The sequence below is a fragment of the Chlorocebus sabaeus genome, chromosome 7, assembly GCF_047675955.1.
Source record: "Chlorocebus sabaeus isolate Y175 chromosome 7, mChlSab1.0.hap1, whole genome shotgun sequence".
NCBI classification, from domain to species: domain Eukaryota; kingdom Metazoa; phylum Chordata; class Mammalia; order Primates; family Cercopithecidae; genus Chlorocebus; species Chlorocebus sabaeus.
Genome location: NC_132910.1, coordinates 120,828,535 through 120,972,713, shown reverse-complemented (window position 1 = coordinate 120,972,713; position 144,179 = coordinate 120,828,535). Strand labels below are relative to the sequence as shown.

Below are 144,179 nucleotides of genomic sequence, written 5' to 3'. Positions count from 1 at the left end.
CTCAACATCACTCATCATCAGAGAAACACAAATTAAAACCACAGTGACACACCAATTTAAACCACTCAGAATGGCTACTATTAAAAAGTCAAAAAACAACAGATATTGGTGAGGTTGAGGAGAAAAGGGAATGCTTATACACTGTCAGAGAGAATGTAAATTAGTTCAACCCCTATGGAAAACAGTGGAGATTTCTCAAAGAACTAAAAATAGAATTACCATGTGATCCGACAATCCCGCTATGGGTATCTACCCAAAAGAAACTAAATCATTGTATTAAAAAGACCCCTGGCCGGGCATGGTGACTCACAGCTGCAATCCCAGCACTTTGGGAAGCTAAGGCAGGTGGATCACAAGGTCAAGAAATCAACACCATCCTGGCCAACATGGTAAAACCCCATCTCTACTAAAAATACAAAAATTAGCTGGGCATTGTGGCATGTGCCTGTAGTCCCAGCTACTTGGGAGGCTGAGGCAGGAGAACCGCTTGAATGTGGGAGGCGGAGGTTGCAGTGAACTGAGATTGCACCACTGCACTCCAGCCTGGCAACAGAGCAAGACTCCATCTCAAAAAAAAAAAAAAAAAGACCCCTGCACATATGTGTTTATTGCAGCAGTATTTACAATAGCAAAGTCACGGAATTAATCTAAATGTCTATCAATGGATGCTGGATAAAGAAAATGTGGTACATATAAACAATAGAATACTACTCAGCCATAAAAAGAAATTGCATCTTTTGCAGTAACATAGATGGAATTGGAGGCCATTACCTTAAGTGAAATAACTCACAAACAGAAAGTCAAATACTACATTTTCTCCCTTATAAGTGGGAACTAAACAATGTATACACACATGAACATACAAGTGGAATAATACGCATTGGAAACTACAAAAGGTGGGAGTGTGGGGGTGTGAGGGATGAGAAATTACCTATTGGGTATAGTGTAAACTATTCAGGTGATGGGTACACCAAAAGCCAAGACTTCACCACTACACAATATATCCATGTAGCAAAAATGCATTTGTTCCCCTAAATCTATTTTTTAAATTGTAATAATAATTTTTTTAATGTATTTGACCTTAAGTCAAATACAACCTGTATAATTCTCTTTCTTTACCTTTAATAGGGTTGATAAATGGGTTAAGTGAGGTTATCTATTTAGGTTCTAGAGCCTGGCACACTGTAAACTCTCAATAAATAACAGATTTTGTTTTTAGGTGGAATCTAAAATTCCATATTAACTACAGTATTATTAATTCACTTTTTGATGATCCTAAGCAGTAGTATATAGTAGCACCTAATATGAGAGCAACATTGACATACATCCCCCTAAATAAATTAATGTTCTCATCTCAATTGATCTTTTTGGTGGAAATAGTTTTAGATGCTAAGGAAGTAGGCAAGAGGTTCCTGAAGAGAGGCATATTACAATATATACTTTATGTATACAGAATTTCACTATTTAACAAAAATTAAGCAAAAGAAAAAAAACTAAAAAGACCTAAAAAGAATTCAGTGCTAATGCTTGCCTCCAAAAAAAGAGTATTTATCACACCAGACAGCATGTTTTCAATTGTCTTTCTTAATGAGACTTTATCATCCATCTAGTTATAATGGATACAATTGCATATCTTAGAATATGCACTTTCAGGTAGTTTTGACAAAATCATTAATAAATAAGATGAAAAGAACTTTTAGACATCAATCGGCATATCAGAAGGCAAAGTAAAACTTTACATAGATACAAGAGGCAGCAGATTCCCTTGTGCAGTAACGACAATTCAGACTATTCTTTCTTTTAGCTGGAGAAAATAGTGTTAGAAACAAATTTTCAGTGCCACAAAAGAAATAGCACTTGAACATAAATTTAATTTTCTCAGCAAGGCAATTTTTACTTCTATAGAAGGGTGCCATTCGTGAATGGAATAATGGCCAGAGCACACCTGAACAAGGGAGGAGAAGGGGTTCTTATCCCTGATGCAGGTAACCCCTACTGCTGTGTTGTTCCCCTGTTGGCTAGGGTTGGACCACACAATCTAAGCTAATTCCAACTGGCTATTTTAAAGAGAGTAGAGGTACGACCTGGAGTGGCGGGGTGAGTAGTTTGGTGGAAAGGACGGTTACAGAACAGGTGACTCAGAAGACTCAGGTCAGAGCAGGTGACCAGGGGTGACTCAGAATGGAGCAGGTGATATAGGTTAGGAGGGGGTTGCTTGCTGAAACTAGGGACAAGGAGACAAAGAGAATGAGGAAGTTAAACTTTAAAATGAAGAACAAAGAACAGGGGAGATGAACATACAGATACATTGGTTCTTTGGAGAGGATCTCAGAACTCATTGTACTTAACACTTTACAGGCTAAAATCTTTGAAGAGGAATTTATTATAACCTACAATAATACCGTGCCTCACTGTGTTGGAAAAAAAAAGTGGGCTATCAATGAATTAATGTTCAGCTCCCTTAAGAGGAATCTGCAGTTTGTCTCATATATGTTGACAGGACACAACAAAGAAACATCCTCTCTGAAATCCGTGTGTGGTCAAAAGTTGTCAAAAGTCTACTGCACCCCAGTCCCAGCAGATAAAACACATCATTGTACATAGGACTTTCTGTCTTGCATGTTAATCTCCATTGCATTGTCTCAATCCCAAAACAAGACTGTCATATAAGAAGAGGTGTTACCCATTGTATCCAGCTGACAGTGGTGACACTGAGTGAGTCAAGCTAATAATGCTTAAACCTGGCAGTCTTGTGACTCTCGTTTAGCACTTTTGCCCCTTGCCGAGAGAAACACAAAAACATCTGTCATTGAGGAGTTAATAATCTAGGAACAATCCCAGATTTACGTTCAGAACAAATCACCCACCACCAACATAACTCCGTTTTAAACTTAAAAGGACCTACCTTCCTGTGAATCACACAGCTGTTTTCCTGTGAGCTGTTGAAGGAGTCCCTCTGTATTCCACATGATATCACTATTATGAAAAGACTCTGAAAACGATCAACCAAAGCCTTTCAGTAACTCCTCGAGCCTATCTTTAATTGATGAGCAATATTTTATATATTTTATGAGGTACAATGTGCTATTTTGATATAGGTTCACATAAGAATAATTAAATCAAGTTAATTAACATATCTATCACCTCACATGCTGTTCTTTTGCAATAAGAACATTTAAAATCTACTTTTTAAAACAATTTTGAAACACACAATGCATTATTAATTAAGTCACCATGCTGTACAATAAATCTCTAAAACATATTCCTCCTGTCTAACTGAAACTTCATACCCTTTGAACATCTCCCCATTCCTCCTACCTCCCTCCAGCCTCTGGTAAGCACCATTGTACTCTCTACTTCTAGGAATTCAACTTTTCTGGATTCCACATATGAGTGAGATCATCTAATATTTGTCTTTCTTTGTGTTGTTTTGTTTTGTTTTGTTTGTTTGTTTTTGACAGAGTTTTGCTCTTGTTGCCTAGGCTGGAGTGCAGTGGCGCAATCTCGGCTCACTGCAACTGCTGCCTCCCGGTTTCAAGTGATTCTCCTGCCTCAGCATCTCGAGTGGCTGGGATTACAGGCACTCACCACCATGCCCGTTTTTAGTACAGACGGGGTTTCACTTTGTTGGCCAGGCTGGTCTCGAACTCCTGACCTCATGATCTGCCCGCCTCGGCCTCCTAACGTACTGGGATTACAGGCATGAGCCACCATGCCAAGCCAGTATTTGTCTTTCTATGCCTGGCTTATTTCACTTAACCTAATGTCCTTCAGGTTCATCCATGTTGTCACAAATGCCAGAATTTTCTTCTTTTTTAAGACTGAATAGTGTTACATTGTGTATATATACCATATTTTCTTTATCCATTCATCCATTGATGGATGCTTCTAAGTTTGACTCCAATTCAAGGGAATAAATTCTATTTTGAGGAGTTTTGTGTTGTTTTTTTTTTTTTTTTCATGCTATTTCATGGCTCTGGAAATGTCTGAACCAAAACACGTATCATCAATGTATTCTTCTTACTTGTCATTGTAAAAGTCCTCTTAGTATACATGGGCAAAGCTAATAGTAAGTTAATTTTAAAAGTTTGTTAAAAGGAAAAATCAAAAACATATACATTTTATTTTTTTATTTTATCTAAAAATGTATACATTTGCCAGTGTACTTACATCTAACAAAGGCTTTTTTTATTAAAGAATGAATCTGCTGGTTGAAGTCCTAAAACATCTTGTTTGCAGTAGTCCATAGGCTTCAGTATTTTCTTTAAATACAACGGAAATCTAAAGATTCTTATAATAATCAGAGTATATAACCTTTTGAAAATTTAAGGTTTTCTCTAATCTTTGGTAGTCATCTTGCCCACACATAATTTAATATGATTATTTTTATTACCTTTATTATAACCTTTCAAAAGACTTCAATTTAGTCTTCATAGAAATAAGACACTCTTTTATTCACAATGTCATTAGTTTTTATAATATTTGTTTATAATATATTATTACAGAAATATATACAACTGGCATAAATAGGTTTGGGAACCAACAACTAATTCTTAGCAAGCAGGTGCCTCACTGCAACTTAGTAAAAAGTAATTTACTAGCTGTGAGCATCCAGCATCCTGGCCATAAATTGGAATATGTTCCCTAGGGAATGACAAGGGTTGATTTCAGTGAGTCAGTCCTAACAGAGGTGAATTTAAAGAATGTCATTTATATTTGATAAATATTTTAATGGCAGTGAAATGATCACCTGACTCTTACTTGATTATAAACTCCATGAGGACTGAGCGCCCTTAAGGATCTGACACTCAGTTATACACCTTACAAACCAAACAAAAACATACGGACTAATTTTAGTAAAAGGTACTTAAAAAGTGAAATTATCAGTAAGTCATTCAGGTAGTGTATCTACACGATTACAAAGCTTCAGTTTCCTCTTTTCAAAGTTATTTTACATCTCTGTTTTTAAACTACAAATGATGCTATGTTTAAATATGCTTTAAAATGTATGTAATAATAAGTTTGGACTGTAACTAAAATCAGATTGAATTAGATGTAGGTTTGTAAATGATCTGGAAACCTTTTAGGACCATTGCTAGGGGAACCAGCAGAGCAGTGTTTAATGAGTAAGTCATATCTTTATTTTTAAATTAACAATAACACACTAATAAGGTAAAAGAAAAGTGAAATGAAACTGCAGGGAAGCTGGTGATTGTGGTGATAAAAATTATAAGAGGATTCGCACAGAACAATCTACGTAACTGTTTCTTCCTCTTTCTATGTCGCAAAGGAAAAAGGGGATAAAATGAATTTTCAGGAACATAGCAGAGACCTTCCAACAACAAATTCTAAAATACCTGAGAAAGCTCTGCCCCTGCCAGCTAACACCTAGAAGAGTGAGCGAGCCACTTGTGTCTATAAGTGGAAAGCAGCTCCTGGCTATGGGTCCTGGAAAGACAGAACCTAAAAGCAAGACAGTTTCAGAATGAGTTTGCTCTGATCTAGATAGAAGTAGCATGACATAAATGAGAAACAGAGATGACTGGCAGAATTAGATGTTTTCTCACTAATTTTCAACCAGTGTTCACATTTCTTTAAATCTTGCATTTTAATTGCATCTCAAATTTTTTAAAGTTTATATCAGCATGAATTAATTTTTAACAGCTTTATTGAGGTATAATTAATATACAGAAAAACCATACTGCAAGTTTGATCAGTTTGGACCAAGTCATGCATCACAGATACCATCACCGAAATCAAGTTATTAAACACATCCATCACCTCCCAGAATTTCCTTGTATTCTTTTATGTTTTGCTTTTGTCATTATCTTTTATGTTGTTTTGTTTTGTGATAAGAACAGTCAACTTGAGATTTATCCTCTTAACAAATTACTAAGTATCTAATACCATATTATTACCTATAGTCCCTGTGTTGTACAGAAGATTTCTAGAACTTATTCATCTTGCATAATTGAAATTTTATACCTGTTGAGCAACAATTCCCCATTCTTCCCCTGCTGCCGACTCCTAGCAACCACCATCCTATTTTCAGCTTCTATGCATTTAAGTATCTTAGATACATCATATAGGTGAAATAGATGGACCTAGAGGGAGTTATGCCAAGTGAAATAAGCCAGTCACAGAAGGACAGATTGCATGATTCAACTTACGTGAGGTATCAATTAATTCTTTATTATTTTAGATACGAATTCTATCTTTGTAACAAAAATCTGAGTAGAAATGTGGGCTCTTCTCTGTATCACAATTGAGATTGTGGGCCTGACTCTTCAAAGCCAAATTGAGTGTTGACCATTATCCAGGCAAAAGATCATCCAGATTCCAGACAAAATCATGAAGGTGAGCAGCTTCTAGAGTTGTAAGTCAAGACAAAAACACAAAAGAACCATCAAAAAGATCTTTTAGTGACTCAGTAAAACTTTTACTTTCTATCCACATATTTGGAATTATCTTACAAGTCATATGATAGCAATAACAACTGTAGTGACAGAGGTTGAATGAGGCTATTAAAGAAAAGACAAATGGAACTTGTAATTAAATACTACCAATAAAAATCATGTGATCATTTAAGCAACTTTAACATAAGATATGTAGTAAGCACTTCCAGTAATAGAAGGAATTTTTTTTTTTTTTTTTTTTTTTTTTGTTGAGACAGAGTGTGGCACTGTCGCCCAGGCTGGGTGTGGAGTGCAGTAGCACGATCTTGGCTCACTGCAAGCTCCACCTCCCGGGTTCACGCCATTCTTCTGCCTCAGCCTCCTGAGTAGCTGGGACTACAGGGGCCCGCCACCACGCCCAGCTAATTTTTTTGTATTTTTAGTAGAGAGGGAGTTTCACCGTGTGATCCAGGATGGTTGATCTCCTGACCTCATGATCCGCCCACCTCGGCTTCCAAAGTGCTGGGATGACAGGTGTGAGCCACTGCGCCTGGGCCCGACACATTCTTAAACAAGCTATTGCCATGAACTTTCTTACAGAAGTGCAAAGAAACATCTAAGAAAAGAGGTTATGAAAGTTTACTAAAAGAACTTACTTAAAAAGAAAGTTTACTAAAAAAGAGATTTTGAAAGTTTACTAAAAAAGCATCAACTCTAGCTGGAAATGTAAACAGGAATCACTTGGAGATGTGTGCTCACATATCCAGCATAAGGAACTGTGTTCTACCCTAAATCAGCTAGGAAATTTATGGAAGTTTTTTGGGGTTTTGTTTGTTCGTTTGTTTTTTGTTTTGTTTTGTTTTGTTTTGTTTTTTTGAGATGGAGTCTCATTCTGTCACCCACGCTGGAGTGCAGTGGCGCCATCTTGGCTCACAGCAACCTCAACTTCCCAGATTCAGGCAATTCTCCTGGGACTACAGGCGCGGCTAATTGTCATATTTTTACTAGAGATGGGGTTTCACCATATTGATCAGGCCGGTCTGAAACCGCTGACCTCAGGTGATCCACCCACCTCGGCCTCCCAAAGTGCTGAGATTACAGGAGTGAGCCACCACGCCCGGCCTTAAGATTTTATTAGACAAAAGAATGTCCCCATTTAGAGTACTTTCTTTGATTCTGTTTTGTTTTGTTTTGTTTTGTTTTGTTTTTGTTTTTGTTTTTGTTTTTGTCGTTGTTGTTTTTGAGACAGGGTCTCACTCTGTTGCCCGGGCTGGAGTGAAGTGGCCTGATCACAGCTCACTACAGCCTCAGCGTCCTGAGCACAAACAATCCTCCCACTTCAGCCTCCTGAGTCACTGGGGCTACAGGCATGTACCACCATGTTTGCCTCATTTTTTTTTTCTTTAGAAATGGGGGCCTCACTATGTTACCCAGGCTGGTCTCACCTTCAGTGATCCTCCTGCTTTCCTGTCCTAAAGTGCTGGGATTATAGGTATGAGCCACTGCACCCAGCCCTATGCACTCTTTAATTCTAATTCTTCTAATTCTATTTGTTGGATCTAAATAGAATGCAGGTAACCATCCTTTGATATGTAGCTCTTCCAATATACCCATTTCATGCTTCTAACCACATAGATACACACAGGCACATTCATTTCATCAAATTAAATAGCTCCAATGCTTCCTAAAGTTCTACAGCATGGCGTCTTCTTCCCCAGCTCCTTCCATTAACTACCCTCAATTTGTGCACTTTTCCCTTAAACTGTGGCACTTAGGACTAAAAGCAGTCAGCAAAGTGTTGCCTGACACACAGAAAAGACAAGGATAATGCCTCCATCATTCTCTAAAGTACATTTCTATTAATTTAACCAAAATTGCACTAGTCTCTATAGCGATCATATCTGACTGATGATTCATATTAAATGTATTTTCAGTTAAAATCTCAGTTCCATTTGCATGCTTTGTGCTATGTCTGTCCCTACTCTTATGGGATTTGAGTTCACTAGTGTAGGATTTTACTTTCATCCTTAATAAAAGTAATATTATTAGGCATAACACAATTTCCCAGTCTGACAACTTTTTCAGTGGCTCCTGATGCCACTGTGCCCAATAGGCTCACTTTCCTTCTAGGTTGCACATCATACCAAAAAAAAAAAAAAAGTGTATTTCTCGTATGTTAATTTCTTTTTCTTTTTTCTTTTTCTTTTTTCTTTTTTTTTTTTTTTTTTTTTTTGAAACATGGTCTCACTCTGTCGCCCCGACTGGAGTGCAGGGACTTGATCTCTGCTCATTGCAGCTTTTATCTCACAGTCTCAGGTGATTCTCTGACCACAGCCTCCCAAGTAGCTGGGACTACAGGCACACGCCACCATGCTCAGCTAATTTTCTGTATTTTTTTGTGGAGACGGGGTTTTGCCATGATGCCCAGGCTGGTCTCAAATTCCTGAGCTTGAGTGATCTGCTCACCTCAGCGTCCCAAAGTGCTGGGATTACAGGCATGAGCCACCACACGCTGCCCATATGTGTTCATTTAAGAACATAGTAAAGAGAGAAGCGACACAGCTACAAACTTTTTTCTTACACCGATCAAACATTTTTCTTCTTGTTGACAGCAGTTCATTAGTAGTCATTCTACAAATGCAGACATTTGATTATTAATCTATCTACAAGTGCCAGCATCTAGCTTCTATTTCTATAGCTAACCCAAATATATTGGAGATAACTTGCAAAGTGACTTGATGAACTCAAGATGCTACATGAACACATTTTGTTCTGATCTATTAGTGTAGCTGTCATATCAAAGAAAATAATGAGGTAAATGCATCAATTGGTATTCATGAACCTGAAAGTAATTACCATTTTCTCTCCAGGGGAGATCGGATTACAATTAGCAGGATACTGAATACCTGAAATGAAAGAGTGAGATGGTGCTTAGGAGTTAATGAAAAAAATAAAATAAACGGGAGCAATGGAAAGTAACCTTACCTCCTTTGCCATTCCACCACAGTTTGCCCCATTTATCTGCCCACTTCCATGTAGACAGAATTCTATCCATGAAGAATGTTCTGTCCTGAGATGCTAATCGCATCCAAATTTTACTTTAAAAAATTAAAATTTCTCATCAATCACCAATTTGTATGAATTGTGAAGATAAACTTCAGCAAGAATAATGTCAACATAAAAGTTTCAACTTGGCTGTTACACAAATACACACTCAAGTATTTTTTTTTATCTCTAAATAGAAATAATAAAAAGTTGAGATTACTCTTTTGAGAACTTTAATCAAATAACAAGATATCTTTTTGGTAATAGAGTAACATTTATATAATAAAAGTATTAAAGCCTTCAGTTGGGGAGTTTATCTTTCCCTTTTTAAAACCAAAGCCAATAAAAATGAAATAATAAAGAAACAAACTTTTAATGGCCTATAGATAATGACACCCCTGCGAAGATACCAGTTTAGTACCCTGCAGTTTAAACAGCTGCCATTTGTCAGATAATTGCTTATGTTATTTCCCATCTTTGCATTAAAGCAGAATGCTATATTTGCATTTTTGACCCACTTTGTTTTTGCAAGCAAAGTTGTCATATAAGAATCATTGAATAACCTATCCAATTATCTTCACTAGTTGGAAGGCATAAAAGCAGTTCAAAGAAACTTTACCATCATAAAAAGAGATTTGTTCCATATATGACTTAGTTTTCCATCTTATCTCTGGGGGGGGCGGAACACAACAACTTAACTCCTTGAATGTGCAGCGGAATAATTATCTCCATCCTTCAGTCCCATCCCAGTATTCTATATTTACTTTCAGTTCACACAGCTAATCATTCTGCCCCAACAGTTCTCATTTTTACACCTTTTAAAAGATCTTTTGGCCTAGACTTTGGCCCAGTGGAACATCCCTCAAAGATTCACCTTGTGCACACAGAACTCGGAGAGAGACACTATGTTCATTACCTAGGTTTCTAAAATCTCCAGTCACCTAGCATGAACACTTGCTGCTAGGGCCAATTTCACCTTATACTGAACCCTCTTTTGGCCATAGATTTATGTGACCAGCTTTTAGTGTGATTCTAGGCATACCGTATGTCAAAGAAAAGTTGCAGTGGACAAGTTAAACAGGTAAGGGAGATTTATTCCACACCTATTGCATTAGGGGCCAAGATTATGGCAATAAGGGAAACAGACTGAACTCAATTCTGCAGAAACCAAAGTTAGAAGAGCTTTTAAATGCTGAGGTGACCGAGTGGAAAAGTACAGGAGTCATCTGTGGGGAATTGGTCAATGCAATTAGACCCTCTGTGTTCGCCTATTTTTGCTTATCAAAGTTAGGCTCCTATCCCCACACAGAGCCAGAAAGATGGGAGCTCTATTTTTCTTGATAATTGCATTTCAAAAGGAGGACTCTCAGCTCCTTGAGAAAAACAATTCAGGATTACAAAATGGGCAAGAGGCTTTTTTAAAGATTTACATTTCAAAGGAGCACAGAAAGAGTTGCAAGTTTTCTACAACTAATGAGTGCTGTAAGAAAAGAGAGACCAGGGACTGCCATCAGAAAGAAGGCTAAAGGTTAGTCAGGCTAAGGTGAACTTAAAAGCCATTCAGGTCACCTGCTTCAATTAGATGTGCACAGGGGATCTGCTCTGGAGTAAATCTGAAAAGGATATCCCAATTGCCTTGACTTGATCAATACACATTGTGTACATGTATAAATTATTACACTTACCCCAAAAATATGTACAACCATAATATATCAATTATAAATTAAATAAATAAACAGAAATAAAAGCAAAGGGAATAGTGAGCAACCAGGAAAGAAAACAACCAAGAGCAGAAGGCTACCATCCATCTCCACAATCCTCCCAAAAAACACCCTGCCACCTTTATGGAATCACAGCTAAGATCCCTCTTCATGGAAATAAAGCATTGATTCCTTATTACTTTTTAATTTATTATTGCATATAATCAATAATATATCATGAAAAATAACGTATGATCAAGTATATCATATCTTTCATCTCTTCTAAAATCACATTCTCCCCATGGGCAGAAAAATATGAGTAATCAAAGTTCCATTTCCCCAGAATTTTCTGCAATTTTATAAAATTCATGCAAAAAAAGCAACAAGCCAACATCTGGCTTTTCCAGCAGGACACAGGCAGTGCTATTTGAGGCTGCCACCTGGGTGTCTGATGCTGGTCGAAAGACATTCCATGACCCATAAAGCCATGAAGCCACACACTAGAGAAAGCTTTATATAATAAAAGTAAAAAAAGTAATATTCTGAAGATTAGTTCTCAGTCTGCCCTTCAACCCACTCTTATATCAGGCTTGCCTTTAATGGTCCTATTTCAACCCTACGTTTATGCCCTCCCCTTCCAGCCAACAACTCATTTTATTGAGCTCCCAGCTGTCCATTCACCTGCTTCACTCTCCATTTCATGACTGGTCCAGCACTTTCTTGCAGCATCAGTTACCTGACAGTATCAGACTGATACCTCTGAATCATTCTACTGCTGGAATCCTTTCATTCCTCTTCATGTAGCCCACATGAATTCACTCTTCCAAATTTGGAGCTCAAATCTCACATTTTCCATGAAGCCTTCCTGACTTTCCTTTCGGAATACATGCCCCTCCTCTCTGATCTGCAGCAATTTGATGTACTTCTATTATTGTGTCTGTCTTAACATACTGTAATTCTAGGTTCACCTGTCTGTTTCTCCCACTGACTGTGACTCTTAGTGAAAAAATAACATAGTGTGTTTCCCTTTCTACCCTCGATCCCTTAAAGGCACACAAACACCTGTTAAATTAATTGAAAATGTATTTCAAACACCCCCATAAGCACGATTTAGTGAACCACCCTAACAAGGTACAAGTCAGCACCATGGGACCTATCTCCTTCTGCCTCTGGACAGTTAGGCCTGTTTTTAGATCTTATAATTTCTTCTTTTCAGTATGATATACAATTAGTTCCTGAATAAGTACAAAAGAGAAAATAGTGCAATGGTTAATATGTTCTACAGAACTAATAAGTCCCGCATCACTTAAACTCATCTTTTCTTTTAGAACATATATATATATATATATATATAGACATATTAAAACTTACAACGGTAATAACCATTATAGCTAATAAAATGGTAGAAAATCAGCAATATATCAAATATAATATTTTAAATTTTATAAAAGATAGACCTGGATATCTTCCTTTCTCCATCTGATTTAGGGATTTGAGCCTAGCATTTATTCTGTTTGGAGCATTATAGATTTTAGCTACTTAGGAAATGTGTCATAATACTCTCTGTTATTCATTCTAAGATAGATTTTACCAATTCTATTTGGTTTGATGTGAGAAAATGAAAGAATAAGGAAATAGAGAGGTGTTTTCCCATGTCCTCTGTGGGATAGTACATTCTATAGAATCTAAAAATTAGAAGAAATTTCATCGAATGACTTCTCAAAGTCTTGGCCTTCCAACACCAAGAGAGGTGGTCACCCAGGCCCTGTTTGAACATTTCCAGTAATGAGTGTGCCTTCCTTCATGAGGTCCTTCTGCCTGGTGCTGCACAGCTCTGATGCTTTGAAAGTTATCAATATTGAAATGAAGCCAGCCTGTGTTGACTTCCAATTTGTGCCTACTTTGTGAAGTTATCAATCATATTCCATTTCAGTCCTCTTTTTCCAGCCCAAGTTTCTATGCAACATGAATTCTAGATGCCTTCCCATTTTTGTCAATCTCTTTCTCTCTGTCTTTCTGTACATTCTCTTTTTGTTTTTTGTTGTTTGGATTGGTTGGTTTAAATTTGTTCTTAATATGATTTGAAGAACTACAATTTTCTTACACAATTATAAATTAAACCAAAAGCTTGTAAAACTGGCTTATGAAATTAAAGGGGGATTTTAGAATAAAATTAATAGACGGTGAATTCTAATTCAATTCAGGGATTAAACTTTAAAAATTCATAAACTCAAGACACATGTGATTCATACTTTAGGATATAATTCTTTACCTTTTCTCTGCTATAACTTCTTGCAGCCTATTCTTAATTTTAAAAAAATTAAAATAGTTCTCATTTTTATACCTTTTAAAAGATCTTTTAGCCTAGACTTTGGCCCGGTGGAATGTCCCTCAAAGATTCATTTCATGGATGTAGAACTCAAAGACAGAAAATGTGCTCATGGTCTACGTTTCATTGCCTATGTCTTAATTTAAGAATGAAATTACCATTGGTCAATAGTAAGCTACTTATTTTTCTGTGTCAGGCACACAAGAATTTGCACCATGACCTGCTTTTAGAGACTTGTCAACCCTGCTCAACTAAATTTTCTTTCTTTTCCTCTCCTTTCCTTTCCTTTCCCTTTCGCTTTCTTTTTTCTTTCTTTTATCTCTTCTTTCTTGGTACTCTTAAATAATTAAAATAATTATTAGGCATTGAGAATGTCTACTACCGCTAGACAGTTTCTGACTATTAGCAAGCCGGTATAACAGTTCCCCCTCTGAAGGTCAATAGCCCCAACTGACAACTTTTTCACTCACCAAACACCTATTGACTATATGTTGAGGACAAGCAAACCAATCTTTGTGATATTTTTGTTTATAAACTGTAGTGCTAGGGGTTTTAACTATAGAAATGTAGAGCTGAGTTAGCCAGGAAATCCAAAAAACTTTCTGGAGAAGGTGAATACCAATAGATATTCAAGAAAGAATTGAGACAGATAAGGACTTAGGAAAGGGGTGTTCCAGGCTGGGCAAAGCTCTTTTATAGTCCCTTGATCTTTCTGAAAAAGGAGTTTGATTTTTAGTATAATTCAAGTCCCTTTCTGTGTGACTCCTAGGTTTCCAAAGAAATCTTTACCTACAATCTTTCAAAAAGTTAAAGAATATCAGCCCTTCTTCCCTACAGCAGACGATTTTTGACATTAATCAGAGAAATTAACTTCAATATCCACAACATTGGAAAATAAATAACTTCTAAGATAACTGACGTTTTAAAAATAGACAATAATGAATGTGTTTACTATTTATTGTCTTGGATATCACAGTTTTATGCCTTATAATGTTAAATCAACAGAAAGAAATATACCCACATAATACCTTATCTTCCTGCAGCATGATGTCAAATGAGTTAAGATTTAATGGTATGTTCCTACTTTTATAGAGGATCAAGTAAGAACAATGTAAATTTGAGCAATGTGTCTTTAAAATACGATCATTGAAGACTCGCCTACTATACAATTTATTGGCTCACACAGAACATGTAGTCCAAAAAGGTAAACTCCCACACACAAATTTAGTTATTTTACATCTCCAGGTAAAAGGAAGTATTATGTTTTTCCCCCATAGCTATAACAAGCTAACTGCAGTAACCAACTGCAGTACAGCCCAGGATGAAATTTAATTATTTGCTCTTTTTAATACATTTGGAGCTCTCTTTAATTCTTTATTTGCACATGAACTTTTAATTAAAATATACTAGATATAAAGAAAAGCATACAAATTATTCATGTAGAGCTTGATGAATTATACGTAATGATTACAAAGTAAGCAAAATAAGGACCTCATAAATCAAGAGATGAAATTTGACCAGCAACTCAGCAGCCCTCCGTAAGTTTCATCCCATTTACAACCACTAACATCTACCACAGTAATGTTAACCACAATGAAAAGAATTAAACATAGTATCTTCTTCCTCCTTTCTCTTCCCCCACTTCACAATGATTATTCACTGTAATAAAAATGTTGGATATTTTAATGCATAGAATGACTTCAAATAAAAATTTAAATCCTTTGAGGAAGTGAGTTAAGATCTCTCTTGAATTCTTCAATTCCTTTGTACAATTTACTCTTTAACCTTAAATGTTGTGTCTGGGTTTCTTTTCTTCATTTATTTTTTTGTGGTTATTTCGTTTTTTCTGGGAGGATACAGAGAATTTGAAAAACCAATGAAACATAAAAGGAAGCATGAGGTTAAAGATAGGAAGACCACTACACTTTTAAGAGTGAAATATACTTCACATCCTTCAACGACGGGAACTTTTCTTCAAACAGGTTAATTGGATATCCTGTGGTGTTGGGTGTTACTGTTCACAAGAAAAGCTTTGTCCTTAAAAGGATATGACTTGTTTCCTTGATATTTTCTTTCTGCCTTCATCATGCATTTCTGTATAGCTTGCCAACAACAAATGCTGTCTTTGTTGTAACAAAAAGACATATATGTCTTTTGTATGTCTACACATATATGTCAGTGGAGGAACCAACATAGTTATATTTAGCTCTTTCTTTGCATAGCAAATATGATAGATTTAAATCTTAAAGAATAAAGTGATACATATATTATCAAAATATATTTTAGTACAAGAATGAAATAGTTGACATATTTTTCAATAAAGTGCTATGTTTGATTAAATAACTTGTTTGTATGCTCTATTTTGTTTTGCATTCTTTTCTTTCCTTTTGTTCAATAAATACTGAACACTTAAACTAGGTACCGTGTGCTGATCTGAGTACTTTATAAACATTATTTTATTTCTTACAACAACCTGAGGAGATATAAACTATTATCATCAAGTCTAAAACATGATCACTACCATATAATCCAGCAATCTCACTACTGGGTACATACCCAAAGGAAATGAAATCAGTATGTTGAAGAATTGTTGGCACTCCCATGATTTCCGCATCACTGTTCACAGCAGCCAAGATATGGAATCAAGCTAAGTGCCTAAAACAGATGAACAAATAAAGAAAATGTGGTATAAATACACAATGGGATACTAGTCCACCTTTAAAAAGAAGGAAATCCTGTCATTTGCTATAACAATGATAAGCCTGGAAGACATCATGCTACATGAAATAAGTCAGACACAGAAAAACACAGAAAGTGCATGATCTCACTTATTTGTGTAGCCTAAAAAGTCAAAGTCACAGCAGCAGAGAGTAGAATATCATAGTTACCAGGGACTGGGGTGGGCTGATTGTATCCTTTGATGCTGATCAAACTATTCAAAATTTCAGTTAGACAGGAGGAATAAGTTCAAGAGATATATCATACAACATTTCAACCATAGTTAATAGCAATGTATTATATACTTGGAAATTGCTAATAGAATCGATTTTAAGTGTTCTTGCCACAAAAAATAAGTATGTGGAGTAATGCGTATATTATTTAGCCTGACTTAGCCGTTCCACAGTGTGTGTATACATATCTTAAAGCATCGTGTTGTATACCATAAATATATAAAATGTTTACTTGTGAATTTAAATAAGTATGATAACTGAAGACTCACCTAATGTACAATTCAGTGTCTGACATAAGAACTTTTAATATCCCCAAAATAAAAACCTCCACACACAATCTGAATATATTATTTTACAGATAATAAGTATATAACTCATTATGTTTCTCCCCTGTAGCTATCATAAACTTACTGCGGTACGCAACTGTAGGAAAGTCCAGTTTTTACAGAGGCAGAGAGAGTTCCAATAACTCATCTAAGTTTATACTAGGAAGTAGTATAACTAAGATTTAACTGAAATACAGAGCCTATGATCTTAACCACAAAGCTGTAATGTCTTTTGGGAGCTGTTACTAATAATCACATCCCCCAATAATTTATTAAAACAGTTTCTCATGTTTGTATATATATTTTATAACATAATATATACATTAAACTTACTAATAGTTTTGCCGATATATATTTTTGACTCAAATTTTAATTCTGAAGTTTCAAAAATGCAAATTGTTTAACAGGAGGAGTAGTGAAAAAGCCTCAGGATATCTCCCAGAAATCTGCCACACCACATGAAAGTTTGTTATTGAAGACTGATTCCTATAGATAAGTAAGAAACTTTTTAAACAAACAAATACCTCAAGAAGGCTTAATATGCTGATAAGGTTTGGCTAGGCATCTCCACTCAAATCTCACCTTGAATCATAATAATCCCCACATGTCAAGGGTGGGACCAGGTGGAAATAACTGAATCATGGAGGCGGGTTCCCCCATTATGTTCTCATGATAGTGAGTGAGTTTTCACAAGATCTGGTGGTTTTATAGGGGGCTTTCGCCCTTTGCTCAGCACTGCTCCTTCCTGCTGGCATGTGAAGAAGGATGTTTGCTTCCCCTTCCACTATGATTGTAAGTTTACTGAGGCCTTCCCAGCCATGTGGAATGTGAGTCAATTAAATCTCTTTCCTTTATCAATTAGCTAGTCTCAGGCAGCTCTTTATAGCAGCATGAGAACAGAATAATACATATGTCGTCCATGCATTTCACAAATATTCATTGTCTATTTACTAGATACCAAACAAAGTATTTGGGATACATTAACAAAAATTCCATCATCATATAACTATAACTTTCTGATAGAAAGAGGAAATAAGAAAAATATGGTAAATAATAAAGAAGTAAGTTATATAAAATTTGAAAAGATGATATGTGCATTCAGAAAAGGGTACAGCAGGATAAGGAAGATTTAGAGTAGTGGGATGGGGACAGACCACAGTCTTAAATGTCAGGTTCAACGTAGTACGGCTGAGAGGACAAAGATTTGAGGAGAGAGGTAAGAAAGCTAGCCAAGGGGATTTAAGGGGAAGGAGGAGTGTGTAAAGGGTTCCAGACAGAAGTAGCAGACAGAGTGAAGAACCTGAGGACAGAGGATGCTTCACAACCTAATGTGTTACAGAAGCAGCAAGAAAGCAGGTACCCAGCTGGAAAATGTGAGGGAGATCAGACCAGGTAGGAACAGAGGTCAAGATTTTGATCATATAGATCCTTTCAGAGCATGGTCAGAATATTGGTTTTTACCCTCAGTGAAGCAGGGAGTCCCTACAGGGTTTTGAGTTATGTGAACCAATATTTTGAAAAGATCTCCCTGACATCTATCTTGAAAGTAGTAACAGATGGAAGAAAGTTAAATCAGGAAATGTGACTGGGGTGTTTATTACCTAATCCAGCCAAAAAATGAAAAAATTGACAAGATGAGAGTTGTTAGAAGTAGTAATAAAGAATGAGATTTGAAATATATTTTAAAGTTTCACAAGAAGATTTCCTGATAATTGGAAGTAGGGCGGGAGAGAAGTAAGTGTCAACAAGATACTCCAATGCTTTTACATAGTGACCAGAAGGGTAGAGTTGCTGTCCAAGAGATATTAATTGGGTATTTGTGATATTGATATGGGTTTGGATGGGGAGGGAGGATCAGAAGTTCAGTCTGGACATGTTAAGTTTAAGGAAATTACCATATATCCAAATGAAGATCTCCAGCCTGGAGATACACATTTGTTCTTAAGTACTGATCATTCCTACACATGTAAAGGCAAAAAAATTAGGATAGATAATTTTTTTCCAACAGCTGTTGAGTAGGGTTGGCAATTTCTTTTTTATTATTATTATTATACTTTAAGTTCTAGGGTACTTGTGCACAACGTGCAGGTTTGTTACATAGGTATACATGTGCCATGTTGGTTTGCTGCACCCATTAACTCATCATTTACATTTGGTATTTCTCCTAATGCTATCCCACCCTCGCTCCCCTCACACCAAGACAGGCCCCAGTGTGTGATGTTCCCTACCCTGTGTCCAAGTGTTCTCATTGTTCAATTCCCACCTATGAGTGAGAACATGTGGTGATTGGTTTTCAGTCCTTGTGATAGTTTGCTCAGAATGATGGTTTCCAGCTTCATTCGTGTCCCTGCAAAGGACATGAACTCATCCTTTTTATGGCTGCATAGTATTCCATGATGTATATGTGCCACATTTTCTTAATCCAATCTATCACTGATGAACAATTGGGTTGGTTCCAAGTCTTTGCTGTTGTGAATAGTGCTGCAATAAACACATGTGTGCATGTTTCTTTATAGTAGCATGATTTATAATCATTTGGGTACCCAGTATTGGGATGGCTGGGTCAAATGGTATTTCTAGTTCTAGATCCTCGAGGAATTGCCACACTGTCTTCCACAATGGTTGAACTAGTTTATAGTCCCACCAACAGTGTAAAAGTGTTCCTATTTCTCCACATCCTCTCCAGCACCTGTTGTTTCCTGACTTTTTAATGATTGCCATTCTAACTGGTGTGAGATGGTATCTCATTGTGGTTTTGATTTGCATTTCTCTGATGACCAGTGACGATGAGCATTTTTTCATGTGTCTGTTGGCTGAATAAATGTCTTCTTTTGAGAAGTGTCTGTTCATATCCTTTGCCCACTGTCTGATGGGGTTGTTTATCTCGGAAATTTGTTTGAGTTCTTTGTAGGTTCTGGATATTAGCCCTTTGTCAGATGAGTAGATTGCAAAAACGTTCTCCCATTCTGCAGGTTGCCTGTTCACTCTGATGGTAGTTTCTTTTGCTGTGCAGAAGCTCTTTAGTTTAATCAGATCCCATTTGTCAATTTTGGCTTTTGTTGCCATTGCTTTTTGGTGTTTTAGTCATGGAGTCCTTGCCCATGCTTATGACCTGAATGGTATTGCCTAGGTTTTCTTCTAGGGTTTTTATGATTTTAGGTCTGACATTTAAGTCTTTAATCCATCTCGAATTAATTTTTGTATAAGGTGTAAGGAAAGGATCCAGTTTCAGCTTTCTACATATCGCTAGCCAGTTTTCCCAGCACCATTTATTAAATAGGGAATCCTTTCCCCACTTCTTATTTTTGTCAGGTTTGTCAGAGATCAGATGGTTGTAGATGTGTGGTGTTATTTCTGAGGCCTCTGTTCTGTTCCATTGGTCCATATCTCTGTTTTGGTACCAGTACCATGCTGTTTTGGTTACTGTAGCCTTGTAGTATAGTTTGAAGTCAGGTAGTGTGATATCTCCAGCTTTGTTCTTCTTGCTCAGGATTGACTGGCAATGCAGACTCTTTTTTCGTTCCATATGAACTTTAAAGTAGTTTTTTCCAATTCTGTGAAGAAAGTCATTAGTAACTTGATGGGGATGGCATTGAATCTATAAATTACTGTGGGAAGTATGGCCACTTTCACGATATTGATTCTTCCTATCCATGAGCATGGAATGTTCTTCCATTTGTTTGTGTCCTCTTATTTGGTTGAGCAGTGATTCATAGTTATTTTTGAAGAGGTTCTTCACATCCTTTGTAAGTTGGATTCCTAGGTATTTTATTATCTTTGTAGCAATTGTGAATGGGAGTTTACTCATGATTTGGCTCTCTCTCTGTTATTGGTGTATAGGAATGCTTGTGATTTTTGCACATTGATTTTGTATCCTTTGCTGAAGTTGCTTATCAGCTTAAGGAGATTTGGGGCTGAGACGATGGGGTTTTCTAAATACACAATCCTGTCATCTGCAAACAGGGACAATTTGACTTCCTCTTTTCCTAATTGAATATTCTTTCTCTTGCCTGATTGCCCTGGCCAGAACTTCCAACACTATGTTGAATAGGAGTGGTGAGAGAGGGCATCCCTGTCTTTTGCCAGTTTTCGAAAGGAATGCTTCCAGTATTTGCCCATTCAGTATGATATTGGCTGCGGGTTTGTCATAAATAGCTCTTATTATTTTGAGATACGTTCCATCCATACCTAGTTTATTGAGAGTTTTTAGCATGAAGGGCTGTTGAAATTTATAGAAGGTCTTTTCAGCATCTATTGAGGTAATCATGTGATTTTTGTCATTGGTCTTGTTTATGTCATGGATTACGTTTATTGATTTGTGTATGTTGAACCAGCCTTTCATCCCAGGGATGAAGCCAACTTGATCTTAGTGGATAAGCTTTTTGATGTGCTTCTGGATTCGGTTTGTCAGTATTTTATTGAGGATTTTCACATTGATGTTCATCAGGAATATTGGTCTAAAATTCTCTTTTTTGTTGTGTCTCTGCCAGGCTTTGGTATCAGGATGATGCTGGTCTCATAAAATGATTTAGAGAGGATTCCCTCTTTTTCTGTTGATTGGAATAGTTTCAGAAGAAATGGTACCAGTTCCTCTTTGTACCTCTGGTAGAATTTGACTGTGAATCCGTCTGGACCTGGACTTTTTTTGGTTGGCAGGCTACTAATTATTGCCTCAATTTCAGAGCCTGTTATTGGTCTACTCAGAAATTCAACTTCCTGATTTACTCTTGGGAGGGTGTATGTGTCCAGGAATTTATCCATTTCTTCTAGATTTTCTAGTTTCTTTGTGTAGAGGTGTTTATAGTATTCTCTGATGGTAGTTTGCATTTCTGTGGGATTGGTGGTGATATCCCCTTTATCATTTTTATTGTATCTATTTGATTCTTCTCTCTTTTCTTTTTTATTAGTCTTGCTAGTGGTCTATCAATTTTGTTGATCTTTTTGAAAAACCAGCTCCTGCATTCATTGATTTTTTTGAAGGATCTTCTTGTGTCTCTATCTCCTTCAGTTCTGCTCTGATCTTAGTTATTTCTTGTCTTCTGCTAGCTTTTGGTTGCTCTTGCTTCTCTACTTGTTTTAATTGTGATATTAGGGTGTCGATTTTAGATCTTTCCTGCTTTCTCTTGTGGGCATTTAGTGCTTAAATTTCCCTCTACACACTGCTTTAAATGTGTCCCAGAGATTCTGGTACATTATGTCTTTGTTCTCATTGGTTTCAAAGAACATCTTTATTTCTGCCTTCATTTCGTTATTTACCCAGTAGTCATTCAGGAGCACATTGTTCAGTTTCCATGTAGTTGTCTGGTTTTAAGTGAGTTTCTTAATCCTGAGTTCTAATGTGATTACATTGTGTTCTGAGAGACAGTTTGTTCTTAATCTGTTCTTTTACATTTGCTGAGCAGTGCTTTACTTCCAACTATGTGGTCAATTTTGGAATAAGTGTGATGTGGTGCTGAGAAGAATGTATATTCTGTTGATTTGGGGTGGAGAATTCTTTAGATGTCAATTAGGTCTGCTGGACGCAGAGCTGAGTTCAAGTCCTGGATATCCTTGTTAACCTTCTGTCTTGTTATCTGTCTAATATTGACAGTGGGGTTTTAAAGTCTCCCATTATTATTGTGTGGGGGTCTAAGTCTCTTTGCAGGTCTCTAAGGACTTGTTTTATGAATCTGGGTGTTCCTGCATTGTGTGCATATATATATATATATATATTTAGGAGCGTTAGCTCTTCTTGATGAATTGATTCCTTCACCATTATGTAATGACCGTCTTCGTCTCTTTTGATATTTGTTGGTTTAAAGTCTGTTTTATCAGAGACTAGGATTGCAATCCCTGCTTTTTGTTTTGTTTTGTTTTTTTGCTTTCCATTTGCTTGGTCGATCTTCCACTATCCCTTTATTTTGAGCCTATGTGTGTCTCTGCACATGAGATGAGTCTCCTGAATACAACAAACTGATGGGTCTTGACTCTTTATCCAATTTGCCAGTCAGTGTCTTTTAATTGGGGCATTTAGCCCATTTACATTTAAGGTTAATATTGTTATGTGTGAATTTGATCCTGTCATTATGATGTTAGCTGGTTATTTTGCCCATTAGTTGATGCAGTTTCCTCCTAACATCGATGGTCTTTGCAATTTGGTATGTTTTTGCACTGGCTAGTACTGGTTGTTCCTTTCCATGTTTAGTGCTTCCTCCAGGAGCTCTTGTAAAGCAGGCCTGGTGGTGACAAAATATCTCAGCATTTGCTTTATTTCTCCTTCACTTATGAAGCTTAGTTTGGCTGGATATGAAATTCTGGGTTGAAAATTCTTTGCTTTAAGAATGTTGAATATTGGCCCCCACTCTCTTCTGACTTGTAGAGTTTCTGCTGAGAGATAAGCTGTTGGTCTGATGGGCTTCCCTTTGTGGGTAACTCGACCTTTCTCTCTGACTGCCCTTAACATTTTTTCCTTCATTTCAACCTTGGTGAATCTGACAATTATATGTCTTGGGGTTGCTCTTCTCCAGGGGTATCTTTGTGGTGTTCTCTATATTTCCTGAATTTGAATGTTGGCCTGCCTTGCTAGGTTGGGGAAGTTCTCCTGGATGATATCCTGAATGATATCCTGGATGATATCCATTCTCCCTGTCACTTTCAGGTATACCAATCAGACATAGATTTGGTCTTTTCTCACAGTCCCAAGTTTCTTGGAGGCTTTGTTCATTTCTTTTTACTCTTTTTTTCTCTAACCCTGTTTTCTCACTTTATTTCATTAATTTGTTCTTCTTTCTTCCACTTGATCAAATTGACTACTAAAGCTTGTGTATGCATCACCTAGTTCTCATGCCATGGTTTTCAGCTCCATCAGGTCATTTAAGGTCTGCTCTACACTGTTTATTCTAGTTAACCATTTGTCTAATCTTTTTTCAAGGTTTTTAGCTTCCTTGCAATGGGTTCAAACATCCTCCTTTAGCTCAGAGAAGTCTGTTATTATCGACCTTCTGAAGACTACTTCTGTCAACTCGTCAAAGTCATTCTCCGTCCAGCTTTGTTCCGCTGTTGGTGAGGAGCTGCAATTCTCTGGAGAAGAGTTGCTCTGGTTTTTAGAATTTTCAGCTTTTCTGCTCTGGTTTCTCCCCATCTTTGTGGTTTTAGCTACCTTTGGTCTTTGGTGATGGTGACCTACAGATGGGGTTTTGGTGTAGATGTCTTTTTTGTTGATGTTGATGCTATTCCTTTCTCTTTGTTAGTTTTCTTTTAACAGTGAAGTCCCTCAGCTGCAGGTCTGTTGGAGTTTGCTGGAGGTCCGCTCCAGACCCTGTTTGCTGAGTATCACCAGTGGAGGCTGCAGAAGAGCAAATATTGCTGCCTGATCCTTCCTCTGGAAGTTTCATCCCAGAGAGGCACCTGCCTGTATGAGTCATCAGTTGGCCCCTACTGGGAGGTTTCTCCCAGTTAGGCTACTCAGGGATCAGCGACTAACTTGAGGACACAGTTTGTCCGTTCTCAGAGCTCAAACACCATGCTATGAGAACCACTGCTCTCTTCAGAGCTGTCAGACAGTTACATTTAAGTCTGCAGAAGTTTTCTGCTGCCTTTTGTTCAGCTATACCCTGCCTCCAGAGGTGCAGTCTACAGAGGCAGCAGGCCCTGTTGAGCTGCGGTGGGCTCCATCCAGTTCAAGCTTCCTGGCTGCTTTGTTTACCTACTCAAGCCTCAGCAATGGCGGATGCCCCTCCGCCTACCAGGCTGCCACCTGACAGTTTGATCTTGGACTGCTGCACTAGCAGTGAGCAAGGCTCCATGGGCATGGGACCCACCCAGCCAGGTGCAGGATATAATCTCCTGGTGTGCCATTTGCTAAGGCCATTGGAAAAGTGCAGTATTTGGGTGAGAGTGTCCCAATTTTCCAGCTACCATCTGTCATGGCTTCCCTTGGCTAGGAAAGGGAAATCCCTTGACCCCTTGTGCTTCCCGGGTGAGGTAATGCCCTGCCCTGCTTCAGCTCGCCCTCCGTGGGCTGCACCCACTGTCCAACCAGTCCCAATGAGATGAATCTGTACAGCTACAGACCATCTGTAGCTCCTGTTTGGCCATCTTGGAATGGACTGGGTTGGCAATTTCAATACGTTTTGGGTGTGGGCAGAAAGGAAGTTAAGAAAGGAGGTATAATTTTAACCCACCCCAAAGCCCATCTGAGGGAAAACTGACCTTGTGTGCAATTATCTCAATCCTAAAAGGTACGTATTATTACCACCATTATATGGTGAAGATCAAGGAGGCTCAAAGAGTAAAGATGATATGGCAAAGTTTGTATAGTAAGAGATTTAGACAACACTTGCAACCCTTGGCTCTATCTCCCCAGTATGACTCCTTTCCTCCATTCAAGCACCACCAAGAAACTGAAAGGCAAGGTGCAAGGGTTCTAAAAGAGACACACAAATGGGGAGATGAAAGAATGTGTTGGGAAAATGTGCATGTTTCATTAACTTGCCTAGCATCAACCTCTGAACACTGGGATAGGTGATAGACTGTAAGGTTACCTTTCTCAATGGAGCTATATGAAAGTTATCTGTCTAAATCAGTTTACAACATTCCTAAGTAGAGGTGGGAAAAATATCTCAATAATTTATGAAAGCTGTTTCTCAACCTATGAGTCAATGCAAACTTATTGTGTAGCTTCCCTAATTTATATTTCTATTCAGAAAACTGCCAAATCTTAAAATTCTTTTATGTAGCATTTTTTAACAAAGAAAGTAATGCCTATGGGAAAAACATTCTGCTTGGCTATGACCATTTTGCTTGGCATTCATATGACCTTTGAACTTCAGTGGTCACATTTTTATATATTTTCAAACTAAGTTAGTTCAGAGTTTATACTAAGATTGATATATATTTTTAAATAGTGTCATAAATTATATTTCCACATATTGTTTTCTGGGAATATGTTTTTACTGGACATAGCTCTTTTGGTCTATTATACCCTTAGTTGTCTATTATATTTTCCAAAATAGCAAGAAGAAAGATAGAGGTTTTTTTTTAAAATTATTGTTTTAAGAAAATAATAGGTAAGACTTACTAGATAGAACCCTCATTATGTGTATATAATAACTGAAGAAATCAATATTCATAATAAGAAAAAAGATTGTTAAATTATGAAATTCAGTCTTGCTTATATTTCTACTGCCAAGTAAAATTATTTGTTTGTAAATATTCAGACACAGTAAACATATTTTGGTATCTGGGAACTTAATATGCTTCACTTCATTATTTTGATTTAAATATGTTTTTTATGTTGATAGCAGGGGACTCATTAATATTTTCAAATACAAACCAAGTATAAAGGAACAAAGCACTTTTCTTCACACAGAAGTATAAACTGTTATTACTTTCTTTTTTTATTTTAAAAGCTATCAACTGGTATTCAAACAATAACATATGTAAGAAGAGACTTACTATTGAAAATGACTGTGAAACAGAAAAAAGAAACCATTTTAAAAATTGTGGCTAAGATACAGGAAGAAAAATAATCACTGTGAAATGGTATATAGAAAAAATCAGGTCCACCTGACCACCAGAGAGATGTCATCATACACTTGAAACTGGCTTCAGGGCTTCCTCAAACTCACATTTAGTCTGTTTCCATGTGGTTCTCCAAATAAATGGAAAATACAGTGAAAGAGGAAAAACACTTTTAAAAAATAGAAAAAGCATCAGATAAAATAGAGAAATCATTCATCCAGATTCCAAATTATTCAGCAAGTTCGGAAAACTCAGCTTCCCAAAGATATGACATTATCAAAAGGAATGTAGTGCAATCTAACATTGAAATTGTGAATTACCTTGAGCTAATAGTTTACACAGTGTCTAACAAACATTATTGTGTTTCCCTCAGTCTTTTGAAATTCTCTGAAATGATCCTACAAAATTCACTGTGATACCATAGTTTAGGAACCACAGGTCTAGGTTAATAAGTAGTGCATAGTGTTCTGGGACAAGATAAAAAATAATAATAATAATTACAGTTCAATAAGGAAAGTCCTGTGTTGCAAGAAGACAGTAATAACAGTAATGGGAAAGTTGGATCAGATTTTATATAATATTAGATTACATAGCATATTAAGGCCTTCTGCTTTTTCTGTAGTTCATCATCACAAGAGGTTTATAGGCAAAGGGAATAGATGAAAAATCAATTAGAGGTAAGAAAGGAATCAATTCCTAAAATGAGGGCAACTGTATAGACAATCATTTGGTAATCCAACAATATCTAAGCACCCTCTGCCTGGCCAGCAGACATATAACACCACACAAAGCAAGAAAAAAGACAAGCGTCCAACTGAAAATGCCCTCCACCTCTTACCATCTCCTACATCATCTCTTGGACACAATGATTCTGTTGTGCCATTGACACTCAAACGGTGCCCAGCATTTAGTAGATGTCTAATAAATGATTATATATTCATTAGAAAAGATAGAACACATGGGAATATTTAAGAAGCCACATATGTAGATTTCAACAACTATTTATTTATTACATAGAAAGGAAGCATATAGTAAATTGCTTCACATATCCAATTGAGAAGATCAAAAGCTTTGCAGTCAAAGGAATTAAAATAAGTTTATTCAATGTAAATTTCGCACAAATATCTTGAAGGGAAGTTGAGAATGTGAATTCTATGAGATTTTTTTTCTGTTCTGTAAGCACAATAAAATTCTTAATAGATACGAATCTAATATATGATGACAAAGGAGGGACCAACTTTCTGGGCCAAGTCACAGCATAGTCAATGGTAGAATAAATGTACATCTGAATGAAAAGAACGCTGTTTTCCTCTTCAGTCCTGGAACAAATTACAACTATGTGCAGAAGTAGGCAGACCTGACAGCAGTTTGTCCGGTTGTGCTTCCCCACCCACTCATTCTTACCACATAATTTAGTGATGGTTCAACTGGGGAATTATAAAACACAACTTTCCATTAGAATAATAATAATCAATTTTCATGATCTTGCCCTCAAAGTAAAACTGAGTACATAGATTTTAATGTTGCAGATACGAAACCCCGTGGGTATGGCTAGAACCAACTTGTTTCAGGCCAATACTGTTGTGTATCTTCTTTTAAGTGAGTTTTTGCTTTTTCTTTTTCCCCCCACTTGACTACCTTTAGAAACACTGCTTTTAATCAACCAGGAAATCATCCCAAATACAGCCTTGTTAGGTACATCAGGTACGTACAACTGCGTAATGGTAACATTATTGTAACTAAGATACGAAGTTTTTCATCCATTAAGTTACTTCCGAGGGACTGCTTTTCTCCAAGTTTTGCTGTCCTTCTTAGCTAAAATTTCCTCTGTAATTACCATTCTGTTCATTTTATATAATGCAGATTAATTCAATATCACCAGCCCCTACTTCCAAACTCATCTCCAAGCTCATGCTTGGCAATAACAAAATCCATCAGGGAACTCAACTGAACCAACTGTGACATTTATATAATCAGCCACACAAAAGGTTGGCAAAGTCCCTTCTAAAAACAATTTGTATTTTAATATTAATTTCCTTTTCCAGCATTTCACAATGTCAGTACAGTAAAATTTTCTAAAGTCTTGTTTGGATCAAATGTTAATGTTCTTTGTTAAAGAATCAATTATTCAATGACACTTGCTAAAGAACTGCAAGGCTGACTTTGTTTGAGGAGACTATTGCAATACAAGTAGGGACCTCTGCAGTGAGAGAAAGAGAATGAGCTCATCTTCTCAGACAATAAGGAGAAGTGGGAATGTAAAGACAAGGACCAGGGTGGGCATCACTGGATGAAAAGTCACTAAGAGGAAACAATAGGGTAAGGGGTATTCAGGGTAAACCAACTTAACAGGCTTCTTACTGAAGACAGGCCAGGGTGATCAGACATCACCTGGGGGATGGTGGAGGAAAACTCTATCAGGTATCTAGGGTGATCAAGTATCATGGACAGGTAATACCAGCTAAACCAAGTTAGCAGGGTTCTTGCTAAAATTGGACAAAGGATGTAAAGATGAACACAGAAACCCAAAATTCAAGGCTTGAGAAGAGAGTTTCAAAGAGTCTACTTAAGAGTTTCATCAAGGAGAGGATCTTTGTCAGTCCCTGCACTTGTTCAAGGAAAAACAAAGAATGTAAGTCTGTTTTCTCACCTTTGACCAAATTGTTCATTAACAGCCAGCTGAGTCACCTGTTGGGACCTAATAGCAGAGGATATTTGCTGTATGGTGCAAGCATTCAGGCATTTAATGAGGAAAATTTCTGTGGAAACAAAATAAAAACAAAGATTATTAGTCATGCCAGCTTTTGAGTCCTAAAAGCAGCCAGTCAAAAAGATTTTAAAATGTTGGGCTCCAGGTCTCTTCAGGTGGTAGAAGGAGGACAGCAGTGGTCATCTGACAAATATCCTGGCTTGCAACTGGGATGTCTTTGGTGATGGCATTGGGTGTTTGGGTGAACTGCCTGAGTGGCCCACACAGCAGCAGGCATGGAGTTTGTCAGTACATGATCTGCTGTGATTTTTTTGGTAGTTTATGATAACTCATCTAGCCTCAGCTTGTAATGCTTCAGGAAAAGGGCAGTTTTAATTATCAGCGATGCCAAGTCAGGAGAGTGGGAAAAAAATGGAAACATTAGTTTAGAGAATTGTAACCAGATATGGAAGAAACTAGAATAATTCAGGATATAGTCCAGTTTATACATGGATAACAAGGGAGGAAAATGAAGTTTACAAAGAGGCAAAAAATCACTCAAATGAACAGGATTATAATCTAATGCCCACAAGGGTGCATGATAATTTTCCACGGAAACAAAATTTCTACAATCACCCTCCTTTGGACCTCGTTTACAAAATGAATCTAATCTCATTAGATTAAGCCTGATTATTTACATAAGTGCAGCAAGAGTCATTGACCAAGTAGACCTTTGATAAGGAATTTTAGATTAGATTTTTTCAAAGCCCCTTGAGCCCAGGAAGCCAAGCCAAGAACTCACCACCAGATTTTTCTTGTGGTAACCACAGATTTCAGAGAATTCCTCTTTTCTTGAGATTCCCACAATATCCTGAGGTTCCTGAGCCTGCCAAAAAGTGATCTCCTTACGTAGATCATTGGGAATGCTATGAGCCAGGTACCAGGCCAGGTTTCCCAAGAGGGCTTTGTAAGCATCGACCCCATAAAATCTATTGTTGTTTCTTAAAGCCAGTTTCTATGCACATCATTTTCTGATATGACATTCCAGTCAAAGGCTTAGTAAAACAACTAATTTTTCCAATTCTATTCTGTTACAAGGAGAACAGATTCTTATTGAACTTATGCAAATAATTATATTGCCAGGATGATAAGAATACTTAAGAATAGTTTACAAATTTTGGAAAGACCAGGTAGGGAAAAACAATAAATGTTTCATCTCTGTTCACAAAGATATGCTTTACCAAATTGCTGTAAGTTACGGATAGCTTAAGAGAAAAGAGGAACAGGATTCCTTAAATCTGGAAAATAAAACATTAAATTACCAGCAATATTCCAAACAAAACCACAGTCACTCTTTGTCAGTTCATTCAGTTCCATGTAATTAATTTTTATCTGCTTGATTTGTGGTTCACAGTTTCATAAACATTTCTGTTTCTAAATATCTGATGAGCTTTCACATGACAAGAAAATTTGGTTATTTCTGTGACACACAACAAAAATAAAAACCACACAACAAGATACTGGCAAATTTCTATGACCTTCATACAATCTTATTACAATGAATATAATGCCTACATATGTAATATTCACCCATACAAATATAATCTAGGAAAAGAAAAAGCATCTCTTCTTTTATTTATTTGCAGAAAAGCAACATCTCTTATTTCACATGCCTTTCCACAAAATTTTTAAAACAACTTCATTGAGGTATAATTGACGTACAATTAAAACTGCACATTTTTTCAACTTTTATTTTAGAGTCAGTGGGTCTATGTGCGGCTTTGTTACCTGGGTACATTATGTGATGCTGAGGTTTGGAGTACGAATGAATGATCCTGTCACCCAGGTACTGAGTGTCATACCCAATAGTTAGTTTTTCAACCCTTGCCCCTCCCATTTCCTGCTACAATAGTCCCCAGTGTCTATTATTGACATCTGTATGTCCATAAGTACTCAATGTTTAGCTCCCAGTTTTAAGTGAAAATATGCGGTATTTGTTTTTCTGTTCTTGTGTTAATTTACTTAGGATAATAGCTTCCAGCTGCATCCATGTTCCTAGAAAGGACATTATTCTATTTTTCTTTTTGCCTACATAGTATTCCATGGTGTATGTGTACCGTATTTTCTTTACCAATACAACACTGATGGGCACCTGAGGTGATACCTTGTCTTTGCTATTGTGAATAGTGCTGAGATGAATATGTAGGTAAAACACTTTGTTTTCTTTAGAATATTGTAATAGGCCATTCTTGCATTGCAGTAAAGAAATATCTGAGACTGAGTAATTTATTGGAAAAGTGGTTTAATTGGTTGAGAGTTTTGCAGGCTCTACAGGAAGCATGGCACCAGCATCTGCTTCTGGGAAGTCCTCAGGAAGCTTTTACTGATGGCAGAAGGTGAAGCGGGAGCAGATACTTCACGTGGTGAAAGTAGGAGCAAGAGAGAAAGGGGCTGAGGGAGGCGTCACACACTTTTAAATGGTGTGAACTCAGAGGCAGAGGTCACTTATCAACCAGAGGATGGTCCAAGCCATTCATGAAGGACCTGCCCCTGTGATGAAAACACCTCTCACCAGGCCTCACCTCCAACATTGTGGATGATATTTCAACATGACATCTGGGTGGGGACACACAACTAAATGCTCTCCGATATTACTCAGTAATGGGAGTGTTGCGTTGAATGGTAGTTTTAAGTTCTTTGAGAAATCTTCCAACTGCTTTCCATAGTGGCTGAATTAATTTACATTCCCACCAATAGTGCATAAGCATTCCCTTTTTTCTGCAGCCTTGCCAGCAACTGTTGTTTTATGACTTTTTAATAGTAGCCATTCAGACTGGTGTGAGGTGTTGTCTCCTTGTGGATATGGTTTGCATTTCTCTGATGATTAATGAGGTATAGCATTTTTAAAAATATGTTTGATGGCTGCTTGTATGATTTTGGAGAAGTTCATGTCTTTTGCCCATTTTTTAATGGGGTTGTTTTTCACTTGTTTTCTCTACATCCCTGCAACACTTGTCATCATTTGTTTTGTTTTGCTTTGCTTTTATAGTTACCATCCTAACATGTGTGAGGTAATATTGCATTGTAATTTTCATTGGCATTTCCCTTATGATTATTGATACTGAGCATTTTTTCACATTCTTTTTTGGCCATTTACGTCTTCTTTAGAGAAATGTCTATTTAATTCCTTTGTCCAGTTATTTGTCAACATAGTTTGGATATTTGTCTGCACCCAAATCTCATGTTGAATTACAATCCCCAACGCTGGAGGTAGGGCAGGGTGGGAGGTGTTTGGGTCATAGGAGCAGATAGCTTCATGCTGCCTTCACGATAGTGAGTTCTTGTGAGATCTGGCCATTTACAAGTGTGTGGCACCTACCCCCTGACTCCCTATGTTGCTCCTGCTCCCACCATGTGTGATGCCTGTTCCCCCTTCACCTTCTGCCATGATCGGAAGTTTCCTGAGGTCTCCCCAGAAACAGAAACTGCTATGCTTCCTGTACATCCTACAGAACCATAAGCCAATTACACCTCTTTTCTTTATAAATTATCCCGTCTCAGGTATTTCCTTCTAGGAATGCAAGAACAGCCTAATACATTTGTCTTTTTGCTATTAAGTTGTAGGAGTTTCTTATACATTTTGGATATTAACCCCTCAAATAAATAGTCTGCAAATAACTTTCTCCCATTCTGCTTACATATTTAACATGTCAAATTAACCTAATTCGTTTAACATCTCTCTTTTTACAAGATGAAAGAACAAATCCTTAAAAATTTTCAGGGGCCCTCTAGGAAATCTCAAAGTCATCTCAAGAACAAGAACATTTCATTGAGAATTTAATGTTTGGAGATTGTCAAAAACTTCTGACCGTTTGAACACTTGATTAAACAGGATTACAGATCACTGTAAAACAATACTTACCTTATTTTCAGTAATCAAGGACATAATAAATGTCAACATAAAGCACAAAAAAAAATGCTCTGATAAGACACAAGATCTTAGTTTCACAGGCAGATTACTCAAAGGGGGGAAAAATCTGTTCGAATTTCTTGTTAACAACCATGAATCAGAAGACTTTTAGGATTTTCTTTTCCCCTGATGTGTATCTTATGGAGGCTGTAGACCACCTTCTACACTGAGAAGATATCTGGCAGTTTTCTGAGTGTCTCCAAAGCCCACCTGAGTAATTAAAATATTTCATCTATTTCCAATTAGCCTTGTCATTTCAGCCTCAGGACATTGGATTTAGGGGATCCTGAGTCCCTTGGAAGCCCCTGATAATGACAAGAGACCTTAAGTGTAAGTGATGCATGCCCCAGAGTGAGAAGGAAAAGGTCTGGCAGGGGTAGACAGAGAGATGGAGGAGGTAGGGAGCTGAAGGGAGACACATCAAAGAGTGCAAGTGAACTGGAGGGAAGATAGCAGGAGCTGGTGGGAAAACCAAAAGAAGGAGGAGCGAAGGTAATGAAAAGAGAGAGGTCTTAGAGGAGCTAGTCTGCGGAGACCTTATGTTTCCTAAAGAGGGAAGTTCCAAATCATCTTCAACAAAATCATGCCAACAACAAGCAGGTAACAGAGCTGGTACAGCATCGTAACAGCAGGAGGTCAAGAAGAGGGGTTTTGGTCAGCTGAGAAGTTCTCATAGAAGAACCAGGGTTAAATACAGAGAGCAAGAAGGCCTCACAAAGAGCCAGGAAAAAGTTTCCAGCCCAGTAGTCAGGGAGTAATCGCCACTCCAAACAGAGAACCAGAAAGAAAAACTTCCAGCCCAGGGAGTCAAGGAATAATTCCCACTCAAAACAGAGAAAGAAAGAAGACCTTTCAATTCAAGAGATACCTTTCAAAAGAAGCCAGCCCAGGCGTGGTGGCTCATGCCTGTAATATCAGCACTTTGGGATCTGGGCAGGTGGATCACCTGAGGTCAGGAATTCAACACCAGCCTGTCCAACATGGTGTCTCTACTAAAAATACAAAATTAGCTGGGTATGGTGACGCATGCCTGTAATCACAGCTACTTGGGAATCTTAGGCAGGAGAATTGCTTGAACCTGTGAGGCGGAGATTGCAGTGAGCCGAGATGGTGCCATTGCACTCCTGTCTGGGCAACAAGAGCAAAAGTCCATTTCAAAAAAAAAAAAAAGAAAAGAAAAAGAAAAAAAAAGAAGCAGCCTGGGACTCTAACCCAGCTTTAGAGAGTATATCAGAATCTCAAGAATCAAAATCTGTCCTTACCAGCTTCAACATATATTTGTTCAGAGCAATGGTTCCGGAGTCTGTCTCACCAATGGATCCCCAACAATCAGTCGGGAGTGAAGACAAAGTCTTCAAAGCCTTCTCACTTAGGTGAGAGATTCAAGAGCCTAATAATGAATCTAATCCTATCTGAGTCACAGAATAATAACTGTTATAGAACAAGATTATTCATTTATTTGTTAAAGAAAGGAAGACTTTATCCACTGGGGACTATATATATAGGTATAGAGACCACTGCAATGAGGCATTGCAGTTGGAGAGAGAGATTGAGCTCAACTCAAATACAACAAGAAGAGTGGAAATTCATAGACAAGGAGAAGGGTGAGGGTCATTGGATAAAAAACCACTAAGAAAAAAACATCAAGAATTAGGGGAGATTTAGGCTAAGCCAACTGACTAGGTTTCTTGCTAAAGGCATGCTACAGCAATCAGACATCACCAGGGCATTTTGGAGAATAAGGAACCCAAGTAAGTATCGTGAGTGGAGGAATCTGGTTAAACTGACTTGGAAAGCTTCTTGCTAAAATTGAGCAATGCAGAGACAAAGACAGAAGCCCAAAAGTCAGGGTATAGTTGAGAAGAAAATTTAGAGTCTGACTAGTGTTTCCTCAAGGAGAGAATCTATTACCTCTCGTTCTTGTCTTTGAACCATTTTCCACATTGCCTTTTTTCTCAGTCCCCCCCGAACCTCCTTAAGGAACCTCAAGAAACCAAACTCTTAGTGCTCAAGGATTCTCAGTCCCATCACTTTTCAAATTCTATCTCTGCTTTCACAAAGGAAAAAAAAAAGGTGAAGAGAGATGAGCAAAGGAAAAAATCATTGGTTATTAAAAGCACCAACTTGTAATCTGCATCCTTTTTCAAGAGTGAAGAAAGTGTTGGGTTGCCTGAGCTAAAAAACCAAAGCTACAATCTGATAGACTTCATATCAGTGTATGAAATTATCCTAAAATCAATTTTAATGAGAAGCTGTCAGTCTCTAAAACATCCTATATGCAATTTAATTGCCTGCTTAGTTTATTTTTTAATCAAGATGCACAAACAATTCCCTCTACTCCCGTATTTCTGAATTAATAAAGATGCTTTTTCATCTGCTGGAAAGGTCTCACAAGACAAGGTAAATATTAAATGTATGTGAGCTGATACTTATGAACTTGACAGAAGAAAGCTGAATCTTTTAAAAAGTGAAAAAGAAATGAAATTGCCATAAGACACAAGTCCCAGAAATCTTAGTTTGCAGATAGGCGAGTTAATGGTCACTTTTGATCTCGGCTGAAGTCATCTAGTTCTTGCAATTCATTGTGCAGGCAATTACCAGTAATAAGTTTCTCCAGAAACACAGCAACTACTTTTTCAAGACTATTTCCAATTATAACAGCAATAGTTACCTGTCAGGAAATTACTAATAGATGAGTGGCAACAGGAATATATTAACAAGCAGAGTTTAAAGATGAGAGAATTTTATAAAGTTCTTTCCTTGTTACATTCTTGAGGGGAAAAGTCAATATACTGTGTAAAAAGAGACAAATGAATCCCCGGCAGTGATTATGGTACATGGCTGTTCTAACTCACATGTTATTGACCCATAGATTTATTAGTGTGGTTTGAAATACCATCCACTCCCCTTGCAGGAAATGGTTTAATTATAAGACACGAAAAACTACCTTCAAGTTCTTACGTTTTCTTTCCAATATTATACTGCCCTCCTAAGGAAACAGAGATAGGTCCCCTACCTTTGGATGCTGAATTTTTAAAAATGTGTTTCAAGCTTATCACCAGGTATTTCAGGAAAGTAGAAGAATTTTAGAAAGTTATAAACAAATACCATCTATACAATACCATTCCTGAATCCACTTGAGCTTCTAACTTAGTAGAGAATGCCGTTTACATTTCTAAAAAATGTGTGGCCACTAGAGCTCTGAAACACACCAAGACGATTACTGTTATTGAGCAAGTCTGTATAACTAGACTATCGTCAACATAAAAAGCCTTTTAGTAAGCTTCTAATGCTTATATTGCAATGAGGTGGTTTGAAATATTATGCTCTTCCTACCAGATCAATTTCAAGGAGTGTGAAGTAGAAAGCCCATCCTAGCAGACTTTCAAAACAGCAATATTTGAAGTTTGGAATGTACAAGAATACAGGCAAGTACTCAAGCATGTACATCTTGTGCAGTGTTTGTGGATAAAAAAAACATAATGAAAACAGAATGAGATGAGCACATTATACAACATATCTGTTTTAGTTCTTGTTGTGTGATATATGTACTTATTATCATAAGCCATAAGATGCAATGAACACATCAATCACATAAGCAGCTTTCATATCACACACAAAGTGCTGCTCATGCTATAAAATAAAATAAAGCTATTAATTTCTTTGCCTCAGCCAATGAGCCAAAACTAGGAAAATGAATTGTCATCGTAAACACTTGCTAATATCACCTCTCTAATATTTATCAAGATATGTGAGGATGGCAAGTCTAAACATACAAACTCTTGATTTTCCCCACACAGCAGTTGGCCTCAGTTGATTCCCCTTCACTGAGTTTTTTCTATCTCATAAATTCTTACATGAGAATTTTAACTCCAAGAGAAAAAAAAAGCCGTCAAAGTCCAGTACTGCTATTTATGATGTATATAAATCTGAGTCATTTCAGCATCACTTGTTCACGTAAGATGAAAAACAAGTTCTATTGATTCCCACAAGTCTAACCTAGCTCTATTTCCCTTAGGATCTAATGAAACTCAGGCATTTACTTGCATTATAATGATTCTATTTCCTCAATAGCAGTGTATTCATTGTTATATCTTAGAAGTCTGCTAAAGTTTATGGCTCTTTCACTAATATTGTGATAAATATTTGGTACCGCATAATAAAATAGCCTACAAATTATAATTTTACCTTCTGCTCTGTATAATTATAATTACTTCCCTTAAGAATACAGAGTAGCCTTTTGTCAATTTTCTGTGCTTATTATTTTCAAAGGCAGAGTTTTTAAATTATTAATATGAAGAGGCTAAAAATTGCAACAACAGCACTTGAATATTGAGAAATACAAATAGGTACTCAGATATCTGTGCTTAAGTCACATTTTAAGAAAGTAAGTATAGAATGCATTCACGTATAGATATGTATCAAAGATTTTAGTTACATTTTATCTCAGGGCTTAACATTTAGCAACAATAAGGGCAGCTAACAGCTACTGAGTTGTAATACATAACAGGCTGTTTCTTAGAAACTTGATATACATTACCATATTTAACCCTCAAACAACCCCTTGGGCAAATATTGTTATGGACCAATGTTACAGATAAGGAAATAAAACTTAGCAAGTTTGTTCCAAGAACAATGAGTTGTCATTATAAAGGAGGGGCAATTGTCATTATCATTCAGACTATATTCCTGTTCAATTTCCCTGGATTCACTTCTACTCCCTAGTAGGAGGGAACCATAATAAAGTAGCAGAACCTAATATTCAAAGTATCTGTGAGACACTAAAAGCATATGGCTAAATTTCTCTTTAGCCTCTTTTACAAGATTATGATCCAGTACGGGTGGGGGACACTGTTGGCGCGTGGAAAGTAGTGGGTGGACTATAATCCAGATATCTTCCCTCTAGGATGGAGGGAAGAGATAAGATAACATAGACAAGCATGAGCACCTCTCTGAGGGGTCTATCAGTTACCTTGACTCCAACCATCCCTAGAGTTAGAATAAGAACAAAAATTTCAGGCACCAGAGGACAAATGATAGGCTTGCTTGGGAGTACAATGCTATATAATTTACAAAGGGACTTCAAGAACTCAAGGGAGGAAACTGAGGGAGTGGGGTTTCTTATGGAACAGATGAGAATAACAACATCAATAATATACATATTGTTTTGTGTCTTTTACTGTGATCTATGCCAGTACGTACTGTTGGAAACAAAGCACCCCAACTTTTCAGCTGGAACCGCCATCTCTTTTGTAATTTGCCAAAATGACAAACAAAAAGGGAAAAAGAGGAAGCACCCATTATATGTTCTCTAAGCTTTTTAGAAAACTTGGAGTTGTTCCTTTGGTCACCTATATGGGAATCTACAAGAAAGGTAATATCGTAAACACCAAGAGAACGGGCACTGTTCAAAAGAGAATGGTCCTCACATGTTACCATGGCAAACCTGGAAGTCTCTAATGTCACCTAGCATGCTGTTGGCTATGTTATAAGCAAACAAGTTAAGGAAAAGATTCTTGCCCACAGAATCGGTGTGGGTATGCATATTAAGAATATTAAGCACTCTAAAACTTGAGATAGCTTTCTGAAAAGTATAAAGGAAAATGACTAGAAAAAGAAGGATACCAAAGAGAAGGCATCCTGGATTCAAGTGAGTGCCAGCCTGCTCCACCCAGGGAAGCATGCTTTGTGAGAACAAATGAAAAAGAGCCTGAGCTGCTGAAACCTACGCCCTGTGAATTGACAGCACAATAGACAGTAAGAAGTAAAATCATGAAATAAAATATATTCTAAATTGTTTAAAAAACACTCAAAACTTAGTGACTTAAAACAACAGTTGTTTTATTATATTTTATGGTTTCCATGGGACAGAAATTTGGAAATAACAGACTGAATGGTTCTGACATCGATTGAGGTGAAATAGAGTAGAGGTAAGGCTGGAGTAGCTAGGGACCAGCTGGGCACCTCTCTCTCTTCATATCGTCTTAAGCCTCCCCATGTGGCCCCACCATGTGAACTAACTTGGATTTCCTCATAGTATGGAAGCCTCAGAAATGACAGTTACATGGTAGGTAAAGAGTTCTAGAGTAAATATTCCTTGAAAAACGTAAAAGCTGCATCACCTTTTATGACCTGGCCTTAGAAGTTATGCAGGGACAACTTTGTCCCATTCTATTGGTACAAGACAGTCACCAAATCCAGATTCAAGAATGCAGGATTTCGATTCCCTCTGGATGGGATAGTGGCAAGGATCTAGAAGAGCCTATGGGATGGACTGCATGCATCTCTGGAATATATCATCTGCCACAGAACTAGAGACAAGTTTTTGCTTTTCTGGAGCTGATACTCTAGTTTGGGATGGACAGGAGAAGGAAACAGACCACAGTCAAATAAACTAACAAACAACATGATTTCCAATACCGAGCAGTATAATAAAAAGAACAAGGTAACGTGAGGGTGACCAAGGCTGATTGAAAGATTACTTTGAATGGGGAGGTCAGGGAAGGCCTCTCAGTGGAGAGAACATTTGTCCTTGGGTGACATTTTTTTAAGGGACTAAAAGGAGCCAGCCAATCAAATATTACGATGCAAATGATTCTAGACATAGAGAATAACAAATGCCATGTACCTTTGCTCACATTTACTATGTTTATTATGCTTATGTTTACTGGGCTGAATGAAGAGGATGAAAAACAATAAAATTTGGCAGCAAGGGTTAAGGAGAAGAGGATTATAAGGAGAAGTGAGAGGTACAGGCCTGTGTATTACTTTGCTAGTGCTGTCATAGCAAAGTATCACACACTGAGTGATTTAAACAACAGAAATTTATTTTCTCACAATTCTGGAGGCTAGAAGTCCAAGATCAAGGCAAGCAGGGTTGGTGTCTTCTGAGGTCTCTCTCCTTGACTTGTAGATGGCTATCTTTCCACTATCTTTATAGGATCTTCCCTCCGTGTGTGTCTGTCTGTGTCTGTGTGTGTGTGTGTGTGTGTGTGTCCTAATTTCTTCTTTTTTTAAAGACACCAGTGGTATTGGATGAAGATCCACCCTAATGACCTTATTTGAACTTAATTACCTTTTTAAAGACTACATCTTCAATTACATGCATATACTGAGGTACTATGGATTAGGACTTTAATACATTATTTTGGGGGAGACACAATTCAGCCTGTGACAACATGGTATGTTGACTTGTAGGCCACAGTAAGGAATGTGGATTGTATTCTAAATGCAAGGAAGCCAAATTATGTGGTTTGCATGTTTTAAGGAAGATGCTGGCTACTTTGTATAAAATAGATTATAGGGAGGCAAGAATGAAAGCATGAAGTCTGGTCAATAGTTTACTGCAGGAATCCACATGAGAGCCTCCCCCATAACTTTTGCTGACACAAACCAAGAGCATTTCAAACCAGAGATACAAGCCAAGTAGCATTTCTTTATAAAGATTTTTCCTTAACAGTTTTCAAAGAATTACTATGCTATCAAATGTGTAAAAACAAGTCTCAAGGTTGTAAAAACAAGTCTCAAGTTTATATAAACAATCTGTACTTTAGTAACCACGTAACTTTACACTCTCTCAGAATACCATGTTTCTACATCTTTAAGAGAAGTAGTTTAAATGAAATGATCCAAACTACTTCTTTCAGTTCTAAAATTGTAGAATTGAGCCAGTTAACAAAAAAAAGATAAATCTTGGAATGTCAAGTATAAAATTATGTGATACATAGTCTATGAATATTTTAATCAGTTTCATATCAAGTCCAGAAGTATTGGGCCAGGAGTTCAGGGATAACCTTGAATTAAAGTGAATACTTTTCAAGAATCTGTAGAGATCATTACAAGCCATTGTTTCAGTCTCCAGCAAAGAGACTTTTTGCAGCTTTTTAGTTTATCATTGTTCAGCTACTGAATCTGAAATAGACCCATCAGACTCATCTCTCAACTTATCAAAGCCTGTGACCGTTTTTAGACTTATTTCGTGTCCAGACCATTAAAATCATATTCACAATCACAGGCATAACAATCATGACTAGTCACTCATCTTTTAAAACCCTCTCATAAAGACAAATTGCATCCTTCCTCCCATCAGTACTTCTGCCCGCTAATAGTGCTGTATTCTGAGAAAGCCTGACCGTTTTCAAATGACTACACTCACCCTTACCTTTACAACTTTTCCATTTCTGATTTCACCAGCCAACAAAATTGAAACTTCAGTAAGAGAAGCTGATCAAATGCAATTAATGGCAGTAAAAGCTGAAGATTCCTTGTCATTAATTTCACTGGCTTAAAGAAATCCCCAGGTCCAGTTAATAGCTGTAAGCTGAGGAAAAGCAAAAAAATGATCAACTAACTCCCTTCTCCCCATATTTACCAGTAGTCCCAAAGCCAGAGTACAGGAACATAAATCATATTATCACACAGATGTGGCCTGGGATAGGAACCTATCTCACATACTTATTCCATTTCTGTGGAAAGAAGACTTGGCTAACTAGACAACCCCCTCCACAAGAAAAAAAAAATGCTACCTGTCATTTATCCTTCATGTCACAACCCATTTATTGTGCCATTAGGTAAAGTGAGAAATAAGGCTTTTCGTTTGTCTGTTGCTGACTCAGTTGTTTGCACTGGATTTCCTCACTACTGTCCTGTACCATCAGCCAATGTCGTGCTTCCTGGAGGGCTATAGCCCAGGAACTGTTCTCGCTCTATGAATAACCTTGATTCCTAGTCAGAAGTTCTGCCCTGCCTCCTCTTCCAATCTGTGCAACTGTACTAATCTCCCAAAATGAACCTCTTGGGTCCTAGAGCAAGTTCCAAGGATCCGGCACCCTGCCTCCTGTTCTCTGAGCCCTAATCTTTGCTTGTGGCTCTGTGGCATTAGAGATTATCTCCCAAGATGTAAAAGAGTGCTTGAAATAAATGGCAGAGTAAAGAAGAGGAAATTTTTTAGCCAAAATTATCCACAACACCCCACTATGTTCTTGTCCCACGTCTCTCAAAACGTCTAATCTTTTTAACCAGAGATTCACCCTCACTCCAATGATACTGACGTTTGAAAAGGGAAATGTAGAAGAAAGAAGACTCCAGCCCTTTCCACATCACATATACACATAAACATAGGATACTATTACCCTTCCCCTATATTTTCCAATTTCTAGTATGATAGACATTTTCACAATTATTCATACTTTAAGTAGTAGCTTTATGTGGCTTGCCACCACTTTCCTCATTCCTTTTTCTACTACATATCTTCCATGCCACCAACTCTTCTTCCAGGGCAAGTTGAAATGTCAACATAGGACCAAGAGTTCTCAAGCCCTTTAAAGATCTGTGTCCAGAAAACTCAAGAGCCATACTTTCTATATATTATTAAGCAACTGGTAATTCATTTTAACTAATTGCTTAGCACAGCGAATGAGAATGTGATGAAGACAAGGAGACTGTCATTTACTGAGTGCTTCTAACATGCAAAAGAAAACTGGGATCGGTATTTTATCACATTATCTCATTTAATCCTCAAATAATTCTATGAAGTAGGGATTCCTTCATCCTCATTTTACGAATAAGAAGAATAAGATTTAGAGGAACTAAGGAACTTGCTCAAGTTTGCATAACTAATAAGGAGCAGAAATGAATAATTAAACTTGGGTACCTTGGTTGCAGATTTTGTACCCTAAAACAGCACTTATGAAATAATGGAGAGCATACACTAATATTTTAGAAGTACCTAGGGAAAATTTTTTGACTGCATTTTCTTGTCGCAGTCTTCTATCTGCCTGTCAGTATTGGTGTATGATCCTTATTAAGCCTCAGCCTGAAGGAGCTAAGATTAACCAAATCCAGCCTCCTCCAGACAAGAAAAAGGCTTCCTAAATATAGGACATGGCTGAGATAAGAAAAGTCATTAGTAAGTTCTTTTCTCAATATAAGTTTGCTGAATACATGAATGAGTGAACTGAATGAAATTGATTGGGGTTCTCTGAAACAGTTAATGCGCATAATGCAAAATATGCTTAGAATCAAAGAAAAATATTATCTTTCTCAAATCTATGCTTCCCTGCATAGCTTATTTTCCTCTTCCCAAAATAGCTAGGGAAACCTTTTCTTACCCAAGGCAGGGAGAGAGTGAGTAGTGGACTGTGACCTGTCGGCACTCCTTTTACCTTCCTTGACATTTGAGAGTCTCGCCTGTTCATGCTTTAGAATTGATTCTTCAAATATTGCACAGAGCATCATGTATGCCATGAAGAGGTGTTTTACCATTGGAGTTCAATAAAAAGTTGCAAATAAGATCTTTTTTTTGGAGAAAGACCTGCCTGGCCAAAGTAAGGGAGTGATTTGGAGATTTAAAAAGGTGAAAACAGAAAGGCCATATCTGATCTGTGTTCCTCCAGAAATTGAGCCAGAGATTTGGAATTGTATGCAGAGTTTATTTGGGAAAATGATCCCAGGGGACAGAAATGAACCCACTGGGAAAAGTGAAACAGGAAAAGAGGAAAAGCCCATCTAAGAAATCATCACTGGGTAGGTTACCTCTTTGTGCTACTGGGACTTCAATCCTCCTGGATGCTCTCTAAGGGAATGGGTAACTTTTCCTAAAAGGGAGTTAATTCCTTTGCACGTCTAAGGTTGTTCATGAACAGCACGGGTTGACATGACTCCTGTAGGAATTCCAAACAGCAGCAGCAAGGAAGTCCCAGGGTAGAAAACAAGAGATACGTGGTACAGTTCAGTTGAAGAACTATCAGGCTGCACCTGCAGGCACCTAGTTGCCTCATCAATGATAGGAAAAAAACATTTGGGATGAGAGGATATAAAACGAGTGTTTAAAAATGGCCAATCTTTAGCTAGAGTCAAGGTGAGAAAAAAGAAAAACAATGGTTAACAATGATTAACCTGCCCATTGCACTGCTTGGATTTGCTTAAGCCCTACATTAAGTCCAGTTCATCACAGAGTCATTAAGTTGACATGTTCACAATCTCTACAAAAGATAAGAAGATACAAAAAACAGCATTAAAAGGAATAAGAAGGCTTAGTGATTCAGTTCCTGGTGCTTCAAGATGGAATCATACCTGCCGCCCATTCTACATTTTCTACCCCTCAGCCAACACATTATATTTTTCGTTTTAATTTTTAATTTGTGTGCGTACATAGTAGGCATATATATTTATGGGTTATGTGAGATATTTTGATACAGGTATGCAATGCATATTATTCACATCAGGGTAAATGAGGTATCCACCAATTCAAGCATTTATCCTTTGTGTTACTAACAATCCAGTTACACTCTTTTAGTTATTTTTAAACGTATAATTAAATTACTTTTGGCTGTAGTCACGCTGTTGTGCTAGCAAATACTAGGTCTTATTCATTCTTTCTCATTGTTGTTGTACCCATTAACCATCTCCATGTCCCCCACCCACTACTCTTCCCAGCCTCTGGTCACCATCCTTTTACTCTCTAGATCCATGAGTTCAGTTGTTTTCATTGTTAGCTCCCCAAAATAAATGAGAACATACACAAATTGTCTTTCTGTGCCTGGCTTATTTTGCTTAACATAATGACCTCCAGTTCCATTCAAGTTGTTGCAAATGATAGGATCTCATTCTTTTGGTAGCTGAATAGTACTCTGTTATGTATATGTACCACATTTTCTTTATCCATTCATCTGTTGATGGACACAGATTGCTTCTAAATCTTGGTAATTGTGAATAGTGTTGCAATAAACATGAGAGTGTATATATCTCTTGGGTACACTGATTTCTTTTTGGGGGTTATATACCTAGCAGTGGGACTGATGGATCATATAATAGCTTTATTTTGGGCTTTTTGAGGTACCTCCAAAATGTTCTCCATAGTGGTTGATCACAGGGAACAGAAATGAACCCACTGGGGTTCATTTAAATAAAATATTATCTTTCTCAAATCTGTACTTCCCTACCTAGCTTATTTCCTCTTCCCAAGCTAGGGAAACCTTTTCTTACCCAAGGCAGGGAGAGACAGAGCAGTGGACTGTGACCTCTCGGTCACATTCCTACCAAGAAGTAAAGTTTCCCTTTTTCCATATCCTCACCAGTATTTGTTATTGCCTTTTTGATAAAAGCTATTTTATCTTTTCGATAAAAGCTATTTTAACTGGGGTGAGATGATATCTCATTGTAGTTTTGATGTACATTTCTCTGATGTCCAATGATGTTGAGCACCTTTTCCTATATCTGTTTACCATTTGTAGGTCTTTTTTGAGAAATGTCTATTCAGATCTTTTGCCTATTTTAAAATTAGATTATTAAATTTTTTCCTCTAGAGTTGTTTGAGCTCCTTATATATTCTGATTATTAATCCCTTGTCAGATGGGTAGTTTGGAAATATTCTTTCCCATTCTGTGGGTTGTATCTTCACTTTGTTGACTGTTTCCTTTGCTGTGCAGAAGCTTTTTAACTTGATGTGATCCCATTTGTCCATTTTTCTTTGGTTGCCTGTGCTTGTCAGGAAATCTTTGCCCACACCAGTGTCCTGGGGAGTTTTCCCAATATTTTCTTTTAGTAATTGCATAGTTTAAGTTCTTATATTTTCTTTTAGTAATTTCATAGCTTGAGGTCTTATATTTAAGTCTTTCATCCATTTGATTTGATTTTTTATATGATGAGATAGGGGTCTAGTTCTATTCTTTTGCATATAAATATCCAGTTTTCCCAGTATCATTTATTGAAGAAATTGTCCTTTCCTCAATGTATGTCCTTAGCACTTTTGTCAAAAAGAGTTCGCTGTAGACATATAGATTTATATCTGGGTTCTCTATTTGGTTGCTTGGGTCTATGTGTCTGTTTTTATGCCAGCACCATGTCATTTTGGTTACTATAGCTCTGTAGTATAATTTGAAGTCAGGCAATATAATTCCTCCAGTTTTCTTCTTTCTGCTTAAGATATCTTTGGCTATTCTGGGTCTTTTATGGTTCCATATAAAATTTAGGATTGTTTTCCTATTTCTGTGAAGAATGTCATTGATATTTTGATAGGGATTGCAATGAATCTGTAGATTGCTTTGGGTAGTATGGACATTTTAAAAATATTGATGTTTCTAATCCATAAACATGGAGCATATTTCCATGTTTTGGTGTCCTCTTCAATTTCTTTCATGAATGTTTTATTGTTTTTATTGTAGACATCTTTCACTTCTTGGATTATTTCCTAGGTATTTTATTTTATTTGTATCTATTGTAAATGGGATTACTTTTTTATTTCTTTTTCAGATCCTTTGCTGTTGGCATATAGAAATGCTACTGATTCTTTTATGTTAGTTTTGCATTCTGCAACTTCATTGAACTTATCAGTTCTAATAGTTTTTTGGTGGAGTCTGTAGGCTTTTCCAAATATAAGACCATATCATCTGCAAACAAGGATAATTTCACTTATTCCTTTCCAACTTATGTGCCTTTATTTCTTTCTCTTGTCTGATGCTCTAGCTAGAACTTCCAATACTATTGAATAACAGTGGTGAAACTGGGCATCCTTGTCACATCCCAGATCTTAAAGGAAAAGTTTTCCATTTTTCCTCATTTAGAATGATACTAGCTGTGGGTCTGTCATATACAGCTTTTATTATGTTGAGTTATATTCCTTCTATACCCAGTTTCTTGAAGGTTTTATCATGAAGGGATGTTGAATCTTATCAAATGCTTTATCAGCATCAATATGGTTTGTGTCCTTTGTTTTGTTGATATGATGTATCACATTGACTAATTTGCATATGTTGAACTATCCTTGCATCCCTGGGATAAATCCTACTTGATCATGATGAATCTTTTCAATGCATTGTTGAATTTTATTTGCTCATATTTTGTTGGGATTTTTGTATGAATATTCATCAGTGATATTGGCCTACAGTTTTCCTTTTTTTCAATGTGTCTTTGTCTGGTTTTGGTACCAGGGTAAAACTGACCTCACAGAATGCATTTGGAAATATTCCCTCCTCCTCTATTTTCTTTTAATAGTTTGAGTAGGATTGTTATTAGTTTTTCCTTAAATGTTTGGTGGAATTCAGGAGTGAAGTCATTAGGTCCCAGGCTTGTATTTGCCAGGAGACATTTTATTATGACTTAATCTCAGTACTTTGCTTTTGGTCTGCTCAGAATTCGAATTTCTTCTTGCTTCATTCATGGTAGGTTGTATGTATCTAGAAATTTGGCTGTTTCATCTAGATTTTCCAATTTATTTGCATATGGTTGCTAATAGTAGCCACTAGTGATTCTTTGAATTTCTGTGGTATTAGTGTACTGTCTCTCTTTTTTCATCTCTAATTTTATTTATTTGGGTCTTCCCTCTTTTTTCTTAGTCTGGTTAAAGGTTTGTCAATTTTATCTTTTTAAAAAAACAATTTTTATTGATCTTTTTTATTGTTTTCTTTGTTTCATTTTCATTTATCTCTGCTCTGATCTTTATTATTTTTTCTATTAACTTTGGGTTTGGTTTGCTCTTGCTTTTCTACTTCTGTAAGAGGCATAATTATGTTATTTATTTGATGTTTTTCTTGGTTTTTTTATATAGGTGCTTATAGCTATAAATTTCCCTCTTAGTACTGCTTTCGTTGCATCCCATAGGTTTTGTTATGTCATGTTTACATTACCATTTGTTTTAATACATTTTTCTGTTTTATCTTAATCTCCTTATTAACCCACTGGTCATTCAGGGCATATTTTAAAGTTCCATGTGTTTTTATAGTTTCCAAAATTCCTCTTGTTATTGATTTATAGTTTTATGCCATTATGGTCAGAGAAGGTGCTTGATATAATTTCAATTTTTTGAATGTTTTAAGACTTGTTTTGTGACCTAATATATTATCTATCCTTGAAAATGATCTATATTTTGAGGAGAAGAATGTGTATTCTGCAGCCATTGGATAGAATGTTCTATAAATATCTATTAGGTCCACTTGGTCTATAGTGCAGATTAAGTCTAATATTTCTTTGTTGATTTACTGTCTGGAATATCTGGCTAATCCTGAAAGTAGGGTGTTGAGATTTCCAGCTACTATTGTATTGGGTCTCTTTCTTTATCTCTAATAACATTTGCTTTATGTGCCTGACTACTCCCATGTTGGGTGTATATATATTTAAAATAACTATATTCTCTCTTTTTTAGATCTTGTAGGCGTGTTTTGTTGTTTTTCATTCTTTCTTCTTTTGTGTCCTCTGATTTTGTATTTTCAAACAATCTGTCTTTAGGCTCACTAATTCTTTCTTCTGCTTGATCCATTCTGCTATTAGGAGACTCTGATGCATTCTTCAGTATGTCCATTGCATCTGTCAACTCCAGAATTTCCACTTGATTCTTTTTAATTATTTCAATCATTTATTAAATTTATCTGATAGAATTTTTAATTCCTTCTCTGTGTTATCTTGAATTACTTTGAGTTTCACCAAAATAGCTATTTTGAATTTTTTGTCTGAAAAGTCACTTATCTCTGTTTCTCAAGGACTGGTCCCTGGTGCCTTATTTAGTTTATCTGGTGAAATTAGGTTTTCCTGGGTGGTCTTGAGGTTTGTAAATATTTTTTACTGTTTTGGCATTGAAGCGTTAGGTATTTATTGTAGTCTTAGTAGTTTGGGCTTGTTTGAACCTGTCCTTCTTGAGAAGACTTTCCAAAGGACTTGGGTCTTGTAATGTACGTTGTATCTGCATTTGGACTTGGGTGTTGTGATCTAAGTTGTATTTGCATTCGATGCAACCCAACCCCAGTAATGCTGTGGTTCTTGCAGACTCATAGAGGCTCCACCTTGGTGGTATTGGATAAAATCTAAAAGAATTCTCTGGATTAACATGGAGAAATTCTTGTTCTCCTCTCTTACTTTCTCCCAAACAAATGGAGTCTCTCTGTCTCTGCCAGCACTTTATCTTCAAGGAGCTGAAGCCTGTAATGGCTTTATTCTTGAGTAGAGCAGCTGCAATTACCCATCTACAGTTATCACTGTGCATGAAGCCACAAAAAAAAGAAAACAAAAAAACAAAAAACCACTACTGAATCCTCTAGTAGCTAAAGAAAATTCTTTTTGCTCTCATTGTGTGGCAGTCAACTCCAGATCATCATGATAATCAGGATCAATTTCTTCTGTCTTTATCTCAATTGACAGTTATAAATGCAGGTTTAGTGAAACCCTTATTGCCATCACAAAATACTATTTGCAGCTTCAGGTTCTGTGAAAATACTACATTCATCAGTAATCAGAATTTCCAATTCATCAGATTTTAGAATTGTAGGAGCACAGATGATAAATTCTGAAATTGTGTCACTGGAAGTGATGATTGGAAAGCCAAAAGTCACATTACCCCTTAGGTTCTGCACACAGAACCACAAATCAGCAACATAACAAAATGGAAGATTCCTTTTCCAACACTACATGGCATTGTCTTTGATCTGGCATCTTAATTAAGCCTTTAACAGATTATTCCATCATTTTAGTAATTAAGATTTAGGTGTTTTGTATCCATTCACATAGTCCATCCACCAGCCTCTGCTCTAAACTTTCTTAAATATTATCTTCCAGTTTAGTTATTTCAAGACCTTTGACAAAGCAATCAAACCATTTGCTAATGTTCTGGCATCCGTGATGTCCCTATCTCCAGTCATTTCTCCCTGCACACAACCAAGTGAACTTCTTGCAGCTCAGTTCCCTGAGAGTGTTTCACTTTACTACTGTCTTTCAAAGTCAGTTGTATGTGTTGTCAGATTAGCTCTTGTAGATTTTTAGCTACCACCAGCATATTGATCCAAGCAATCTGTAAACTAGACTTTCCTACCACCATTAGCCGATCATAGGGAACCCTGCCTGAGTCCACAGGTGACAGTTGCAGAAAAGGAATTGACATAACAGAAATAGGTGTCCAGACATGGTGTCCAGGCCACTTGTCATGCAACTTCCTATGCCTTCAGAACCTGTTTGTATTCAGTCTTTAATGTAACATTTGCATTGAACAATGTGTCCCTTGGATGCCCAATCTCATGATGCAGTGGGTTTGAACTACCAACATGATTAGCAACTCTAGTTTCATACTCATTTGAAGCTCCATGGTCAAGTAGTCAATCTACAAAGGCCCAGCAGGATGTCAAGGGCAGCTTTTTAAAGATCAAGTAGTCATTCTTTGCTGCAGAAGGTATGGCCTTGCTCCAGAACCTTAAGGGACTCTGTTGTGATTCATCGCATAACATCCTTATCCATTATGATCAATTCTAACACTATTTGTTCTGTTAGATTACACATCTGGGATAGCTGGGCAACTTTTAACCTAACCCGGATGAGCTGCGGAGCCTCTCTTGCTCTGAGCCATACTCAAAGCTAGTGTCACTCTGAATTATCCAATAAAAGAGTAATAACATTTTTCCTGACCACAGTATGTGCCACCTTCAGAATTCAAACAAACCCATCAAACATTATGCTTCTTCTTAGTAACAGTAAATGCAAGATGCAACAAATTTTCCTTTACTTTAGAGAGAATGTCCAAGCCCACCAAAGATATCTACATACCTAAAAAAAGTCACCCCTTGGACTGAATCCTAAATTCTTATAGCGTTTATCTCCCAGACTCTAGAATGCATGGGTGTTACTTATGTACCACAGTACTGTTTATTTGTTGCTCAGCAAATCCAGTTTGTATATTATTAATATAGCAAAGTACCATGATCTTTCACAGAATTTTTTAATGATCAAGATCCCTGAGGATTATATTGCAGTGGAATTTGGGGGCAAGACAGTGAATATGTACTGCTGTATTTCCTATGTAAACACAAGATAGTTTTTTTTGGGTTTTTTTTTTTTTTTGAGATGAAGTCTTGCTCTGTCACCCAAGCTGGAGTACAGTGGCACAACCTCGACTCACTGCAGCCTCCTCCTCCTCCTGGATTCAAGCAATTCTCCTGCCTCAGTGTCTTGAGTAGCTGGGATTACCGGCGCCTGCCACCACACCTGGCTAATTTTTGTATTTTTAGCAGAGACAGGGTTTTGGCTGATCTCGAACTCCTGACCTCAGGTGGTCCACCCACCTCGGTCTCCCCAAGTGCTGGGATTACAGGTGTGAGCCATTACACCCAGCCACAAGATGCTTTTGACTCTCTTAATTATAAGGACTGAGAAAAATGTCTTCATCAGATGCACTGCCAAGTACTATAGTCGATAATGATTTGTTACAGTAAAGATTCTACAATGAGCACACCACTTGGGATTAGGGCTACTAATAGGTTACAGTTACAGTCAGTCATTGTCGTATGTCACATCTGTTTGGTTTTTGCAAAGACCAACAAATAAATTGAGCAAGGACACAATAGGAGCCTTCTGAGGAACTACGTAAATTGTGCTTTAGAACAATCCACGCAAGTCAAGACGAGTTTAATATTTACGTTAACATTGATGTGGATTGGTCAATGGTTACAGAGAGAGTGTTAATGGTCTCTTACTTCAAGATTTGTACATTCATCAGAATAGGTGAATGTGCTCTCACAGAATCCCAAAGAGCAGTGGCAGAGAGGATCTAGGGTAGGTATGTGATACAACTGAGGTGCGACAGATGCTTACAACTAGAGGCCACAATAGTTGGAGCACAAAGGTGGCTCAAGAAAATGTGAGATCAGGCCTAAAAAATGCATTAGTCATTTGGCAGACAGTTGCAATATTTTAGGCATAACTCCATAAAGGTCTGAACTAAGGTACGGACGGCAGTATGACGAAAAGGAGACAGTTTCAGCAGATGCTTATGAGGAAGCTGTCAAGGAGGTGAAATAAAAAGTGACCAACATATTGTTTCTTACATTTTTGACCTCAGACTGTAAGATGCCCTGTAACAAAATGATTCCTTAGAAAACAGCGAGTTGAGAAATGTTGGTTTACACACAAGCAGTCCTCTTTTCTGCAAGAGTTTTTTTCTAAAATGCAAATTCCTGTATCTAGATATCATCTATGCTAATGACCACCAGACATCAGAGAGAAAAGCCCATGCGGCAGCGTTTAAATCTAAGCCAATTTAATAGAGACAATTCTGATATTTTGATTTTACTACATTATTTTAAAATGTTAATTGGTTGAAACAGCATTCAAATCAATGATTAAGTAGCCCTTTGAATATAAAAGAAAATCAAATTAACTTCTGGCTGACTGTAAAGTAGATGAAAGCTAGCACCAGGGTACTCCTAATTCATGAAGATATGTCATAGCCAGGAAGGGTTCAGGTCTGGAATTCTTCAAATTGGGGGTATTTTTTAAAACTTTCCCCTTCTTTACATTGCTGGTGAGAATGTAAAATGGTACAGCCAAGGTGGAAAATAATTTTGTGATTCCTCATTAAATTAAACATGGAATTAGCATAAGATCCAGCAATTTCACTCCCAGGTATATATACACAAAAGAATTAAAACAAATGTTCCAGCAAAAATTTCAACATGAATTTTCATAGCATGCTTAGTCACAATAGCCAAAAGATGGAAACTACCCAAATGTTTCTCATGGATGAATGGATAAACTGTGATATAGCCATAGAATGAGAATGAAGTACAGATAGATACTACAACTAGGTGAGCTTTGAAAATATTATGCTATGGAAAGAAGTTAGTCACAAAAAAATATAAAATATATATATTACAGAATATATATATGTATTATACATACGTAATATATTTAATTACATAATATATATATCTACTTATATGAAATGTTCAGAATAGGTAAAAATATAGAGAATGAAGTTCAACTGGTGGTTACTTGAGGCTGGGAGGGTAAGAGTACAGAAGGATCACTCTAAAAATTACAAGGCTACTGTTTGTAGTAATAAAAAATGATCTAAACTGACTGTGGTGATAGTACATACCCGTGAAAATACTTAAAATGCATTGAATTGTATGTTTTCTTTTTTAAAAAAAAGAATTGTATAAATTTAGGGGGCACAAGTGCAGTTTTGTTACATGGATATATTGCACAGTGGCAAAGTCTAGGCTTTTAGTGTTACTATCACCCGAATGGTGTACGCCATACTCATTAAGTAATTTCTCATCCCTCACCCACCTCTACTCCCCCAACCCTTCTGGGTCTCTTATGATTATTGTTCCACAAGTTATGTCTATATAATTATTTGGCTCTTACTTATGTGAGAATACATATTTGGCTTTCTGATTCTGAGTTGTTTCACTTAAGATGATGGCCTCCAGTTCCATTCATGTTGCTGCAAAAGACATGATTTCATTCTTTTTATGGCTGAATTGTATTCTGTTGTGTGTGTATATACAGTGTGAAATATGTATTGTGAGATATATATACATATATATCATAATTTCTTTACTCATTCATCTGTTGATGGACAAGATTGGTTTCATGTTTTTAGTATTGTGAAGAGTGCTGCTGTAAACATACAAGTACAATTATCTTTTTTATATAATGATTTCTTTTCCTTTGGGTATATGTCAGTCATGGGATTACTGAATCAAATAGTAGTTGTACTTTTAGTTCTTTAATAAATATCCAAACTGTTTTCCATAGAGGTAGCTCTAACTTATATTACTACCAGTTGGAGGATGCAAAGGAAAGCATTCCATTTTCTCTGCAACCTCACCAACATCTGTTCTTTATTTATCTTTTGTCTTTTTAATAATATTCATTCTGACTGGTGTAAGATATCTCGTTGTGGTTTTAATTTGCATTTATCTGATGATTAGTATTTTTTCATATGCTTATTGACCGTATGTATGTTTTCTTTTGCAAAATGTCTATGTATGTTCTTTACCTACTATTTAGAGATTATTTGGGTTTTTTGTGTGTACTGAGTTGTGTGAGTTCAAATGAGTGAATTTTATGACATGTGATTATATCTCAACGAAGCTGTTTAAATATTTTTTTAAAAAGTCTTCCCCTTCTTTTTAAAAATGTATATCTATCTACATTTATTTTTCAAGAATGATTTTGCTGAACATAAAATCCATGCCTCAAATTTACTTTGGAGGCCCCAAAAGGATTCCCAAGTACATTTTGGCTGCATAATAGCAGCACAAATTAATGATGGATGGATACCATCTTTCACACTAGAAAAGGAGTGAAAGAACACTTCAAAATGTTAAAACTAGGTCATAAACAACATTGGAAAAAGAAACTTTGGTTGTGCAGTTGTGAAAATTAGAAGCTGTTTCTTGTGTGTAGTAGGGAAGAATTGAGCCAAGGGATGCAGTAGCTTATTTTAACAATATTCTAAGAAAGTTTACTTTACTCCCTAGTCAACTGTGAACCTATTTCTTACAAGAGGGTTGGAGGCAAACTTTCTGAATAACCTTCAAGTGTTCTTACCAATTTCCATCAAATCCAGCAAACCTAAGTCACTGGAGATACTAACAGAAAGAGACTCAAAAGTCCTAAGCACTTCTCTGAGAAACTGTAGAAATCATAAGTAATCAGAATCCAGTCTTCTTTCCCAAACCACTAGTGATTTATAACAGTTTTATCAGGCTTTCTATATTAAAGCCAGCTATCATCTCAGCTCTTGAAGAAATACTGCTACAACACAATAATAATAGCTTTTTAGTAAATTGTAGGATACAAGTTGACCTTCTACAAAAGAGTTGAGAGGAAGAAGGGAGGTCTGTGTGCTTCAGGACATGGTTTCTGTATTCTATTTCATGTCAAGTGCCAATTATTTTTAATTCCAAAAAGGCACAGAGAAAGCATATACTTCTATTTTATTTTTTTCCACTAGCTTTCCTAATAACTACAAAGGAAAAGACACAATAGTAACAACGTGAATATTGCTTACAATTATAATTATGATATTCCCAAACACATTTAATAACCTCTTCGTTTTCTCTTCAAATATTCATTGTGGAGATACAATATTCTAAGTACAATTTCCATGATCAAGACAAAGGACATAACATTAAAAATTGCAACAGGAAAAACACATGCCTTCAAATTTAATACATAAAGATACTGTGATGTAGATGTTACCCCATAGGTGATAAGCCAATTCATGCATAAGCTAATTATTCCAATTTACCATGCCTATAGTTAGGCTACCAAATAAGACCACTTGATATTTTGCACTCTAGCCAATTGGCCATATTTTTCTCAGATAACTAAATCTAAGGACATTAGCACATGATTCATTCAAGAATGTCTTTTTTAAATGGAAAACAAGGCTTTTGTTTAACTAAACACTAATTTCTAATATGAAGCTAAATGAATTTAAGATAATATACTCTCATAGGAAAGAAAAGATAAATATGAAAGTCTTTCTGTTCACTCAGAGTTTTAGCTGAGGACTCAAAACCCATGAAAATAAATATCTCTACATTCTAAAGAGAACTACCAAACCTATAGTCATAAGACTTACCAAAATATAACAGAACAGTTCCCTTGTTTGGGTTCCCCCAGAAAAGAGAGTCTGAGGAAAGTATTTGTATTCAGCTAGTTCATGTATCAATCTGTCCTAAAACAAGAGTGAAGAAACGGGAAAATTAAGACAGGGAAGGTGCAAAGCCCACTCATGGGGCATTAGTGAGGCTGCTGCCATGGGCAACAGGGCCTCCCTTGTGCAAGAACCTCTGAGGAACACAGAATGTCCCTCAGGATGGCATACCCAGAAGAGAGGAGTTTGGGGCATTTGTCTACAGGTTTGTCCAGTGGTTATGGTTTGCTTGGAATATTAACGGCACCGCACTTTGGGACTCAACCTATGAGGGGCCAAGGGGACTTTGCTATTTACAGAAGGTCCTAAGACAGAGAAATGGAGAGATCTATAGTAGATGCTTGAGATGGAATGATATCCGCATACTTAATTCTGTCCACCACAGCCATGGCTGGAATTTGGGGGAAAAAAATGAACAAAAGGAATGGGATACAGAGTACCAAAATGCAACAGACTGAATGTTGCTGTCCCCCCAAAACTCATATGTTCAAATCCTAACTCTCAATGTGATGGTATTAAAAAGTGGGGCCTTTGGGAGGTAACTGGGTCACGAGGATGAAGACCTCATAAATGGGATTGGTGCCCTAAGGGACCCCAGAGAACTTTCTAGCCCTCTTTGCACCATGTGAGGATACAAGAAAGAAAACAGATCATTTGCAAACTGGAAGACGACTCTCACCAGAATCTGTCCATGCTGATACCCTTATCTAGGACTTTGCAGCCTCCAGAATTGGGGAGAATACATTTCTGTTATTTATTAGCCACTCAGTCTTCTGCTATAGCAGCCTGAACTAACACCAAAAAAAAAAGTGTTTGTTACATAGATCCACCCCACTCCTACCCTTATTTATAAGAAACATTTGAAACGCTAAGGAAACTGATCAGAAAGAACAATTCCTTGAAGCAAAAAAAAAATTTAACACATTGTGGCATTTCTCTTACTACTCCTGTAGGAGAGAGTATAGGGTTGTTTTTCAGCTGCCAAGGCAAGTGAGGAAGCTTTAAAAGAAAGAACTCTTCTAAGTGCCTGGGGATGTTTGCAAGAGAAGAGCCTTGCATCTCACCAGGCATCTTTCTCCCTACCTGAAAGAAATGCTAAGGCCTGCCTCTGATGCTAACAGAATAGAAAACCAGAGTTTCTACAACATCTTAACATGTCTCCTTACACTTGCCATCTTCTCATTTGTAAATTCTGAAGATAGCAGGCTAGCTGGAGCTATTCATATGCACAGAGCAAAGAGAAGAGAATGCAGTTATGAGATCAAAGTGCCCCTCTGCCATATAATGCAGTGAGGTTATATGAGCTTCCTTTGGCCATATAGACACTTTGCATGATCAGCTAGAATGGTCTTCGAAGGATATTGCCCAAGAAAACTGCCTACAGGATGAGGGACCACAGCAGGAAGGGGCAGTGTGGGATATATCACTGAAAAGCAACAGTGAAAGGGAGTCAGAAGAGGTCAAAGAGTACTTTTTTCTTGGTCAGTGTGGCAGACGACTAGTTGTCCCCACAAAATTATTTTCCCTTCTTGCTGGACATGTGACTGTCAAGCTTCAGATTATATTTCCCAGCCTCCTCCCATGAAAACAAACCACATGACTAAGTTATCATCATTGCAATGGTAACATAAGTAATGGGTGCGATTTCTGCCTCACTTGCTAAAATGAAGTTGCTTGCCCTGGATTCACCTCTTTCCTCTTCTCTCTCTGAAAAACAGACATGTCCATTTAGGGAGTTGGTGCATGAATAATATGGAAGGAACTCAGGTCCCTAAATGACCTTTTGAGGGAAAGCTGGACTATCAAGTGAGAGAGTAATAAATCCATATTTAAGCAAATGTTCATTTTTTTTTTATTATTGCTCCATGAAAAAGAAAAAAATAAACTTAAGGTTAATCCTATTGATTTTTTTATTTTAATTTGATTATGTTTCTAACAAGAGAGATTAAATACAAAGAAATTGACCTTATTGGATGCTAGAAGGCCACAAACCATTGTAATAGCTAAGATGCTTTTCATTTCCCCTTCCCCAAGAACCAATTTTCACTACCATTAAGTATGCATGATTTCAGTTATTGTGTGTTTTTTCCTCTTTGTTAGAGCAGCCTAATCTTTGCCCTCCCTTATACAGTGAGGAAGTTAGAAGGGTGGAAATTTCTTTTGCATCCCCCCAGGAGCCCACTATTACAGCCATGCAAGAAGGCTGGCCATAAGAAAAGTCACTTGAAAATTAAGAGAGAGCTAGAAACACCAGACAAAGCACTAGATAAGTAAAATGGGCTTTACCACATTTTCTCTCATCTTTTCTCTCCTCAATCCCTGTTCTTCAACCCTACTTAGAGGAGCCAGAGACAAACGGCAGGGGTGAAGGGATGTAAAAACAGGAGCTTATGGAGGTGGACTAAATCTTACTTTGCTTAGGTGAGAGAGACAGGTAGAGGAGCTTAAGAAAACAAAGTTCTAGTTTAGACTAGACTGGACATCTTAAAATTTATAAAGGTATTTAAAGCTACGGGTTTCATACAAGATGTCACCCAGAAATGACAGTGAGACATCCACAAAAGTAGTAGAGGCAGAAAAATAAACCTGTTCCCAAATTGTACTCTACCAAATTCAGTACACCTGATTAATCGAGTTATTCGATATCCAATAAGTAAAGCATATACACTGCTTTACACTACATTGTTCAAGAACAAATGATATTTCTCCCACTCATACTCAGCTGTTATCAAACTTGACTAATCTAATTGTGACAGCTTTTGTCCTATTTGAGATTCAATCTTTTACTTCTCTTCATAGATACCTGCTAGAACTCTGAAGTCTGTTCATGGACCCCAATTATTTAATACGCCAATTATGATGTTACAACTACTAAAAGAATTTAGAATCCTTTGCAACAGGGGTTGTTCTATTTTTCTAGCCAGAGATTGTCACTCCATAATTTACTAATGAGCTTTTCTAGAAATAACAGAAAATGCTTAGCATCTCTACTTTTTTTATCTACTGAAGTCCAAACATCTCAGGGTGATAGCAGGATTATAGGCAGCATCATTTAATAATACCAGTTTTTCAAAGTAATTTCTTTATTTTTAAAAAGTTTTTTTATTTTTATAAAGCTTTGGCACAAAAATTGTTGTGACATGTTTCCTAATTGCAGAGGGAGAGGGTGTTGCTTTTTAAAGCACATTTTTAAAGGAAGAACTTTTGAAAAATCTACAAAGTGATTTCTTACAAATGCCATTAGTCACAGAATTAAAAGTGTTTTCCTCCACTTATTTATTTTACACTAAAATTTAATAATATTATTCTTCCTCTGGAGAGTACCAATGTTAAGGGGTAGTAGCATGAAACATTTAAAGTAAGCTCTCTTGGAAGACTGAGGCAGGAGGATTGCTTGAGACCAGGAGTTCAAGACTAGCTTGAGTAAATAGCAAGACCCTGTGTCTACAAAAATATTTAAAACTTAGCCAGGCATGGTGGCACGCAACTGTCGTCCTGGCTACTTGGGAGGCTGTGGCAAGAGGATTACTTGAGCCCAGAAGTTGGAGGCTGCAATGAGCTATGATCACACCACTGCACTTCAGCCTGGGTGACAGAGTGGGGCCCTGTATCAAAATGCTGCTTTGTTTATTTGTCCCACCCCAGCTCTTATGATTCTAAAAGTCTGTCTAAGCATAAAGTGTGTCCAGCTTCAAATAAGAGAGATGGACAGCAAGGAGAATCTTTATACATATATCTATATAACTATATAGATAGATACAAACACAGATCTTAAAGAAGTCAAAACATCCAGCTCAAAAATGTCATCTGTGAAAATACTAAGGTCTCAGAAACTTATAAACCCAAAAAGATAAACAAACAAACAAAAGACTTATCTACTTCCAATTCACCAAGCACTGACATCTTCTTTAATCCTCATCTCAAAATCTCCCACACCTTGAATGTTGCCTCTCTCTGTCCTGAGATGAGATACACATCCTCGTATCTCCTCTATCTTTCCTATCCTATATTATGAAGTCCCATCTCTGCAGTGGCTCATTGTTCTGCTCCACACAGCCTTCCCTGGTTTCCCTAGTTTGGTTGCGTTTGATGCTTTCTCCAAGGATTCCTCTGAGAGAGCCATATGTGCCAGGTCAAAAACTAAGCAAGGCAGTAGCCTATGCACTCATCAAGAGAGGGAATAAAGTCTTATTCAATCCTCTATTCCATTTCCCCAGTGTAGCAAGTACTAGTTGAAACTGTTTTCATTTTGTTTTGCTTTTTCTTGCATTAATTGAGTCACTGGATGAAGAGAAAGGAAAGGAAACATATCTCCTCCCAATGACATTATCACGGCATGGGTCCTAGATGTTTATTGTCAGGAAGTCAGGCACCTGGTGGGAAGTTAAACTGTTTTCCTCCCCTCGGCATCCTCAGCCTGCCTATTACCTGGTTAGTAGTCATTTGATTTACCTCAGCACCTGATGAGGACAGAGGCTGAGCAGTCCTCAAACACCTACTCCTTGCTTGTTAGATGCCACCTGCATCTATCTCTGCTTGACTAGATGCCACCAAGAAGCTATCTTGAGTCACTAAACAGACCACCATTTCCAAACTAACAGCTATCCAAAAGCTCTCATTTAGATGAATAGAGTAATTTACAAGCAAAATAGGAAAGACAGAAGGAAAGATGGCATAAAGAGTGCTGCTTCAGCCCTTTCGATAAGGTCCAGCTTGTACACCAATAGCCAGTCTTGCCAATTGCTCACTCTGCTTATGCAGAGAAGCTGTTACCCTGCCGTGGAAAGTGCTGGAGGTTTTTTTGGCCCATCACCATTCATTACCAGGAGGAAAAATCAGCTTCTTATTTGAAGCTCTTTTTTTCATCATAGCCCATTGGCCATGACTGATGTTACTTTAAGTAATGCAGCTAAAACTGCTTAACCCCAGAAAGCCTCATACATAGGAAGTGCTTGCTCTAGTTAAGATAAAACCCAGAGGAGGCAGAAACTGTACAGGACAACAGGTGTCTTCAAACTTCCCCTTACCACCTTTCTTATATGTAAAGACATAAGAGCCAACTCACAAGTCACAGTTTCTTACAAGTCATTACACAAATGTCCAAGAATTCAGAATTGTATCCTTATATAGCCTAAATATTTCATAATACTGTTGACATTGATTCACCTCTTAAGATCATACCAAAGGACAAGGATATGTGACCTATTTTCACTGTAAATAATAAATACATCATTTTATATTTTATTTGTCATACCTCCCATTAAATCATTTCTTAAAAAGAAATCCAACAGCATCATTTCTTTTTTTAATGTTGTTCCAATTATTCTTAAAATAATTAGAATATGGCTTACTGTATTCTTTTAGGAATCAATATTTCTTTTTGGCAAAACATTATGTGGCTTTTTTAAATAAGATAATAGCTTCCATTACAACAAAGTGACTATTTCTCTCAACATACTTGAACTTCATATGAAGATGGAACCAACAAAAGGAGGAATGCTCTCAGCGACTTACTAACATTTAGTCAGTTGATTTCACTTATAAGAAGGGCAACTGGCATCTTCCATTAGTTCTATTACCACAACTGCAAGAGCTAGGATGATAACGGCACATAGGAGGGAAAAAACTAAAAGAAGGGTTTACTTTAAAATTAGCTCAAGATGCTTGAAGTAAACAATTTTTAAAACACATAGACAGCTAGCCAATAGTTATTACATTCAATAATTTAGCATGATATGCATGACGGTTTTGACCTCCAAAATAATTTAGCACCTTGAGCTGAGATTAAATGCAGAACATTAATTTTTCCCTCTGGTTGTCAAGTCAACCAAGAGACCCGTCAAATCCATTTAAATAAAGCCTGCATCATGTAATAATATTAAAGGGTATGAAATATTAATATGGGTCTGTGGTAGAACATTGGCCAACAGAGCTGCAGTGAGGTGCCTTTAATTTATTACCCTGACAATCTGTCTTGCACTAAAACTAGGCGGTAAAGCACCATCTAAGAATTATTTTTTTGAGCTAGAAGATGGGCCCATTTAAGAAAGGTCACAGTTCCTTCAACTGCGCAGAATTTTTAGTACCTCCAAGGAAAAGAAGTCATGAGTTCCATTTTAATTGTATGAATTTGAAGAGATAACAAAGTACAAATGCCCGAAACCCATTGTAATGAAAATGGAATTTTCAAAGAAAAAGGGAGACACTAACTCATTACACGAGGCCTGTGAGCTTCCCCCATCGTGAAAGTCCATCTAAATCAATGTATTATTTACATGCCACATACACCAACCTTCATCAGTGCTCTTCTCCTAAACACATTCAGATTTTTATCTCTGAATACCATTTTTCTGGATCATTTTCCAATGGGTTTGCTAAGTTTTAAGTACATATTCTTAAATATTTTATCCTTATTCTAAAGATTGTTTCCCTGCAAGAACCACACTTGTTCCATATAAAAAATCTCAAACCGATGAGTAGGGAGGTTACAGATGGAGATAAACAGTGGGAGAAACGTGCAATGCATGCTTTGTTGTATTCAAGTGGTTGCTTTATTGACATAAATACTCAATAGTCATTCATTTTACTAAATTAGAAATTTGTATAAATTCTTTAAAATACATTTGGTTTACAATTTATTTTAAACACGCCAAACATATTCTTCAATGCTAATCGTGTTATTTTTCCAGGTACATCACACACACACACATACACACAAAACAAAAGCCAGAGGCTGCCTTCTTGCTCCCCCATGGTCATCTACCACACAAAGCAGTAGATCTTCCTTTAAACTGAGCTTCCACTAACTTCAAAGAATCTTCTCTGTAGGAGAACAAGGTGCATAAGACACAAGAGGAAACAGAAATCCGACCACAGGAAAAAAACCTTTAAAAATTCTAACCAAAGCACAGAATTCTCCAAACAAGGGAATTGCTCAGCAACAATCAGGTCAGGCATGAAATCACAGACATTAGGGTGAAGTCAGAGAGCTCACCTTCATGTGGAGAGGGAAGACAGCACAGTGATGACACAAAATCTCACAGCAACCACAGTGACAGCAGTGGAGGAAACTGCAGATTTCCCAGGTATACCTATAGTTACTTGAAAAAATGCAATGGACACCATTCCAGTGTCTCAAAGGGTGGCTGTAATCTTTCAGAGCATGCAAAGCCACTTGTTTCAAAGAGTCAAAGTGTCAGCCGAGTTCTTTATTTCTAAATTTTCTGTTTATCAATGTTTTAATTTCTACAAAATAAGCTTCCTGAATTAACTAATATGAGTTGTATCTATAATAAAGCTTATTAATTAAATTTGAGAAAAACTCAATGTTTACCTCATATCCACTGCTAATATGGACCTGGAACTCAGGAGACGTCATTATCACATCATTTCTACAGCCTCTTATCTCATTGGCTAAGTGATCACATGCCAGTCATTGCTGCGAGGTGTTTTTCTTCTTTATTAGATTCCCATCATAGAGGTCACAATAACCTGGGAGAAAAGACAAAGAAAGTTGTATTAAGTTTACATTATTTGCCCAGATGAAAGCAGAAAACCATAGAGTAATGCAAAAAGTATCTCTGTCTCTGAAGGGCCATTATCACTTCTGGAACAAAGGCAGAGACACAAAGGTTTGTATGCGACTGCCTTCCTGGGCTGTCATTCTATAGAATTGCCAAGGTATGTGTTCCCTTATAGTACAGCTTTCCTTATAAACTTCCAGGCAGTGCTCATGATAAATAGGCTCATAAATTATTAATAAATAATCTAGGCTTGGAAGGTCCTAAGTGAAATTATATAAAAATATCTGATCGTAGGCCAGATGCGATGGCTCATGCCTATAATCCCAGTACTTTGGGAGGCCAAGGCGGGCAGATCACCTGAGGGCAAGAGTTTGAGACCAGCCTGGCTAACATGGTGAAACCCCATTTTTACTAAAAACAATACAAAAAAAAAAAAGAAAGAAATATCTGATTGTATGGGATGCTTTTCATCCCAAAGACTTTTCCATCAATCTATAAGTACATATTAAGAACCTATCACTGCTCTTTTTACTGTAAAGATACAGTGTTGCATGCATAACCCTGTATGCAGAGACCTTATAATCCAAAGTGGTAGAAGGGGTAGGGTTGCCAGTGAAAATATAGGAAACTCAGTTAAATTTGAATTTCAAATAAACAGTGAATAGGTTTTGGGGTTTTTTTGTTTTGTTTTGTTTTTTCAGACAGAGTCTCGCTCTGTCCCCCAGGCTGGAATGCAGTGGCAGGATCTTGGCTCACTGCAACCTTCGCCTCCTCGGTTCAAGCAATTCTCCTGCCTCAGCCTCCCAAGTAGTTGGGATTACAGGCACGTGCCACCATGCCTGGCTAATTTCGTATTTTTAGTAGAGATGGGGCTCATGCCTGTAATCCCAGCACTTTGGGAGGTCAAGTCAGGCAAATCACTTGAGGTCAGGAGTTCGAGACCAGCCTGGGCAACATAGCGAAACCCCATCTCTACTAAAAAAACAAAAATTAGCCCGGCATGGTGACACATGACTTTATTTATTTTTCTTTTTTCTTTTTATAACATTTTTTGTAGATATGGGATCTCACTATGTTGCCCAAGCTGGTCTCAAATTCCTGGGCTCAAGGGATCCTCTTGCCTTGGCCTCCCAAATGTTGGGATTACAGGCATGAGTCACTGAGCCTGACCATGAGCATGACTTTAAACACAGCATGATTGTGTGTTTCTCTCACAATGAGCAGATACTAGCACAAGGGGGCAGAAAGTAAAGAAAGGGCAGATGTCCTCTTGAAAAGTAGGAAGCTGAATAGCTTCGGCTTAAGAAAGATTAAAAACAAGACAGAAGACTATTACCTAAGCTAATAAAATCAGATCAATAAAAATCTACACCTTGAAGCTGATAATTTTATAAGTAATATAATTGAATAATATTCAAATATTATTGTACGATAGTTCCCAGTAGAACTAAGCGTATCGAGGGAAAAAATTCTGGGATCTAAGATTATAGACTATCAGTTCTTTTATTGATTTAATCGATGATTTACTGCATTTAAGGAAATAATGGGTTTTTTCCCATAGGTAAAAGAGAAGACTAGTACATTTGCTCTTATTTAGGTGAATACGTAAGCAAGTAAGGAATAGTTAGCATTTTGCTATTGTCTGGGATATTATCACAATGGCTGTATTTAATTTAACAAAAGAATATATATGATTAATAATAGGAGTACGTTTGATGATAGTAAACATTTTAATAAATTTCAGTAATTGCCATAGTTATTAAAGGCAGTCTTTTTGTTTGTTTGAGACAGAGTCTCACCCTGTCACCCAGGCTAGAGTGCAGTGGCATGATCTTGGCTCACTGCAACCTCCACCCCCCAGGGTTCAAGCGGTTCTTATCCCTCCCAAGTAGCTGGAACTACAGGCACACACTACCACATCTGGCTAATTTTTTGTAGTTTTAGTAAGACGGGGTTTTGCCATGTTGCCCAGGCTGGTCTTGAACTCCTGGCCTCAAGTGATCCACCTGCCTTGGCCTCCCAAAGTGCTGGGATTACAGGCGTGAACCACCATGCATGGCCAAATTTAGTCAATTTTTTAAATACTGGAAGTCTTACTTTTTCTTCATAGAAAAAGATTTCTAGTTTTCTACACTAGAAATGGTAGTATCTTACCTTGCATAACATGTTTTCCAAAATCTTGGTGTAATTTCTCTCCTGCTTGTATGTCAAAACTGCCACATTCAACATGAGAGAATAGTCCATGCTCCTGAAAAGAACGTGCAGTGGATCAAATTTTCTAGTTTTAATTTTGTTAAAAACTACCAGATGTTTAATTTCCTTAAAAATGTTTATATGTTAAGCAACATGAAGACTTTTTTGTATTCACGTTACTTTTACTAAGATATGTATATTTTTTGGTCCAGAAACATTGAAATAATGAATACTTTCTTTCAAACGTCTCATATAATAATTATATTATATTTTATATTTCTTCCTCAATAGACTTCATTTCAGCAATCATTTTAGTAATCCTGATTTAGGTATTGAGAGTCTGGTTTTTAAGAGCCCAGTTAGAAATTTGTTAAGATTCTCAAACTGCATTGCATGTATTAAAGTTTATAGCACCCAGTGTCAAACATTTTGCTATAGTATTATAGTAATATTAAAACTGCTTTGAGTGTGCACATGCACACGTGTGTGGGGGGGAGGGGGGTGTTCTTCAAAGAAGGATAAAACACAGTTACGGGCTGAAATATCTTATAGATAATTGTGTACTTTCCCATCAGGGAAAAGATAAAACTAGCCTAACTACATGTGTTTACTATAAGAGTTGCAGGGATTTCACTGAGGAGGAATATTTTTTTCAAAAGTCATGAAATAATATTATTCCAAAAGGATGTTTATGTAAAATATATGAAAATTTTAAAATACAATAATTCATTCTAAAAGCACTGAAATTTCCATTTTAAGACTCATTTGATAATAATGCTAAGAAAATAAACATAATTGGAATCTAGAGCTCAATTACATTTTTAAGTTAAAATACAATAGATTTAGGTTCCCAATAAATAATGGCAAGAGTTAAAAATGAACTTTCATTGAATGAATACATTTGGTTTTATGCAATTCCCTATTTTGAATTCGTTTTTTGCCTTGTACTATAAAGCTTAATATGAAGTCATAGCTCAAGTCTTTTGGGTTACAATATTTTTTTTAAAAAAAAAGAAAAAGTAAATGGCCTCAAATTTACCAGCAGCAAGCAAACAAGGGAAGGGAAGTAGCTTCGTGCTGTAAATGTCAATCAATGGAAACGGAACATAAGCTAAAAATTCAGATTTGTTTGTATTTTAAAATATATGTATAAACTTTGCATTACATTTGGCATGTTTGGGGTGGTGCCACATAATCAAATACATCAAAATGTTATAGAGAGCATTATGAATATTCACAATATGTATGATAAATAAATACCATGGAATCCAACAAGACTCCCAACAGATCCTCATTCTCCGAAAACCTTATTAAAGAAAAAAGGTAGGTTGAAGAAATTCTAAGAATGCTGCTAATGTCCTCCAACTTAAAGAGAGGGCGACTGAGAGCTGAGTAGAAAGACACAGGAAGATGTTCAATACTAGAGGTCCTGGAGGATCTGGAGGATCCTGGAGGATCATACTCCTGGAGGATCTCAGAAAGACAAGAACAGATACTGGAACTTACCATCTTCAGATGGAGAAAACAGATGCTATCAATGGAAATAGGCCCTAGTAGGAGACATTTGTAGGATTTCAGTGAGAAAGCCAAACCCAAATTGTCCAGAACAAGGTTTATAGTTCTCCAATCCTTGAACCCTCAGGTTTCAGAAAAGCAGATAGAACAGACAACCAATGCATCAAAATATAGCACCTAAATTAACAAATCAAACAGCTCTCCAAAACAAAAGAACTATAGCAAAGAGAATTTACTCATACTATGTCATAACAGAAACTTCCAGACAAAGCTCTCTGTTAACCAATAACCAAATGAAATGCATGCCATGGAAACAATGGCAACAGACTACAGTTGAAAAAAAAATTAGCTAGTGAATAACATATGAAAAATCCATCATCAAGAAGACATAACCCAAAGAACAGAACTTATTTCCCACAAATACTTCACACTATAAAATAATTTGAAAGAAAATGAATTCAATAAAAGAACTCAAAGATGAGATGATAAATTAGGGAAACTGAAATGCTACTGGGAAAAAAATGAGAAACAAAAAATTATATTATTATAGATCTAATACATAAATTAGAAACAGAAAAAAACAAGTTAAAAAATTGAAATTACAGCATGGGAATGTCTTAAAACATGTACAAATGTACAGAGAAATAGGGACAAAAAGCTTAAAGCAAATGAAAAGAAATTGGTGAATGTAAATGACAGATAAATGACATCTATCAATCACTGAAAAAGAGGAAAGAAAAGGTATATGAAAAACGAATACAAAAGTATTTCTTTAAAGTTTGAATAAAACTAAATAAAATTTTAAAAATATGTCTTCTAATATGAAAGCTGTTGCAGAATAAGCAAACCAGGTATATTCTCATTAGGTTACTAAATTTTAAAGATGAAGTTAGAATTGTTGAAGCATCCAGGCAGTAAAAGCAAATCAACATTAAACAAGAAAGAAGAAAACATTTGGCTTCAGACTTGGCTTTTTGAACAGTAACATTCAAAATCAGAAAGTAATGGAAAATATCCACAAAACTCTCAGGGGTAAAACAGCATGGCTTTATATTGTAATAATGATCCAATAATTACTCCAATAGAAAAGCAGTGGGCAAATATAGGTGCGGTGGCTCACACCTGTAATCCCAGCACTTCGGAAGGCCAAGACGGGCAGATCACTTGAGGTCAGGAAGTCGAGACCAGCCTGGCCAACCCCATCTCTACTAAAAATACAAAAATTAATTTGGCATGGTGGTACATGCCTGTAATCCCAGCTACTTGGGAGGCTGAGGCAGGAGAGTCACTTGAACCAGGGAGGTGGAGGTTGCAGTGAGCCGATATCAGGCCACTGCAGAGCTAGACTCTGTCTCAAGAAAAGAGAAAGAGAAAAGTAACGGGTAGACATTCCCAAGCATGTAAAACCACTGGGTCTTCTTGAACAAATAATTGAAAAATTGATGAACAAGAGAAAATCCAAGTACACAATTTGAAATTGAAGAAGCTTCCTTAAAAAGATTAAGAATTAGCATTAACTATAAAATATAGAAATTAAATAGAATGCTTGGAACATGACAGTACATATAGTAAAAATAGTATAAATGTTCTAAAAATTTCTAATACAGTAAAAATAACCTAAATCAAAATCCGGAGGCTCAAGAAAGAGAGAAGGGACAAAGGATCACTTTGTTAATCACTTTAGCTTTCATAATGTATCAGTCTATATTATTAATTTAACTATGTTGTATAATTAAAAAAAGATTCATACTTCATGAATTTTCTAATCTTTTTATTAACCTTAGAATAGTGTTAGAGACTAATACTTCTGGTGAAGAAATCTTTATATCTTTATCCTTTATCTGAAATCGATTAATGCCAGAAATTTCATTTTAACTCTTTTTATTTAATGTACAATTGAACAGATTTTACTTTAAAAGAACGTGATTCCAATGTTATTAAGTATTTCTGTCTCATGCATGAAATACATATATATACATTCATGAGACAAATGGAGAGGCAAAGATTCATTTTTCTGCCTGTATATATATTTAGTAAGATTTCTAAAATGACTTCTAATGTTAAAATTTCAATTAGTTTGAGTTGTAGAGTTTAGGGATTTCTTTCTACTTTCTACTTTGAACCTGTCTGCTTTCATTTTATATCAATAAGAGTACCTGCTTTACATTTTTAAAATTAAAATGAACTAAGTTGGGTCCTCAGTCAATATTCTGACCATTACATGAAGAAAAATATTACTAATCATCTGGACGGGTTCTTCTATATCCAATAGTTAAAATAAATTTGGGCTGAGTTTTCTTAAATCATTGCCATGCTTCTTGTAAGTAATGTTATGCACTGGTTACTGTGATGACCAAGAATAAGGCACATAGTTCTTTGTACCGGAATCAGATTTTTCTCTGCAAAAATCTGGTGAGAATTCTCTTGTCAATATAAGGAAACTGAACCCATTGTTAGCATTTGGACCAACAGGCTACCATTCATTGAGCATCAATTTTGGGTTTGCCTGCATAACATGTCAATGAGCTTGATGTTTTAGATCTTCATCATTGATTATTTCCAAACTACTGAAAACGTAACATTCTCATTCTCAGATTTTAAAATGAGTAAAAATCAGACTTAGAAAAGTCTAAGGTAAGGCAGATAATAAATGGTGAAACCAAGATTCAATACCAAGATCTATTTGCCATAATCATGATCTTTGGCTAGAATTTTGCAAACTTCACGCCTGTATGGCTCCGTAGTATAAACGGTTTGCCAAATACAACCTCTGTTCTTTGGACATTAGTAGCCTTGCAACCCTATTTCTTGTTGCTGCCAGTGATACCCACTGTCAGAATAGATCCTATTGTAGTCTCCACTTCTTCCGGCTACTAAACCCTTATTCAAATCATTGTGTAGTGAATTGATTACCAAAGCATAAGTCATGTACCCGCATCTTATTCATATAGAAATGTATGGCTAGCATTTTCAGCTTCTTTAGTAGACGTGAAATCTAAAAATTGCCTAACATATTCTTCTTTAACTTCCCTTACTTACGTTTTTTAATAGCATGTTTCCAAAGTGGTGCTACAGAGCAATTGCAAAAGGATGATTCTTTCAACAAATCATACTAGGTTATATCTAGATACAGATATGTGAAAAAATGAACTTAATCTCTACCTCATGGCACACACACACACAAATGATTCCAGGTGAATTGTAAGTTGAAATTTGAGAACTAAAACAATAAATTTCTAGAAGATAGAATAATATTTTTATGTTTCTGGAGTAGGCAGATATTATTTAAATGAGAACCCCAAACTACTAATCACAGAGTAAAGGACCAATAAAGTACACTACTTTAAAATTTAGAATTTTGTTCATGAAAAGACATTATTAAGCCACAAAGTATAAAAAGTATAAGAAGTATAGTAAGCCACATCATATACTTTGCATATGAACACCTTGATCCACAAATATGCTCAACAAGGGATTCATATGCAAAATATATAATGAATTCCTAACACTCAAAAAGTAAAAGACAAACATGCTAATAGAAAATAGACAAAGGATCAGTCAGAATGGCTATTACTAAAAAGTCAAAAAATCACAGATGCTGGCAATGTTGCAGAGAAAAGGGAACACTTATACACTGTTGGTGGGATGGTAAATTAGTTCAACCATTGTGGACATCAGTGTGGCGATTCCTCAAAGACCTAAAAACAGAACTAACATTCAACCCAGTAATCCCATTACTGGGTATATACCCAAAGGAATATAAATTGTTCTACCATAAAGACACATGCACACATATGTTCATTGCAGCACTATTCACAGATTATATTCAAAGACATATAATCGACCTAAATGCTCATCAATGGCAGATGAGATTTTAAAAATATGGTACATATATACCATGGAATACTACGCAGCCATAAAAAAGAATGAGATCCTATCTTTGGCAGGAACATGGATAAAGCCAGTGGCCATTATTTTTAGCAAACTAACACAGGAATAGAAAATCAAACACTACATGTCCTCACTTATAAGCTAAATGAAGAGAACACATGGACACATAGAGGGGAACAACACACACTGGGGCCTACTTGAGGTAGAGGGTGGGAGGAGGGAGAGGATCAGAAAAAAATAACTATTGGGTACTAGGGTTAGTATCTGGGTGATGAAATAATCTGTACAACAAATCTCCATGACACAAGTTTACCTATGTAACAAACCTGCGTATGTACCCCTGAACCCAAAATAAAAGTTTAAAAAACAAATAAAATAAAATAAATAAAATGAGCCAAAGACCTAAATAGTCACTTCACTAAAACACATATCCAAATGACCCATAAACAAAAAACACTCAGTCACATGAGCATGAAGGAAATGCAAATTTAAAAAAAATGGTAACATACCACTACATACCTAGCAGACTGGCTAAAAATAAAAAGACTAATAATATCAGGTGTTGATGTGGATGTCAAGCAACCAGAACTCTCATCCATTGCTGATGACAACATAAATTTATAAAATCTTTTTGGAAAACTGGTCAGAAGTATCCAGTGCTAGCTAAGCTGAACATATGCATATTCCATTACCCACATTACCCAGCATTTCTCGTCTAATACATACTCAACAGAAATATGTCTCTGTGTGTGTGTGTGTGTGTGTGTGTGTGTGTATGCTCACCAAAAGAAAGATATAGAATTGTGTACAGGAGGACCATTTATAATAAACAAACTTGAAAACAACACAAACTTCATCCACAGGAGAAAAGAGAAATAAGCTATGATATATTCATCTGATAGAAGACTATTCAGCAAAACTATCACTATACCACAACCAGTACAAATGAGTCTCACAAGCATAATGTTAAACAAAGGAAACCAGACACAGAAAAGTGTATGATATATAATGCCATTCACATACAGTTCCAAACAGACAAAACTAATCGGTGGTGTCAGAAGACAGAATAGGGAGCATTTGGGGGGAAGTTAGTTTATATCTTCTAGAGCAGCAGCCCAGCTTCTTTTTTAAAAATTTTTTAACTTTTAATTTTTGTGGGTACATAGTAGGTGTACATATTTATGGGTTTTATGAGATATTTTGATACAGGCATGCAATGCATAATAATCACATCATGTTAAATGGGGTATCCACCACCTCAACCATTGATCCTTTGTGTTTCTAACAATCATATTGTTTATACTCTTTTAGTTATTTTTAAATGTACAGTTAAATTATTTTTCACTATAGTCATCCTGTCACGCTAGCAAATACTAGTTCTTAAGGGTTTCTCTCCTAACTTTTAGGCCTTAATGGGCCTTTACAGACACCTTAATAGGCCTTGCCATCACCTTTGAATCCCATGAGCATTATCCTCTTGCCATACTTCTTTGATGTGAAGTGAGTTCTTTGGTCAGAGACATGTTGTTTGAAATAACTTAATCCAAAGTCCATGTCAGTTATGATTCTTTCAGCTCCAATTAACAGACAACCCAACAAGAATGTGGCATTAACAGAAAGGACATTTATTATCTCATTTAACAAACAGGCGCTAAGGTTGGTACAGACTTGGTTAATTCAACAGCTCACAAAGCTCTTACGTTGCTTTTTTAGTTGCCTTCATGGTCAAAAACCAGAGTCACGTTCAGAAAAGAAAAGCTCTTTATCCTGCAGTATAAGGAAAATTCACCTCTCCAGAGAATTCCTCCCTCATTTTGTTAGCTGGAATTTGGTCTGCTGTCCATTTAAAATAAAATATAACGGTTAAGAGCAAAGAACATGAGCTAGCCTGCCTAGGTCCCGCTTCAGTCACTTCCTAAATGTGTAGAGGTTTCTTATTCTCCCTGGGAATCAGTTTTCTCATCTGCAAAATGTGGATAATAATGGTTTCTGGATCACAGAATTAACTGAATTAAAACATGGAAAGCACTTAGATTCATGCCAGGAATCTAAGAATCACAGAGGAAATGTTCACCAATATTTTTATCATCATTACCATCATCATTTTTATTATTATTCCCAAATCATTCTTTGGCAAGGAAAACAGAATCATCATGTTAGTTACAGAACCCTATCCTGGGAGTGTGGGACATCCAGTCTCTTCTGAAGAACATGGCAGCTGATACCTGCACAAATCTTGGTGCCAGTCATAAAATAGGTCACATATGGCATAGCCCTATTATCATTTGCGTGGCCAAAACCTCAAAAGCAATCATACTACACTACCTGTATCCATTATTCAGTTAAATGTCTAATGTAAATAAGTTAATTGCTCTTCAACGTTAGAAGAGAGAGGTTAATATTAATAAAGCCTTAGGACAAAATGTCTGACAAACACACACACAGTGTATAACATAATATCACACACTCAAGGAATGTGAAGTCAATAATCAGACTATTCACCAGGCAAAAAACTCTGACCCCATTTTCCACCCCCATCATTGACAGAATTTTTTTGTTTTAAGTAGCATAGTCTCCACACTTCAAGTCTCTAATAAAATAGTTTCTAGCACACTATGAACCTATGCATCTCTTGCCCAAAAATTTATCTCCAGTTTCATTGGACCATCTGTGAAAGAAGTACAGTATTTGTTGTCTCATTGTCTTCCCTTACCTGATAGTCATCAGTAAGAAAATAGTAGTTTTCTTTCCCAAAACAGTGGTTTCAAGAGACAGGATTATTGACAGGACAAAATTTATACTGCCTGAGGTCATGTTTATGCAGTGCATAGCAATAGGCTGATAAATGATCTGGTGTTTCAGGTCACTTTCAAGATTCAGTTGGATCATTGTGAAATTGAAGTAAGGATTGTGCAGGTTTCACACAAAACAAAAGTCAATGAAAAATTCAACTCATTGATAATGCACAGAAATAGACATACATCCACATGGGTCTGTTTCTGTGTTCTCTTCCTTACTTTTGTAGAGAGGATGTGCTGTATCTCCTAATGACTTAGTTGAGGCAAAATGTCAATAAAAATAATCGTATATATCAACAACAATGCACTAAGATTAAGCTCTTGCTTTGTGTCAATCCCTGTTTTAATTGCTTTATATCATGTCACTTCAATCCAGTCAGCAAATTGTAAAGTAAATATTCCTATCAGCCCATTTTACAGCTATATCAGAGGAAAATACAGTGCCTTGCACAAAATCACTCAGCAAGTTAGGGACAGTACCAGGGTTTAGAGCCCAGGACTTTCCTCCACTCTCAACCATGTCCCAAAAAATGAGAAAGGCTACAGTGATATAAATTGGACTTGTTTACTGTACTGTCCAGTCCCAACCTCATGCTGAAGACATATGGTTTTGAGGCTTTAATATTATTATATTGATGGTGACTCTTTACTAAGATAGATTTTATGCACCACTGATCCACAACATTTCTAGACTAAAAGTTGTAGTATTATTAATGAAAGTATCATTTTCAAACAATTGTCCATTTTCTAGAGTTTGCATAATAGATGTAGATATGCAATTTACATTTATATGATAACAGCTATTAAAAAGTCTTTGTTCAAAATGATGTTGTCCATATATTTTATTAAGATGAAATGTTTTCTACATGGCATTTTCAACTCAGACGGAATATCCTATCCCTGAAAGTCAAACCTGAGATTACTTTTTATATCACATTTCTAACAATGACCTCAAATCTTATGCTTTAAAAATATTTTCCATTATTTGTCTCAAAACATGTAATAATGATTAGAGAACATTTACTAGTTAGGTGCCAACAAATACCTGTTGAGAGACTACTTTTGGCTAAACACTGTACTAGGCACTGGAGAAAGAATGAATAAAAAGAAAAGTCCTTGTTCTCATGGAGCTTGTATTCTGATAGGAATTACAGACTAATAAAAGAAGTAAACAAATAAATGAATCAATTAGATATTATAAGTGCTGCCATGATCATGATTAGGGGTCAATAGGGAGATGAGAAACATAGGTTGTATGGTCAGAAAAGACCATTCTGACAAAAACAATATTAGATGAGAAGATACTGGCCATGTTCAAAGCAAGAGGGAGTTCTAAGGGGAAGAAAGAGTGTGTACCAAGATCACGGGCAGAAGAGAAGGATGTGTTTTTAAGATGACCAATGTGTTTGGAATGTGGCAGGAGAGCACATGGATGAGCATAATTGAGCTAATGATAGCAATAGATATCATTACTATAACTTGACTTGTCTTTACTCTTCTCATTATTCTATTTATCCATATTCTGCTGTCCTGAAGTGCTGATATGAGTCAGTCACTACGCTCCAGTTCTCTGTCTAGGGGCTAGGCTATAAATGCCATTCCTCATGAGACATATGTTGCAAATTCACCATACACAAAGCAATGTGGCAGCCACTCAGGACACAAAGGTGAGCATGATTTTTCACCAGCCCTTGTATAGGTCAAGTGTCATCTGCAGACTAAAAAAGCTAATAAACACAGACTTAGGTGATGAGCATTTACAGCACACATGTTCACTCAGAGAAGGGCTGTAAAAGCATGGAACACTAACACAGGAGGCTCATCTTCCTTTCTGAGCTGTGCATCTGGGGCATCCTCCATGTCTTTCCCTTTAATATCCCTCTAACCTAACTTAGGAGCACCAGTTGGATCTGCCTACAACTTCCAACTCATTTTCCAAAGAGAAATCTGTCACTATGCACAATGCTTGCTTTTAGTGTGATCTTTGATAGGGCTGAAAATCTTTCTAAACAAATCTTGGCATCTCTTGCTCTCATAGTTTCAGCAAGTTAATTATTCTTCTATAAGATGCTGTTTCCTGGGATTCAGTGAGCTGACATTCCTTCATGTTAATTTATTCAAGGCTAAACAGTTACATTGATTAGACAACTCAACAGCACCAGGTCATGATGCCTATGGAGTTGCTCTCTTTGAATTTCAATGCAGTTAAGTGACAGAGAAGTGAGGCTGGTATGCCTCTGCCATCACCTTTGTGAAAGTCCAATAGACTTTTTTAAGGTTCTTGTTAGGAATGGGTGTTGTTTCTATGTAATACTCTGAAGAGGATCCTCTTAATAAATTTCAGTAATACCAAAGCTTAGGAGAAACAAGATGATCATGCAGAGCAACGTAGACCCTTTCAGGGTAAGAGTTCTGTATATAATGAAGAGTATTCCATTGAAAGCAGCATTTTGAAGAATGGTGGTAGTGTGATGCACATCTAGGAACTGACACAGGAAAAGTGCTACAGTGAATGACTGGCATTTCTGCATGAGCTGCATGCATAGAGTGATAGAATGCATTGAAGCAAACTATAGAACAGAGCATAGTACAGAGGAGCTGAAGAAGATGACAAGGTTATTGATTAGCAAACAGCCCAACTTGCCACACTGTTTAAGCACAGTGACCACCTTTCTAACTCTTCATTATTTAAACCTCAGATTACACCTCAAGACAGTTTTGTTGTCTGCTTATGTACACCTTTGAAGACCACAGAGAACTTCAAAATACCACTCCAGAGAAATTCACTAGGACTTCTGACTAGTGAGGGATTTTCATAGAACAGAAAAGATGTGCAAGAGGATGCCTAAAGAAGAAATAATTAGGACTCTAATATCTAATGTTCCACTTCCAATAGTTGCTTGCAGTAATTTTTGCTGTTATTCCTTTCCATTACCTCAAACCTTCTTCAAAATCTGCTATTATCATCAGTTTCGGTTAGTGATGCACTCGAGAAATAAAGGAAGTAAGAAATTGGTCTTTGTTGCATAGCAAAGGGGATAACAGAGTTTCTAATAACCAGATATCATGAGAATTCCATCACAAGACAGCACTAGGTGCTAAACCATCAGAAACCACCCCCACGATCCAATTACCTCCCGCCAGGTTTCACTTTCAATACTGGGGATTAGAATTCAACATGTGATTTGGGTGGGGATGCAAATCCAAGCCATATCATTCCAACCCATATTGTCCCAAATCTCATATCTTTCTCACATTTCAAAACACATTCACGCCTTCCTAACAATTCCCCAAAGTCTTAACTCATTCCAGCATTAACTCAGAAGTCCAAGTCCAGAGTCTCATCTGAGACAAGGCACTTTCACCTATGAGTCTCTAAAATCAAAACTAAGTTCATTACTTCCAAGATACAATGGGGGTACAGGCACTATGTAAATGGTTCCATTCCAAAAGGGGGAAATTGGCCAAAATGAAGGTGTTACAGGCCCCATGAAAGTCCAAAACCCAGTAGGGCAGTCATTAAATCTCAAAGCTCCAAAATAATCTGCTTTGACTCCATGTCTCACTTCCAGGCAGCACTGATGCAACGAGTGGGCTCTCAAGGCCTTGGGCAGCCCCACCCCTGTGACTCTGCAGGTTACAGCCCCTGTGGCTGCTTTCATGGGCTGGCATTGAGTGCCTGTGGCTTTTCCAGGCTCACAGTGCAGGCTGTCTGTGGATCTACAATTCTGGGGTCTGGAGGACAATGGTCCTCTTCTCACAGCTTCACTAGGCAGTGCCCCAGTAGAATCTCTGTGTGGGAGTCCAACCCCACATTTTCCCTTTGCACTTGCCTAGCAGAGGTTCTCCATGAGGGTTCTTCCCCACTGCAGCAGACTTCTAACTGGACATCCAGGCATTCCCATATATCCTCCCAAGCCTTAACTCTTTCCCTCTGTGCACGTGCAGGCTTAACACCATGTGGAAGCCACTAAGGCTTAAGGCTTGCACCCTCTGAAGCAATGGCCAGAGCTGTACCATGACCCCTTTTAGCCATGGCTGGAGAGGGAGCAGCTAGGAAGCAGGATACCATGTCCCAAGGCAGCACACAGCAGCAGGGCCCTGGGCCTGGCCCATGAAACCATTTTTCCCTCAAAGTTTCCAGGCTTGTGATGAGAGGGGCTGCCATGAAGGTCTCTAAAATGTCTTGGAGACATATTCCCCATTGTCTTGGCTATTAAACTTCAGCTCCTCTTTGTTTAGGCAAATTTCTGCAGCTTTCTTAAATTTCTCCCCAGAAAATGGGTTTTTCTTTACTACAATATGACCAGGCTACAAAGTTTCCAAACTTATAGGTTCTGTTTCCCTTTTAAATATAAGTTCCAGTTTCACATAATCTCTTTGCTCATGAATATAATCATATGCTCTTAGAAGCAGCCAGGACACTTCTTGAGCACTTTGTTGCTTAGAAATTTCCTCTTTCAGATACCCTAAATTATCTCTCTCAACTTCAAAGTTCCACAGATCTTAGAGCAGGAGGACAATGCTGACAGTCTCTTTGCTAAAACATAGCAAGCGTGACCTTTACTCCAGTTCCCAATAAGTTCCTCATCTCCATCTGAGAGCACCTCAGCCCAGACTTCATTATCCATGTCACTATCAGCATTTTGGTCACAATCATTTAGCAAGTCTCTATGAAGTTCCAAACTTTTCCACATCTTCCTGTCTTCTTCTGAGCCCTCCAAACTGTTCCAACCTCTGTCCATTACCCAGTTCCAAAGTTGCTTCCACATTTTCAGGTATTTTATAACAATGCCCCACTTCTCTGGTTCCACTTTTCTGTATTCACTCATTCTTGCATTGCTATAAAGAACTACCTGAGGCTGGGTAATTTGTAAAGAAGAGACATTTAATTGGCTAATGGTTCTGCAGGCTGTACAGGAAGCATGGTTGGGAAGGCCTCAGGAAACTTACAATTATGGTGGAAGCAAAGAGGAATAAAATACATCTTCAGATGGCCAGCAGGAGAGAGAGAGACAGAAAGAGAGAGCACGTACTTGCAAAGGGGAGGGGTTACACACTTTCAAGCAACCAGATCTTGTTAGAACTCCATCACAAGATAGCACTAGGGCGATGATGCTAAACCATTAGAAACCACCCCCATAATCTAATCACCTCACACCAGGCTCCACTTCCAACACTGGGGATTACAATTCAACATGAGATTTGGGTGGGAGCACAAATCAAAACCATATCAAACCGTTTGCACATAGGAAACTCAGAGAATTCATTAGAAGAGGAGATCAGCAAACAATACCAAGAAAATGGAAACTCCCGGCAATACTGGGAGATAATAAGAATCACCACATTTTCTACAATGCAAAGGGTAGAGGCTTAACCATTCTATCAGATACTAAAGGAAAGAGGACTCAAGAAACTTGAAGGATGTGGGGTCACTCAGGTTACAGATGATTGGTTTATCTAAATGCATTAGGTACAAATTTCAGTCCATATATTAAAGCAATTATTTTCTTTTATAACAACTTAGTTTCTGTTGCAAACTTTGACTTTGTGGTGGAAAATTAATATAACTGCTTTCCAGGATGCATATGAGTTTCCAGTGAATATGGAATACCTGTGAAACAGAGGAAAACCTTCTCCTGGTCTTGTTCATCCTGTTTCCATGTTGGCCGCCAAAGAGGAAGGCCTATTCTCTCCTGGTCTCTTTCATGGTTCAAGGAGGAGACTAAACCCTGTTGCAGTGGCCCCTTCTATCTGGTTCATTAGATTTGCTTAATTTAGTGCCTTCTGCAAATGTACCACTACTTCCTTCCCCGCACTGGAATATGGAGGACCTCTGTAAGGCCAACATATGATGCAGTGCTAAGTGTTCCATGTCTCTGGGTAATTCTGGTGTGCAGGGGGCCTTACTTTCCCCAACCCTGGCATGAGAGAAAAGGATGCAAACAGGAACCTTACTCTTATATCATCAACTTTCCCTTTGGGCCTGAGATTTTTACAACATAAAACACAATACCTTTGAAACCCAAAAGCTTTTCTTCGCTGTTCTTTAGAATCATAAATTTCTGAGGCAACGATTGACAATTGGCTGAAAAGAGAGAAGGACAAGAGGGAGAACCACAAGAAAAGTGGAAATATTCATATTTTGTAAAAGTCATGTCCCTTTATATAAGGAAATGTTTTTGTTTTTTGGTTTTGGGTTTTTGTTTGTTTGTTTGTTTGTTTGTTTGTTCTTTTGCAAAAGACAAAGGGTTTATAAGATCCAAAGAGAAACCGGAGTATGAGGAAATGTTATTGGCTACTCATTAAGCAATTAGTTTGTCCCACAAAAAAGGCGCTATCCCATCATTCCTTGCAAGGCTCTTGCTTCTTCCTTGTGACTGTAGAAAGCATGCCAACAGTTCACAGTCTGCTCATTTGATTGTTCCTGAGTCCCAACCCAATCCCTGAGTCTATAAAATCTACCTTCCTGGAACATTCAGTCTTTCAAGTTCTTAATGAGTAATAAGTAAACATAGTGATTCCTGAATAGGCTTAATTTAAAATGAAATTAGTTGGCTAGTTTTAGCATTCATTTATTTATCCAGATATTGATTACCTACTTTCTGCAATATGCTAGGGAAACAACACTGAAAAAAAAAAAAAAAAACAAAAACAAAGCCTTGTATATACATTCCAGGGAAAGAAACAGAAAATATACAAATGAACAAGTTAACCTCCCTACTCGATCACCCTTACCCTTCTAATCCACTAGGGGAATTTTCAATTAACACTAGAGTCCGCTACATTTTAAGTAAGCTGATTTTAATTAATAAAAACAAGTTCATGTATGTTCCTGACAGCACCATGACAAGTATTTCCTCACCTCTCTTAGCATCTTCACCTTCTGCAATCTATTTGCTTCGCATTTCACATAATGGCCTTGGGATGGCATTGCAGGAATTGCAGCATTCTCCAAAAGATAATATCTGTCCCAAAGTTATATGGCTAGCTGTCTTTTTAAGAAAGGTAGGTCTTTCAACTGACTCCTAACTCTTTTAGATAATAAAATTCCTGATAATAGAAATGCCTTTTTCCCATTTCTCAAAACTACATGTTAACAAAAGGTCACAAGCTGGCTCCAGTTCCCTGTGTACTTTGCAAGGTAATATAGTTCTGAAAAGAAAAGCTTAATGTAAAGGTCAAGATACAAAATCTATTTTTCCTGACTATAAACTATTGAACACTTCCTGAGATTCATGAGCCATGCTTTAGTAGCCTGGATAGTACCAACATTCCTTTATACTAATGAGAATTTTTAAGTATGAGAAAATATGCGAGAAAATAAAACAAAACTAACTACACAAAAGTGTACTGAAGGCTGCATGGATTCAAGTCTCTGAAATTGACTTATGTCCAACAGCGCATTTCATAAACATACTCATACATGAAACCAAATACACTTTACATGGCTTTGTATAATAAAGGTATTTAAATAAAATTTTGTTAAGATTTTTCCAACAAAGGTGACTCTAAATTTGAATGAATTATAGTATCAAAAATGAATTACATTTTAAAGTCAGAGTATGTTTCCCGCAAGAAAACACATTCCTGGGGAATTGAGATGAAAATGTTTTAAAAAGACCACAGTAAGATGACATGGCCCTAGGAACTCTGTTTCAAAAGACCATAGACCAGCCCTCTGGCTGCTCACATCCACTTTTGGGCATCATGAAACTTGAATAATTCTACCCATCCTAAATGAGGGCTCCCTCAGCCAGTGACCTCACTCACCTAAAAGCCTTACTATTGCCTGGAAATCTCCTGGTTCCCCTTCCCAATATTTTTTACTAAATGGAATTCTGACTTTCAAACAGATTCTTCCCATTTTCTCTTTTGTCAGAATATTTCAATAGCTCATAGAGCTGGTTGCACATTTCTTTAATCAATCATTATTATTTATCACTCAACAAATACTTTTCTCCTTTTGTAAATTCTTTAATTAAAAACTAAAGGTATTTTGTTTTCTTCATGTGTGAATTAATCATGCAAAAGCATGGCAAGTAGCCTAAGAAGTTTCATCTTTCTTAACTTTTACCATTTTGGGGGTAATTGTGACAAAGAAGGAACAAGGAGTGGTGTGATTTATGGAAACATAAAACAAGGACAATAAAACTGCCCTAGATGGATAGGAAACTTTCTCTCTAGGAAACGGAGCCATCTCCTATGAAGTACCTTGCTTACAAATGTAATTTCACAGGTTAGGGGTGTGCGAGATGGGGAGGTGGGTTTGGTTGTTTTTCTTTGTTTTACAAATATTGGAATGCTCTAAGACTCCTCCTCAATTTTCACAACCTCTAAAAAATACTGAACAAGCTAATAACTGTTATAAATAAGTTTTCGGTGCCACAAAGAAATAGCACTAAAACATAAATTTAATTTTCTCAGCAAAGCAATCTTTACTTCTATAGAAGGGTACGACTCACGAATGGAGAAATGGCAAGAGCACACCTGAACAAGGGAGGGGAAGGGGTTCTTATCCCTGATGCAGGTGGCTCCTACTGCTGTGTCACTCCCCTATTGGCTAGGGTTGGACCACACAGTCTAAGCTAATTTCCATTGGCTATTTTAAAGAGAGCAGGTGTACAAGTCAGAGTGGCGGGGTGAGTAGTTTGGCAGGAACGACAGTTACAAAACAGGAGACTCAGGATGACTCAGGTCAGAGCAAGTGACCAGGGATGACTCAGGACAGAGCAGGTGATAGAGGCTAGGAGGGGGTTGTTTACTGAAACTAGAGGCAAGAAGATGAAGAGAACCAGGAACTTAAACTTTAAAATGGAGAACAGAGAATAAGAGAGCTGAACATACTGACATACTGATTCTTTGAAGAGAAACTTGGAGTTCACTATAGTTAACATAACATTTTTAAGTAGGTCCCCTTTGCTTAGTTTTAGCTCTATAGAGTAGAATAAAATGAATATAATGAAACTTCTTTTTAAATTATACATTATATATAAAGATATATATCAACTATGTAAAAAATAGCCATTTATCATAGAACCTAAATAAGTAAAAAACAATTATACAAATTTATTTTTCTATCCACCTAATTGAAAGTCAAAAATTAAATTAAATATCTGTTTTATTTCTTATTAAAAATTAGGGTTCATCCAAGCCACTAGATAAAGGGTTGTTCGGCAGTTTAATATCTGTGTGTTAAAATAATCAAATATATATTGTAGCTGATGGCTTCAATAACAATAAACAAATCTAGATTTTTGTAGTCGTTGTTACATCCATGGGACAATAATTTATTCACTTACGTATCTTCAGTAGCAAAATTTGAAAAAAAAACATGCCTAGCACTTAGTAGAGCAAAATAAATATCACTTTAGTGAATAAATTTGTACTCTGAATTTAAGTACTTTGGTCCTTTCCTAAGATTTGCCCAAAGCAGAACTCAAGATGGTCAATCTTTAACCATCCCTGCTACCAACTTTGTAACCAAGTCTCAGCACTGCAAATATTTCCAAACTGTATCTAAATTGCAGGACACTTTATTCTAGTTTGCTAGAGTTGGTGCTTAAATAGAAAAAAACAGCTCCTTTCTGGATTACTAATTATTTTATGAATCTAGAATTTAAATTTGAATTGGCCATGGTAGAGGGATAAGAAAAGATAGTAGAGCTGGCCGGGCGCGGTGGCTCACGCCTGTAATCCCAGCACTTTGGGAGGCCGAGGTGGGCGGATGACGAGATCAAGAGATCGAGACCTTCCTGGCAAACACGGTGAAACCCCGTCTCTACTAAAAATACAAAAAATTAGCCCAGCATGGTGGCGGGCGCCTGTAGTCCCAGCTACTCCGTAGGCTGAGGCAGGAGAATGGCGTGAACCCGGGAGGCGGAGGTTGCAGTGAGCCGAGATGGCGCCACCGCACTCCAGCCTGGAAGACAAAGTGAGACTCCTTCTCAAAAAAAAAAAAAAAAAAAAAAAAAAAGAAAAGATAGTAGAGCTAAATAATAATTCACAGAAATAAATTGCTTCCTTCAGTGTTAATTATATGAACATCGACACACATTATCCTAGAGCTAGAAATAGAAAAGGTAAACAGTAACCTAGCTGGACATGGAGACTGAGAAATTCCCATTTACTCTGTATATATGTAAGGTACCAAAAATAACAAACTCATTCAGAGGCTTTCGTTTTGCAGGAAAGGAGGGAAGAAAGATTGAAAGACAGGCAGGAAGGAAGTTTAACTATTCATTGTTTTCTCAATGTTTTCATGATTGCTATGACCAATAATTGTATGTGGTGATAGCCTGGATATTGCATGAGCCTGGTGGTTGGGTCCTACACACAGCAGGTATAATAATCAATATAACTTGTTTTGACTTGTTGATACATAAAGCCATTAACCTTCCACAAACTCCAAAAAATTCATGAGAAAGCAGAAGACTGAAGCAAGTTTAACTTACAGAAGTATGAGTTGAAAATTCACTAAAATATCAGTTCAGGTACTTCCATGAAGCAGATATTAAACCCAAATGGTTCCAAGTTTTTTAGTAATGAAATTAACCTTTCAACAAATTTTCCCTGAAAGTACGTATTTCATCAACAGATTTGAAAAATAACAATTATTATTTTTATAAAAGACAAATTTAACTAAGGAAGTTTTCATTCTAATATTTCACAAACATATTGTTACTTAAATTATCATATCCAAAAACTAGTTGCCTTAGATACTATGGTATCTAAGGTGTTTAAATGTGTTTCACTCATTTAGAGAACTGACTTCTATGCTCTTTGAAATTTTTTAAGAGAAAAGTTGAGTATTACAGCAGTAAAAGAACTGACAGACCAAAGTCATTATTGCTTTCAAAAAGGTTACAAAAGTGCAGCTGATTATGAAAAGAAGAAAATATTATATCAGAAAAACAACAAAGAATAGATACTGTTAATTGCTTCTTTGAAATGGGCAAAAAGAATCTAAAAAATGAATGAATTGGGGATATGTTTTTAAAAATCAGTAAATCCATCACTTTATTTTTACTGTGAATATGTGTACTTACTGTATAATGAAGGTTTGACTTTTGATATAATTATATATGATGACAACAAAATTGCAATAAACAGAGAAAATAAACATACCCTTTGAGTGAGACATATTGTTATGTACTACATGAAGGATAAATAAATTGAAGAATATTCAACCATTCTTTCTAGGTGAGGAGGTGTCACCGCAATAGTGCCATAAAATAGATAATGTTATTTCCCATGTTAAAATAAGGATATTTTTATGTTATACTTTTAAAATAACTTGGCAGTTAGAACATCCTTTAAAGGTAGTTTTTCTAATAGTAATATTTTAAGACTACGAAACTAGGACAATCACAGAATATTATTGGTTTGTTTAATTGATTTTACTCCTTCCCAAAAATAATGTGGAACAACATATAAACTATGGTTTAAAAAGGTTTATAAGGCCAGGCGCGGTGGCTCACTCTTGGAATCCCAGCACTTTGGGAGGCTGAGGCGGGCGGATCATGAGGTCAGGAGATCAAGACCACGGTGAAACCCCGTCTCTACTAAAAATACAAAAAAAAATTAGCCGGGCACGGTGGCGGGCTCCTGTAGTCTCAGCTACTCAGGAGGCTGAGGCAGGAGAATGGCGTGAACCCCGGAGGCGGAGCTTGCAGTGAGCCGAGGTCGAGATCAGGCCACTGCACTTCAGCCTAGGCTACAGAGCGAGACTCTGTCTCAAAAAAAAAAAAAAAAAGTTTATAAATTGCAATATTATTCAGAACCATAGAAATAAAATGTAAGTGTGTAAATAATACTGAGTTCTTATAACCTGAAAGAAAGAAGCTTAGCAACGAATTCCTCAGGAAAGACAAGTTTTTTACCTGTAACCAAATTCTAAAGGAATGACTCGTGTGAGGATTTATACAAAGTACATTAAATAATGTAATAGACGGCGTCAGAGTAAATGAAGGGGCAAATTTCTGCCTCTTTCTTGTTGCCACCTCCATAAAAACTGAGAACATCCCTTTATGCTGAAGCTCAGGGAGGGGAGCTACAAAGGGCAAAGCTAATAACCAGGCACATTGCTTTTCAGCCATCGAATCTGACTCAAGGACACCACTGAAAGCATACTGAGGATGAGATATCAATTACTGTCCCAAGGTGGCTTTTTCTAATAGATGCTTCTTTCAAAGGGGCATTTTAAAAAGGTCTGAAATAGGGCAATTTGGGTTCACACTCTCAGATGACACCGTAGTAAATTTCTCCATTGGGCTCAAGGGCAGACCTGCATGCTGTAGATACCATGGGAAGCTTAACCAGTACTTTTGCCCTAAGGGTACCCACCCCATCCCTGCATAGGACACTAAGCAAGGGTGAACCAGCAGGAAAGCCAGAATTTTCTTTAGGTACTACTGATTTACACTTTAAGAAATTTTACTTAGTACAAGAATAGAAACCCATGCTTGCAAGAACTAGCAATGCAATTTTGGTTCAACAAAATGCTTCATTTTCACAATTTCTTTAGATTCAAAAAACATGAAGCTTAATAAAAATGTTTATAGTCACAAAATTAATAACCAAATTTGTCCTATATTATTTAAAGGATTATGGTTAGGGTTCAGTTCAGAAAAAAAGAATTAGGGTTTTTTCCATGGGTAGGATAGAGATCAGGATTACTTTAAAGTCATATTCCAGTTTATTTTTATTTCTAATTTTATGTCTAAGATTTTTATCCTGTCATGAATAAGCCATATAATTTCCAATTCTATATTAAGGGGTTCTTAAGCATACAGGAGTTTACAAATTCAGGCAAAAGGAGATTGGAATTTAGATAATTTAGATTTATGACGTTACCTTTTCATTTCATCTTCTGCATCCTTGAGTAGAAATCACACATCTCAACTCAATTGCACAGATTTCACAGGTTGTAAAAGGATGAAGATAGCAAAATAAGACTGAAATTTCCAAGCAGCTAAAGGCTCATATTATAGGCTTAGCTACTGACCAATCAAAGACCATCAAAGGAGGTTAACAGCACCTTCTAAAAACTAGGGATGAGTCAGTGAAGACGTGGCAGCAGCTGCAGTGCCACTGAACAAGATTTTCTTCTGTAACAAGGCTCAGTTTTGTCTTATTTGATGCTCCTCAACTGCATTCAACTGCATTTACTTACTTCAGCAAAATCTTCCAAATATTCAGAAATTCTTTTCTTCTGTCTTTCAAGTAAGTAAATAAACGGGAGTCAAAATAAGCTGGATGAAGCTACTATGGGTTGCCTGACATTTTTACCAAGGCAAGTAACTGCTAAGCTGAACATTCATGACCATATGACTTAATCAGAAACTAACTTCATTCTTTATCCCACTGCTCTTTAAACTCTCTCTGTGTGCCAGTTCTTTCCCTGCCACTGCATGAATTCTCTGATGAAGTCCATAACTTCTTCAATCACTATTCAATACTCAGAAACCTCTATTTACCTTCAATCGTAAGAATAGTAATAAATACATACAACTTAGTACAATGTTTTTCAAAATCTTACCTAATGTAAAATTCACCTCGCCTCTACTAGGTTAGACAAGCTCAGAAGGTTGTAATGGGGTATATTTTAGCTTCTTTTCTGTTTCCCCACCTCACTGCCTCTTCTCCCCGCTGATTTTCTAGCTCTGACATGAGTCCCTCCAGGCGTGGAGAAGATTAAGGAAGAAAAGTCAAGGTCAGCACCAGTACAATCTGGAGCTGGTTCTTCCTGGCATTTGCAGATGTCTCCAGCCACCTCTCGCTGGGAGGGATGACCAAAACCGACTCCTTTCCTTGGATGGCTTGTGTGGGTGCTTCAGTCTCGCCGGAGAACCACCTAGGAGGCTTATCTAGACAGCAGCAACAGATTTTTCTCAGATAGGCTGCTCAAGTGTGGTCCTTCCAGCTGTACTGCAAGGACCTCTTCCACAGAATTTGAACGGCCCCAGAACAGCTCTCTCGTTTGGAGCTCACCTCTGGTCCACAAGGACCACTCCAATGCATGCTCGACCCCACCACTGGCACCCAATTCATCTGCCTTAGAAAGATCAGAGCCAAAGCCTCCTGCCTTTAGAGTCCTCAGATGTATACCTAGCTTCTCTGATTTCCCTGAAAGCTGATTTATTCCCCATCTCAGTGCTTCAGGAAGGCTGGTTGGTGCTCTTTCTCTGATCTTCCAGCGCCCTCTACTGGGCCTTCACTTACCCAACATCTTCACAATCAGGTAAGACGCCTTCTTTCAGAGAGCACTCATACACAGTGGCTGTTTTCCTGACCCAACCCTCGCTGGTACATTCTTATGTAGGTGGCGCTACAGGAATAAATCTGTTAGATCCTGTAACTTGTCCCTGAGGCTAACTGGAAAAGAAGTGAGGTTCCACAAAGAAGGAGAAAACAGACACTGAGGTCTACTTGAGGGGTGAGGGTGGGAAGAGGGAGAGGAGCAGAAAAGACAGTATTAGGTACTGAGCTTAATATCTGGGTGATGTAATAATCTGTACAACAAACCCCCATGACATAATTTTAACCATGTAACAAACCTTCACATGTGCCCCCAAACCTGAAATAATTTTTTTCAAGTGAGGTTCCCTATAATGTGTCCCTTAACTGTCCAAAAATAAAGCTTAATGGGCATCTAAGCTGTCAGCCATGGCATCAATAGTAAGGGACAGTTCCAGTGGCATCTCCTCTGATATATTTGAAGTATATAATTGGAATGCCATGTGCTAGCTCCATTATCTCTTCTGGTCAAGGGGAAATATCCTCAATGTATTTTGCAGAGTTCAGTAAATCTATCAAGATAGGGGTCTTCCTGGGAAGTAGCTCCAGTTACCTCTACAAAGACTAACTGAAACCCTTCCAAAAGCGTTGGTTTTCACTGGAAGGTCTCCTTCAGGGTGCCTGACGACTTGGTGCATCCTACTAATCCAAGATATAAACTTGTGCATGATGGGTAAATGTATCCAATACTACAAATTTATCTTCTAGATACCAACTATTGGATTCTAATTCTTTCCAACTCCAGAGCTCTCAGGATAAGCTGGCCATTTCACTAGACTTAGGAGGCACACAGCTCACATTTGAAATGGCATCTTCTGCCATTTGGGGCCAAAAGGAGTGTTATTCTCCAACACCAAGGCAAAGGATATTAAATATTTCATGCAACATGCTGTGAGGGCCACGTGCATCACCACCGTCTGCAGTGCTTAATGAGTATTAAGCACTCTATGCCCACCTCAAACAGACAGAACGAGAATTTCTCTTGGATACAGGAAACTACCTATTGAAGAAACACTCCAGGTAATCCTCTTGCACATCAAATTCTGAAATTTGATTATCTGAGGTAGATAATCAGAGAGGTCAACACCAGAGGAATTACACTGTTTAACTTCACTTTTCTTTAAACCTTTGTTCCTGACTTCTTTGCCAGATGGCCTCACACTCTCCCTTTTTACATTCAAGGCTGACCTTAACAATGAAAAGCAAAGGTACTGATGACAGAACCATGAGAAAGAGGAGCTAGAAAAGAGTTACAAAGAAGGATGAGAGAGATAATATTCCCGCTTACAACATGGAGCATTAAAGGATGCCATTTACAGGTGTTGAAAAAATACAAAAGTAAGCATATCATTTACAGCTACCAAGGTCATTGTAAAGATCTAAAGCAACAAATAAAAGTGCATTTGGCAAGGGCAGCAATAGTCTTAAGCAAGCTAAATCTATAGCACAATTTTTTAACCACAGATATGTACTATTTTCTAAAAGTGTTTATATATCCTTTTCAAAATAAATTTTACTACCCATACTGATAGGCAATAAATTCTAATATTTTGTGTGGCCTGATAGTGATTCTTCCTCCCTGAAGGTCTAAGGGGTTGGTTCTGAGCCAATCAGAAACCTCCTCTGAACATTCTGGGAGATTATTTTCCCATTAGGTCTAGAATGCTTTGACATGTCTGCAGCATTCTTCTGCAGTCAAAAATGGAAGAGATGAGGAAAATTAAATGTTTTTGAGAAAGTAGCTGAAGAGGAACTCTCTGTTCCCAGAGAGCCATGGCACTACCCATGTAAGACCATTAAACATCCCTCTGCTACCAGCAGCCCAGAACATAACAGTTAAATCATTTCATGCCCAATATAGCAGGAGTTGTGTGTCCCTGGAGCTAGCACTGATAGGGTTGAAGTCAACACTTGGCCATTGATCATCACCTTTTATTTCCACTGGATTCTTTCCAGTGTTGCCAATGATACATACGTTATAGGAGCTCTATCCCTGAGAAGCCATGTGTGAAAGAACGACAATTCCTTTAATTTTCATGTCAAATGGAAAGAATGTAGAAGAGGAAACATTCATTGCATCATGATAGTATCCTCAGTATTTTAGTATTTTAAATTACTTTATATCATTTGATTCTCACCCTTGAAGTGGATATTATTAATTACAACCAATTTAATCTTTTGGGGAGACTGATTTTCAGCAAAGTTAAGTATTTTGACCCAGATCCATTTAGAATGCAGTGAATTCGGTCTTAAGTTGCCTAAAAATCTATTCTGAACTGGTGGCTACTGGTAGATATGCTGTGGGACTCTTCCACACCACTGAATTTTTTCAAGGATTAGGTGGTATATAATGAATGTTAAGGCCCCTATCATAGTGCTTGGACACAGTCAAAATTCAGCAAATATTAGCTTGTTTCTTTAAAATGAAAGCCTCCAGCCAGTCTTGTGGTAATAAACAAGAAGTAATGATCTATTTATATCTCCAACCTCAACTTCAGACTCCTTGAGGATGCTGATGTATCCATCATGGTATCCATAAAGCTGAGAATAGTACATGTACCAGATGGCCTGCTGAGTATTAAATGGTTAAGCAACAAGACTGAAAAAAAAAAAAAAAAGGAATTAAAGATTCAGTTCCTCATTCAAAAGGAAATAAAAAAGGACTGGAAAGTCTAGAAAACAGCAAAAGCAACCCAGTTAGACATCTTGACATAACCAGCTGATGTCCTAATGCTAACACTGCCTGGCCAAAGTGCTGTGTCAAAATGAAAATCACTGCTTTCCTCTTTCTTTAACCAAGTGTACTAGATTGTTCGCTTTACTACAAAGGAATACCAGAGGCTGAGTAATTTACAAAGAAAACAGCTTATTTAAAGCTCACTGTTCTGTAGGCTTACAAGAAGAATGGAGCCAGCATCTGCCTCTGGTGGGACCTCAGGAAGCTTTTGCTCGTAGCAGAAGGCAACGGGAGCTGGCATGTCAAAAGGCGAGGGAGGGAGCAAGGAGGACAGAAGATGCCAGACTCTTTCTAACAACCAGTTCTTGGGTGAACTAACAGAGTGAAAACTCACTCATCACTATAGGGGAGCAAGCCATTTATGAGAGATCCACCCCCATAACCCAAACACTTCCCACCAAGCCCCACCTCCAACATTGAGAATGAAATTTCAACAGGAGATTTGGAGGGGACAAATATCCAAACCATATCACCAAATTAGTATGCAACAGAAATCCCAGACTCTTTCTCCTCCTTTCTCTGGTGCCTGATCACATAATTTACCTCCCAACCCCTGGTCCTACATAATGCCTCCATCTACTGGCATCATGTCTAAATCCCACACCTAACAGGGTAGTTTGCAGTGTGAATTGTGCAATAGCCAGGGCGCTTGTACATAACTGGTAAATTCCCAAGTCCTTGTAACCATTGGGGGCACTATGATAATAGACATCAATAGTGTTTTCAAATATCAAGGGATATTTGGACTTGTAGTTCTGCATGTTTAAATAAGGATTCTTCCTGAGATATGTCTCTAGCTCCATGTTTAGCTCCACAGCCTTCATCAAGGACTCTAGTAGGTCACTATAAAAGCCCAATAAACTTACCGATCTGTCTACTCTGTAGCTCCGGTTAATTTGCAATTCATATGCACAAATCATCTACATCTTCTTCACACACATTCTATGGCCCACATACATGAGTGCATACACACAACTACAAATGAGTGTGGTCTGTCAGGGAGGGAGGCAAGAAATATCAAAACATATGAAATCTAAGATTACTAGCAAAAAATCAGTAACTGTGAATACAGCGTTCACACTCTAGTGAAGATTGCTTCTGTCCCTCGGTCTTTAATCAGATAAGAAAGTCTTCACTTCAGTTTTCTACAAGTTTCAGTCAGCTGTTTCTGATGCAGTTTTTACACTGAAGATTACTCCAAAGTCTCTGCTATGGATCAAGAAATTCCATTACAGCCAGCAGCATCTGGTTATTGATTTATTATGTATTCTCACTTGTCATAATATACCTTAGGTTCTTTCTAAAATCCTCATGAGCTCTACCTTTGTCTCATATGGCTCAGTAATCGAATTGAATCCACTGTGGTCACAGCAGAATCCAGGTGCAGCTTTCCTTGTCATTTTCAAAAAGCTCAGGTATTCCTTCCAGATTTCAACTTTCTTATGAACTTGGATGTCTGTTTTGCCTGGTTTGCTCTTCAGCAAGTTATCATTTCTTGTGCTTTAATGCAAACCCTGCAAAATGCCAACGTAGCTGGACTTTTTAACTGACTACATTGGAACAGAGGTCTGTTTTACTACTGAGTCAACTGGCTCAATTTGTCTTCATGACAGCAAGTTAAATAAGAGCCGTATTTTATATAGAAAAAGAAGGTTTTTTAATAAAAAATGAGTAATGTTAAATTTTAAAAGGATTGTGGGAAACAGGTCCATTGTTTCTGTGAATTTTAAACAATGGGCACTTCACTCTTGATATCAGAGAATACCTAAGTATTTGAAGAACACCCATGCTACTCTCCAAGGTGGGTTGTACAACTGAAGTTGTAGATCTATTGGACCATATCATCTGCTCCCTCATAGGACAAGATTTCTTTAAGTAACATGTCTGATTGGTTAGAACTATCAGGATATTCATGTTCAAATCGATTCTATAACTTTCCTTGAAATGACAATACAGACATCATAATATCATTTTCCCGTAATTTTCATATGACATATAAAGTCCATTCAGTTTTTATAACAAAATGATATTGACTGGGTGGCTTAAACAATAAGCATTTATTTGTCAGAGTTCTGAAAGCTTAGAAGTCCAAAATGAAGGTGCCAGCAGATTTGGCACCCGGGTGGGACCACTTTCTGAATCACAGATGACCATCTTCTCACTGTGTCCTCACAGGATGGAAGAAGCAAGGGTGCCCTTTAGGATCTTTTTGATAACGGCACTAATCCCATCATGAGGGTTTGCCCTCATAACCTAATCACCTCCTGGCAGCCCCACCTTCTAATACCATCACACTGGGGGTTAGGATTTCAACCAATGGACTTAGAACACAAACGTTCAGTACATACAGCACATTTACAAATCATCTCACAAATGATCTGATCTAAATATCTGCTTAACCTCCATTCTTGACCCCCCACTTAATTATTTTCTTATGACATAGAATATAATTTTCTCATTATCAAATAATTTTAAAAAATCACTTGCCTCCCTATGAGAAGAAACACTTTGATTAAGGAAGAAAAAGAAGACATATGGAGAGAAATTGATCCCTTAGCCACAACCAATCAAAGCTCCACCGTCAGGGGCTGGCAAGACAGACCCACCATGTCTCTGTGTGTTTTGTGTATTTTAATGTGATTTATGTTCATGAGCAAGATAACCCTTCTCCTCAAAATTAGAATGAAAAGGAGAAAGAAGAATAGCTCCGTTTTACAAAAGCACTCATCGTCCTGCTTCCTTTCTAGTTGTTCTCAACCTGGGACCTATGGATAGAATTTACAGGGCCCACGAACGTGAACTGAAAAAGAATAAATCTTTTGTTTTTAATCTCTAGTGAAAATTTAGCATTTCATTAAATTATAAATATAGGAAAGAAGTACTAGTGGTATCTGTCATTTTGTCACAAAAATAGCATATTTTCATACCACAATATGGTTTTCACAGGTATATCAAAATAATATTTATACTCATCTCTAATTTGAAATCATGGTACTTATTAAACCCCATTAGAAATTGTGTGGAATTTTTCTAACAATGCTTATGCAAGATAGCTTGCCAACTAGTGGGTAATTCTTCCTCTCAGTTATTCAGTTAACAGTGGAATCATGTATTTTCTTACTGGTAGCCCAGACAATGACTTTATTTTCCAGTGTTTCCCACCCACGATTTTTTCTGGACCAAACTTGGAAAAAGATGAAAAGTCAAATGTTAAACTTTCACAAATCTATACTGTTCAAATTTCAATTCTTAATCCTCTATAGGACTGTACAACTTGTTAAACATGAATCGGGCAGAGTCAACAAATGGTTAGCCTTCACACTGACAAATACAAGATAATATTTAACTTGTCCATATTTTAAATGATTTATCTTGTCATTTAAGATATTAACACAAAGTACATATATTACTATATCACAAATTTGTTTAATGTTATGGTAAAAGTTTTTAATCTACTTGATTTCCTTTCTTGTATCATTGTATTTTATTTTATACATAAAGATATGTGTTATTTCTATTTATTTTATTTTCTGCATTTTAAAATATTATCCTGCAAAGAGACTCACAGGTTTCACCAGACTTTCAGAAGGTATCCATCTGTATCAGGTTCCTATTGCTGCTGTAAAAATTTACCATAAACATAGTGGTTTAAAACCACACAAATTTATCTTACACATCTGGAGGGGTCAGAATCCCAAAATGGGTATCACAAGGCTAAAATCAAGGTATAGGCAGGCTACACACCTTCTGGAGGTTGTGCGGAAGAATCTGTTTCCTTGTCTCTTCCAGCTTCCAGAGGATGACCACATTTCTTGGTTCATATCCACCAGTCAGAAGTCACACCATTCTGATCCCTGTTTCCATCATCTTATCTCCCTCTCTCACCCTCCAGCTTCCCTCTTTCACTTAGAAGGAAACTTGTAATTAAACTAGGCCCATCTGGATAATCCAAGATGCTCTTAATCATGTCTACAAAGTTCCCTTTGCATGTAAGGTAACAGATTTATAAATTCCAGAAATCAGCACATGGACATTTTTCGGAAGCTATTATGTTGCCTGTCACAGTGTCCATAGTGCACACGCGTGCGTGGACACACACACACACAACTCAGAACTTCTGTTCAATTTGCTACCACTTTTCTGATATTACAAAATTGTCAACAGCATCTTCCATCACTCTTTAATTTTGTTAGAAATCTTATTTAGCTAATAACTACTCTTGAGATTCACAACCATGAATCTCTAGAGAATAGGGTAACATTGTAATCACAAAATCTGTGACATAACAAGTCAAAAAAATCAATAGAAAATTATCACATACACAAGTCTAAGAAGTTGAGAAGTCTAAAATGTGTACTAAATTGGTACAACGTATTGAATAAACAAAATGATTTCAAGGAAAGCATCCTTCTTACATCCCTTGGAGGAAACAGTCTAAGAGCCTCAGGGAACAAATCGAGAAGTCTTTTTTTTCCACCAATAAGAAAATACCTAAACAATCTGTCCTGAAATAAAGTTCAAAGCTGATTGATAAAAAGTAGGTCTAGAAGTTACGTTGTATTCCCGTTTCTCTCCATTTGCCATGCTATGTTGGAAGATTTATGGGATGGTCATCTCACACACAGATTCTCACTCTCTCTCCTTTGCCAAATAAATATTGATACATTTAGTTTATATTCTTAGATATTTAGGAGCCTAAAACAAAATGTGCAACTATAGTATCAAAGCTTATAACTGTCTGATCAACTTAAGCTATTTTTCAGTTTCTTATCACACACCTAGTCTCTTCTACCTAAGGGGAAGAAAAAATAGGATGTCATTGAACCTCTGAAAGCCTGCCTGAGTTGATGGCATCAAACAATGCTTTCTGTTTCTTTAATTCTGAACTGATGGTCTCTGTTGTCTGATTCTACAATGTGTTTAAAACTGTAAGAAGCCTCACATCCTATTGAAGATTAGTGGTGATTACCTTCAAGTAATTAACATTAACATAAATAATGTTAACCATGTAATTTGTTGACATAATTTTTAAATTCTAAAATATTCTACTTATGTGAAGTTGTTTATAATTTTGCATTTTAATAATTATAGTAAAAATTTTGTTATGTATGTATGCACATATACATATATATACACACACACACAGATATATAATATATACACGTCCTATCAAAAAGTCACAGCTAAAAGGAAAGAATGAACTGGCAGAAATGCCTCTGCTTCCTGATATATATGGTGATAATGCTATGGTTGAGGCAGGCAAAGTTTTCAGATAATTTTCACCTTGCTGCACTTTTATTACAAAGCTGCTGCAGAATTCATTTTGCTCTGGAATAAAAATCACATTACTATTCTCAAAATAATTTAGTAGAAAAAAAACTCCAGATATTCTTAAACACTTTTGTAGAATCATAGTTTTTTAATCAAATGTGAAGCTTTCTAGAATCCAATGGACTTTAATAACCTGTTTTTGTCTGTTCCCTCATTTACATACAAATTCTTTTCTCCTACTTAAATGCCATCGAGTTATCTTAAATTAGCGGTGAGGTGAGAAAATAGGAAAACGTGGAGTATTCTAGGAGATAGAATAATTACTGCTTTTGCAATTCAGTAGAGATAATTGTCTTTGGTGCTGCGCTATTTAAGAAGGAAGCTTGGAAGGGGCACTCCATCTACCTGTCTGTACACGTGAATGCTATCACCATCTCAGGCCCTTCATTGGCAATTCCATCCTGATAGCTTTCCACAGTTGACACCATACCATGATTATTACTTTGGATCCTCTTGCTCTACTAGTTAAATATGTGAAATTATATAAGTTTGTTGATTTGTTTGTTTGTATCATTCCTTACTGGGAGAAAATTTAAAGGACATTCGAGGAGCTAGTATGGTTTGATGTGAGTCAATTCACATGAAACCTGAGTCCTGGTCTCATGTGAATGACAAACGATACTATCCAGTTGTGGGACTTAAGTGAATCATTACCTCACAGCCTCAGTGACCTCTTTAGGTACCTACCGTCCCCCATCTCCTACCCCACACCATGCTCCAGGATTCTTGGAAACCGTGATATTTATATTTTATTGTTGATTCTAATTATCAGGCACATTGTTTCTCAAATATTTTAATAAATCTTAAAAGTTAGAGTAAAGAAGCTGAGAGATTATCAAGGAGACAATGCTTTTGTTTAAGGTGCACTAAAAACGTAGAGAAAGATGGGAAATGCCATTATATTAACAGCTGACCCCAGATTTCCTCATTGGAGGTAAATGTGCCAGGAGACATTGTTTCATGTGAAACTGAGCTATGATAGATAAGAAAATAAATTTGCCAGACATTGTAGGGAGGGAGAGGATTGGGTAGAAAGTGGGAAAAAAAAAAAGAATGATGTGTAGAGTTAGAAAAGGGTCAAAGAGTAATAACTCCAGTGTGAGCACTCCGCAAGGCATGTGTAGCTGACCTGTGAACAGCACAGCTTTGAACTGCATGAGTCAACTTATGCATGGATTTTTTTTCAAAAAGAAAGTTACACCGAGTGTGCCTGCCTCTCCTGCCTCCCGTTCCATGTCCTCCACCTCTTCTGCCTCTACTACCCCTGAGAAAGCAAGACCAGCCCCTTCTCCTCCATACTCAACATAAAAACAATAAGGACAAAGACCTTTCCAATGATCCGCTTCCATTTAATGAATAGTTAATACATTTTCTCTTCCTTATGATTTTCTTAATAATGTTTTCTTCTGTCTATTGTAAAATTCAGTATATAATGCATATCACATACAAAATATGTGTTAATTGACTATGTTATCAGTAAAGCTTCTGTGAAATTCATTCTTAGTTCACAGGCCATACAAAGACAGACAATAGGCCAGATTTGGCCTGCAGGTAATGGTCATAATTTGCCAACCCCTGCTCTAGAGCAGAGTGAAAGGCAGAATAAACAAAGCAGCATTTATCTCAGTGATGAGAAAGTGGCCCCAGACATACAGCAACTGGAGGGAGAATTCTGGACTGTCACTAGCTGGGGAAGCAAGGTTTCATCGAATTTAATCAGATCCCTGGGAAGTAGCTAGGCACCAAAAGACACTTAGATTCTAGGTAGAAGTCTGCAAATAACTCAGAATAATTTTGGCAAGTGTGAGCCAAGAAAAAAAATAGAGAAATGGAATTGGTATAAAGACACAAGTGTGTCTCACTGAACACAAGTATAAGACAGTATGGAATAAATCTCTACATTTGCAGAAGAAATTCTAAGTGCTTAAGAGTTAATATGTCAAAAGCCTCGAAGGATGAGTCAAATTTGAAATGTCATAAGGAAAAGGACTCCAGAAAACAGGAACTGTGTGAGTGAGGGTTCAAAGGCAAGGACAGGCTAGATGTGCTGTGGATTGCCAAGCAGAAACTAGGCTATGAGAAAGGAAAGAAAGTGGTGGCCACTTGCAGTCCCTGGAGACCCAGGGCTCTCAACCCCCATGTAGGAGCAGAAGGCAGGCATGTCCCTCCCTGCCCCCCAGCTGCTCTCAGAGAATGCTGAGACACAGAACCCACCCTGAGCCAATAGCCCAGGGAAAGACTGGAGGTCTTGTGCACCAACGTCATGAAACTCCAGCAGAAGGAGATGCCCAGGAGTCATGAAACTCCAGCAGAAGATGCCCAGGAGTCATGAAACTCCAGCAGAAGATGCCCAGGAGTCATGAAACTCCAGCAGAAGGAGATGCCCAGGAGTCATGAAACTCCAGCAGAAGGAGATGCCCAGGAGTCATGAAACTCCAGCAGAAGATGCCCAGGAGTCATGAAACTCCAGCAGAAGATGCCCAGGAGTCATGAAACTCCAGCAGAAGATGCCCAGGAGTCATGAAACTCCAGCAGAAGGAGATGCCCAGGAGTCATGAAACTCCAGCAGAAGGAGATGCCCAGGAGTCATGAAACTCCAGCAGAAGGAGATGCCCAGGAGAAGACAGGCCTGTGTCAAAAAGCTATTGTTGGCAACAAAATGGGAAAGCATTGAAATACATGGTATTGGCTGAAATGACTGACTTCCAGAAGGAACTCAGAGCTTTTTTCTCCCCCTGCTGCTCACCGCCTCTACCTCCAAGGAAGAAGAGGAGTCTCACTAGTAGTCAAAGTGAACAAAAGCAGGGGGGCTTTAAAGACACAACTCGGGCATTATAAAAGGTGACGGATCACCTTACAATAAAAAGCAAATAGGACGCTCTGAGTGAGTAGTCTTGTGTCCTCTTTGACCCCTCCATACAGCTTTGAATGGCCTCTGTGTGGCTCGTGCAGGGACAGAAGTCAGGGCTGCTTTTTGCAGGGGAGGAGCCCGTGGCTGGTGATACCTAACAGGACTTTTCATGAGTTTATCTTTCCATATCCTTTTTCACCTACAGAGTGATATGGCCATGTAGCGTCAGGTGTAGGGGCCCTCTCCCCATCGGTAGTTGAGACCTCAAAGAGAAGGCAAGAGGGGCCCTCTCAGCTCATGCAAGGTTCACTCGCCAGGGCACGAGAGGTATTCCTCCAAAGCCCTGCCTTGTCATGAGGAAGAGTCCTTAGCCAGAGTGTCCTCTCAGCACTTCCTCTCCTTTAGGGCCCTGTGGGGAGTGGCTGAGCTATAATCTAATGATTGATTGAGAATCCAGGCATTCAGAAACGAAATTCAATCAGTTTTCATGAGAAATACATCGAGTCCATGCTGGAGGTCAGAGTAGCATTCTGAGGCCTGAGCCAGGCAGGGGGTGTGGACGGGGGTGAGACACAAGCTGAGCAGCAGCCCAGAGACACAGCAGTCACAGACGGTGCAGGAGGAGCACTAGGCTGAAGTAGGCGGAAACAGAGTGTTTGCTCTTCAAAAGAGGATATTTCCAGCCAGCATGGCGGCTCAAGCCTGTAATCCCAGTGCTGTGGGAGGCCAAGGCAGGAGGACTGCTTGAGCCCAGGAGTGAGCCATGATAAGGCCACTGCAATCAGGCCTGGGCAAGAGAGCGCAGTGTCTAAATAAAAGGGGATGGGGGAAGGGAGTGGATACTTCCCTTTTAAAAGATCTAACAGATAATCTCGCTGCTATACCCTAAGGCCTGGAGAAGAAGGAAAAAATTTCCTTTTTGGTACTCAGAAAACAGTCCAAATCTGTTTCCATGATGCACCTTAGGGAGAGACCTCTCTAGATACCTCCAAGAACGAAACAGCATCTGTCTTGGCATCAGTTAGCATAAAAATAACCAGGACTATCAATTCTTCTTCCCTAGATCATAAACTTATCATTAGTTGAAGAGAGGGAGCAGTTTTTGCCCACCTGGGATTATATAATTAGACATAGTCTAGGAGGTTTTATACTTTTCTCACAGGCAGCCATGGGGATGAAGAGAAATGACAGAGACCGACAAGGGACAGCGTTCTGCTGGCATCTGCCATCCCAGTGCTCTGAAATGTTTAGAATGCAAACTGGGCTTCACTGAACATGGCTCCCACGAGCACGGCACCTTCCCTACTTATGCAGAGGTGTATTCTGAGGTGGTCATAGATAGAAGAGAATGTGACAGCCATGGCTAATATTTTGGAAAGAAAAATACTGACATAGGGCTTATACTCAATGAGGGAGACTGTCAGTTTTCAGGCTTCCCTGCTATGTTATGTGACATTTGACTTGGAATAGAAAAGAAAATGCAAAAGGAGAAGTCACCAAGAGTCTTCTCAATATTTGATTTGTCCACCAGAAACAAAAAAGAGTAATCAACAGGCATTCCCACTTTTCTCTGCCAGTTCAGACACGCCGCATGCTTTTCACAGACTGAGAAGATAGCACATGAGTTTAACAATGGCGTCCTTCTGAACAGCTCTGAAAGTCATTGGTTCAAAAGCTGTATTAAGGAATTATGATGTTTCCTGAAACCAGTTTAATGTAGTTTTTGTCTCGGAAAATATCTTGTAGACAATCACTATTGAATGACCACTCATTTCCTCATCCATATTCAGCATGTATAAATTACATAAATTTCCCTGTTGGATGTAAACTTCCTAACACATACATACACATGAACACACACACACAAAGATCTAGTTCCTTTCTTCAAGGAGCTTACAAGTGGCTGACAATCAGAGTCATATAAAATCGGTTATCATTTCCAAAGTTATTGTTCAGTCAAATCCCTTAAAAGCTCATTTTAGGCATAAAAACTCTTTTTCAGAAAAAAAGGAACATTGGCAATTTCTAAAACACAAAGAGATAATATACAAATAACACAAGGTAGCCAAAACACAGCACAAGTTATTAAACCTTTGCTATACCTGTCTCATTACCACCACCAAAAACCTTCAGACTGGTCAATTTGGGCTACAATGTGATTAGACTGAAAATCATGATAAAGTCAAACTTTTCTCCCAAATCACTTTATTTAAGAAAAAAAAATCATAATTCCAAGAACATGTTTTTACTCACTAACAAAGAACTAGTTTAATTTGTAATTTAACATTATTATTTTCACCACATTCTCTGTTTTAGAAAGGTTACCTGTTTTGTTGAAACTAACCTTATTCCTAATATTGCATAACTGAATATTTATTTTTAATTTTAATATATTGCTATAGCAGTCAATGAAACAGTAAAATTAACTTTAGTTCAAGACCTGTGATAAAGTCTGAACGTCTTGCAGAAGTTGTTAATCATAGTATGAAAAAAAAAGGCTAGCATTAGCAAGATTGAAAATAAGAGATCAAGAATGCTTAGCCATTGTGTTGAAAATAGTATCCAGTCTCCTCTAAGTCTGCAAATTTATCTTCTAAATTAGAAAGAAAATCATAATAATACAACTATTTAAGGTTAACATTTCTTTTCTTTGGAGTAATTGGTAGAGAAATGGAAAGAAGAAATGGGGTGGGGAGTTAAATGACACATTATTTCACTCAGTATTTATTTGGTGTATTGTCTGTGCCAGTCACTAGAGGCTGGAAACACAGGAGTGAACAAAACCTAGACCTGCCCTCCAAGGACTGACTGTGCTCACACTGAGAAAACATTTCCTACAAGTAGATGACTGACAATTCTGTGTCTTTCATCCCTGACCTCAATCCTAAATTCTGCCTGCTAGCTGGACCTTAATTAACAGAAAAATGTCTTATCAGTCCTTCAAACTCCACATATTCAAACCTCAACATTTTCTCAACAAAACCTAGTTCCTCATGTGCTGCATACCTCGCAAAACAAAGCCATCATTTCTGCCCCCACAGGCTAGAAAACTCTGAGCTAGCTTCAGCTCTTCCTGTTTTCTCTCTTACCTCTGTGACATGCCATGTCCTGCCTTACCTACGGCAGAAGTTCTTCTTCTTATTCCCCTTATGGCCACTTCCCTAATTTAAGTCCTCATTATCTTGGTGATGAGCTAACAAAAACATTCAGTTCTTGTTCCAGTTTGCCTCTTGCTCCATAAGTCAGTTACCCTAAGTCAGCTATCTTCCAAAGACGTAAGAAGAGATGGTCATATCTCATTATCCTGTTTGAAAACTTCAAGTCTACAAGACGTTGCCAAGCTGTTATGAGTGGCATTTGAACCCCTTATGATCGCATGGAGCTTAACATTAGAGTCCACTGCACCATATGCATCCACATGCCCCATGCCATGCTGAAATACAGCCTGTTCTTCCAGAAACAACCAAGATGTTCATATTTCCAAGCCTTTCACTGGCTCTCATGCTGAGAATTGCTTTCTTAGTTACTGCCACTCCCCCAACTGCCCAAGTCTAAAATCTCCAATGGGAAGCCAAAAAGGTAAAGACTTGTGGAAAACTGGTTTTCAAAGCAAAAACAAACAAACAAACAAACAAAAAATTGTGGGTGGACATAGTATGGTCAGTTATTGGCAAAGTTTAAGACTGACTGACAAATCTCAGTGTGCAGAGGCATTGAAATCTGAAAAGGTAAATCCAAGTGCAAAGCTGGCAAACTTCAACAAGAAGAAAGGCATGCTTCCTATGCCAGGTCTTTAAGATGGTCACGGACAGTGATTCTTGATTTGGTTCTTCTTTGCAGAATCCAGGACCCAGTACCCATGGGTTCGCCTGTAGGCACAGACCTTTATACAGCTAAAGTCTGACAGAACATAACAATACGGCCCATTTATAGCAGATGATCATTAGGAAATGTCACTTGCTTAGAAAATAAGAAACTACTTATCTTAGGTTGACTAGCAGGTTGGTTTCAAATGTTTTTGGTAGCATTTGTTTCATAATGCTCTCTCTTTGGCAGACTTTCCTAACTCTAAGATTTTTTTTTAAGTGAAAAGAAAATTACTGCCATGCAAGGAAAACCTAAAAACAGCATATGCAGTTTTACATAACCAGGCTTGTACTAGCATGTCAGGTCACCTTAATCCCTCGGTGAGTAAGCGCTAGTTGAACTACTGAGATATTTCCATTCATTATAGTCTCATCTCTTAAATGTACATGGCATCTGTAACCAAGAGCCAATTACCAATGTAGGTCATTAATCATCAGTGTTGCTTATTGCCAAGAACTGGAGTGAAGCTGCCTACATTGCTTTAGTTAAATTTCTCTACAAAATGCCACATAATGAATAGTTAGACTTTTAAGAAGAGGCCATTCTTATGTAGGCTCTGAATTAACTGCACATTAAGCTTCATAAGAAGTTTTTATTTCCAACAAAATGGGACATTTCAAGTAGTTTATTTATAACATTCTTAAGTTTTAGCAATGGAGCATGAATTCAGATATAATAATATTTTTATCTGTCATAAAATATACATTAGACAATTAAAACCATTCACAGTTTTTACTATATCAAGATATCCATTAAGGAAGTTTTTTGAAAAGGCCAATATGTATTAATAAATGCAGCCTGTAATATGGCTAATGAGCTTATATCTGAGGTCTAATCACTATAAAGCATATTTTTTCCAAAATAAATAGAACTTTCCAGATGGAGGAATGGTTTTCGTTTTAAGAAAACTATGTTTAGTCAAATTATCCAGGATTGTAATACTTTCACAGAGCCCCAGAAGACTGAGAAGCACTGAAAAAGGGATATTATTTGTTCTAAATGAGCATTACAGAATTAGGAAAATGAATTTTATCCACTAATGGGTAGAAACCATATGAGATAGTCTGGGTCAGAAATAAAAGAGTGCTCTGATAATCAGATGTCCTAAGAAGGAATGCAGTACTTTGGGAAAGAGAAAAAGCAAAACTGAGGAAATGGAAGGAGACTGGAGTTTGAGTAGATGAATCCACCAAAAGTTCTTAGTGCAAAAAGTAATGGCTTTTAAGAAAGCAAAGACCTAAACATTAATTATTCCAAATCTTAACCAAGCCTGCTATACACAGAGGTGTGGGGAGTGAAGAATTCAAGCATGCCCAACAGAGCAACATGATGCAGAGAAAGGACAGTACGCAGGGAAGGCAGAATGCAGAATGCAAACAAAAACTTCAGAGGAAATCATGATTTAGAACTTCTGAAAACCAAAAAGAAGGCCATGCACGGTGGCTCACGCCTGTAATTCTAACACTTTGGGAAGCTAAGGCAAGTGGATCACAAGGTCAAGAGATCGAGACCATCCTGGCCAACATGGTGAAACCCTGTCTCTGCTTAATACAAAAATTAGCCAGGAGTGGTGGCACACACCTGTAGTCCCAGCTACTCAGGAGGCTGAGGCAGGAGAATTGCTTGAATCCAGGAGGCGGAGGTTGCAGTGAGCTGAGATCACACCACTGCACTCCAGCCTGGTGACAGGGTAAGAGTCCATCTCAAAAAAATAATAATCATAAAGAAAGAAAAATAAAAAGATATTTAAGTTCCCCCGGAACTTACAAGGGGCATTAGGAGCTAAACACCAAATGAAGGACTTACTCCATTTTTCTTTGCATTTCAGATCACAGTATAAGCACAGAAGATACTTGGGTTACCATTCACCTATCACAAATTTATTGAGTACCTACTATGTGACAGCCACTATTCCAGGGTTTGAAGATAAGGGAAAGCAATGGGCCAGTGTGGCTGAAGCAGAGTGAGTGGGGAGTACGAGGAAATGAGACAAGAAAGCTAACATGAACAGAATGAAGGGCCTGGCTGGCCATTGCAAGGCCCATGACTGGAACTTTGAGTAAGATGGAAAATGATCACAGGGTTTTGAGTGGAGGGGCAACATGATCTGACTTAACATTTTAACAGACCTCTGTCTACGGTGTTAAAAAAAATAATCTGACAGGAGCAAGAGGGAAAGAGGAAAACCAGCTTGAAGACCAGTAGAGTCATCCAGGAGAGAGATGGTGGCCATGACACAGAAGCTCACAGAGAAGGTGGTGAGAAGTGATGGAGTATGAATATATTCTGAAGGTAAAGGTGACAACATTTGCTGACAAACCGTATGTGAGGTGCAAGAGAAAAAGAAGGTCCAAGGAAGATTCCCAGGTTTTCAGCTGCACATCTGTAAAAGTGGAAATCAATTCTGATTTCCAAATCAGAGATATTTTTACCCTGCCTTTAAACTCTAGAGAGAGACAGAAAAAATGTTTGAGTGGCCACATTAGAATATGCAAGTTTTGGCCACATTAAGCCTGTTTCCCTCTCCATTCTTACCCTGAAACATTAAAAGAAAGGCATTTTGAGCCTGCTAAAAGTTATACCTCAACAGTTTTTAATAGAATTTGAACTGCAAATAGTAATACTTCGTGCATGTTCTCATTTGGTATAACTAACTTAGTGCTATGGTTTAAGTGTGTTCACCAAAGTTTATGTGTTGGAGACTTAATCCCCAGTGCAGCAGTGTTGGGAAGCTGGACTTTTTAGAGGTAACTGACTCATGAGGGTAGAGCTCTTATGACTGGATTCATGCTGTTACTGAAGGAGTGGGTTCCTGATAAAAGAATGAGTTCAACCCTCTCTGTTGTGCATGCTCTGTTGCCCTTCCACCTTCCACCATGGGATGATGCAGCAAGAAAGCCCTCACCAGATGCCACACCCTCGATGTTGGACTTCCCAGCTGTAAGAAATAAGTCTCTGTTCTTTATAAATATCTGTCTTGGATATTCAGTTATAGCAGCACAAAATGGATAAAGACCCTTAGCTTGTTTTGATTTTAAATAACTTTTGAACATACTTTCATTATTTGCAGTTCTCTCATTAAGAGGAAAACTGCCTTTATTTTAAAACAGTCTGGTATATAGAATACTATGTAGTCATATGAAAAAATGAATCATATCCTTTGCAGCAACATGGATGCAGCTAGAAGCCATTATCCTAAACAAATTAATACAGGAACAGAAAACCAAATATCACACGTTCTCATTCATAAGTAAGAGCTAAACATTGAGTAGTTATAGACATAAAAGTAAGAACAGTAGACACTGGGGACTACTACAGGTAGGAGGGGGAGGGAGGGCAGGTGCTGAAAAATGAACTGTTGCATACTATGCTTACTACCTGGGTGACAGGATCAATCATACAACCAAACCTCAGCCTCATACAATATACCCAAGTAACAAACCTGCACATGTACCCCCTGAATCTAAAATACAAGCTGAAATTATAAAAGGTAAATAAATAATAAAAAGCAAATGTGTGGCATAACTTTTAAAAAAAAGTCTGTATACATTTATGAGTTCCTTGGACTCATAAATGTCATAAATAAATATATATATAAATCTCATAAATAAAAATATGTCCATATTCCTGAGTCTTCATTAATCCTGCAATGGAGAAAGAAAGAGAGGAGAAAATGGGAAATAGGAGATTACAAGTAGTTTGGGCCATGAAAGGCCACCCAAGACATACTAGTCTCTGGGCCTGCTTTCCAATTTGAAAACTCAAAAACATATCACAGGATATGGTGAGATGAGGAAATGTCTTCCTCACTTTTTACATAAAACCATTTAATGAAAGTACTTAGACATTACCGATGTTTGGGGTTTATTTTTACTAAGCAGTAAAAGTAAAATGTGGTCAGACAAAAAAGTTGTGATTGCTTGCCAGTTTCAAGCTAACAAGCTCTAGGACTTGCTTCCTTTTCAAAATATATGGCCATTTTAGCCACTGCTAAATCCAACAGCTCCAAGATGATTGTCCACAGAATCACGCACTGCTGTGCTAATTCCCTTCTTCATGAGAGTGTGTGAAGGTTTCCAACCATGCAGAGACTTCAGTGACGTTGCTATGCCAGCTGCAGCCCCAATTTCATGTGCTAGAGGAAGATAGGACTGACCAGTCCTAAACTTTATTAGTGATCTTGTTTCTATTATTTAATTTCTGTATTCCTTTCACCACTGTTGCACAAATGCTTATATTTACTTTCCACATTACTCTTAAACTTCTTGGTTCATAGACCTTTCAGGCAGTTTGTGGAAGTCTGAGTCCTTCTCAAATATCACGTTTTAAAATTTATTAGTGTAAAATGCATAATTAAAGGGGAAATTGGTCACATGGAACTGCCATTCTCTCTGCACTCCCCTTGGTGATCCATGGACAAAGAAGTGGGTTCACAAGGATTTCTTATTAGTAATCATGGAAATCCATTTCAAATTACTTACATCTTAACTCTCAGTTTTATCTCAAATAATCTTGCAGGAAATAAGAATGTTCATCAGAGAATTTACATGAGACTTAATACAATTTGACATGCTGATGAGGGGGCAGTTACATTGTTTGATGCCCCCTGACAAACCAAACCACAGACAGTTCCCGTCGACCACCCGCAACAAGTTCATAATCCACAAGCCCAGCTCACAGACCCTGAGGTGAGTACAAGGCACACTCTTGCCTGCATCCAGTCCACCATTCTTGACTGCTTTTTTCTAGCCACACACTTATGCTCAAATAGTAATATCATTTGGAATATCAATAGTATGGCCAAGGGAATTACAGGAGCTTCTGAGGCATTTTTACTATGCAGTAGGGCCCAGGGCCTCCAGGGGTTTTATAAGTTTGAATGTAGAATGGCCTGGAACATAGTAGAGTTGCAATAATTATTTTTTTAATAACAAATGATGAATGTATAACCTTTTACATCAAAAAAGACATTCACACATTTTACTTTAATATAAAACAACCTGTGCTATCTATTGAACTGACTCAAACAATCTACTGTTATAGTTACTGGGTTACTGGTACTTTTTTTTTTTTTTTTTTTTGACACAGAGTCTAGAGTGCAGTGGCTCTATCTCGGCTCACTGCAACCTCCGCCTCTCGGATTCAAGCAATTCTCCTGCCTCAGCCTCCCAAGTAGCTGGGACTACGGGCGCATGCCACCACACCCGGCTAATTTTTTGGGATTTCACCATGTTAGTCAGGATGGTCTCAATCTCCTGACCTCATGATCTGCCCACCTCAGCTTCCCAAAGTGCTGGGATTACAGGCATGAGCCACTGAGCCCAGCCAGTTGCTGGTACTTTTAAAAAATCAGATCTAGATCTAGGTCCTTACCTGATCTGTGCACCATTTCTCATTAATTGTTCTTAAAGAATGTCTGCAGCTTCCAAGACAAAAGAAGTTTCAAATTTCTGGTTGGTATCACAGGGTCTAATAAAATTCAAAAAGATTTCAAATTTCCAGGATTGGTATGTTTATACATTTTTGATTTCCTTTAGCTTTGTAGTCTGTCAGAGATAAGCAGAAGAAAGGGAAGAGGAAGATCTCCAATAGAGGAATAAAAATACTTCAGAAATTAGGATTCTCCTCTGCAGCGAGTATGACCCATGTAATTAAAAGAAGGAACAAGAAATACCTTCTTTTATGTAAATTATGAGCATGAAGTATGAGTTATTTTTCATGGATCACCCAAACTGGATCTGATCCATAATTATGAGTCCTAACACAAACCTGTGTACTACATAAACCTAACCTAAAATGCTGCTATTTAATAGGTTGGTTTTTAAAAATTCATTAAAAAACCCCAGTTCTCTCTCTTGAGATGGATTTTAAGTACTCTTTAATTAGAGGCAGGAAGGTGATTTAAGTTTTAGATATAAATAATTATTAAATTCCCTTCCAAAGTATAAGTCTATGGCATTCTTCTTTGCTTTTAAAATAAAACGTAACTGATTGAATTCCACTAAATTTTATTAGATCTTCCCTGAAAAAGAAAAAAAAGTTTTTTTAAGATTTTTAAATTTCCAAAATTCTAAAAAGAAAAAGTATTATAGAATTGCAGTTGGAATTCGATTGAGGATTATTTTCTATTCATTCAAGGAAATGGGTTTTAATAAATACCAATTTGCCCTGTCAAAATATACAGATTAACACATATTATTAACAGTCTACTTTTTGTGTTGGATGCTTTTGGTTACAAATAATGGAAAATCCCACCCAGAGTGCTTTAAACACAGGATACTTCTCGTGTTTAACAAAAGGCCAGAAGAGGCTGTCTCATGGTTGCTCCATAATGACCTGGGGACCCACATTCAAACTGAAGCTCAGCGTTTCATACTCAGTTTTGTCTCAGTCAGTTGGCTACTGGAGCACAGGCCTCGAGTTCTCACATAACAAAGCCCAACACCAAATAGAACTCTTTCTCCAATCCCTCTCTCTCTTCAAGGTGAAAAACCTCTCCTAGAAGCCCCAGAGGTCTCCCTGCTACATATTATTGGCCAGAACTGAATTTCATATCTCAAAATCAGTCACGGCAATGGAAAATGAGATTGCCACAATGGTACAAAGCAATCAGGACTAATTCTCTGGCCCTGGGTACGCTGTGACTCTAATATCCTCAGGATTCTATGGGCAACAAAAGAGTAAGGAAACCCAACAGCTTCTGCCATGCATAACATGTGCAGAGTATTACATACATACTTTTAAACCTTTTTTTAAAAAAAAGATGCATATACTTACAACTTATAAATGAAGAAACAGGCTTTAAGAAACCCCATAATTTGCCAAGGTCACACTGTTCATGAGCAGCCAAGTCTGAACCGAGGCTTGCCTGGCTTCGCAGCCTCCCTCTGAGCCATGCAGTCACTGATTCTACCATACCTAGAAGAAAACAATGAGCCCGGCTACTGAGGCTTGCAAGCCACTCATCTCAGGCTCTGTTTGCTGAGATATGATAAGAGTTTCAAACATATTTTCTTAGGAAAAGATGCTCATGTGTATCTTCTGTATATCCTCCACAAACGAGTATGTTTTGGTTCAAAGACAAACTTTCCCTCAAGTTGAGATGACAGGGACCATCAGTTCCACAGAAGGAAAAATATTACCCCTTCTAGTCTCTTCATAAATGGGTGCCGAGACCAGCATAGGTCATATGTCATTGGTGGCATCTTTTTGATGATTTGAGAGGCTCATAATTGTTTATTGACTCATACCCAGCTTCACTTCACTTCTGCTTCAGGAGAAACTATTTTTTCTATAATTTAGTGGTAAATGACTTTTGAATAATGAGAACTTGGAGGGAGGAAAGAGGAATTTATATGAAGCGAGGCAAATAATTGAAGATGTTCATAATGCTAGTCATTTTTCTCCAGAAATAGCACCTGCTGAATTCCCTGTCTGGTTTTTTTTTTTTTTCAGGTAGGAAAAAAATAATAAAAAACAAGGCTCTGTGTTATCTTAAGATATTGATGCTTTGGTAGTAAGTGGCAGAGCAGCTGCTACTCTCATAAAATTCGACAGTAGCAAAATTTAATGTTCTCAACAAGCTGCTAATTATATTTTTTGTTGATATATTCTTACTAAAATTTCGTACTCTTTGTCTTATTTTATATTTGCAATCTTCCATCATGAAAACACATATATACTATTTATAAAGTATACATACTTTTTTATATATAAAGTATGTATACTTTATATATGTATACTTTATATATAGTATGTATATACGTTTTGCATATATACTCTTAATATATACAAGTATATATAATTATATATAAATTATATATAATAAAATATATAAGTATAGAGAGATGTACTTTTATATGTACATATATATATACACACACCCATCTTTCTAAGCTTTTAATACATTGTTTTAAAGTAAATATTTACTTTAAAAACACTTTCAATCCCAAATGCATTTAATGAAACTATAATTATATTGATAAGTGAATAGAAGCTAAAAAGAAATGGCCCTTCGGGGTCATATTCCTAGCGTTGCTTTTAACTTGCCAATTGATGTGAATTTTAGTAATAGCTTTTACTTTGTTTTTCCTTCTTTTTTAAATAGAACTTGGAAAACTCTTCAAGAAAATGGTGTGTTTTGGTATTGGTATCACAAGAAGAGAAAAAAGGAAATGTGTTATATATATTTTACTTTAAGTAGCCACAGTTCACCTGTCCCTTTACCTCTCATTTTTGCCTGCAAAAATATAAAAACAGCTCCAAGAGATGGAGTTAAGAATGGGGTGAACTTCCAGTGTTTCTGGGAAGTAAGGAAAGAACTGAGCAATCTGCAACCTGAAATTATGCAAAATACAAATTCAGTTTGTCTGTAATGTACATGCTCCATGCTCCTTCCAGTATCTCCCAAGAAAGCCTTTTGGAGTGAGAGTTTCATGGTGGATGTGGTAGCTAAGCAAATGTTGTCAATTCTTCCTAATTTTATATTTTTAGTTGTGCCTATCAGTTTAGAAATGTGCCCTTAAATGCTTTAAATAGTGCTGATCATTAATTATAGGTAGTTGTGGAAAAAAATAAGTATCCGTGCTCTGAACATTTAAAATATCCCTTCAAATATAATGAGCACAGTTCTACTTGGCCCATAGAAATGACTTATCTTTTAGAGCTTGATAGTTTACAGAGTACAGTGCCAGGCACGGTGGCTCACGCCTGTAATCCCAGCACTTTGAAAGGCTGAGGTGGGTGGATCATGAGGTCAGGAGTTCAAGACCAGCCTGGCCAAGATGCTGAAACCCTGTCTCTACTACAAATACAAAAATTAGCCAGGTGTGGGGGCACACACCTGTAATCCCAGCTACTCAGAAGGCTGTGGCAGGAGAATCTCTTGAACCCAGGTGGCAGAGATTGCAGTGAGCAGAGATTGCGCCACTGCACTCCAGCCTGGGCAACAGAGCAAGACTCTATCTCTAAATAAATAAATAAATAAATAAATAAATAAATAAATAAATAGTTCACAGAGTACTGTGTGCTACATAGCTCATTTGTTATCACATATCCCCATCTTCTTAGGTACACAGGTGTACCTAATTATTCCTGTTCCACAGGTAAAGGTGGAGTTCCAGGATACAAAGTAATATCACATGGATTGTAGGGGAGCTCGGAAAAAAAAATGGGTCTGGGACCTAAAGTTAGACATTCCAGCTATTTTACGGGGTATACGGTTAAAAAAAAATGGCTGGCAAAATGTCTTAAGAGAAATACAGGTAAAAAATCGAATAGCTTCATTCTGGTTTGTTTATACATAAGACCTACAAAAGGCAGCTTCAAAAGGCAGCAAAAAAGCTTCCTTCAGTGTGTGCATGATACTGCTGCCAAACCCTGATGCAGTTGGAATTCAGAGAACTTCAAGCACTAAGACTAGCCCCTTCCTTTAATGGTGCTGTTCTCTCCTACTGATATTTTTAGTCTTATTTTTTCAATATCTTAACATCTTTATCAAAAACCTGTTGCCATTTTCTATATCTAGAAATGCAAAGTGAAAGACTATATTAACATTGGCCAAATTCTTATTGCTGCCAACGAAAAGCCTGTTATATACTGGCTGGTTTAAATGTAGACTATGCAAATTATTCACAATGTAGAAAGCATGATTATTGCTTTTCATAGTCTTATTTTAATGATGAGGACTTTCTTGTGCCTCTTCATGATTTTTAACTATGTATTAATATACACCAACTTTTCCATATGGATGGTTATATACTTTGAAAATCAGCTCAGCATCACCCTGGTTCATGGGAGTTGTTAGTATAATATTTTGACATTGTTGTAAAAACAAACTAGGAAAAAATAGTTTGGCAATTCTTCAAAATATTGAACACAGGTTTACCATATGACCTGACAATTTCACTTCCAAATATATATCCATGAGAAATTAAAATGTATGTGGAGTGCACACAAAAACTTTCACACAATATTTATAACAGCACTATTTATAATAGCCAAAAAATTAAAACAGCCTATATGATTTTCAACTCAGTAACAGATGAACAAAATGTGGAGCGTTTGCACAATAAAATACTATTTGGCAATAAAAAAATGAAACACAGATTATCATTTTAACATGGAAGTGTTACAACATTATGCCAAGTGAAAGAATCTAGTCACAAAAGACCGCCTATCAAATGATTTCATTTGTATGAAATGTCCAGAATAGGAAAAAATCCATCAGGACAGATAGTAGACCAGTGCTTGCCTAGGACGAGGGTGGAGGCAGGCCTTTAGGGGTAAATAGGAAGTGACTGGTAGTGGGGAAAGGTTTTCTTTTGGGCATTTTGACATATTCTATAATGTGGTGATAACTCCATAACTCTGAATAGGTTTGTACTAGTTCGTTCTCACATTGCTATAGAGAAGTACCTGAGACTGGGTAATTTACAAAGAAAATAAGTTTAATTGACTCATAGTTCCACAGGCTGTACAGGAAGCATGGCTGAGGAGGCCTCAGGAAACTTACAATCATGGTGGAAGGCAAAGGGGAAGCAAGTATCCTCCATGACTGAAAGGAGGAAGAGACCAAAGGGGGAAGTGTTACACACTTTTAAACAACCAGATCTCATGAAAACTCACTCACTATCAGGAGAGCAGCAAGGGGGAATTGGACCCCATGATCCAATCACCTCCCACCAGGCCCCTCCTTCAACACCGAGGACTACAATTTGACATGAGATTTGGGTGGGGACACAAATCCAAACAACAGCAACACTAAAAAACAGTCCAGTTCTGTACATATTAAATGAGTGAATTACCTCAATAAAGACGTAAAAACAAAGTACCTAGTATATTTCTCTCAGGCTTTCTAATTTGATATTCAGGATTGGCTTAGTCAAAAGACCTAGATTCAGATCCTGGGTGACTGAGCAGTGTGTAGGCAATCACTTATCTCTCTGCTGTTACTGTTGCTACTTCCTCCTATTACACAAAGCAAGGTTTCCACTAGCTGATTTAAGATCAGTTCTAACTCTATGAACCAGGATTATTTGGATCTCTTCTTTCATAAAGGCAGAATAAGAAAAATGCTTTGTAATTACAAATTACTTTGCCTGCCTTTTACCAGAATTCTCAGACATCATAACTGAGGATTTCCAGCTGAGAAAACCTTGAGCTCACATTAATCACGTGACTCAGAGTCCAGATGTGTGTTCACCAACAGGCTTGCAAAATGCTCAAAAGCTTCACGTTTGTAAAATCTACTCTCACATATACCTGATTACTCCTTATCTAATGTCAGCAGACTTTAAAGAATCTATAGACTTACGGAACTTGAGTTGGAAATATATGTCCTGTTCTGTAATATCTTTATGTATTCCCTAGACTGCAGATTCTATACTTTTTTGTAAATTTGCTAAAATATAAAACGCATTGTCATTTAGGTAAATAAATATTTCATTTGAGATATCACATGCTCATTCTGATTATTTAAAAGGTGAAGGGAAAATATGTAACCCTGGCTGTGTGTTTCAGCTTATTATAAGTTAGCAGTTTCCTTAGTTCCCTGCTCCCACCTTCATCCCATCCTTTTATTCCAAAGCAAAAAGAAGTCTAGAAACTGACCAAAAACAGAAAGGATGTGTTATTTGAGTACCGGTCTAGTTACCCCTGCTCCTACCACCACCACACACAAACACATACAAATCATTAAAATAAGACATAGTCTATGTGTAACAATCTGAAAGGTATACAAATGTATTCATGACACTAATATTTGTAAATGCGCATAGCAGGCATTTATCTTAATATACATGAGACCCGACTCTACAGGTGAAAAGGCTAGATAAGACAAGGCCACATGTACTTTCTCTAATCCTCTACAAGGAATGTACCCATTCACTTTTGAGAGAGGAAAACAGGACCGATAGGGAAAGAACCTGCCTTTTTGAGGCTCTGAAATTATATCACATGTTTTTCTTTCAATTCTTCATTCTCCAGGTGCCCATAACCTGAAACACAAAGTATGCACAGGGAACCCTTGAGATACTGTCCTATAGTACACATCTCACCTGAAAGCAAAGCAAGATCAAGCTACTGAAGCTCAAGTCTCCAGGATACATCCATTTCAATATATAAAATGAAAACATAAGTAGGGTAACACAGTGATATCAAAGGAGTGGTTTGATTTTCATCCCATCTTATAAGTATGCTCTAACTCATTGCTACAAGAGGTCATATCTCAAGGTGGCAAAGTGACGACTGAGAATTTTCTATATTTAAAACTTCACTCTCAAGAAAATGCACAGGTGTACCTGTGGTAAATCATGGAACAAGACTGAAAATGAGCATGACACACCCTTTCTGCCACACACAATAAAGATTCCTTTCCTCAAGCTGTAGGAGTCATTGTTTGCAAAGCTCCTCAAGACAAGCTGGGAAGCATGTTTGGAAAACAAAGGACTTTTTAATTGCTGCTGACATGAATGAACTCTCTGAAATAACAGCTGTGTCTTGAGATTACATTACAAGGCATGTGAGCAGGATGCAAAGCATCCTCATAAAAAGACAAAGCCAAAGAAGCCTTTTATTGCTTCTGAAAAAAATTCCCAAAGCTGGGATGCTTAATTTCAATTCCTACAGGATGCAGCAATCATATGTTTACAGAACGAAATTGAAAAACAATCTTTGTATTTGCGGTGGCTGATAAGAAACAAAATCCAAGCAGACAGTTTGGGTAGGAGTTGGAAATCAGTCGGCAAGGTTATACTTGTATACAGCGTAAAAGTTGGTGAGTGGCAATGACATCTGGCTATTAAAAATATTGTGCCAAGGGATTATTTCCTTTCTGTCTTTCTAGTCACAGAGTGTCTGCTACTGGGTTTAAATTATGGACAAAGGAACTCATTTAGAGAAATATTGACCTACTCATACTTTAAAAGTTTATTACTACCCTGAGAGAAATGAACCTTGTGAAATTATAACTGCTGAACTACAACCAAGATCCTTTCAAAGACCTCAAGAGGAAAGGAAGAGAAGGTTAAGGTTAAAGAGGAAAGAAGAGGACAAAGAAGATAGGGATTTAGCCAATAGACCAATGGATCTGACATCAAGGTAAGGATTATATACTATTTCTATAATTCCATTCATCAAGCAACCTTATTTTAGACATTAAGTCTTCAGGGTAAGTGTTTCCACCAAAATTGCATACAAATGTGATGAAAGTACATTTCCCGTATTCTTCATCAGGTTCTCAGAAGGCTATATAAACTTAAAGGTTGATAAACTACAGTGTGGAGGGTAAAGAAAGCTGAAAAACTTCTGACCCTCCTTCCATGCAGAGATGGAATCTATTTCTCTCTCTTGAACCTACACTGGTGGACTACACTTTGACAATAGAGAGCATCGAGATTATTCCACTCCAGTTCCAGACTCAGCCTGTAGGAGAACTAGTGTCTCTTCCTTGATCTTCCGGAGCCCTGAGCTACTATCCTGAAACCATTGTATGTGAGAAGCCCAGGCCACATTGGAGAGGCCCTGGAAATGCTGTATGGAAAGAAAGAGAGGCCAGGGAGCACCGTGGCACCAGATATGGGGGTGGAGAAGCCAGCTTGAGTGTATTCCACAGCTTCTACTGCTGCCAGCTTGAGCAAAGATGAATCACCCAGCCAGGCCCTTCCAGAATTCCTGACCCACAAAATCATGAATGAAATAAAATTACTGCATGAAATCATAAAATTCAGGTGTTAGCTATTTTAGATCAAGAAAATCCCACAACACACTGGGATTCTTTATTAAAAATTCTTAAGCATTTTACATACAACTCAAAACTTTTAGACATGCTATTAGATTATAAACTAACACATAATTCTAAGTCAAAACTATTCGTAATGTATTCCTATCTATTTTCTGTCCATCATGTTGTTTACTAATGAAGCACTTAACAGCTTTTGTGGGGGGCGGGGATGAAAAGTTACCAAAAGAAAAATGTAAACAAGCAAACAAACAAAAAACAGAACTCATCATTTTCAAACGTGTTTTCTTCAATGCAAATATTTAGTTTTTATCATTCTTAAACTTTACATCATGCACAATTTCTTTCCAGTCCTCTAACTTCTTTATACATTCTGCTCGCTGTTTATTATTGTTCTTGCCTTTTAATACCTAATGACATTAACTAGTTCACACTGCCATAAAATGCTTTTGTCCTCAAAGGACTCACAGATAAGGGTTTTTTCTTGAATAATCTGTAGATGCTTTACTGTTTATAAAACAGTTCTCATTTTATTTTTGCTAAAGATTGGTCTAAGTAATTTATATACACAAGAGAATTGAAAAATCATGATTTTTTCACTTGTTCAAGTTTAGATCCTATTACTTTTCTGAGTTCATATGACATTTTCCTTTCCCATAATATTGAGATAAACGAAAATGTTAGCTATATAAGGTCCAACTTGATTAAAGTGAAAATATTCTTTAAAATGTTCTATCTTCTCACTTACCTGGAATAAAGACTTTTGAAGTCTCAAAACTTTGGGGTCAACGTTAAGCAATTGCAATTTTAAACTCCAATTGGTCAAAAATTAAATGGTCTCATTCCATATAACAATCAAAAGCCCATATTTGTTTTTACATTAATTTAACATTTATTTAGTTACAGTTTGCTGGAAGCAAAAACCTTTGACATCTTCTGGCATCTTCTTTCTTTCCTACCAATTTTCTCCTTAGCCTATTCATCTTGGCTTCTACATCCTGCAATTATTTTAGGAAGAGGGTAGTAGAGGGGAAAAACTTAGGGAAGTCAAGTTCTTACCTCACCAGTATTGTTCAATTTGCTTTATGCTTTCTTGAATTTGAGAGGTTTTTACAGCTCACTCTTTTGCTGTGTTAGAAACAAATGCTGGGTGCTGCAAAGAAAACCAGAACTTAGGCAGAAAATTTCTCAGCAAGCCACATTTACTTCTGCAGAAGGATGCTGCCTACGTCAGTCAGGATGGCAAGAGCACACCAAGCCAGGTGGGGCAGGGGTTTTTATCCCTAACGCAGTTCCTGTTCTGTGTCCTTTACCCATTGGCTGGAGTCGGACCACACGGTCTAAGCTGACCCAATTGGCTAGTGTTTGAAATTGAAAAAGGCCAATTAGGGAAGAAGGGAGAGGCTGTCCCTTACCAACCAGGCAGGAAGGGTTGTTTACAGATTCTGAGGTTTGCTAGTTACAGATTAAGCAGAGAAACAAGTGCTCATTACAGATTAAGCAGGAGGGGCTGTGTACAGAGCAAGAAAAACCAAGGAAGCCTAGAAAAGGAACTTATCATTTCTGGCACCTGGTACATGTAGGGGTTCTTAAGAAATTCCTTCATTTCTGCAGACCCCTTAATAAGGATCATGCACTCTCTTCTGGTTTGTGTGTCTTCAGGGCCCTGAAAATCCAATATTTCACCTCCAGCTTCTTCCACTGGGCTCCCATTTCCCCTCTAGGAGTCTCATTAAATTAAGATCTAGGATAACTTGACCCTGCAGCTCTCATTCGCATAAGATAGATAAGAGTACTGATAGAGATTTTGCTTTAAATCCCATATTGCCACCTCCTCTCCCTATAACTGAATTTCTTTTTTTACTTGACCATGACGACTTGGATACCTAATTAGATAATAATACAGCATGATTCTGTTCAAAAATCTATAGGCTTGTGCTCATATAACCCAACTACCTTTTTCTTTCTCACTGATGTTCACCCTTCCCAAAATGTTTTGTCTGCAATAATACTTACTGTTACAAAAGGTTGCCTGATAATATTTTCTAATCTGTATTAAGCAGTGTTGCGAGTCCCCAGAGTTAATATCAATTCAAAATTACTCTTTATTTATTTACATTTTTTTCATAGAGACAGGGTCTCACTACATTGTCCTTTCTGGTCTTGAACTCTTGGACTCAAGCAATCCTCTTACCTCAGCCTCTCAAAGTGCTGGGATGACAGAAATGAGCCATTGTACCCAGCCACAAAACAATTCTTTAAAGGTGGTTATAATGGTACTTCAATCATAATCATAGTATTTTTAAACTTTTAACTTTAGTGTATAGTTTCATTTAGCTGGCTTTGACATAAAGGTATAATTATAGGCCGGGCACGGTGGCTCAAGCCTTTCTTTTTGACACAAGCCATTTTCGTTGGGGTGAAATGGTATCTCATTGTGGTTTTAACTTGCATCTAACTGATGATTAGTGATGTTGAGCATTGTTTCATACACCTTTTGGGGTTGGCCACATTGGCTCACCCCTGTAATTCCAGCACTTTGGGAAGCCAAAATGGGAAGATCACTTGAGCCCAGGAGTTTGAGACCAGCCTAGGCAACCTAGTGAGTCCCGGTCTCTACAGAATGTTTAAAAATTAGCCAAGCATGGTGGTAGGCACCCATGGTCCTAGCTACTTAGGAGGTTGAGGTGGGAGAATCACTTGGGCCTGGGAGGTCAAGACTGCAGTGATCCAGGATGGCACCACTCCAGCCTGGGTGACAGAGTGAAACTCTGACTCAAACACACACACACACACACACACACACACACACCTGTTAGTCATTTGTGCATCTTCTTTTGGTAAATGTCTGTTCAGACCATTTGCCTATTTTTTAATTGGATTATTTGTTTATTTTTCCTATTGAGTCATTTGTGTTCCTTATGTATTCTGGTTATTAGTCCTTTGTCAGATGAATAGTCAGCAAATATTTTCTCCCATTTTGTAAGTTGTCTACATTCTGTTAATTGCTTACTTTGCTGTGCTGAAGCTGTTTAGATTGATGAAATCCCATTTGTTGGTTTTTCCTTTTGTTGCCTGTGCTTTTGAAGTCTTGTTTAAAAAAAAAAAAAAAAAAAAAAAAAAAAAAAAAATCTTTCCCCAGACCAATATCCCAAAGTATTTCCCCAGGTTTTTTCTAGTAGACTCATAGTTTTAGGTCTTATATTTTAGTCTTTAATCCATTTTATTTTATTTCTGTATATGGTGAATAGTAGAGATCTAGTTTCATTCTTCTGCATGTGGATATCCAGTTTGCTCATCACAATTTATGGAAAAGACTGTCCTTTCCCCAGTGTGGGTTCTTGTAACCTCTGTTAAAAATAAGTTGACTGTAGATGTGTGAATTTATTTTGGGGTTCTCTATTCTGTTTCATTGGTCCATATGTCAGTTTTTTATATCAGTATGCTGTTTTGATTACTATAGTTTTGCAGTATATTTGAAGTGTGATTCCTCCAGCTTTGTTCTCTCTGCTCAGGACTGCTATGGCTATTCAGGGTCTTCTGTGATTCAATACAAACGTTAAGACTATTTTTTTCATTTCCATAAAGAATGTCACATTCGTGTCATAAAGAATGTCAAAACACATTGGTGTTTTGACAAGGATTGCAATGAATCTGTAAGTAGCTTTGGGTAGTATGGACATTTTAACAATAATATGTCCTTCAGGGTTATTAGTCTTTAGGGTTTTGTTGTGTTCTGTCCTGGTTTGGGTATTAGGGTAATGCTGGCCTCTTAGAGTAACTTTGGAAGTTGTCTTCGTTCATTTTTATGTCATTATAAAGGAATACCTGAGGCTAGGTAATCTATACAGAAAAAGGAGTTCATTTGGCTGATGGTTCTGCAGATTGTACAAGAAGCGTGGTACCAGTACCTACTTCTGGTGAGGGCTTCAGGCTGCTTCCACACATGGTGGAAGGCAAGCATAGGGAGCATATGCAGAGATCAATGGCAAGAGAGAGAAAGCAAGAAAGGAAGGAAGGTTCCAGGCCCCTTTTAAGGATCAACTGTTGGAGGAACTCCCATGGGAACTAATAAACTAAGAATTCATTCATTACCCCAAGGACAGCACCAAGCAATTCATGAGGGATCTAACTCCAAGACCCAAGTACGTTCCCTTAGGCCCCATCTTTAACATTGGGGATCAAATTTCAACATAAGTTTGAAGGCACAAATACCCATACTATAGCATAAGTATTACCTTCTCTTCGATTTTTTTGGAATAATTTAAGTTCTTCTTTAAGTGTTTGGTAGAATTCAGCAGTTAAGCCATCAGGACTGGGTCTTCTTTTTAATTGGAGACTTATTACAGACTCAATCTTGCTATTTGTTATTCACCTCTTCTATTTCTTCATGCTTCAATCTTGATAGGTTTCGTGTGTTCATGAATATGTCTATTTCTTCTAGGTTTTCCAATTTGTTGGTATTCATAATAGTCTCTAATGATTCTTTGAATTTCTGTGATATCAGTTGTAATGACTTCTTTCTTATCTCTGATTTTATTTGTTTGGATTTTCTCTTTTTTTGTTAGTCTACCTAAAAGTTTGTCAATTTTGTTTATCTTTTCAAGAAAATAATTTTTTGTTTGGTTGATGTTTTGTACTTTTCTAAATCTCCATTTTCTTTATTTCTGCTGTTATCTTTATTATTTCTTTTTTTCCACTAATTTTGGGTTGGGCTATTTCTTGTGCTTCTAGTTCCTTGATGTGAGTTATTAGGGTGTTTATTTGAAGTCTTTCAACTTTTTTGACATAAGTGTTTAATGCTATAAGCTTCCTTCTTAGCATTGCTTTTGCTGTATCTCATAGATTCTGCAAGTTGTGTTTCCATTTTCATTTGTCTCAAGAAATTTTTTAACTTCCTTTTCAATTTCTTCATTGGCCAATTTGTTGTTCAGAAGCCTGTTGTTTAATTCACATACATTTGTACACTTTCCAATATTCTTTCTGTTACTGATTTTCAGTTTCATTCTATTGTGGTCAGAAATACTTGATACAATTTCTACTTTTTGTTAGTTTATTAAGACTTGTTTTGTGACCTAATATATAGACTATTCTGGAGAATGTTCCATGTGCTCTTAAGAAAATCGTTTATTTTTCAACTGTTGAATGGAATGTTCTGTAAATATCTGTTAGGTCCACTTGTTCTACAGTGCAGTTTAACTCTGATGGACCTTTTTAAATTACCTATCTGGATGGTCTGTCTATTGCAAAAATAAGGTGTTATTTTTGTGTTGTGTTGCTATTATTGTGTTGCAGTCTCAATATTTGTTATATATTTGGGTGCTCCAGTGCTGGGTACATACATATTCACAATTTTTATATTCTCTTGCTGTTTTGACTCCTTTATCATGATATAATGACCTTCTTTGTCTTTTATTTACCATTCTGACTTAAAGTATAGTTTATCTAGTATCGCTACTCCTTCTCTTTTTTGGTTTCCATTTACACGGAATATCTTTTTCTACCAGTTCCCTTTCAGTCTATAAGAGTCTTTATAGGTGAAGTGGGTTTATTTTAGACAGTATATATATTTGTGTCATTGCCTTTTTTATACATTTAGTCACTCTCCTTTTTAATTGGGAAATTGAATTCATTTACATTCAGGATTATTATTGATAGATAAGAGAATATTACTCCCATTGTGTTACTTGTTTTCTGGTTGTTTTGTAGATTCTTTCCTCTTTTTTCCTTTCTTACTATCTTCCTTTGTGATTAAGTCATTTCCATTAGAAATATGTTTTGATTCCATGCCATGTATTGTTAGTGTGTCAATTATAAATTTTTGCTTTGAGGTTACAGAAAACATCTTACAGTTTTTTTGTGGCGTTGTTTGTTTGCTTTTGAGACAGAGTTTTGCTCTTATTGCTCAGGCTGGAGTGCAGCGGTGGGATCTCAGCTCACCACAACCTCTACCTCCCGGGTTCAAGTGATTCTCCTGCCTCAGCCTCCCGAGTAGCTGGGATTACAGGAATGCGCCACCTTGCCCAGTTAATTTTGTATTTTTAATAGAAATGAGGTTTCTCCATGTTGGTCAGACTGGTCTCAAACTCTCGACCTCAGGTGATTCAACCGCCTTGGCCTCCCAAAGTGCTGGGATTACAGGTGTGAACCACCTTACCTGGCCCATCTTACAGTTTTATCGTTATAGCAGGTTATTATAAACTGATAACAACTTAAATTTGATCACAAAAAAAGAAAAGTAACAAAAACAAACTTAGCACTGTAACACCATTCTCCTCCCACATTTTGACTTTTTAATGTTTTCATTTAAAACTTTTTATATTTTCTGTCTGTTAATTGTCATATTGTTTTTAATAGTTTTATCTTATAGTCTTCACAATGAAGATATAAGTGGTTTACTTACCCCAGTGACAGTATTTTATTGATTTTACTGATTTGTCTGTTTTCTTCAATCAGTGAGTTTTCTACTTGCGGACATTTTTCTGGTTACACATTAGCATCTAGTTCTTTTCAGATGAAGACATCTCTAGCATTTCTTTTGAGATAAACCTGATGTGAAATTCTGACGAATTCTCTCAGCATTTGTTTGTCTGGGAAAGTCTTTATTTCCTCTTTATCTTTGAAGAGTTGTTTTGCTATGTACAGTATCCTTGCTTGGCAGATTTTTTCTTTCAGCACTTTGAATATAGCATCTCACTCTCTCCTACCCAGGAAGGCTCCTGCTGAAAAAATTACTGAAACATATATTGGGGTTCCATTGAGTATAATATTTTTTTCTCTTGCTGCTTTGAGTATTTTTTTCTTTGTCCTTGATTTTTTTCTAATTTGATTATAATATGCATTGGGGAATTCCTCTTTGGGTTGAATTTTATTGATGACCTTTGAGCTTCCAGTACCTGGAGACTCTCATCTTTCTCCAGATTTAGTAAAGTTTCCGACAATAGTTTAAGATGCTTTCACAGCCATTTCCCATCTCATCTCTTTCAGAAAATTATATTATATGGCGACTCAATTGCTTGATTGTGTCCCATAATTTTTATAGGCCTTCATCACTTTTTATTACTTTTTTATTTTACTACTCTGTGTAATTTCATATATTCTGCCTTCAAGATTCCTAAGTCTTCCCTGTGTTTATTCAATTCTCCCTTTGAAGCTTTCAAATTAGTTTTTCAGTTCAGTTATTGTGCTCTTTACTTCTGGAATTTCTGTTTTTTTAATTATTTTGTTTTGTTTTTTAAAATTTCTCACTTTGCAGCTAGGCACAGTGGCTCTTGCCTGTAATCCCAGCACTTTGGGAGGCCGAGGTGGGCATATTACAAGGTCAGGAGATCGAGACCATCCTGGCTAACATGGTGAAACCCCGTCTCTACTAAAAATACAAAAAAATTAGCTGGGCGTGGTGGCAGGCACCTGTAGTCCCAGCTACTCAGGAGGCTGAGGCAGGAAAATGGTGTGAATCCAGGAGGTGGAGCTTGCAGTGAGCCAAGATTGTGCCACTGAACTCCAGCCTGGGCAACAGAGCAAGACTCCATCTCATATATATCACTTTGTTCCTGGGTTATTTTCCAAATTGTGTTAATTCCCTACTTCTATTTTCTTGTGATTCCCTGAACTTCTTTAAGGGAATTGTTATTAATTCTTTTTGAAATATTTTCTAGATCTTCAATTATTCTTGATCTATTGCTGGAGCTTTGTTTGTTTCTTTTGTTGGTATCATATTTCTCTGAGTTTTTACAATTATTTTTATCTATATATTGATGCTCACACATTTGGGCCACCTCTTCCACTATTTGCAGATATTCTTTGGTAATGTTAGACCTTTACTCATTAGTATCAAAACTTAAACACCGGCTTGTTGGTGCTCCCTATTCTGGGGATGACTTATAGTAAACACCTGAACTTACACTGCTCTGGAACTAAATCACTGCCCTGCCATTGCTTTCGGGTCTGGGAAAACATACTGAGCCCTGGAATCTTGCCCATTGCCTCCGACCTATACTGCTACCCTGCATTGTTCTCTGGTTTGGAAAAACTTAAATGAGCACCAAAACTTAATCCTGACCCTTTAGTTCCTTTTTTTTCTTTTTGAGACAGAGTCTCACTCTTTCAACCAAGCTGGAGTGCAGAGGCACAATCTTGGCTCACTGAAACTTCTCTCTCCTGGGTTCAAGTGATTCTCCTGCCTCAGCCTCCCAAGTGACTGAGATTATAGGTATGCATGATGCCCAGCTAATTTTAGTATTTTCAGTAGAGATGATGTTTCACCATGTTGGCCAGGGTGATCTTGAACTCCTGACCTCAAGGTATCAGCTTACCTCAGCCTCCCAAAGTGTTGGGATTACAGGCGTGAGCCGCTGTGCGCAGCCTAAGCATTTAGTTCTTTCCAAGCCAAAAGAAGGCTCCACACAAGCACCTGGGAGTGCTTTGTGGAAAATCTTTCTGGAAAATCTGTCCAGGGATTTGGACCTCCCTGTGAATTGTGCTACCTGAAGTGCTATGACACCAGCTAGTCTCTTCTATGTGGCATCCTCACTGATCAAACTACTGAGTAGCTGTTAAGATTCATGTGCCGATAGCTGTGATCGGCACTCTGCTCTTTATCCTCAATTCACCCCAAGTTTTTTATCTCTCCTGGCACTTTCCAGGGTTCCTGTGAGATAGGACCAGAATGGGATTTCCCACAAGATTCCAAGACTGGTATGGAGACTGAACGTTAACCTCCAATTCCCTCTTCTCTCCTCAGAAACTGTATGTCTGGGGAAATTCTTTGTGAATGACATTATGCTGGCTTGGCGGAGAGGGTGGTAGTCTAAAATGACCATTTCTCTTAGTGTCTGCAGCTTGTCTCAATTCTTGTCAGCCCAGGAAGTTGTTCTGCCAATGGTAAAGTCAATCACCATTAACCTATTGAAGCTTCAGTCATTTTGTTTATTTTTCCCTTTTCTTCTATTGTGTGTTGTTTATATATCAGATCTTCCATTCTTTTGCCTTTTTCTTTGTTGTATCATGGCATTCTGCAATAAATAAAATTGCAGATCCTGAGGATTCTCAAAACCTAACAGCTAGCTAAAGGAGGATATTGAGACTTGGGAGAAAGAAAGGTGTTTCTTCATTTCAATCCTCATGAGCCATACCCTGTACTAACAGAAATGTTCATGGGCCCCAGGTATGTGATAAGAGGTCACGGTTATCATTCTCAAGTTATTAGAGGAAGCCATTAGAAGTAAATTTTTCAACCCTCACATTTTATAGATGAGGAAACTAAAGTCAGGAGAGGTGTGTATTATTCCATTTTCATGCAGCTGATAAAGACATACCCAAGACTGGGCAATTTACGAAAGAAAGAGTTTTAACTGAACTTACAGTTCCACATGGCTGGGGATGCCTCACAATCATGGCAGAAGGCAAGGAGGAGCAAGTCGAGTTTTACATGGATGGCAGCAGGCAAACAGAATTTGTATATGAAATTTCCAATTTTTAAAAACCATCAGATCTCAGGAGACCCATTCACTATCATGAGAACAGCACAGAAAAGACCTGCACCCATGATTCAATCATCCCCACCATGTCTCTCTCACAACACGTGGGAATTATGGGAGCTACAAGATGAGATTTGTGTGGGGATGCAGAGCCAAACCATATCATCCCACCCTTGGCCCCTACCAAATATTACATCTTCACAATTCAAAACCAACCATGCCTTCCCAACAGTCCCCCAAAGTCCCAACTCATTTCAGCATTAACTCAAGAGTCCACAGTCCAAAGTCTCATCCAAGACAAGGTAAGTCCTTTTCACCTATGAGCCTGTAAAATCAAAAGCAAGTTAGTTACTTCCTAGATACAATGGGATTAGAGGCATTGGGTAAGTACAGCCATTCCAAATGGGAGAAATTGGCCAAAACAAAGAGGCTACAGGCCCCATGCAAGTCCAAAAACTAGCGGGGCAGTTCAACCTTAACGTTCCAAAATGATCTCTTTGACTCCATGTCTCACATCCAGGTCACACTGATGCAACAGGTGGGTTCCCATGGTCTTGGACAGCTCCGCCGCTGTGGTTTTGCAGGATACAACCTCCCTCCCAGCTGCTTTCATGGGCTGGCATTGAGTGTGTGTGGCTTTTCCAGGTGCATAGTGTAAGTAGATCAGTGGATCTACCATTCTGGCTCTGGAGGATAGTGACCGTCTTCTCACAGCTCCACTAGGCAATGTGCCAGTAGGGACTCTGTGGGAGCTCTGACCCCACATTTCCCTTCTGCACTGCCCTAGCAAAGTTTCTCTATGAGAGCCCTGCCCCTGCAGCAAACTTCTGCCTGGAGATCCAGGCATTTCCATACATTCTCTGAAATCTAGGCCAAGGTTCCCAAACTTCAATTCTTGACTTCTGTACACTTGCAGGCTCAACACCATGTTGAAGCTGCCAAGACTTGAGGCTTTCACCCTCTGAAGCCACAGTCTAAGCTCTATGTTGCCCCCTTTCAGCCATGGCTGGAGTGGCTGGGATGCAGGGCACCAAATCCCAAGGCTGCACATAGCACAGGGACCCTAAGTCTGGTCCACAAAACCGAATTTTTCTCCTAGTCCTCCAGGCCTATGATGGAAGGGGCTGCTGTGAAGACCTCTGACATGCCCTGGAGACATTTTCTCCATTGTCTTGGGGATTTAAATTATTTATATATATATTGTATATATATTTGTTTATGTATTTTATGTTATTTAAATATATATATTACATATATTTATATTATATTTCTCCATTGTGTTGGGGATTTGTTACTTATGCAAATTTCCACAGTTGGCTTGAATTTCTCCTCAGAATATGGGATTTTCTTTTCTATCACATTGTCAGGCTGCAAGTTTTTGAAACTCTTATGTTCTGCTCCCCTTATAAAACTGAATGCCTTTAACAGCACCCAAGTCACCTCTTGAATGCTTTGCTGCTTTGAAATTTCTTCTACCAGATACCCTAAATCATCTCTCTCAAGTTCAAGTTCCACAAATATCTAGGGCAGGGACAAAATGCCACCAGTCTCTTTACTAAAACATAACAAGAGTCATCTTTGCTTCAGTTCCCAATAAGTTCCTCATTTCCTCTGAGACCACCTGAGCCTGGACTTTATTGTCCATATCACTATCAACATTTTGAGCAAGGCCATTAAACAAGTCTCCAGGAAGTTTCAAACTCACCCACATTATCCTGTCTTCTGGGCCCTCCAAACTGTTTCAAACTCTGCCTGTTACCCAGTTTCAAAGTGTCTCCCACATTTTCAGTTATCTTTCCAGCAGCACCTCATTCCTGGTACCAATTTACTGTATTAGTCCATTTTCACACTGCTAATAAAGACATACCAGAGACTGGGCAATTTACAGAAAAAAAAATAAGTTTCATTGGACTTATGGTTCCACATGGCTGGAGAGGCCTCACAATCATGACAGAAGGCAAGGAGGAGCAAGTCACGTCTTACATGGATGGCAGCCAGCAAAGAGAGCTTGTATATGGAAACTCTCATTTTTGAAAACCATCAGATTTTGTGAGACCCATTCACTATCAGAAGAACAGCACGGGAAGGGCCCACCCCCATAATTCAATCATCTCCCACCAGGTCCCTCCCACCATACATGGGAATTATGAGAGCTACAAGATGAGATTTGGGTAGGGACACAGAGCTAAACCATATCAGGTGTTAATGATAGTTACACAGCTAATGATGAGTTGGTACTAGAATCTGTTCTTTACTTAATGACTCACAGTTACGAATGAAAGTTTGCAACAAGAAAAGATATGTTGAAGTCCCAGCTCTCCAGTACCTCAGAAGGTGAAATTATTTGGCAAGAGGATCATTGCAGATGCAATTAATTAAGATGAGGTCATACTGGAATAGGTTGGGCCCCTAAACCACTATGCCTTTTATTTTTATAAGAAGACAGCAATGTAAAGACATGAAGATATAAAGGAAGAATACCATGTGAAGATGGAGGCAGCAATTGGAGTTATGCACCTGTAAACCAAAATACACTAAAGATTGAAGCAAAACAGTTGAAGCTAGGAAGAAGAAAGAAGGAATGCCCTACAGGTTCCAGAGGGAGATTGAATCTACTGATCACTTAATTCCAGACTTCTAGCCACCAGAACTGTGAGATACTTAAATTTCTGTTGTTTTAAGCCACTCAGTTTGTGGCACTTTGTTATGGTAGCCCTAAGAAACTAATAAGCACCCTCAGAAAATATGAATTCTTACCACCTCATCCATACTGAGATCTGGGGGACAAAATCACAAAACCTACTAAGGAACTGCTTCTGAGTTAGAATACTATGATTGTTTGTTTGTCTCTTTGTTTGTTTCTAAATATTTTTTAATTATACTTTATGTTCTAGGGTACATGTGCACAACGTGCAGGTTTGTTACATATGTATACATGTGCCATGTTGGTGTGCTGCACCCATTACCTCGTCATTTACATTAGGTATATCTCCTAATGCTATCCCTCCCCCCTCCCCCCACCCCACAACGGGCCCTAGTGTGTGATGTTCCCCTTCCTGTGTCCAAGTGATCTCATTGTTCAGTTCCCACCTATAAGTGAGAACATGCGGTGTTTGGTTTTCTGTTCTTGCAATAGTTTGCTGAGAATGATGGTTTCCAGCTGCATCTGTGTCTCTACAAAGGACACAAACTCATCTATTTTTATGGCTGCATAGTATTCCATGGTGTATATGTGCCACATTTTCTTAATCTAGTCTGTCATTGATGGACATTTGGGTTGGTTCCAAGTCTTTGCTATTGTGAATAGTGCCACAATAAACATATGTGTGCATGTGTCTTTATAGCAGCATGATTTATAATCCTTTGGGTATATACACAGTAATGGATGGCTGGGTCAAATGGTATTTCTAGTTCTAGATCCTTGAGGAATCGCCACACTGTCTTTCACAATGTTTGAACTAGTTTACACTCCCACCAACAGTGTAAAAGTGTTCCTATTTCCCACATGCTCTCCAGCACCTGTTGCTTCCTGACTTTTTAATGATTGCCATTCTAACTGGTGTGAGATGGTATCTCACTGTGGTTTTGATTTGCATTTCTCTGATGGCAAGTGATGATGAGCATTTTTTCATGTATCTGTTTGCTGTATAAATGTCTTCTTTTGAGTAGTGTCTGTTCATATCCTTTGCCCACATTTTGATGGGGTTGTTTGATTTTTTTCTTGTAAATTTGTTTGAGTTCTTTGTAGGTTCTGGATATTAGCTCTTTGTCAGACGAGTAGATTGCAAAAATTTTCTCCCAGGTTGCCTGTTCACTCTGATGGTAGTTTTTTTTTTGCTGTGCAGAAGCTCTTCAGTTTAATTAGATCCCATTTGTCAATTTTGGCTTTTGTTGCCATTGCTTTTGGTGTTTTAGACATGAAGTCCTTGCCCATGCCTATGTCCTGAATGGTATTGCCTAGGTTTTGTTCTAGGGTTTTTATGGTTTTAGGTCTAACATTTAAGTCTCTAATCCATCTTAAATTAATTTTCATATAAAGAGTAAGGAAGGGATCCAGTTTCAGCTTTCTACTTACAGTTAGCCAATTTTCCCAGCACCATTTATTAAATAGGGAATCTTTTCCCCGTTTCCTCTTTTTGTCAGGTTCGTGAAAGATCAGATGGTTGTAGATGTGTTGTATTATTTCTGAGGACTCTATTCTGTTACATTGGTCTATATCTCTGTTTCGATACAAGTACCATGCTGTTTTGGTTACTATAACCTTGTAGTATAGTTTGAAGTTGGGCAGTGTGATGCCTCCAGCTTTGTTCTTTTGACTTAGGATTGTCTTGGCAATGCGGGCTCTTTTTTGGTTCCCTATGAACTTTAAAGTATTTTTTTCCAATTCTGTGAAGAAAGTCATTGGTAGCTTGATGGGGATGGCATTAAATCTATAAATTACCTTGGGCAGTATGGCCATTTTCATGATACGGATTCTTCCTATCCATGAGCATAGAATGTTCTTCCATTTGTTTGTGTCCTCTTTTATTTCCTTGAGCAGGAGTTTGTAGTTCTCCTTGATGAGGTCCTTCACATCCCTTGTAAGTTGGATTCCTAGGTATTTTATTCTCTTTGAAGCAATTGTGAATGGGAGTTCATTCATGATTTGTCTCTCTGTTTGTCTGTTATTGGTGTATAAGAATGCTTGTGATTTTTGCACATTGATTTTTGTATTCTGAGACTTTGCTGAAGTTGCTTATCAGCTTGAGGAGATTTTGGGCTGAGATGATGGGGTTTTCTAAATAGACAATCATGTCATGTCATCTGCAAACAGGGACAATTTGAATTCTTCTTTTCCTAATTGAATACCCTTTATTTCTTTCTCTTCCCTGATTGCCCTGGCCAGAAATTCCAACACTATGTTGAACAGGAGTGGTGAGAGAGGGCATCCCTGTCTTGTGCCAGTTTTTAAGGGGAATATTTCCAGTTTTTGCCCATTCAGTATAATATTGGCTATGGGTTTGTCATAAATAGCTCTTATTATTTTGAGATACATCCCATCAATACTGAATTTATTGAGAGTTTTTAGCCTGAAGAGCTGTTGAATTTTGTCAAAGGCCTTTTCTGCATGTATTGAGATAATCATGTGGTTTTTTTTTTTTTTTTTTTTTTTTTGTGAGACGGAGTCTTGCTCTGTCGCCCAGGCTGGAGTGCAGTGGCCGGATCTCAGCTCACTGCAAGCTCCGCCCCCCGGGTTCACGCTATTCTCCTGCCTCAGCCTCCCGAGTAGCTGGGACTACAGGCGCCCGCCACCTCGCCCAGCTATTTTTTTGTATTTTTTAGTAGAGACAGGGTTTCACTGTGTTAGCCAGGATGGTCTCGATCTCCTGACCTCGTGATCTGCCCATCTCGGCCTCCCAAAGTGCTGGGATTACAAGCTTGAGCCACCGTGCCCAGCCATCATGTGGTTTTTGTCTTTGGTTCTGTTTATATGCTGGATTATGTTTATTGATTTGCATATGTTAAACCAGCCTTGCATGCCAGGGATGAAGCCCACTTGATCATGGTGGATAAACTTTTTGATGTGCTGCTGGATTCGGTTTGCCAGTATTTTTATTGAGCATTTTTGCGTCGATGTTCATCAGGGATATTGGTCTAAAATTCTGTTTTTTAGTTGTGTCTTTCCCAGGCTTTAGTGTCAGGATGATGTTGCCCTCATAAAACGAGTTAGGGAGAATTCTCTCTTTTTCTATTGATTGGAATAGTTTCAGAAAGAATGGTACCAGCTCCTCCTTGTACCTCTGGTAGAATTCGACTGTGAATCCGTCTGGTCCTGGACTTTTTTTGGTTGATAGGCTATTAATTATTGCCTCAAATTCAGAGCCTGCTATTGGTCTATTCAGGGATTCAACTTCTTCCTGGTGTAGTCTTGGGAGAGTGTATGTGTCCAGGAATTTAATCATTTCTTCTAGTTTTTCTAGTTTATTTGTATAGTGGTGTTTATAGTATTCTCTAATAGTAGTTTGTATTTCTGTGGGGATGGTGGTGATATCCCCCTTTATCATTTTTTATTGTGTCTATTTGATTTTTCTCTCTTTTCTTCTTTATTATCCTTGCTAGCAGTCTATCAATTTTGTTGATCTTTTCAAAAAATCAGCTCCTGGAGCCATCAATTTTTTTGAAGGGTTTTTTGTGTCTCTGTCTCCTTCAGTTCTGCTCTGATCTTAGTTATTTCTTGCCTTCTGCTAGCTTTTGCTTGTGTTTGCTCTTGCTTCTCTAGTTCTTTTAATTGTGATGTTAGGTGTCAATTTTAAATCTTTCCTTTTTTCTCTTGTGGGCATTTAGTGCTATAAATTTCCCTCTACACACTGCTTTAAATGTGTCCCAGAGATTCTGGTATGTTGTATCTTTGTTCTCATTGGTTTCAAAGAGCATCTTTATTTCTGCCTGCATTTCATTATGTACCCGGTAGTCATTCAGGATCAGGTTGTTCAGTTTCCATGTAGTTGAGCAGTTTTGATTGAGTTTCTTAGTCCTGAGTTCTAGTTTGATTGCACTGTGGTCTGAGAGACAGTTTGTTATAATTTCTGTTCTTTTATATTTGCTGAGAAGTGCTTTACTTCCAACTATGTGGTCAATTTTGGAATAAGTGCAATGTGGTGCTGAGAAGAATGTATATTCTGTTGATTTGGGGTGGAGAGTTCTATAGATGTCTATTAGGTCTGCTTGGTGCAGAGTTGAGTTCAATTCCTGGATATCCTTGTTTACTTTCTGTCTCATTGATCTGTCTAAGGTTGACAGTGGGGTGTTAAAGTCTCCCATTATTATTGTGTGGGAGCCTAAGTCTCTTTGTAAGTCTCTAAGGACTTGCTTTATGAATCTGGGTGCTCCTGTATTGGGTGCATATATATTTAGGATAGTTAGCTCTTATTGTTGAATTGATCCCGTTACTATTACGTAATGGCCTTCTTTGTCTCTTTTGATCTTTGTTGGTTTAAAGTATGTTTTATCAGAGACTATGATTGCAAACCCTGCCTTTTATTGTTTTCCATTTGCTTGGTAGATCTTCCTCCATCCCTTTATTTTGAGTCTATTTGTGTCTCTGCACATCAATGGCTCTCCTGAATAGAGCAAACTGATGGGTCTTGACTCTTTATCCAATTTGCCAGTCAGTGTCTTTTAATTGGACCATTTAGCCCATTTACATTTAAGGTTAATACTGTTATATGTGAACTTCATCCTGTCATTATGATGTTAGCTGGTTATTTTGCTCATTAGTCAATGTAGTTTCTTCCTAGCATCAATGGTCTTTACATTTTGGCATGTTTTGGCAATGGCTCATACCTGTTGTTCCTTTCCATGTTTAGGGCTCCCTTCAGGAACTCTTGTAGGGCAGGCCTGGTGGTGACAAAATCTCTCAGCATTTTCTTGTCTGTAAAGGATTTTATTTCTCCTTCACTTATGAAACTTAGTTTGGCTGGATATGAAATTCTGGTTTGAAAATTATTTTCTTTAACCTGTTGAATATTGGCCGCCATTCTCTTTTGGCTTGTAGACTTTCAGTTGAGAGATCTGCTGTTAGCCTGATGGGCTTCCCTTTGTGGGTAACCCAACCTTTCTCTCTGGCTGCCCTTAACATTTTTTCCTTCATTTCAACTTTGGTGAATCTGACAATTATGTGTCTTGGTGTTGCTCTTCTCAAGGAGTATCTTTGTGGCATTCTCTGTATTTCCTGAATTTGAATGTTGGCCTGCCTTGCTAGGTTGGGGAAGTTCTCCTGGATAATATCCTGCAGAATGTTTTCCAACTTGGTTCCATTCTCCCCATCAATTTCAGGTACAACAATCAGACGTAGATTTGGTCTTTTCACACAATCCCATATTTCTTGGAGACTTTGTTCATTTATTTTTATTTTTTTCTCTAAACTTCTCTTCTCACTTCATTTCATTCATTTGATGTTCAATCACTGATACATTTTATTCCATTTGATCGAGTCGGTTACTGAAGCTTGTGAATTTGTCACGTAGTTCTTGTGTCATGGTTTTCATCTCTATTAGGTCGTTTATGGACTTCTCTGCATTGGTTATTCTAGATTCCCAGTCGTCAAATCTTTTTTCAAGATTTTTCGTTTCTTTGCACTGGGTTTGTAGTTCCTCCTTTAGCTCTGAGAAGTTTGATCGACTGAAGCCTTCTTCTCTCAATTCATCAAAGTCATTCTCCGTCCAGCTTTGTTCCATTGCTGGCAAGGAGCTGCATTCTTTGGAGGGGGAGAGGCGCTCTGATTTTTTGAATGTTGAGCTTTTCTGCACTGCTTTTTCCCCATTTTGTGGCTTTATATACCTTTGGTCTTTGATGATGGTGATGTACAATTGGGGTTTTGGTGTGGATGTCCTTTCTGGTTGTTAGTTTTCCTTCTAACAATCAGGACCCTCAGCTGCAGGTCTGTTGGAGTTTGCTTGATGTCCGCTCCAGTTAGGTTACTCCTAGTTAGACTCTCTCAGTTAGGCTTGAGCAGGCAGTCTGTCCATTCTCGGATCTCAACCTCCATGCTGGGAGAATCACTATTCTCTTCAAAGCTGTCAGACGGGGACATTTACATCTGCAGAGGTTTCTGCTGCTTTTTGTTTAGCTATGCCTTGTCCCCAGAGGTGGAGTCTACAGAGGTAGGTAGGCCTCCTTGAGCTGCGGTGGGCTCCACCCAGTTCGAGCTTCCCAGCTGCTTTGTCTACCTACTTAAGCCTCAGCAATGGCGGACACCCCTCCCCCAGCCTCACTGCCACCTTGCAGTTAGATCTCAGACGGCTGTGCTAGCAATGAGGGAGGCTCCGTGGGCATGGGACCCTCCGAGCCAGGTGCAGGATATAATCTCCTGGTGTGCCATTTGCTAAGACCCTTGGTAAATCACAGTATTAGGGTGGGAGTTACCTGGTTTTCCAGGTGTTATGTGTCATGGTTTCCCTTGGCTAGGAGAAGGAATTCCCTTCCCTCTTGCACTTCCTGATTGATGCAATGTGTCACCCTGCTTTGGCTCTCACTTGTTGGGCTGCACCCACTGTCCTGCACCAACTGTCCAACACACCCCAGTGAGATGAACCCGGTACCTCAGTTGAAAATGCAGAAATCACCCATCTTCTGTGTCACTCACGCTGGGAGCTGGAGGCTCGAGTTGTTCCTATTCGGCCATCTTGGCACTCCCTCCACATTTTCTTTATCCAGTCTATCATTGAAGGACATTTATGTTGATTCCATGTCATTGCTATTTTGAATAGTGCTACAATGAACATACATGTGCATGTGTCTTTGTAATAGAATGATTTCTATTTCTTTGGGTATATACCCAGTAATGGGATTATTGGGTCAAATGGTATTTCTGGGTTTAGGTCTTCGAGGAATCTCCACACTGTCTACTACAATGGTTGAACTAATTTACATTGTCATTAAGAGTGTATAAACAGAAGGGGCGGAGCAAGATGGCCGAATAGGAACAGCTCCAGTCTCCAACTCCCAGCGCGAGCGACACAGAAGACCGGCGATTTCTGCATTTTCAACTGAGGTACTGGGTTCATCTCACTGGGGAGTGCCAGACGATCGGTGCTGGTCAGCTGCTGCAGCCCGACCAGCGAGAGCTGAAGCAGGGCGAGGCATTGCCTCACCTGGAAAGCGCAAGGGGGAAGGGAATCCCTTTTCCTAGCCAGGGGAACTGAGACACACAACACCTGAAAAATCGGGTAACTCCCACCCCAATACTGCGCTTTAAGCAAACAGGCACACCAGGAGATCATATCCCACACCTGGCCGGGAGTGTCCCACACCCACGGAGCCTCCCTCATTGCTAGCACAGCAGTCTGTGATCTACCGGCAAGGCAGCAGCGAGGCTGGGGGAGGGGCGTCCGCCATTGCTGAGGCTTAAGTAGGTAAACAAAGCTGCTGGGAAGCTCGAACTGGGTGGAGCTCACAGCAGCTCAAGGAAACCTGCCTGTCTCTGTAGACTCCACCTCTGGGGACAGGGCACAGTAAATAATAACAAACGCAGCAGCTCTGCAGACGCAAACGACTCTGTCTGACAGCTTTGAAGAGAGCAGTGGATCTCCCAACACGGAGGTTGAGATCTGAGAAGGGACAGACTCCCTGCTCAAGTGGGTCCCTGACCCCTGAGTAGCCTAACTGGGAGACATCTCCCACTAGGGGCAGTCTGACACACCACACCTCACAGGGTGGAGTACACCCCTGAGAGGAAGATTCCAAAGCAAGAATCAGACAGGTACACTCGCTGTTCAGAAATATTCTATCTTCTGCAGCCTCTGCTGCTGATACCCAGGCAAACAGGGTCTGGAGTGGACCTCAAGCAATCTCCTACAGCTACAACCTACAGCTGAGGATCCTGACTGTTAGAAGGAAAGCTATCAAACAGGAAGGACACCTACACCAAAACCCCATCAGTACATCACCATCATCAAAGACCAGAGGCAGATAAAACCACAAAGATGGAGAAAAAGCAGGGCAGAAAAGCTGGAAATTCAAAAAATAAGAGCGCATCTCCCCCAGCAAAGGAGCGCAGCTCATCGCCAGCAACGGATCAAAGCTGGACGGAGAATGACTTCGACGAGATGAGAGAAGAAGGCTTCAGTCCATCAAATTTCTCAGAGCTAAAGGAGGAATTACGTACCCAGCGCAAAGAAACTAAAAATCTTGAAAAAAAAGTGGAAGAATTGATGGCTAGAGTAATTAATGCAGAGAAGCTCACAAACGAAATGAAAGAGACGAAAACCATGGCACGAGAAATACGTGACAAATGCACAAGCTTCAGTAACCGTCTCGATCAACTGGAAGAAAGAATGTCAGCGATGGAGGATCAAATGAATGAAATGAAGCGAGAAGAGAAACCAAAAGAAAAAAGAAGAAAAAGAAATGAACAAAGCCTGCAAGAAGTATGGGATTATGTAAAAAGACCAAATCTACGTCTGATTGGGGTGCCTGAAAGTGAGGGGGAAAATGGAACCAAGTTGGAAAACACTCTTCAGGATATCATCCAGGAGAACTTCCCCAACCTAGTAGGGCAGGCCAACATTCAAATCCAGGAAATACAGAGAACGCCACAAAGATACTCCTCGAGAAGAGCAACTCCAAGACACATAATTGTCAGATTCACCAAAGTTGAAATGAAGGAAAAAATCTTAAGGGCAGCCAGAGAGAAAGGTCGGGTTACCCACAAAGGGAAGCCCATCAGACTAACAGCAGATCTCTCGGCAGAAACTCTTCAAGCCAGAAGAGAGTGGGGGCCAATATTCAACATTCTTAAAGAAAAGAATTTTAAACCCAGAATTTTATATCCAGCCAAACTAAGTTTCATAAGTGAAGGAGAAATAAAATCCTTTACAGATAAGCAAATGCTTAGAGATTTTGTCACCACTAGGCCTGCCTTACAAGAGACCCTGAAGGAAGCACTAAACATGGAAAGGAACAACCGGTACCAGCCATTGCAAAAACATGTCAAAATGTAAAGACCATCAAGGCTAGGAAGAAACTGCATCAACTAACGAGCAAAATAACCAGTTAATATCATAATGGCAGGATCAAGTTCACACATAACAATATTAACCTTAAATGTAAATGGACTAAATGCTCCAATTAAAAGACACAGACTGGCAAACTGGATAAAGAGTCAAGACCCATCAGTCTGCTGTATTCAGGAGACCCATCTCACATGCAGAGACATACATAGGCTCAAAATAAAGGGATGGAGGAAGATTTACCAAGCAAATGGAGAACAAAAAAAAGCAGGGGTTGCAATACTAGTCTCCGATAAAATAGACTTTAAACCGTCAAAGATCAAAAGAGACAAAGAAGGCCATTACATAATGGTAAAGGGATCAATTCAACAGGAAGAGCTAACTATCCTAAATATATATGCACCCAATACAGGAGCACCCAGATTCATAAAGCAAGTCCTTAGAGACTTACAAAGAGACTTAGACTCCCATACAATAATAATGGGAGACTTCAACACTCCACTGTCAACATTAGACAGATCAACGAGACAGAAAGTTAACAAGGATATCCAGGAATTGAACTCATCTCTGCAGCAAGCAGACCTAATAGACATCTATAGAACTCTCCACCCCAAATCAACAGAATATACATTCTTCTCAGCACCACATCGTACTTACTCCAAAATTGACCACGTAATTGGAAGTAAAGCACTCCTCAGCAAATGTACAAGAACAGAAATTATAACAAACTGTCTCTCAGACCACAGTGCAATCAAATTAGAACTCAGGACTAAGAAACTCAATCAAAACCGCTCAACTACATGGAAACTGAACAACCTGCTCCTGAATGACTACTGGGTACATAACGAAATGAAGGCAGAAATAAAGATGTTCTTTGAAACCAATGAGAACAAAGATACAACATACCAGAATCTCTGGGACACATTTAAAGCAGTGTGTAGAGGGAAATTTATAGCACTAAATGCCCACAAGAGAAAGCAGGAAAGATCTAAAATTGACACTCTAACATCGCAATTAAAAGAACTAGAGAAGCAAGAGCAAACACATTCGAAAGCTAGCAGAAGGCAAGAAATAACTAAGATCAGAGCAGAACTGAAGGAGATAGAGACACAAAAAACCCTCCAAAAAATCAATGAATCCAGGAGTTGGTTTTTTGAAAAGATCAACAAAATTGACAGACCACTAGCAAGACTAATAAAGAAGAAAAGAGAGAAGAATCAAATCGACGCAATTAAAAATGATAAAGGGGATATCACCACCGACCCCACAGAAATACAAACTACCATCAGAGAATACTATAAACACCTCTATGCAAATAAACTGGAAAATCTAGAAGAAATGGATAATTTCCTGGACACTTACACTCTTCCAAGACTAAACCAGGAAGAAGTTGAATCCCTGAATAGACCAATAGTAGGATCTGAAATTGAGGCAATAATTAATAGCCTACCAACCAAAAAAAGTCCAGGACCAGATGGATTCACAGCTGAATTCTACCAGAGGTACAAGGAGGAGCTGGTACCATTCCTTCTGAAACTATTCCAATCAATAGAAAAAGAGGGAATCCTCCCTAACTCATTTTATGAGGCCAACATCATCCTGATACCAAAGCCTGGCAGAGACACAACAAAAAAAGAGAATTTTAGACCAATATCCCTGATGAACATCGATGCAAAAATCCTCAATAAAATACTGGCAAACCGGATTCAGCAGCACATCAAAAAGCTTATCCACCATGATCAAGTGGGCTTCATCCCTGGGATGCAAGGCTGGTTCAACATTCGCAAATCAATAAACATAATCCAGCATATAAACAGAACCAAAGACAAGAACCACATCATTATCTCAATAGATGCAGAAAAGGCTTTTGACAAAATTCAACAGCCCTTCATGCTAAAAACGCTCAATAAATTCGGTATTGATGGAACATACCTCAAAATCATAAGAGCTATTTATGACAAACCCACAGCCAATATCATACTGAATGGGCAAAAACTGGAAAAATTCCCTTTGAAAACTGGCACAAGACAGGGATGCCCTCTCTCACCACTCCTATTCAACATAGTGTTGGAAGTTCTGGCTAGGGCAATCAGGCAAGAGAAAGAAATCAAGGGGATTCAGTTAGGAAAAGAAGAAGTCAAATTGTCCCTGTTTGCAGACGACATGATTGTATATTTAGAAAACCCCATTGTCTCAGCCCAAAATCTCCTTAAGCTGATCAGCAACTTCAGCAAAGTCTCAGGATACAAAATTAATGTGCAAAAATCACAAGCATTCTTATACACCAGTGACAGTCAAACAGAGAGCCAAATCAGGAATGAACTTCCATTCACAATTGCTTCAAAGAGAATAAAATACCTAGGAATCCAACTTACAAGGGATGTAAAGGACCTCTTCAAGGAGAACTACAAACCACTGCTCAGTGAAATCAAAGAGGACACAAACAAATGGAAGAACATACCATGCTCATGGATAGGAAGAATCAATATCGTGAAAATGGCCATACTGCCCAAGGTAATTTATAGATTCAATGCCATCCCCATCAAGCTACCAATGAGCTTCTTCACAGAATTGGAAAAAACTGCTTTAAAGTTCATATGGAACAAAAAAAGAGCCCGCATCTCCAAGACAATCCTAAGTCAAAAGAACAAAGCTGGAGGCATCACGCTACCTGACTTCAAACTATACTACAAGGCTACAGTAACCAAAACAGCATGGTACTGGTACCAAAACAGAGATATAGACCAATGGAACAGAACAGAGTCCTCAGAAATAATACCACACATCTACAGCCATCTGATCTTTGACAAACCTGAGAGAAACAAGAAATGGGGAAAGGATTCCCTATTTAATAAATGGTGCTGGGAAAACTGGCTAGCCATAAGTAGAAAGCTGAAACTGGATCCTTTCCTTACTCCTTATACGAAAATTAATTCAAGATGGATTAGAGACTTAAATGTTAGACCTAATACCATAAAAATCCTAGAGGAAAACCTAGGTAGTACCATTCAGGACATAGGCATGGGCAAAGACTTCATGTCTAAAACACCAAAAGCAACGGCAACAAAAGCCAAAATTGACAAATGGGATCTCATCAAACTAAAGAGCTTCTGCACAGCAAAAGAAACTACCATCAGAGTGAGCAGGCAACCTACAGAATGGGAGAAAATTTTTGCAATCTACTCATCTGACAAAGGGCTAATATCCAGAACCTACAAAGAACTCAAACAAATTTACAAGAAAAAAACAAACAACCCCATCCAAAAGTGGGCAAAGGATATGAACAGACATTTCTCAAAAGAAGACATTCATACAGCCAACAGACACATGAAAAAATGCTCATCATCACTGGCCATCAGAGAAATGCAAATCAAAACCACAATGAGATACCATCTCACACCAGTTAGAATGGCGATCATTTAAAAAGTCAGGAAACAACAGGTGCTGGAGAGGATGTGGAGAAATAGGAACACTTTTACACTGTTGGTGGGATTGTAAACTAGTTCAACCATTATGGAAAACAGTATGGCGATTCCTCAAGGATCTAGAACTAGATGTACCATATGACCCAGCCATCCCATTACTGGGTATATACCCAAAGGATTATAAATTATGCTGCTATAAGGACACATGCACACGTATGTTTATTGCAGCACTATTCACAATAGCAAAGACTTGGAATCAACCCAAATGTCCATCAGTGACAGATTGGATTAAGAAAATGTGGCACATATACACCATGGAATACTATGCAGCCATAAAAAAGGATGAGTTTGTGTCCTTTGTAGGGACATGGATGCAGCTGGAAACCATCATTCTTAGCAAACTATCACAAGAACAGAAAACCAAACACCGCATGTTCTCACTCGTAGGTGGGAACTGAACAATGAGATCACTTGGACTCGGGAAGGGGAACATCACACACCGGGGCCTATCATGGGGAGGGGGGAGGGGGGAGGGATTGCATTGGGAGTTATACCTGATGTAAATGACGAGTTGATGGGTGCAGCACACCAACATGGCACAAGTATACATATGTAGCAAACCTGCACGTTGTGCACATGTACCCTACAACTTGAAGTTTAATAATAATAAATAAATTTAAAAAAAAAAAAAAAAAAAAAGAGTGTATAAACATTCCTTTTTCTCTAAAACCTCACCAGCATTTATTATTTTTTGACTTTTTAATAGTAGTCATTCTGACTGGTGTTAGATGGTATCTCCTTGTGGTTTTGATTTGCATTTCTCTGATAATCAGTGATTTTGAGCTTTTGTTCATATGATTGTTGGCTGTATGCACATCTTCTTTTGAAAAGTGTTCATGTCCGTTGCTCACTTTTGTATGAAATTGTTTGTGCTTTTTTTTTCTTGTAAATTTGTTTAAGTTTCTTATAGATGCTGGATATTAGACCTTTGTTGGATGCATGGTTTGAAAAAATATTCTCCCATTCTATAGGTTGTCTGTTTACTCTGTTGATAGTTGCCTTTTACAGAAGTTCTTAAGTCTATTCAATCCCATTTGTCGATTTTTCTTTTTGTTGCAATTGCCTTTGGCATCTTTGTCGTGAAATCTTTGCCCATGACTATGCCTTGAATGGCACTGCCTGGATTGTCTTCCAGGGTTTGTATAATTTGGGGCTTTATATTTAAGTCTTTAATCTATCTTGTGTTAATTTTTGTATATGGTGTAAGCAAGGGATTCAGTCTCAGTCTTCTGCATATCACTAGCCAGTTATCTCAGCACCATTTATTGAATAGGGAATCCTTTCCCCATTGCTTTTTTTTTTTTTTTTTTTTTTGTCATGTTTGTCAAAGATCAGATAGTTGCATGTGTGCAGTCTTATTTCTGGGTCCTCCATTCTGTTCCTTTGGTCTATGTGTCTGTTCTTGTACCGGTACGATACTGTTTTGGTTACTGGAGCCCTGTAGTATAGTTTGAAGTCAGATAGCATGATACCTCCAGCCTTTAAAAATAATAACTTTTGCTCTTAAGGAGCACCAGATACAAACGTCATCTAAGTTTACCTGGACTCAATCCTCACATTGCACTAGAGCTTCTCAAAACCGATGTTGCATTAATGACACTTTGCTTTTAATTGTGTTTTTTAATGACTGGAAGTCTTCTGGATATAGAAGACTAGGAATGGAATACAGAAGGTATATAAAATATGATTGGATTTTCTCTTGCCCCGAATTCAAATCCATACACTTCCAAATAGTCATTCTCCTTCACATAACCACAACTGACTTCATTTTTTTAAGTTTGAAGTCTTCAAAGAAGAAACAACGTACAAAATATGTGATAGCTGGCAATATATAATAGGATCAAATTTTAGTCTGTGGTTTTTATTTTTCTTCATTCTTTATATACTCTTGATGTCCCTTGTTTTCATGTCCCAATGTAAAGCCCTAAGATGTGCGTCATTCACTATATCCACTTTATTTTATCACAGTTCTGTCATTTCCCTAGGCTTAACACTCTCATTAGCATTATTTAAGGAGTGCGACAAACAACCAAAAAAACCTGATACGGAAATTCTGGAGCATTCTTAATGTGGATTTCAACAAGAATTGTTTTTAAATCCCTGTAATATGACTGCCACCTAGAGAAGACTAGAGATACTGAAATTAACCAAACTAATCAAGTATCTTTATGGATTTACTTTTTTCTAACCCTTTGATAAAAGTCATAAGGAAAGACATTTTAAACAAGAAATGTAGAAAATACTTAAATGTTGTATGGTGTCTTCAGATGGGGCCATTAATCCATTTTTCTAAAACAATATTTAGAAATTGTACTTTGTTTCTAAGGAGAAATGACACTATTAGTGATAGCAATCAGTTTGCCTTTGAATTTATTTTATTGATTCTTTATGAAAATACACATCAAGGTAATGTAGTTATTATATCTGCACATTTCCAAAGCTGTAATTAAAACTAGATACTTGTTCCAATTAAATTCTCTAGATTGTGGTTTCTTTCCTTCTGCCTTTCTTTCCTTCTGCCTTTTCTTTCCTTTAAGATGAGGTTACATCTTAAAACAGATTTCTGAACCTCTCCATGATGTTCTTGCTATATCAATACTGATATTACTAGACAAGAAATTTCTCCAGCTTTGTAAAATGCCCTTTTAGCAATTGTATTATTTTGTGGCTTAAAAAAACAAAGGTAGACATGAATTTAAAACATGATTTTAAATGTTTAAATATAGTTTCTGTTAGACAACCACCCTAAGTCTCCTTTATTTATATGTATCAAATATGTTGATTTTCCACTGACTTCTACTACCAAGAAATCTAAAAGACTTGATGGAGTTCATTGTCTTTTACATTACTCTAGGAATTATCTGTTACTCAAGTATCAAGGAGTCAAAACTTGAGCTTATTAATATTCCCAATCATTTCCACAGCAGGATTTTCATTTGTCACAGTTTGCAAATAATAAGAGTGTTAAATTCAGAAAATTGGAAAAATTGAAATATAATGGTATAAATACAGAGAATAATTAACATCTTAAGACTCTATATAATTGGACATGATGGCTAATGCCTGTAATCTCATCACTTTTGGAGGCTGAGGCAGATGAATTGTTTGAGCCCAGAAGTACAAGACGAGACTGAGCAACATGGTGAAACAAACAAAAAAACTCTACAAAAATTAGCGGGGCATGATGGTGCATGCCAGTAGTCCCAGCTACTCCGGAGACTGAGGCAGGAGGATCACCTGAGCCCAGGGAAGTCAAAGCTGCAGTGAGTTGTGATGGCACCTCTGCACTCCAGCTTGCGTGGCAGAGTGAGATCCTGCCTCAAAAAAAGAAACAAAACAAACAAACAAAAAACTGTATACTGGGACAAAGATGTAAGGGATATGAAGGATTTATAGAATATTATTAGAAACCCACAGACTAAATTTCATCTCATTCCATGTTGCTAGGTATCACATTTTTGTACACTATACCTTCTTTGAAAATTTTATGTTTAAAATTGGGACCAGATGAGTTTATGTGAAAGAGAATTATTATTTGGAAGCATATAGAAGCAAATTTGTGGCAAGAGGAAATCAATAAACTGTGCGTATTTTATGCCTAGTTTCCTTATCCAAAATACTTTAAACTATTTTAAAATATGATTACAAGGAA

At 37.7% G+C, this 144,179-nt stretch overlaps 1 long non-coding RNA gene across 1 annotated transcript; it reads right to left on the bottom strand.

The window, feature by feature from the left end:
- Positions 1-61,860: 61,860 nt before the first annotated feature.
- Positions 61,861-117,326, bottom strand: LOC103236523 (uncharacterized). Its single transcript, XR_012093570.1, has 3 exons — positions 117,134-117,326; positions 65,010-65,103; positions 61,861-62,823 (listed from the first exon to the last, which is right to left on the bottom strand). It is a non-coding gene; the product is annotated as an uncharacterized lncRNA (long non-coding RNA).
- Positions 117,327-144,179: the final 26,853 nt, after the last annotated feature.